The sequence below is a fragment of the Telopea speciosissima genome, chromosome 2 (genome assembly GCF_018873765.1).
Source record: "Telopea speciosissima isolate NSW1024214 ecotype Mountain lineage chromosome 2, Tspe_v1, whole genome shotgun sequence".
Taxonomy (NCBI): domain Eukaryota; kingdom Viridiplantae; phylum Streptophyta; class Magnoliopsida; order Proteales; family Proteaceae; genus Telopea; species Telopea speciosissima.
Window position 1 is genome coordinate 62,646,717 of NC_057917.1, and position 144,179 is coordinate 62,790,895.

Consider the following 144,179-nt stretch of genomic DNA (forward strand, 5'->3'; position numbering starts at 1 on the left):
TCATCATCATCTTCGTCGTTCTCTTCCCCTTCGTCATCCTCATCATCCTCATCATCACTTCCTCCATCACCATTGGCCACAGCATCTTCAGGGTCCTCTTCTTCATTATCCTTACCCTCCTCACCTGAAACTTCATCACCGCCATCATCGCCCTCATCAACACCTTCATCATCATCGTCATCGTCATCATCATCCTCAGTGTCACTAGCATCCTTGTTATCAGGATCAGGTTGTTTCACTCTGTGAAGCTCCACCATTGGAAACCTGCAAAGACCACCCACCCTTGAGTGACACTATTGGTAGTTAATAATGCAGAACCACCGTAAGACGAACAAATAGTTCCTCCTACCTTTTATCTGTGCTGGGCACATTTGGAATCATATACATATCAATTGAAAGAGATCCTGCCTGAAACAAGATTTAACAGTGGGTTAGAGAAGAATTGAATCAGGTATCAAATAAAACAGACACAATGTTTCCTATTCTTTATTAGGCAATACTGATCAATTATAACACATAACGGTGGGCATGCTCCTTCCCATTCTTCTTCAACTAATAACAGATTCCATTTCCCAGTGTAATTTGAGTAAAATGTATGATAATTAAGGAAGCAAAGCAGATCTGAAAGTATGTGCAAAGCAAGCAGTAATATATTTCAACTTCTAGGATCCACCCGAAACTTCAAGTAACCACTCCTCCATCAGCTGACAGGAGTAACAGAAGTACGTTGTTGTGGCCAACATGAGTTCATCTGGGCCTCCCCCATTCTAACAAACATACAGTTAACATGGACCAAATCAAGCAATGTGGATAAAGAAAAAGATAACACTTCATAACTTCAACTTGCACTACTTACCTACCTGTAAGAAGGAAGCACAAAAACTGGAATCAACTCCCACCCAGTGCGAAACGGAGACACTCCCGCCACTTTCCTCTTGAGGGAATGCTAGCCAACATGTGCATAACATGACAAAGGTTCTGGTTCCATTCGTAATTGAGCCCAACCCTGAACTGGTATGAGGCCCATAGCCATATTAAGCATGTGTTGGTTACTTGGTTTAACACTACCCATTTAGAAAAGTAGTACAGAGGGAATGTCCATAGTACATTTCAAGTTCAAAATACCAAAAAAAAAAAAAAAAAAAAAAAAAAAAAAGAAGCAAATAAAGAAATTCATCTCCACTTCAGAAACCTCCCTAGCCCCCTCCTAATGAGTTCAGATCATCTCATTGAAAAGTTTAGATCAGAGTTATAAATTTATCATTTACAAACCCAACTGTTTCACTTGCACCAGTATATACCTAAAACAAAAGTCCTTGAAGCATGACTGCAAGACCCTAAAACAAGGATCCTTGAAGCCACATTAAGCATGTGTTGGTTTAACACTACCCATTTAGAAAAGTAGTACAGCGGTAATGTCCATATGATATTTTAAGCATAAACTACAAGAAAAAAGAAGAAAAATCAAAAAAATTATCTACACTTCAGAAACCTGCATGTGCCTCCTTCTATAGAGGCATTCATCTCATCTCATTGAAAACCTTAGATCAGAGTTATAAATTTTTATCAGTTATAATTCTGAACCCAACTTTTTCACTGGCACCATTATATCTAAAAGAAGAACCCTTGCAGCATGACTGCAAGACCCTAAAACAAGATCTCTGCAGTACAAAGACAGAGCAGATTATCGGGCAAGAAACTAAAGGAAACTCTCAACCAGCATTAGAAGAAAGATTGAACATCAGGATTGCATATAAAACAGAACCAATTGATTCAATTGCTTGCAATAACACTATGTCATTAACTTCAAGCGAGCTATCCTCAAACCCATCTTAAAAAATGACATTTAACAGCAACCCTTAAACTCGCAGAGAATTCAACTATCTCGAAAGCAAACATTGTGAGACTATTAACAGATAAATTGTTTTGGAAACAGAAAATCAACTAATTTTTAAGGAGAAATCCTAAAGACTAATAATAACCATGTAGCGGCTACAGGGGAAAAAGAACACCATGTCTTAACAGTTTCAATAACTGTTGTATCCTGATTCCCGGAGGGAAGGTCCAGTAAAAGTGGGTACCAGAATAGAGATCAGTCATCTAGAAAAAGATAGAAATAAAGAATCATCCCAAAGTTCAAGCAAAGTCCATATTCCAACACCCCAAACCCAGTGAGATAGTTGAACAAGTAAACAACCAGAACCAAAAGGACTCCCAACACTCCCCCCCCCCCCCTTCTTTCAAAAAATACAGAACAATGAGAGAAAATACGAGTGGGAAAACCCCTAGAAGCTTAAGAAGCAACCCCGTTGTATCTGAAACAATTTACAGCATAGGCAAAAATAAAATACAACCCAAAACGTTTAAGAAAAAACAGGTGCAATTTCAGTCATTTATACTAATATACTACTTCAGATTTCACCATTCAAGCAGCCAAACAAACAAACGACATGATTTCCTTAAAAAAAAAAAAAAAAAAGTAAAAAAGAGAAAGCAAATTCTATTTCAACGAAAACCCTAGAATGTTAAGAAAGCAAAACTATTTTTTACGAAGCCTATATAGGAACTTTTTAATAAAAAAGCAAAAATAATAACAGAAACCCAACCAAAAAAAGACCCAAGGTCTGTAAAAGCAGTACAACAACATATTCCTTCTGTTAAGAGATCCCGGGAAACAATAAGTGACAAACCAGAGCAAATCACCAAAAAAAAAAATATTATCTTTACAATAAACGAAGAAAAAATAGAGGTTTTGTTTAACACAGAAACTCATACCGCCAAGAAAAGCCAGGCCAAAGATTTCACAGCAGTTAAAGCCGTCTCCACTACCACAGCTTCCAAAACAGAAGAGACCATCCTCTCCAAAACAACCAACTCTGAACAAAGACTCTCCACCTCCATTGCAGAAAAAATTATGTATGTACCAAATATACTGAAACAAAAGAGAGCGAGAGAGTGAGAAAGGACACGAAAGAAGAAGAAAGAGAGATAGGAATACCTAGGAGCAAAAAACAGGGAGAACTAGAGAGGAACTCTGACTATAGAAAGAAGGAAAAGAGAAACCTCAGAGAGTCCATAACTAAGAGGGAAGAGAGGAGAAACTGTGAGAGAGACAGAGTTGCAGACTATTTTACACAGACAGTGAGAAAACGAACGCTTAGGTGGGGGGGTGGGGTAACGGGTGAAACTCGGGTTAGGGCTCTTTGGGTGGACTCGGGTAAACGTGGCGAGAGAGAGAGAGGGTTAGGGTTTTGGTGTTCGACGCTTTCACTGTGTAGGTTTATTGGGCGGGCCTTTTTACAGATCTCCTTACAAGTTCTTATTATTATTTAGATTTCACAGCTCATGATAGGATTTAGGGTTTTGGAGGCTTGTGAAGCTCATTAATTATTAACTTAAAGAGCAAAATAACTCTATGCGGGAGTGTGGCCTACACCAGCACCCCCATAAGTCTACCCACATGGGAAATTGGGAATGGGTGGGGACAGATCTGACCCCTCCATGGGGAGTGGGTCCCACACCCTAGAGGCGGATTCCACACCTCCATGGAGGGTTCAGATCTGTCCCCACCCATCCCCATGTGGGTAGCAGATCTAAACTCTAAGTCTATCTCTCTTCCTCGGAGACTCCCAAATAGAAAACTACTTCCCCTTAACTTAAATTAATTATTAACGTCTACGTATATAATGCCCCCAGCACAGCGTGCCGTTGGTAATGATTCTATTACGGTGCCACAAAATCGCAAGCTAATTCTAAGTAATCATTGTCGTTCATTGGAATCCGAAGGAAGTACTACTTTGTTAGGATTAGGGAGTTGCTACGATTCTTCTTGAATATCTTGGATTCTTCAGTCGAGAATCATTTTTAAAATATTACTAAATTCTTCTGACTAAATATGATAAAGCCTGACACATGGGAGTATTGGCATAGGCCACATTTTCGGACAGAAAACTACTTCCCTATCTTACATTAATTATTAACGTTTTTGTATGTAATGACCCCCATGTCAATTCTGACCTTTCCTTAAATCCCATACCCAATTGCCATGCCGGCATGGTTTGAGGAATCTGTATCACATCGGTTGAATCAGCTGATATGATTCTTAGTCGATCCTTTGATAAGGATCGGTACAAACTAAGGATAAAATGGTAAAATAATCAAATTTTAAATAAACCCAAGGGAAAATCCATCAATATGGTGGATCAAATCGGATTAGTTTCGAGTTCGGTTCCTCTGCATGTACCAACAGGTGAACGTAGATATGAGAGCCAACCATCTGTCCTATTTTTGCCATTTACAAGGGGAGGAGGGGGTTTTACAGAAACAAAATTAAAATGTGATTGACTCTGAGATGTACGTTCACCTGTTGGTACATGCAGATGATCCATTCAACCGAGACCTATACAATATCCTATACCGATTCCTAAATCCCTGCACTGCCCTCCTCTTTTACATCTTGATATTCATTCATTACTGTTGTTTGTTTGGTTGCAAGACCCCCACAAATCCAAGTGTCCAATTTTAAGGTTCACATGCCACGTACTAAGGATTGAAACAGAGCACGAAAGTCATCCGATGTCAAGAGAGGGTGTCAAATGGTTGGTTCGGTCTGATTTGATGGGGTTGAATCGGTCTTCGGCTCAATAGGATAAGATTTAGATTCAATACATTTTTTGTTTCAGTTTTATTTGATTTGCTTAGACAATTTAAATAACAAAATGAATGATTTAGATTTGTCTTGTGACTTTTGGGTATCGGTATTAGAGGCCGTATTTAATCTCCGGCGATATTGATATTGTTACGTTCAAATCGGTTTAGTATTGGACTGGATCGGTTCATAATTGGATGAAATTTAGAAAAAGTACCAAATATCGGCTGATACCACTAATCAATATCAATATTATAGTATTATACCAATATCGGTCTCCAACTATACTGATATGTATTGGTCAATACAATATCTTTTATATTTTGGGGGAATTGCCTAGATCTACTAGATCAAAAATAGTAGGTATAAATTATGTTTTACCATCACAAGTTACAATATTGAAAAGATTTATCAAATCCACCTATGAGTAAAAATAGCTAAAGGAATAACCTAAAATACCCCTAACTTCTTTCTCTCTCCCTTTCTTCCTCCTTCGATTAAGGAACACCTCCGCACTCCCTCTTCCCTCTCCGTCCCTGCAAATCTGCCCGGCACAACCACCTCCACTGCCACCGCCATCCACCCCCTCTCTCCCTCTCCTCCCCATACCTCCTCCTTCCCTAGCAATTCCGTCCCACCATGCTCCCCTTCCCATTATCATTCAATAAAAGGAGAAAAACCAAACAGCTAGGAATATAATAAATTAAGAAACCACAATCTCTTTCTCTCTCTCTTTAGGGATTTAGTTTCCTTCACTGGGAAGATGCCTTTATTGAGATCATGGTTTCCATTTGTGAAGTTTTAAAGCCAACCGACCCTTCTAAGAGCATCCTTCCCTAGCCAAGGGGATTTCTGTACTTTGGGTTCAAAATTTCGACCATTGAAAATGAAGAATCGCAGTGTTCAAAGTCATCATTCAAATCAGCAGCAAGAGATACCCCAAATTACAGAAAAAAAGAGGAATATCTTATAAAAATCCTTTCTAGCAGAAGACGAGATCTTCCTTGTTAAGGCAAGAATATATAAGCAAATCTTTTAACGACTCTCTAATGCCTTAAAAGCAATTAAGAGCAAGACCTATAAACACTAATCATCAAAATTTCATTATTATGGGCGAAATGTACAGAGAAAACAATTCATTTAAAGTATGGTGGGGCGGGTTTGCAGGGGAGGGAAGGGGTGGCAGTGGTGGTGGAGGTGTTGGTGCGGGGCAGATTTTAGAGAGGAAGGTGGGGTGGTGTTTCAGGGAGGAGGGAGTGCCAAGGTGTTCCTTCATTGGAGAAGGAAGAGGGGGAGAAGAAGAATGAAGGAGAGAGAAAGAAGTTGGGGGTATTTTAGGTTATTCTTTTAGCTATCATTACTCATATGGGAATTTGGTAAATCTTTTCAAAATTGTAACTTAGTAGATCTAAGAAATTCCCCCTTATTTTTTTAGGTAATAGATCCATACCTTGAGTCCTAGTTACCAAGGGTAGAATAAAAAAATAGGAAAAAAAAACTTTGTCCAGGAGTGTGGCCTACACCAGCACTCCCATGAGTCTCTCTCTTTCCTCTATATACGAAAAGACATCGCTACCCTTTGTTTTGAGGAAGAGAGATATAGACAAATGAGAATGATGGCGTAGGCCACACCCAGACAGAAAACTCTCTCCCTAAAATATATTGTCCTTATGCAAAAAAGAAAACAATTCTATAAAAGAAGTCAATGTTCTACTTTTAGCATTAGTGTTAGATATTGGTATACTTGACCAAAAAGATATTGGTATACCATATGTTTGAATCTAATGCAATGTTTGGTATGCATTCTTGGAATGCATTCGAAGTGGATTTCGCCTTCTTGGATAATAAAAATAGTTATTTCTATTGCCCGAGAATGTGAAATCAACTTAGAATGCATACCAAACACAGCTTAAGTATTTATGATTAGATTTGTGGATCTTTCATATAAGGCATGCATATAAAGTTTTGAACCGCGTTTTTCTCCACCCGAGATTCCATTCACCACTGGTGTCAGATGGATGGGAGAGGGCATCGTGAGGGTGTTTTGGAAAAATACCAAAACCTTATAGGGGTTTTTTTTTTTTTTTGGATAAACCTTATAGGAGTTTGTAAACCCTAGGATGGTGGGGGAACCGCCCTCTAGGGTGGAGGAAAACTTTGTCTTTAAGTTTTTATAGGCAAGAGAACATTGTCTGATCATATAGTCCCTACACCAGCGTAGGGGCCAATGAGAGCACTCATGAGCATCAATATGGATAGGTTTTCTTATTTCATAAGACGGTTTGTAATTTCATGCACTCCTGTGTCCGGGCATAGGAGCCACATTACCACATAGCGTTCTTTTTTCCATTAAACTTTATCTTGAGTTCTCTCTCTGGAGTGTAGCATACGCTAGCACTCCCTAAGTCTATCTTTCTCCTCTTACAATAGAGGGCAAATATGTCAATTCATAGGGGAGGAGAGATAGGCACAGGGAGACGCTAGCGAACGCTACACTCCCTATCAGAGAACAGTATCCCTATTAATAAAGGAAAACTGAACGTTGTCTAGTTGCATGGATCCTGCACCTAGAAAAAGGAGTGTGCAAAATTACCATCCCCACCATGTATAATAAAATAAACTATGAGAGAATAACGCTACTTGGTCGCATGCCCCCTGCACCTAAACACATTGGGTGCAAAATGACCACCATACCTCCATGAAGGCGGAAATTCCACACCCCCCCCCTCCTATGCTTTCGTGCATACTCCCATTGGCCCTCACACTAGTGCAGATGCTACACTTCGAGATAGCATTCTCTTGCCCATTAATTACTTGGAAGGGAATTATTAAGTGATACTATTCAATCTTTTCCTTTCAGTTTTTTAAGGAGCGCTGTTCTCTTGCCCATTAATAATTCTGCTCCCAACTTTTTCACTGGCACCATTATATCTAAAACAAGAACCCTTGTAGCATGACTGCAAGACCCTAAAATAAGATCTGTACCAGCATTAGAAGAAGGATTGAGCATCAGGATTGCACATAAAACAGAACCAATTGATTCAATTGCTTGCAATAACACTATGTCATTAACTTCAAGCGAGCTATCCTCAAACCCATCCTAAAAAATGACATTTAACAGCAACCCTTTAACTCCCAGAGATTCCAACCATCTAGAAAGCAAACATTGTGAGACTATTAACAGATAAATTGTTTTGGAAACAGAAAATCAACTGATTTCTAAGGATAAATCCGAAAGACTAAGAATAACCATGTAGCAGCCTGTGCAGGGGGACAAGGTGGTCATTGCGCCACTTGATAAATGGATAGTATATGGCTTGAAATAATCATTTGTCAAATTTTAGAGTTTAATTCAATCAAAATACTCTACAGGATGTTGACATGCGTAATCTATTGAATATGTGTGTTCATCAAACAAACAAAAAAGTATTCGTCAAATCTAGATTTTTAATTAATATTATATTCATTTAATATAGATGATCAAAAACTCATTATGGTTGTTTTATGGTTTTCACTTAAAATTATATTTTACTAGGGATAGGATTGGACATCTTGTTCATATAGTTGTCACACCATGTGTTCTTCACAATGAGGATTCCAAAACACATGTGTAAATGCACATACGGCGAGTGCATTGTACAAGATCACACGAGAGTTTTGCATGTGTCATTGTCGGTTAATAAGAAATGGGATTCTCATTTGTAGAATTCGATCAGTCCCCTAACCTAAGAAGTTTTTGTCGTTGTAGTTGCACATCATAGGTTTTGGTGCACCAATAAGTTGATGTCATCCAGACTATATGTTAGTGTAATGAATTTATAGTGTTTTGTTGTAAACAAAAAAGGCGTCCAGCACGGAATCCACTGCCTTATTATGAACATCAATGAGAAAAAATGTTTGTGTACGATTGGACAAAATCTGGATCCGATAATGTTTTTGTAAGCAGTTTACAATTGTTTTATGAAACTAATATTATTTATTAATTATGTTATGTTTGAAAACATTTTCGTCCAATCACTAACACAAAATATTTGTATTGGCATGTTGGATGGACTTGGGTGTGCCAGTAATTAAATTACATGCCCTATAATCCATTGTGTGTTAGTGTTTAGGGAAGGGATTGATATGCAATTAATTTGATTAAATTGTTAATTTCTTTTTCTTTGGAAAATTAATGCTATATATTTATCTATTAATTGAATATTACAAAATATTTGGATTTGATAAGATACCCAATGAGATCCTACCTCTTCCCACTTTGTAGCATTCAAGAATACTAAGGGATGACAAGGTCACTTTTTATTGGAATATAGAATCTCAAACACACTCCATCTGAAATTCTCACTCAAAGTGGGTAACCCTCTTTATAAAAAGGTGGAGAGGAAATAGCCATCATTTGGCCAATCCCTCTCTCCCCCCTCCTATTTTGATTGGAAATTAGGGTTTTCTGAAACCCTAGGTGAGAGAGTATTTTTGTGCATTCTTAACAAACGCAACGATTGTGTGTACGTGTTCCTTGTATTGCGTGAGTGTGAAAGAGCTAAGCTAGCATGGAGGAACTTCAATTAGGGTTCACATGTAACCTAATCATATCTCTTAACCCTAGTTCCAATACCCTATTTACCATAATAGGACCGAGTTTCCCTCCACCCACAATGAATGGGATCTCATTCTCATTCACCGAGGGGCATGAGAAGGCTCCAGTATCAAGAGGGTATTTTGGAACATACTAAAACCCAAGGAGGGGTTTGTGAACCCTAGGATGGTGGGTGAACCGAGCCGTCTTCTATAGGTGGAGGAAAACTTTGTCTTTTCTTATTAGAGATTGCGTGTGTGTGTGTAAGAGAGAGAAATATTTAGTACACATGATAAAATTGTCAAACCACCATTGGCTGAAAAACAGGAAGGAATACCAATTCTTTTTTTCTTTTATTTGGGGGGGGGGGGGGAGGGGGGGAAAGGTAAGGAGAGGGAATACCAGTTCAAAGAAATGAAAATTTAATGAAGAAACTGAAAAAAAGATAAACTGTAATTAACTATGGGTTATCAACCAATGGGCTATCGCAGTTGTTGTTCGTAGCTTTCGTAAAGCTTTCAAAAAAAAAAAGCAGTATTCAAACTTAACTTTATTGGAAAGCAAGAATTTTTTTACACATAAATTCACGAAACCATGTTTTTTTGTTTGGTAGAACACGAAACCATGGTTCAATCACATGGTTATGGTTGTTGAATGAGATCAAGCACTCGAGTGGTTTGACGGGGAATCAAGTAATTTAGATTAGAGAACGACTCTATTAACTGTTAAAATGAGTTTGACGGGGAATCAAGAAATTAAGATTAGAGAATGACTCTATGAACTGTTACAATGATCGATATGATATTGTCAATTACTTCTCTATCTCACTTTAGGGTGGAAAAGACAGAATTTCTATATATAATACATGATATGATCATTGGAAAAGAATTTATGACTTTTTTTCTCTGGGAAACTGGGTCGGGCGGGAGCTGGAGGAGATAATTTTCTTAATATTGATGAATCGTCCAATAAGGGACATTTAATGGGGAGAGAATGTGTGGTAATCCATGGGTGGACTGTTGGAGGATGTGCATAGAAATCTGCACACTGGTGTTGTCGGCTTCTTTTTCTCTCGCAAGGTTCATGATAAATTTACTTCTTAACGGAAAAAATTTAGGGTTTAGGTGGGATAAAAGGAATGGGAGAGGTTTCCTCAGGCTGCCAATGTCACACCAATGGGCGTCCTGAAAAAAAGTATCATCCATATGGAACCAACATTTTCAAAATAGATGAAAAAAAATATATAATAAAAATATCATGAGATAAAGAAACTGCAACTGTTAACAAACCATTAGAGATGCCCTAAATCAGTTTCCATGTGTATCAATTATTTCCTTTACAATTTTATAGGGGCCAAATTCCACAATAATAATGCAAAAAATTCAATATAGCTCACTCACCCGTGACATTATAATTAGCAATAAATTAAGTAGACAATCTATATGACCTAATCTTGAATAGACTTGTTTGAGAATTTTGTGTCCAAAAGGATACTATTGACTGAAGATTATTTATCCAGTGATCTATGACTACCTACCTATAAGTAAGAAAACCAAAATACCATTCAAGATCCATTTGCATATCAAACAGTATTCACATTTGATACATAATCTTTGATGAAAACCAGCAACAACATCTCTGACCGGTTCAATATGAAAAATGATTATAGTTGGGGAATGAGGCAATCAGGAGGCTTGGAAAGGCAAAATTATGATTAAAAAATCAAAATAGTTTATTGTGTTGGCGTTCAATGATAACAATTTACAAATTTTGATCTTCGAGTGGAAGTAATGCATCTAAAGCTCTACTGGCCCCCTTCTTTTATCTATAGACCTGGTTTGTCATACACGGATCAAATAGGATTCCTACTTCATCCTGATTCATGATTCATTATTCATAATTCATAATTCATGACTGTGTCTCCACTAAGACTCTTTAGTCTCTGTAGTGTAGAGACTAATTTTAACCAGGGTTCTGCTAGGTTGTGAGAAAGGTGAAAAAATGAGCTGTGGCAAAAGAAATGAAAACTTCATTTCATTCTATAACTGTCTAGTTGTGTGAACTATTAGCATATGATGTGCCATTTGAGAAAGAGATCAACGTCAAAAGAGGGGGGGGAGATGCTGCCAATGGTTTTTAGCCGGAGATCAAAGATGGTAACAAGGACAATAACAAAGAAGAAATGGCCGCTTATGGTTTTATGGAAACGATATGGCTTAACTTTTCATTGAGAAAGATAAGCTTTCCAATAACCTCCACCATTCCATACTAACTTCTCCTTACCCTCTCACTATATTGAAGAGTCATTGTCACCTTGATATCTTTTACCATCTCACAGTAAACAAGCTTTGAATCCTTTCTCCAAAGCCTGTGAATCCAAGTTCTTCCCTATGAAAACAATCTTGTTTATTCTAGGTTCATCTGAGGCCCACAATCGATCTGGAGAACCTTGGAATATGTCATGAACTCCCTGTACAATAAACCATAGGGAAAAAACCATAAAATTAAAGTAATCCAACCTTCTTAAACATAATTTTCATGAACTAATAATTTAAAAAGCAAGACTCAAGCTACAGATGATGCTAGTAGCATTAAGGGCGAATTACACCTAGGCTACCTAACATTTAGGGAAACTACACTTGGGGAACCTCACTATGTTTGGGGTACCTTTTTCATTAACTTTTTTGCCATACCACCACCTCCAGAAACTCCTCCCCCTGCCCCCACCCCTGCCCACGTGCCCACCTCCCCCTCCCTGCCTATGTGAACCTCCACCCCTACCCTCGTCCCACCTCTGTCTCTCTCTCTCTCTCTCTCTCTGTCTCTCTCTCTGTTAAATGGTAGAGATGCAGAACCCTTTGATTCCATGTGTTTTCTTTGTGATGGGACACTATAATGAGCCTAAAATGTGGGTACAAGGTAAGCATGCGAGATTAGGCTTAGTAGTAGCTTATTAGCTTTACTTCCATTCCTAGTGGAAGTATGAGAAGTTATTTATAGTTGTTTTTATTTTCAGCCAGGTTGTAAGCACTCCTATAGTCCTATTCATAGCAGGAGTATATTTCAGTTTGATTAGTTTGATTAGGAAATTATTTTCAGTCTATATAAACAATGTAAGGCTGCTCAGCCAGAGATGATTTGATTATTAAAGTTTTGAGTTGCCTTTGGCCTTAAGAATCTGTTAGAGACAGTGGGTGAGATACCCTAGACCTAAGATAGGTTTCTTCTTCCTCTTTCTCTGTTTTAATGCCACATACGTACTGTTCTGAGTTTTGTTCAATTGATTAAGTTGCTGATTGAAGGTAAATTTCATATCTGATTCAAGTTCAATTTTCTGTATTCAGCACTCAATCATGTCTTCTATCAAAATCTGTTGTCATTTCCAAATTCTATTGGCTAAGTACAGCAATCCTATTCTTACTAGGATTATTAGATTCTGATAGTTTTATGGAGCCGATCTCTGTTGTAATTTCAGAATTGTCTTGCTGATATTATTCACTGTCCAGTTCTGTTTTCAGATCTAAATTTCGTTTTCTGCTAGTTAGAGTCCTACTTTAAGTAGGATTGGTTTATTGGGTTGAATACTGAGATTGAAACCCTCTTTATACTGTTCTGATTCTTCTGATTTTAATAGCATAACACCTACTTTGAGTTGGGCTTAATATTCTGCAATCTGATCATTGGAAATTTTGTTTGCCAGTTTAGCCTTTTTCCTAGTCATACTAGGAATCCTACATAAAATCTGATCCACCCGTTGGATCAAATTGAAATTTTCAGCAAAGGTTCCCCATTCCCCCCCCCCCCCCAACTAAAAGGAGAACTCGACCTGATTTCCAGGTCCATCTGCTCGTTGGATTCTGCTACATAAATTTTCTCCTAATCTGGGTTTTCATTCCTCTGTTTTCAATCCTGTTTTAGTACTGTTTTAACTTCTTAAATCAGTACTTCATAAGGTAGCAAACCCCCCTCGGTTTGATCTGTTATGACTTGACAACTTCGATCTCCCCAAAGTATCCGACAATTCGGATCTGAAGATGATTCTCTCCCCTGGATCACTCTTTGCATCTCTATCCCCATATCTGTCCCCCACTGTGGGTAGGTGCAAAAAGCCGGAGAAGAGGCCAAACATATGGGCAAAATTGGAAATATAAAAAAAGAAACATAACATTTATGAAACGTGAGGTACCCTAAACATAATATTTAAGAAAAAACATAATATTTCAAAGATGAGGTACCCTAGACATAGTTTCTCTAAACATTAGGCATCCCAAGTGTAATTTACCATAAAAATAATGATCAATATAATGAAGGTACATGACAACAGCTAAACACTAATTAACATGCTCTGACTGAACTACCCATCAAATTCCTAAATAAATATTTGTTAATTATCTAAAGCCTCGTACAGTCTTTATTGACCTAGAAAAAGCATATGACAAAGTCCATAGAGATTTAATCTACCATATTCTAGAGAAGAGAAAGGTTTTAATTAAAAAATGTCGACATAATTAGAGATATGTACGATGATGTGGTGACTAGCGTAAAAACGGTGGAGGGTCAAGGTAGTGAATTCTCAATTACAATTGCCTTAAACCCTTATTTGGTTGCGGTTATCATGGATGATTTAATTTTTACATCCAAGATTAGGTTCCTTGATGTATGCTTTTCGCTAATGATATTATTTTGGTGGACAAGACAAAAGTAGGGATTATCGCCAAGTTGGAGCTACGGATGATGCAGATTCATCATCGAAATGGGCTTATTTCTTTAGAAATAAGTCTAGGGTTGGGTTATATATACATGTTGGGCCTTTGATCCCATGGGTTTTCTATGTAATAGGCCACTTTTATGGGCCTAAAATATGGGTAATTAGGTTGCAAACGGGAGCAGATGTTTTAGTCCTATACTTGGTTTTATTTTCATATATTTAATGTTTTAATTTGAACCGGTCCAAAGCTGGTTTGGACCAATGGTTCAATTTAAGTGATTTTATTAGTTTTCTTTTAGTTGTTTAGATGGGCTAGATTAGGACTCTATTTTGAGTCTATTTCAGTTTCCTAGCCAGTTTAAGTTAGCTAATAGGTTAAGGATTGGGTTAGGCCTTTCCTTTTTAGTGTAGGAATCTAATTTTGAGTCTTTTATATAACGTTGCAAGGGGACCAAATATTGGACACGAATTTGATTAATGAAAAAGCTTTTGTTTGTTACCATAGTTGCTCCTTTGCTCCTTGTGAATGTGCATCCTTGTGGTTCTATCAAGGTGGAAAGGGATTGGTGGAATCCGATCGACTCCTTATGCCATGACGGCTGGGAAGATCCTCTACAGTTGGAAGGTGATTCTATCCTTCTATCACAGAGTTGCTGCCTCCATTGAAGACCTGCAACAAGTAAGAAATTCTGCAACTATTCTTCTTCCTTCTAGAAGGTCACGTACAAGGTGATTTTTGGGATCTACCAAACCAGCCATCCGATTGAACTCAGATTTTCACCATACCTCTATTAACCCTAATTTGGGAAGTGATTCAAATTTGACCTAATTCATGTGGCCTGATTTGAATATATTCTCATATTTCCCATTCTGCCCCTACCTCCATTAAAGCACAGTTTCAAACCTTCAACCATAATCGATTCTGATTTCATGCTCAGAATAAGTAGTTGATTTCATGACATTAATTCTGAAATTAGTAACCTAATCATATCCCTTAACCCTAGTTCCAATACCCTATTTACCATAATACCCTCACTCCTACCCTAACTAGGATTCCTCCATAACTTCAAATCTGTCCATCAGTTTCAAACCAAATTTTCAGCATACATCCCTTACATCATTATTGACACTCAATCCAAGTTTCATCAGACCCCCACCACCCTAAACCTTAGAATCCCCTTCTCCTACCTCCATTAGGAATTGTCTTAAATAACCTTATCTTGCTGCCCAACTCACCTAACCTACTTCCATTCACTCAAACATCATAAAACCTATACCATTAGACTTCCCTACACCTGCCTATCATTACCATATAAAAATTACCCCCATTCCCCCAAACCTAACCCTAGAATTTGACCTAAAACTCCTATTCTGCTCTATTGGAACTTCAGAACCAGCAGCCCCTTTGGTCCTTTGTCATTGGATTCTGGATATTTGGCTCCTAGTGGATCTATCCTCCATCTAGGACTACATTAATGGAGATCAACTTTGGAATCAAAAGGTTTTAAGATAAGTAGAACAAAGATGTAGTATATCATGTGTAACTTTAGTCACACTAGGACGACTACTGAGGTGGTGAATATCGATGAGAGGGAGATTCCACAAAGTGATTATTTTAGGTATATAGAGGATGATGTTGCTCAGGGAATTAAAATAGGTTGGTTGAAGTGGAGAGGTGCATCAGGAGTGTTGTATGGTCGGCGTATTCCTTTAAAGCTTAAAGGGAAATTTTATAAGACTGTCATACAACCAACTATGATGTATAGTGCAGAATGTTGAGCAGTTAAGAAGTGTCATATAGATAAACTAACTATGATGTATGGTGCGAAATGTTGGGCAGTTAAGAAGCGTCATATAGATAAACGAAATGTAGTGAAGATAAGGATGTTGAAATGGATGTGTGGCAAAACTAGGAAGAAAAGAGAAAGGAATGACCACATTAGAGCTGAGTTGGGTGTAGCTCCAATACATGATAAGCTACGAGAAAGTCGTTTGAGGTGACATGGCCATGTTCAACAGAGGCCTTTGGATACTCCAATCCAGAGGTGTGATTTGATTCAGATTGAAATAGTTCAAAGAACCAGGAGTAGGCCTTAGACCACGTATGACTTCGAATAGAGCTGAGTGGAGGGCAAGGATCTGTGTAGCCGGCCCCATTTAGTTGGGATAAGGCTTTGTTGTTGTTGTTGTTGATCTAAAGCCTCATACTGACCATACACTTAATGCAGATGACTTTTTATTGACTCTGACAATAGGAAAAATATGCACAGGTGAGTAGAACTGTAGAAGGTGATAAATAAGTCCAATTTGCCAATCTAATGAGTAATGTGAACTCCTTGTATCCCGGGATTTTGGTGTGGACATGTCACATGCAAAGCTTAATAAGAATCAATTACAGAAGTCACAGTTTTCAGTGTTACAGTTGTTCTTGTAATTTTTTGGGTTCAGGGACCAAGCACCAGAATATAGAAGAAAAATGCATCCAGATTCTGTTTTAACCAGCAAGAATGAGGAATACTCCAGAATACATACAATAAAAAAAAATATCTCCAAAAAGGATGTACTTACTTGAAAAACGAATCTCTCATTCATACCCTCGACAGACAAGAGACCTTTCATTCGATATATATCATCACTACGCTCCAATAGTAATGTACCCAACCACATATTGGCCTGCAATAGGTTCAGGAAAATCTTAGCAGTCTGATGCTATCAGTTAGCAGTATTTTTTATCTCAGCCAGTCAGCCACCAATATGAAATGGAGAAACATTCCTACAAGGTAGACATTATGGCAAAACAGTTCAAAACATCCTTTTCTACAATGATTGGCTCAAAGATTTATATCTGAGGCTCAGAAGTTTTATTGATAGTTTTAAAGGAACATACATAATACAGACAAATCAAACAATACATAAAAATCTTAAAACCAACCTTCTCAAGATCCAAACTCCCTTCACAAACTATGCTGACAGAAGAAACCCCAGGATCATGAGTGTGATGATGGTGATCAGCATGTTCTGCGTCCACAACATCAAAGACACAATGCATTCACACTATTGCATTTGTACAAGTGTACAGTGTAAGGAGCTGATCTCAACTGAGCATATATGACACCAATATATGATTTACATAGTAAGAATTGGATGAAAGGAGGCAACATAGATTAGTCAGTCAATAAGACTATCAAGAAACATTACAGTCAAAAAAAGGACTCAAATTCGCAGTAATCTTTTAAATAATTCTGTCCTTTCTCCAAAGAACTTCAATAACTATAAGATCCCTTCATCACTTTCTACTTTGTCCCTGAGAATCTGAGATCATGTCTGACCATGTACATGGAATGCCAGACACAACAACTGCCCAAAATCAAGGACATAGGTTAAAATAAAATGTAGAAACATTTACACACACACACACACACACGTGTGTGTGTGTGATTCACTATGGGGTATATAAATTCATACAAAACCAGACGAATGTAAACATATATGTGCGAAATCATAGGGGCACAAGTGCAATAAACCCCAATATAAATGCTTCCTTCACATCCTGCCTCAAGGTTAGGACCTCTTTTGTTTTGACAAGACAAGCAAGGGGGAAAACCTATATGATTAGTAAAGCATAGGAAGCTAAGCATAAGTATGCCAAATCAAGAGGCTCATGTGAAAAAGCAATAAACCCTAACATATATGCCCACTCCCATTCCACCCAAAAGATTGGGCTTCTTTTGCTGTCCTGACAAGAGCTGGAAGGCTGAGAGTGCATATAACATAGGTTGTATAAATTCATAAAACCATGGGGAAGTAAACAATGTGAAATCATAGGCAAGCAGGTGTAGAAAACACTATACTATACTAAACCATAATATCACACCATAGATCAGCTCAAGGCTAGTAGAAACCAAACAAAGACTGGATCTGCGCTTAGAAACTTAAAAGCACTAATAGAAATAAATAAAAACCAATCTATTGGACACTCCCAAGGGTAGGCTTTGGTGCAGCGGTAAGGTTGCTCCATTGTGACCAAGTGGTCACGGGTTCGAGTTTGGAAACAGCCACTCAGCAAAAGCAGGGGTAAGGCTGCATACATTATGAAACCCCCAGACCCCGCAATGGCAGGAGCCTCGTGCACTGGGGTACGCCCTTTTATATTGGACACTCCCAAAATAAAAAAATCACATATTCAGCTGTACTTGATCACCCGGGGGGGGGGGGGGAGGGGGCAGAACAGACCAGCCCAAGATTCCTTAGAAACCCAAAAGAAGTTAGATGTCATTAAGGATTTAACTATAAATGAGCCATATGTAGATCCTGCATCTGGTAGAAAATCCCTCCTGTGTAGTCATCTTTTCTTGAACCTTGGGAGCCCAAAACTCACCTAATTGTTCTTGCGCCTGCAGCTATATCATATATTTTAAGATCAACAGCCTCTGGATATGGACATAAACAGGTAGCATTGCAAAACACATGTTCTATACTCAACAATGGACCTTTAATCTCCTCTAGTCTAGCCTCGTTAAATGTAACAAGAAGAAGATCATGGATAAGTTGCAGTACACTTTACCTATTTGATGAGTGCCCATAGTTGTCACGGCGTCATGGCAATCCAAGTCGGTGGAGGGGTGTCTGATCGATATATCGACACGTCGCCCGCCATGGCAATCATGTCGACCATGGCAGAATTGTGATTAAATCCAAAGTTGAATGGCAAACTAGTAGATAAATCAAGATTTATAAGAGCAATGGCAGAATTGTAATTAAATCCAAAGTTGAATGGCAAAGTTGAATGGCAAACTAGTAGATAAATCAAGATTTATAAGAACAATGGCAGAATTGTAATTAATCTGAAGTTGTAAAGGAGGGGCAGAACTGTAATTTGATGGAGTTAAAGAGAAAACTGAATGGGTTAAACAGAATAGCAATAGAGAATATAAGGGGTTTTATATAAATAATATAAGTTGTCCTTACTTGCAATTTTAAAGACTTAATGTCTTCTTCAACCTTGCAATAACATGATAGAAAGAGAGGCAGAGAGGCAGTGAACTAGAGTAGTTCCAGCAGAGGAAACTCCTTCTTATGAAGACGATTCTCCCAGCAATTTCTGGAACAAAATCGCAGCACCAAGGTCTGCCGATCCCAATGAGAAATAGCCCCAAAATTCTATTGGCAACCGAATGGTGAGATTTGAAATCAGATCTGGCGGATGTCTTAGTTGCAGGTTACTAAACCAAGGCTAAAATAAGACATTTAGGGAAGCAGGGAGTGGGTCTAAGGTTGGGGAAGAAACAAAAAATTAAAAAAGAAATCAAAGAGGGAAAGAGAGGCAGGAAGAAGAAATCGAAGAGGGAAAGAGAGACAGGACGCCATGGTGTAGGTCGATATGCACAGACCTCCAGCACCATGGCGACGCCATGACAACTATGTGAGTGCCAGTGATAAAAACAAGGGCAAATTTCACGGACACCCCCTATAACTATTCGAAAAGGCAAGTACACCCTAAATTTTGTAAAAATATCACAGACTACCCTTATTTTATATTTTTATTTCAACTTAATCCACTCCGTTAGGTCTGTGCAGTTAAGTGGCTGTTAACTCTTTTATAATGGCGAAATTACCCTTACCATAGGGTGAACTTCCTATTATACCCTTACCACCGCCACCCCCTCCAGCCCTCCTTCTCTTGCTCCCCTGAGGAAGTGAGAGGTGGGCAAATGAAGTATCATCCCGATGTGTCCCTGCCTGAAAGGATGGAAGAGCACACCAAGAGATTTATTGAAGTACAAGAGGCGTATGAGACGTTGTCAGATCCAAACAGAAGAGCTATGTATGATATGGATTTGGCCAGGGGGTTTCATCTGGCTTTCTCAGGTCGGAGAGGCAGATATGAGGTATGGGGAGATCGAATGCGAAGAAGGAATAAATCATTGTAGGTTATTGTTTTGATCTACTGTATATAATTTTCTCTTCTTGTCAGGATAAAGAGAGGATGTGAGAGGTGGGCAAATGGGTTTGGGATGGAATCAACGTGGCTAAGGAAGGCTGAGGAAGGCCGCTGGTACTGGTTGCTGGAGCCGGAGCAGATGACGGTAAGAAAATGGAAGAAGAGAGAAGAAGATGATTCAATAAAAGGTAACATGACGTTATAGGGTTCTTCCTCTGGATGACCTGCTGAGGCGGAGGGCTGTGGTGGTGGTGGCGGCGGCGCTCCTCCTCCGGGTGCCGACGGAGGTGTTAAATCCAATCCTTCGTTTGTTCTCAAACCCTCCTCAACTATTTTATCTGGATTTGTTTCTGGCCCCATATCAACTCCTAAATTGGAGATTTTCGATCTGCCTATCTCGAAATTCCACTCTTTGGCACACCCAATCAGTTCAGATCCTTCGATCCATCTCAATCATGAAAATCTGAGGAAATTTAGTGATGAAGCCGCCCCAAGCTTTGATTCGAGTAAAGAGATTGATGAGATACCCATACCCTGCCACCAGCTGCGGCGGATATGGATAATAACCACTGCCAGACCAAGGTGGCGGGTACGCCACACTTTTCCCAGCGATGACAGGTTCATCTCCCTTCGATACGGTCGATGCCGGGGCTGTAATTTTGTCAGCAAACTTGTATGAGAAATTCAATTGGCCTTTGGGCTTACCAGAAGATGTCTTGACCGAGGAGAAGAAGAGGAGGGCTGGAGGGGGTGGCGGTGGTGGTGGTGGTGGCTGCGGCGGAAGAAACAGCAGAAGAAGAAGGAGAAGAGGGTAAAATCGACATTTTAATTTTGGGGGGTAACCTTGCTTAACGTCAGGGGGAAGGTTGACATTTTTGCAAAATTTAGGGTGTACTTGCCTTTTCGAATAGTTATAGGGGGTGTCCGTGAAATTTGCCCTAACAACAATGACACCAATGGAAAATTTATTATCAATTTGATACCAGATTATGCACATAAAAAAAGAGGGTTAAGAAAAACAAATGACCGTAATGACTAATGATAATAAATGGCAACAAGAAATCAAATTAGCCAAGTCTGGCAAAGGTTACAAGTTTTATTCTAATTCCAGGAACATTAAAAGTCTACCACATTCCAAGAAGAAAAAAAGCCAATAAATGACTCCTATTCAGCTGAAAACAATGCAAAGCAAAATCTACCAGTTACCAGTATGCAAGAAAGGTTGGGTTGTTAAAACCTTTTGTTCAGATATTTACAATACAAGATAACCCTCAAACATATCATGACCATGTCAAATCACATAGTACACATAACCCTGTTTACACACCAACAAAGTGGATCAAAAGATATCATCCTTTGGTATCACGGAGGAACTGACAATTTTATACTGAAATTTATTGGGAAGCACTTACCGTGTTTATGGTCATGTTCATGATGATGGTGGTGGTCATGGTCATGACTTGTATGGTCTTCATGATCTTCCTTTGAGTCCTCCGCATTAACTACACTCTCAATCCTGGCAACTTTCCAATAATGTTAGTTATCAGCAGCCATGTATACAGATAAGCTCAAAAAAGAGATGAACAGATAGATGAAAAAGACAACAAGTAACCATACATTAAAGCATACAGAATCAATAATAATGGAACAAGCAATAGAAAGGAATCACCGTCAGAATAATTGCATTTCCAACATTTCAGGGGATCAACTGTTAACCTTAATAAATTCATTCAAGGACAGTGCTACATGGAGAACCATAAAAGCATGGATTCATAAGGCAGGGAACTTAGACTAGCCCTGAGATGAAGCCTGCAACACACTATTCAAAGTTTACACCTAAGAGATCTTCTAGGCTAAAGAAATAAAAGATTGAGGAATTACAGTCCCTCAAACCATTGACAGAGAAAAGTTTTTAGAAGAATAAATTTTCAACACAATAACTGAAACACTTGTGGCATCAAAACATAAAGCACATGCACTTGTGTAAATTTATGCAATTCTAACTCTTATGCATCACAAGCACAAAGCCACAAACATAACATACACAAAGAGGATCCAAAACTGGATGAAATATATGTCGAGCAATAAGCAACATCAAAGAAATTGGATTTTGACAAAAAGGCATAAAATAGTGTAATGGGTTTAGAAGTATACTATCATGAGACAAAATAGCGTAAAATAGTATAATGGATTTAAATATCCTTGGAATATATTTAAATCAACAAGTATAGTAGAAGGATGCTTTCCATTTCTTAGCAAGTCACCACATAAGCATGGCAACAGTAAAAGGCAAAGAAATATAACCTCTCCAAATCAAAGCCTCCAATCCCAAGAACATAATCCAAATCAACTTGGCCAAATTGAGTTCGCTTTAAATGAGCCATGCCATTTATGTTCTGCACCCAGTAGCAGTACCAACAGAAACATTAAAACGTTAAAGATACAAGGCCTCAAAGTACATGTGAAATTAAAACAGAAGTGCAATTTCTAACCTTTATACGCTGGATCAGGGTAGCAATTTCTGGTTCAGTGACAAGGTCAGTCTAGAGGCAATGGAGAAAACAGAGAAGTACATTAGTTTCAATTTAGATTAAACTATTTCTTATCTCCCAGAAAAGAAAAAAAAAAGAGAGAGGGGGGTGGAGACACTATCGTAGAATTTAATTTAACACTTCCGAAAACAGCTACAATTGTTTTGAGAGTGTAACAGCAGTAAAGAGAGCACAACCATCTCTTTCAGTTTCTCATTCAAATTTATCCATCACTTCCTTTAAAGCAGTGAGCCAGTAGCAAGTTTTCAAGAATTATATTGCCCAGGCTGGCCAATGCTTGGCTGACTGAAACCAAATCCAAAAGTATGTCAAAGATATTACTATATCCTCTACCTTGTTTACTATAATACGATCAGCATAAGCAATTTGTTCAACTGCCTCATTGACTACACCCTTGGGCTTAATCTCATCAAGGTGAATACCGGCATGTTTTGCATCAACCAGGGTTACAACACCATCCAGTTTGACAGCATTAAAAACTTCATCCTCCGCATAAAATGTCTGGATGATTGGTGATGGATTTGCTAATCCTGCAGAGTATGCAAAAAGGTGCAGGGAAAGAATCAAACAGTCAATACATAGGAAAATATCAAACAACCATCTAACTTGGAGATGTGGAGCTTGAATCAAGCTGGATTGGCTTGGAAAATCCAAGTAGTCCAAATCAAAATCTCACGCATGCCCATACACTAAATCTTAGGAAAAAGAAAAACCCTAATTTATTACAATCTCTCCATAATATAACTTAACTGGACAAACGAGAAGTTAAATGCATGCCTACCAGTAGTCTCTATCACTATGTGGTCAAAATTTCCTCTCTTTTTTTCCACCAACTCCAAAATCATCCGAACAAGATCACCCCTCACAGTGCAGCAGAGACAACCATTATTGAGCATGATTATGTCCTCAGCCCCAGTGGTTTTGGCAGCGACCAGAGAACCATCAATGTCCACTTCACCAAACTGGAAATCAAATGAAATAAGTAAAACAGTGTTTTGAATTATATCTATGTAAACTTTTTAACTCTATTTTTCTTGTCAGTTATCAAAAGCACCATCTTACCTTTGACCCAACAATATTGAGAACAAAAAGCAGAGAATGGCAAAACCATCAGAAGTCACTCTCCCATCGACCCAGATCCTCTGTGGCGCGGCAGGGCGTCCGGTGCACATCGGATGCTCACATGGGCGCTGGATCGGGCTGCATGCCCAGGTGATGTGCGTAGGACACCCTGCCACACCACAGAGGAGCCACATCCCTCTCCCAACCCCCCCCCCCGCCCCAACAGAATAGAAAAAGGAGAATAATCCTTTATTCAACCTTACTACTGTATCTAAACATATAAAAATCAGAAACAAACCCAATCCATACCTCATTCTCAATCAATGCAATGCGCTTTCCGTGCTCAGCAGTCAAGATATGGTTTAGTAAAGTTGTCTGCTCAAAACAAACCATATTCAAGAGGGTTAAAAATGTAATCTCTCCAATTGAGTACGGCAACAGAAGGTATTCATTCTAATACTACATTACATAAAGACTATATCAGACACGATGAACATACATATACCGCAAGGGAAACAGGGAAAACATGCTGAGCTTTTTCTCCCTGCAGAGCTCTATGAAAATATTCTAGGAATCGTTTATTCATATCTTCTTTTCTATATAAATTTTCAAAACTAAGAGTGGAAGGTAACAGAAAACAAAATGAAGAATTGACCTAAAAGGCCACTTAGTTTTCAATCATTAATATGTTTTCTTGATTTATAACAAAATTTAAAGCAGGAAAAAGAAACTTGCGAATGAAAATAGAAGAGAGTACCTTTCCAGACCCTAAGAACCCCGTGATTATTGTGGCAGGAATACGATCATCAGGAGGAATATTGGTTAAAACATCCGAGTTCCCGCTCTCAGTTGTGGTAGCTGCTGCAGTAAACATGCGAATACGTCTCTTCGGTTTTGAGAAAGTGGAAATCATTTTTAAGTCGACTACAGATGTTCGGTAACTCCGAGATTGATGAAGTTTAGTTCCCCATGAAACAGGGAATACTGTAGTCCGAACCCTAAGCGTGTTCGCCTGCCGCTTCGCTAATCCAATGAAGGTAGCCGCTATGTCCATAGACATTGCAGCCATGGCAGCTTGTTCAAGTTGCAGAACAGAGAGGGGGGGAAAGGTCCTGGGTTTAAAGAGTTTTCCTTCTGCTTCTGGAAGGAGGGTCTTATCCGGAATTTCGAGCTTCGATCCTAAACTTTCAGAAATGAGAAGAGCATTCCTAATCTTCTACGGACCCTGATCTTCTACGGCGCGCAGCCCCTTGCGGCGAGAGCGGCGCAAAGTGTGTCGCATGTGCAATAACCACCTTACCCCCGCTCCGGCAAGGCGTTGGGCAGGGGGTAAGGCAGTCATTGCATGTGCGACACACTCTGTGCCGCTCTCACCGCTACGGGCAGGCGCGCCGTAGAAGATCTGGATTGATCTTCTGCTGGGTGGATTTTTCCCGTTGGAGGATATCTCCCAGAGCCCGCCCTAACCCCGCCATGACCCCCAACAGAGGGTCTGGATTGAGATACCTTGGCCTGAGGCCAGACAGAAATAGGAATTTTGGTCTTTGAGTAAGGCTTAGCTAGGCCAAGGTTGAGACCTTGGGCTAAGTCCGGGCCGGCCCAATCTGGCCTTATCTTCTTCTTACTCTTCTTTCTTTTTTTTTTCCACCTTATTTGGTCTTATTCTATTTTGCAGGCCTAGCCCAACCCTTGTATCTCCCCTCCTCCTCCCACGATCATCAACTCAGTTCGCCCAAAGGGCGGTTTATTGCTAAGTTTTTTAGGCCTTGCATCAAGGCCAGGCCTAGGCCTGGGCCTAACTAAGGGGATTTAGCGTTAAGGATGTAAACGGATCGAATTCAGTTAGATAGTAGCATTATCATATTCGTATCCAATTATATTTCAACCGATTCAGATAAAATCATATTAGTTTTCAGACGGATACAGATATTTTCCCAATAGTGATTTTTTTAATACGGATTCTCCTGAATGGATATGAATGCGGATCGAATACGAATTTTCTACTATCCGTTGACGTCTTTACCGTTTTGTTGATGCGGGTTAGGGTCGAGACTTGAGAGTTCAGTAATTACCCTTTTCTTCTACTCTTCTTAGTCTTTGATTTTCTTAATTACATACATCCCCTGGTGTTTGAAACAATAACAGAACACCCCCTGTAGTTTCATCATTTACATATAACCCCCTTACAGTTGACGATTTTAGTTTTGAAAGGTAAAAGACAATTTTACCCTTTTTACATTAGTGACTTAAATAAAGGTAAAAGACAATTTTACCCTTATTTACATCTTCTCTTCCAAACCAAAAACCCCTAAATTGATTTAGGGTTTTGCTACACACCAGCTCTAGCTCCGACGAAGGTAGCGGCAACCATGAAAGATAGGGTGCCCTTGAAGACCTCAACACTATACCATAGGTGGCAACAACCATGAAAGCGGTTTTGTCCTCAAGGGCCATCTGTTTTGAATCCTTCTTCTAGCGATCATACCAGAGACCAAACTCATCAATGGCAAAGGCAAAGACCTACCATTGATGGAATAAACATCTCTACTACATTGATCCTACCCAGACCCCGCAATGGCAGGAGCTCGTGCACTAGTTATGCCCCTTTTTTTTGTAGGATAGGTCTTCCCTCCCTCTTTTTGACAAGTACCAAGACTGCGTGGATTTATTATACCACAACCCGATTGGAGGAGTTATGGGAAGTGAGATTGGTAACGCATGTGTGGCTTCTCCTACTTGTGTGGTCTCCCCTAAAAGGTTTTTAGACAAGGAGTCCAATTCAAGGTTCCCTAGCTCCACCATGGATTTCAATAGTAGAGATTCGTCATTGATTGTTTTGAGGTTGGGAAGAGTAGAGAGAGAGAGACAAAAGATGTTGGAGTAGGGGCCTTGCCGGCATACCACAACGCTCACAGCTGCTCCATCTCTGACGGTCTCTTTCTTCAGAGTGGCTGAAAGAGGAGAGAGAATGAGAGGGAAAAGTGAAAATCAAAAAGGAAAGTTAAAATGCAAAGTGAAAAAAGAAAAGTAAAATTTTTATTTCAAAACTGACCGTTGGATCAGTTATAGACACGTGTCAACCATCTAAGGGGATAATGGAGCAAATTGGAGCATGTCAGAAATGGAGCAGATAAAAATCCCCATGAGCCCCAACAGAGGGTTTGGGTTGAGATACCTTGGCCTGAGGCCGGACAGGAATAGGAATTTTTGGTCCTGAGTAAGGCAGAGCTAGGCCAGAGTTGAAACCTTGGGCTAAGTCCAGTCTAGCCCAATCTAGCCTTATCTTCTTCTTCTTTTTTTTTTTTTTTTTTTTTGGGGGGGGGACTTATTTCGTCTTATTCTTTTTGGGGGCCTAGCCCAACCCTTGTATCTCCCCTCCCCCTCCCACGATAAAAGTCAACTCATTGCTATTTTTTTTAACCCCTGCATCAAGGTCGGACCCAAGCCTGGGCCTAGCTAAGTGGATTTAGAGTTAAGAATGTAAATGGATCGAATTCAATGGGACAGTGGCACTATCATATTCGTATCAAATTATATTCCGACGAATTCAGATAATATCCTATTAGTTTTTAGACGGATTCGGATAGTTTCCAGATAGTGGTTTTTTCAATATGGATTATCCTAAATGGATATGAACGCGGATCGAATACGAATTTTCTATTATCCGTTAACATCTTTACCGTTTTATACGTTGATGAGGCTTAAGGTTGAAACTTGAGAGTTCGGTAACTACCCTTTATTCTACTCTTAATTTTTTATTTTCCTACGTTTTTTACTATTGATTTTATCTTGTATTTATTTTAATATATATGTGATTCCATGTATCACATATATATGCCAAAAATTAGCACATATAGAGTTAAGTTTTTGACAAACACTTGAAGGAAACCTAAAACAAGACATCTAATGGGTTGGAATAGCAGATACAATTGATTGGACCAAAATTGTTTGTTCATCAAAGGTTACTTGCTTAGCTTTCCATGCTGATAGTTTATTTTCAACTCTACACAATACACACAATACTTCCCAACCTAGCAACCTTAGATCTATAGAGCCTTTAGCTACTCCCTATCAATTATCGTATTTGATTCCATGGCCTCATATGAACAAATTTGAAAAATGATGTAGACATTGCCTGTACTACAGGCCTTCCTCCTTTGACACTCTCTAACACATTCTCCCCCTCCTAACCATGTGGACCCCTCTATATATGAATCACGAGGCATCCATCCCATACGCCGATTGACTTGGCATGGGATATGCCAACACATTCAAGCGACATGTAGATCCCTCTGCCATAAAATTTGTATAAAATAGTAGACTATTTGATTTTAGAAAAGAAAAACTCATTTGAATGGTGATGACCATTGGATAGCTACTACATGCTTTGGGATTATATACATATCAAATTTAGAATATAATTTAATCAAATATCCTTACATGTATTGTTGTATTCTCATGTATGTCATTCAAGATTCAGACAATTTTCTTTTTTGGGTAATTTCTTAGATCCATAAGATTAAAAACAAAAAAAACAAAAAGAATTACAAAACAAATAGATTTAGAAGATGGAGTAATTGTAAAACAAAGTCAAACCTACTTTTATTGTAAATAATTTTCTTATCTCGATCTAGATTCTCGCATAGTTCTAAATTTCAAACCTCTATTTGACCATTTGACAAATCATATTTAGGTTTAGGTGGAGATTTAGACAATAAAACACGCCACATTTGGGTTTACTCAGTCTACAAAATTTAGACCCATTCAGATCTATTAAAAGACAAATATTTAGACCCCTTTATAAAGCTATCACGGTGGAACCTTCTTATAAAAATAACAGGAAAGAGAACACTATTTGGTCGCATGGTCCTTATGTCAACGTGAGAGGCCAATGGAAGCATGCGTGAAGGCATCACGTGAGGCGGGATTTTTGCCTTTCCATAGGAAGTGGCAAGTCAATTCACACCTCCTGCAAACAACCACTAGCTTGGTTGGTTGGAGGCATTGCAAGTTGAGTGCATGCCCCCCAGGAGGTCAAGGGATCGACTCTCATGGATTGCATATTGTGTCAAAAAAGCACCCCCTTCTCCCCTCCCCCTTTGTTGTAGACTGTGGGCTTGTCTTAGCCTTCCCCCTTAGCTTGTAATTGGCATGTGGGCCTTTGAGTAGGATAGATCAAAAAATATCACGTACCTCCCCTGAGATATGACTTATGTATACTTTCACATGTGAGGTTTGGAAAATTCCTCATACCTCCCTTGCTTTCGAAACTAAGTAACAAAAACACCATGTAGACATTAAACGTTAGAATTTTGATTTAAATGGCCAAATTGCCCTCATCTTCTTCCCCAAATTGTTTAGGGTTTGAAACCCTTCAATCCTAAATGTGAAATAAGGAACCAGAAAGGATAACAGGGGAAAATCCCCTTTGATATATCGTTGCTTATCAGCATCACCCACGGCCAAATTAGCTCACGGGTGCCCTTTAGATTCCCGGCGAGTGATAACCATGTTCCGACGACCAAATTGCCCTCATCTTCTTCCCCAAATAGTCTTCTTCATGCACCAGCCCCACCCCTGGCCACCGTTACAAACACCGCCCCTGCTATAAGCGCTGCACCACCATTCCCACCCCTGCCCTCTCCTCTCCACTGCCACCTCTATCCTCTCCCCCTTCGTGGCAAACCCTGTAACCCCTAGGCAAGCTCCTCCGTCTTCCTCCTCCGTTTTTTTTTTTTTTTTTTTAAATACCAAACTGAAACTGAATATATTCAACTTTCCTTTAGCATCATTAAACAGGATCTTATTCCTTGCTTGCCAGATTGAGTAATCAAGTTTTTTTTTTTTGATAAAGCAGATTGAGTAATCAAGTAGAATGGTTTTTGTTAACATTTCAAAATTTTTGTTTTTCTTGGGAAATATATACCTTGGTTAACCACTGAGTTCGTGCATTCATCACTGAGGAGATCATTCCAGTGACATCCATGAGCTGTGTTAACAAAAGAATTCATTAGACTTAGAAATGATTTCATTATCAAGGAGGATTCATCAACAGAACCACCGTAAATGGGGAAACAACTTTAATGTAGAAATTTTCTTTTCCTTTTACCGAAAGCCTATACCAAATAACAAACACAGACATCTAAGTGGCCTAGGAAGCATATTTGCATTCCATTCTCCTAAGTTGGATTCTTCAAGTTGTGAGGATAGAGATTAAAACCCAAGTTACAATGGGTACCAACATGTCGACGCCCTATCAAGCGGAGAGTAGCTAAGCCATAAGGGAAATCAACACCTCCTGGTAACAATTCACTGCGCCCACCAAAAGGTCCAAGAATTGCAGGTTCTCTAACAGAAAAATAAGGATTCCCAAATGGGTATGGCCCTAATCTCGTTCAGGGTTTGATTGTTACCATGAAACAGAGCTAGAGCCAGAGATAGATGCAAAATTACAGGGTGGAGATGCACCTGTGGCTGAAGAGGTAGGTGATGATGCTTCAGAGTTCCCTTCACCTATTGTGGAATCGCCAGAGACTATGGATGGGATTCGATATTTCAAGCATCAAGTTGGGTCTTCGCAATCGACGAATGACTCTGCTAATTGGATGTTGCCGCCAAAGAAGCTAAGGCATGCCGATCCTAGCGAGCCCAGAGAAGTTTTCTGAATTGTAGGCCGCGACTTTTGGATTTCGTTTCATCTTTGGAAGAAATCCTAGTGAAATGCTACCTGAGATCAACAGTGTTTGGTGGCCGGCCCTCTGGTTTGGCCGCTACTAAAGGCGGCAGTGGGGTTTTGAAATCCTAAAATGGGTTTAGGGTTTCATGTTTTGGAGAAACGATTTGGGGAAGAAGATGAGGGCAATTTGGCCATTTAAAACAAAATTATAATTAATGAAGTGGGTGTTTTTGTTACTTAGTTTGGAAAGCAAGGGAGGTAAGTGGAATTTCTCAAACCTCATGGATGAAAGTGTACATAAGTCATACCTCAGGGGAGGTACGTGATATTTTCCCCAAAAAAAAAAAAATTCACACCTCCTGTATCTAGGCGCATGGATTTCTGGTTTCCCGTGTTGGCTTCAAAAAATCTGACAGATAGACCCATCAGGATCAGGCATCAACCCAGCCCAGTCAACACGCACGGCGGCTCACGTACGTGTTTCTCTTCTCCCATTCTCTCGTGTTTCCCTCTTCAACAAAATCCTAGAGAAGGCAAATTTGAACACACAAGAGAGAGGTGGTGTGAGAGAGAAATCAAAATAACTCCTCTCTCTCGGATTGCATAAATGTTGAACTCCCTCTGATGAATTGGCGTTATTCTCTGAATAAAGATGGCATCCGAGATCGAGGTCGTTGATGAAGGAGAAAGCCAGACGGGTGCGAACGGTGGACTTTCCACGGAGACGACCGGTATCGGTAGAGACGACAGTCTTCGGAACGATGTGTACACTGCGGCGGCGTACGGTGATTTGGAGAAGTTGCAGAGGTTGGTGGAGTGCGAAGGGTGTTCAGTATCTGAGCCTGATGGGATTGGGTATTATGCGTTGCAGTGGGCAGCTTTGAACAATAGGACCGCGGCCGCACAGTATATTATCGAGGTATCGGATCCGATTCAGTGTACTTCTACTTCGGACTCTATTAATTGATGATTTGAAGTTACAGCTGAAATTCATTTGTCTTTTTCTTCTTCCTCATCTTCGGGGAGATTTCAGGAAGTTGGTTTTTTCCCCTATTCGGCCTCTAGTAATCACAAGTTGATTCGTGGATAAGGCACATCGAAGTTAATTTTTTTTATTTATTTAACAATTGGATTGGATGGGAGTTTCGTGCTGCTTTCGGTTGGATGTAGTAACTGAAGCTAATTTGTTTCAACTTCCCCGTCCACTTTTTTTTTTAATGTACTTTCAGTATTTGATAGTTTTTTCTCCTTCATTTGCAAGCATGGAGGAGATGTCAATGCAGCCGATCACACAGGACAAACAGCTCTGCACTGGAGTGCTGTGAGGGGAGCAATCCAGGCCGCCGAGCTATTACTCCTGGAGGGTGCTCGAGCGGATACTACTGATTTATATGGTTACCAGGTTAGTCTTCCCTTGATCATTCTGTTATGTACATTTAAGATTGATAGTTCATTGAAGATATGTTTTTTTCAAGGTCAAGGAGTAAGTGTCATAATTAAACACACCTAGTACTAACGAAAAGTAGAGAATTTGATATGATTACTGGTAATTGGGGGAATGGTCAGATTGAATAGGGCCAGTAATAATCCTAAATGTCATGATTAAACACTCCCAGTTCTAAAGAAAAGTTGAGAAGATGATCTGGTTCCTGGTAACTGGGGCGAGGTCACATTGAATAGGGCTACTAATAATCATGCTTATGCGGTTTATCATAACTTGCGAGCATGTGTGCTTCCATTGACCGTGGTTGTCTGTATAACAGTGTTGTAGAAGGATGTTGATGCTCAATTTGAAGAACATAGCTTGAGGACTACTAAATGTAAAACTGACGCTATTCAATTGCACATAGTACAGTTTTTTCACCCTCATTTATGGTTGGTCTGTTGCTTGATGCTGGAGTTCCAAGTCAACAATTTTGTGGCAAAAATGCCACTGCACATTAACTGTTATTATTAGTGTATATTTTCACTTCTGTTTCAATCTAAGCAAGTTTCTAAGTGCAAGAGTATCAGAGGAGGAGGCTGTCAATTTTCTTATTGGACACGGTTTCCATTTGTTGCATTTACAGGATTTTGTAACCCAGTTTCAGCATTTAAACTGCTCCCTATCCGTGTCTCTCTGTCCATTCACAGTCTCCATTCTCGATTGTTGCTTTTTCTTGGTATTAGTTTATGTTTTTTTACTTTGGTCAGACTTTATTGCGTAATGAAGTAGTAGGCCAGAACGACTCCATGGCGGAGGACTTATCCTCTAGATTTTAAGGAACTGTGTATATTGAGAAGAATGATGTGGTGGATAAAGATTTAAAGAATGATGTGGTGGGTGTTAAAAGATTCAGAGATAGGATTATATCCATCAAGCTTGTGTTGGAGAAAGAGGTTGAAAATATAATTAGCACTTACGCATCTCAAGTAGAATTGGATGAAAGTAGTAAGTTACAATTTTGGGAACACATGGATGGATTAGTGCAAGGTTTTTGTCAAGGAGAAAAGATTATTATAGGGGGTGATCTAAGTAGACATGTTGGGAAAGATTGTAGAAGCTATGAAGGTGTACATGGAGGATATGGTTTTGGAGAGAGGAATGAAGATGGGATCTCAATTTTAGATTTTTGCTATGGCTTTTGATTTGTCCATTGTAAACACTTACTTTGAAAAGAGAGAGGAGTATATAGTTACCTTCAAAAGTGGACATCATAGTAGCCAAATAGATTTCTTCCTAACTAGAAGATTCGATAGATTGTTATGTAAGTACTGCAAGGTGATACCAAGGGAGAGCCTAACCACACAACATAGATTAGTGGTCATGGATGTGTGCCTCACTACACAGAATCATAAGAAAGGTGAGCTTATTTACCCTAGGATAAGGTGGTGGAGCTTAAAAGGAGATACTTTGAAATCATTTACTAATGAAGTGGTCAAACAAGGAAAGTGGGACTTTGAGGGAGACACTAATACGATGTGGAATGAGATGGCTACTTGTATTATGAAGGTTGCTAAAGATGTCCGAGGTGAATCGAAAGGAAAACGTCATTCCTTTGGAGAGACTTGGAGATGGGATGATGAGGTTTAAACAGCCATTAAGACTAAGAAAGCTAGTTTTAAGACATGGCAAAGGACTAAGGATGTAGAGGATCTACAAAGGTATAAATTTTTCAGAAATGAAGCTAAGAAGATTGTGGAAAAAGCAAGGGTGAAGAAATATGAAGATCTTTAGAACAATCTAAGCACAAAGGAATGGGAAAAAGTTATTTATAAGATAGCTAAAATGAGGGAAAGGAAGAGTAGAGATCTTGACCATGTTAGGTGTAGTAAAATTGAAGATGGTAAAGTACTAGTAAGGGATGAGGACATTAAAAAGAGATGGGAAGGTTATCTCTGCAGCATACTAAATGAACACACTTCGAATAATAGTGTTTCGGAAGACTGCATTATCCATCAAGACATCACATGTCATAGATATATACGAAGAATTAGGGTGTTTGAACTAAAAGAAGCTTTAAGGAGGATGAAAGTAGACAAGGCACAAGGCCCAAATGATATCCCAATAGAAGAGTGGAAGAGCTTAGGAATCTGTGGTTTACCAAGTTGTTTAATAAGATTATGAGCACAAGGAAAATGCCAGATGAATGGAGGAGAAGCATCGTGGTTCCAATTTACAAAAATAAAGGTGATATTTAGAGCTGCAATAACTATAGAGGCATAAAACTAATGAGTCATACTTATGGGAGAGGGTTATTGAAACCCCACTTGAGACAAGAAACTATTATTAAAGAGAATTTTTTTTTTTTTGTTGATATCGGAGAACCAATTTGTTTTTATGCCAGGAAGATCCACTTCGGAAGTTATTTACAAGTAAGAGACTTATGGAAAGGCTTAGAGATTGCAAGAAGGATCTCTATGTGGTCTTTATTGACCTAGAAAAAAGCCTATGACAGAGTCCCTAGAGAGTTAATTTGGCAAGTACTAGAGAAGAGAAATGTTTCAAGTAAATATGTGGACATAATTAAAGATATGTATGATGGTGTGGTGACAAGTGTAAGAATGCTGGAGGGCTAAGGTAGTGAATTCTCAATTACAATTGGATTACATCAAGGATCAACTATAAAGCCTTTAAGCCCTTATTTGTTTGCGCTTATCATGGATGACCAGAGACATTCAAGATGAGGTTCCTTGGTGTATGTTTTTTGCTGATGATATTGTTTTGGTGGATGAGACTAAAGTAGGGAATAACACCAAGTTAGAGTTTTGGAGATCAACCTTGAATTCAAAAGGTTTTAAGCTAAGAAAAACGGAGATAAAGTATATGGTGTGTAACTTTGGTTACACTAGGACGGATAATGAGGTGGTGAAACTTGATGAGAGGGAGATTCCGCAAAGTGATTATTTTAGGTATCCTGGCTCAATCATAAATAAAGAAGGTGATATAGAGGACGAGGTTTCACAGAGAATTAAAATAGGATGGATGAAATGGAGAGGTGCGTCCGGAGTTTTGTGTGATTGGCGTTTTCCTTTAAAACGTAAAAGGAAAATTTTATACGACAGTCATGCGACCCGGCTATGATGTATGGTGCAAAATGCTGGGCTAGTTAAGAAGCGTCATGTTGATAAACTCAGTGTAGCGGAGATGAGGATGTTGAGATGGATTGGTGGCAAAACTAGGAAGGATAAAGTAAGGAATGATCATATTAGAGCTGGTTTGGGAGTAGCTCCGATACATGATAAGCTTCGAGAAAGTCGTTTGAGGTGGCATGACCATGTTCAACGGAGGCCTTTGGATGCTCTAGTACGGAGGAATGATTTAATTCAGATTGAAGGAACTAAAAGAGCCAGGGGCAGACCTAAAATGACCTTAGGAGAAGTGGTGAGAAAAGACAAGCATAGCTTAGGCCTTTTATCTAGTATGACCTCGAATAGAGCTGATTGAAGGGCAAGGATCCATGTAGCCGACCCCATTTAGTTGGGATAAGGCTGAGTTGTTGTATATGTTGAAAAGAATGGTGTGCTGATTAAGTTAAAAGAGAAATTATAAGGACTACGTCTGAAATAGAATTTGCTTTCCCAATATATTGAGGTAATAGAGGTTGCCAATCTAACTTAGGAAACTAGCGCAAAGCAGAGAAAAGATCTAGACTGTGCAGTATAAAACCAGTCCGGGAGACATTTATCTAAAAGTGAAAGAAGACAAGAGATATTTTCCAGATAAAGTATCAAGTATGTGTGCAAATAGACATTCGAACCTATAGGCCCCAAAAAGTTTGATGCATGAAGATCCTAGTGCTAATCAATTGGCTGCCAGTTGTGGTAGTATGAATAGGAGTTATAAGTTACATTGGCACCTTTGCCCGAAGAATGGAGATGAGCCTCTATGTTGTTGGCACTAAAGAGTTTGAGGCTATTGGGAACACATCCAGTTGGTACTAATATGACTATTAAATGATTTATTTGATTGAACTTACGTTATTAGGATGAATATTAAAACCACTGAGTACCATAGCCAAGGTCAAACCTTTACTGGATGTCGCCTCACTTTCTGTTAGCCATTATGCTTGACCATGTTGGATAGGTTTGTTTTTGCTCACACCTAAGGAATCCTTCTGTCTGGATTATAATTATGGCAGTTTTTCGGTCAAATATCATTACTTCACCAAAATGGAAGAATTTTGATTTGTAATGTATTGGTCTCCTTCAGACTCCCGGACAAAACATGGGTCATTTTTAGATATAGAGAGAGATAAAAACCCATCTTTATAAGCTGCTAATAGGTGATTCTCTTTCTGTCGATCAGGAACTCTCTCTTTCTCTCTCTCTGCTCTCATTTTGCAGGGCAGTTGTCCCTGGCCAGTATGGTAATAGTTTGCAACTTTAAAGTCTCATAACTGATTGGATGGAGTATTCTGTTTCATGGAACTAAGACAGCATGACTTAGTTTTCCTTTGAAGAATTTCTAGGGATAGGGAAGTGTCTATTGTATTTTCTTTAATTGTTAATAAACAAATGCTTGTGTTGGTTCTCTGGTTCTTATCAGTAATAACTCCAAGGGAGTTTCTTGTATTGGTGTAACCACATGATCACATCACAGGCTCTGAAGCTAAATTGAAAATTTTATGCACCTCATTTCCGCATCACTACCATTGGTAGAATCATCTATTATTATCTTGGGCTGTGATGAGGATACTTAACTGTTGGAAGATGTTTGCATCCCAGACACATTTGTTGGATCCAGAGTGCCAATCATGCAAGGAGAACTCTTAATGTATCTTCTTCCTCATTCTCAGCTAATACTGAAGCACCGGTTGTCTGATTTTGATTTTTGTCCTTAAATTTTTCCTTATTCAATTACTTAAGAGTACATGAACATAAATTCATATTAGTTATATATCTACAAAGGTGAGCATGTCTACTCAACTGTATGAATGCGTTATTGTATCAGGGATTAGCATTTCCAGCACCTAGTTTTGTGTTTGGAAAACCAAACACATGGCTGTACTTAAGCTAAATAGGTTTCTACCCTGATGGCTGTACTTGAGCTAAATAGGTTTCTACCCTGATTGTTGCTTTAGCTTGGGACCTCATTCATTGTTTTGCGATTAGATTCTTGTTTGTTCATCTCTAAAAATGTAGACTTGGAGTTACTTATTCTCATTTATTTTGGGGTGTTGTTTGCTCTGGAGAAGGGGAAGCCACTTTTTAATTCCGTTGACCTCATTCCTGGGCTCTGTAACTCAGTGCAACTTATATTCAACGAAGCCTTGTTCCAATTAAATGGGGTCAGCTACATGGATTCTCCTTCACCAATCAACTCGTTTCACAGCTATACTTATTGTCAACCCTAATCAATGAATGTCTTTTCTCACCACTTCTCCCAAGTATTCTTGACTTGTGCTTCTTTATTCTGCTCTTTGAAAAACCAATAACCTGGTCGCTATTTAAGGTCCACTAAGCAGCTCTTGTATATTCCTTCTCTAATCTTCATAGTTTGTTTTGCTTGGGTACATTTTAATACTGCTGGATGCTGGTAGAAACGAGGTCAATTAATTTTCCTTACATGAAAATCTGAGGCTTTTTTGGACAGGTTGTTTGTATTATTCACTTTATTGTGCCAAATATGGTCCATGCCATACAGACCCAGCTGGGTGTTTGGCTTAAGTTTCCTGTCAGATAATTCTTACATATTGGTCCCATCTGATTGCTTAGGCTTTTGTGGCTTACCCTAAAGGAATTTATTCAGGGATCATGATCAAATCACTGCCAGCAATTTTAGCAATGTGTATGCTAGGAGCGCATAAGTTTCCTTGAGAAACTCCAAAATCTATTTGTACCGTTCATAGCCTATTGTTTAGTAAATTATTTATTTCTAGAGGAGGATGAATTCTTCTGTTTTTCTTTTCCAACGTCTTTGGTTTCATTCTCTCTTTAGTCTTGAAGTATTCGTACAGCTTAAAGTCTCTGAACAACAGTTGCATCTTTAATTTCACTTTAATGCAGGCAACTCATGTTGCAGCACAATATGGTCAAACAGCTTTCCTTTATCATGTTGTTATGAAATGGAATGCTGATCCTGATGTTCCTGATAATGATGGAAGAAGTCCTCTACACTGGTACATTACAGCATTTGACTACACCTTTTTGGTTTCTTTAACAACAATAATATATTGATTCAGCTACTTACTTCCAATTATATTTTTGAGTTTTGACTTTGTATGATGCTTTGTGCTTGTGACACTTCAATATGGGAAAGGTCTCTGAACTGGATCAACCAAGTCTCTTTATTAGATGAGCTCTCCTATTTCGTTGGGGTGATGACATGGATGATACAAATGTCAATTTGACAACCTATTCTTTTTCTTTCTTTGGGTTGAAGACCTATTGGATTGCTTATGTAAATTTAAGTGGCTGTCCACATAAGTGTTGCGTACTGCGTACTGGACTCATGCCCCAGTAATGCTAGCTGTTGGGAATGTCTAAACTATACTTGGAGAGTTGGGAGGGAAAAATAATTGTCTGCAAACTAGTGTTTCTCTTGCCAAGGTGAGGCTAACAATTTTCACATGTATGGATGATGTTATGACAAATATGTAGAGCCTTTGAGCTTCCATCTCTGTTGCAGCATGTACACCTCCAATATCCTTTGTTAGAAAAGTTGACCAGCAAACGTGTTCCATTTAAATTAGGAAACTTTTAATTTTATCCCGCCACTGTGGGTTCAGTTCTGATCTACCATTTTGTCGTTGAATGATGAGGGAGGTGTAGGTGCAAATGGTGATGGAGGGTTGATAGCTGAATGTAGAAGATAGTAGATAACCTCGGCAAGCTAGAGTCCCACTAGTTGCCCCGCTGTAGGAGTCTCACCTAAGCCCACTTGAGTCATGCTGTAAAATTCGATGGCTGCCTTTGAGAGCAGCCAAGATTTGTATTATATAGAGGTGAAAGCCTTGAGTACAGAAAAATAACATTAAAGAGACTCTTAGAATTCCAAAACCCCTTTGGAATTCCCCAAACATAGATAACAAGTCTAAGACATTGAAAACTGTTCCCAGGACATTGAAACTACAATCAAAATATTGAAAACTGATAATGGAAAAGGTACTTAATGCTGCCTCGGAATATGAAAAGGCACAAAAGAATCTGCTAGAATTTTGACTGCTCCTTATAGTTGAGCCCATTATAAATAAAAACACTTAATACAAAAGCCCGTAGCCAAGTATTATCAAAACAGGTTGTAATGTTGCACCGAAACTGCATTAGCAATCTACCTTTAAGGCCCTTGGCCATCCATGGTTCTATCCATCATGCATATAATGGTTCTCCTGGTTTCATCCAGTAAAACTGACGTGAAAGCTTTGCACCATAGTAGGTTCGAGGACAGTAGAAATATGTACACCAAGCATTTGGTGTTGAAATTTGAAAAAAGCGGTGATAATTCTGGAGTATATGTAGTGCCAATATACGGAAGTTGAAGTATCCAATATTGTCAATGTAGACATTGGACACCTTTTCCCCCTGGAATTTTGGACTTAATGTGGGACACAGACTGTTTTTCAGAAATGGGTACTGTGCACATTAATAGGTATATCATATGCATGCTAAATTTCTTACTTTACTATGTGCTTTAATTCATTTATGGAAAGTCATATTTTGTCTTGGATGCTAGCACATGCCTGTTATACACAAATATATTATGATCCTTAGAGTTTGGTTTGTACTGCTTGACAATTTGAAGTCTTTATGTAATCTAAAACATTTTGTGGTCCATACTTATGATCATCAATGAGTACCTTCATTACACTTTTACCTAATGATATAGCTGAAATGACTGTCCTTTTATTCTTTTGAACTTCTTAGGGCTGCTTACAAAGGTTTTGCTGATTGTATACGGCTTCTTCTATTTCTGGATGCGTATAGGGCACGACAGGATAAAGAGGGTAATATTGTGTGCTCTGTTTTCTCATAAGCTAACCTCTTATTTCTGCTGCTTTATAGGGGTTAGATTCTAGTTTTTATATTAACACTTGCTATTGTTTACTTCTTTCATTAGGTTGTACCCCCCTTCATTGGTCTGCTACTCGGGGGAACCTAGAGGCATGCACAGTATTAGTGCAGGCAGGGAAGAAAGAAGACTTGATGGTGACTGATAAATCAGGCTTAACGCCAGCACAACTTGCTTCTGATAAGAATCACAGACAAGTTGCTTTTTTTCTTGTAGGTAATCTATAACCAAACCACTTTAATTTGTTTTGCTGGTAATGTGTTAAGACTTTCAGTAATTCATAATTGGATCGAAATATTTCTTGATTATGATCACCAGGCCCACATGCAGTTTCTAAAAAGGGTGTACCCAGTGCACAAGGCTCCCGCCACTGCAGGGTCTGGGAGGTTTATAAGTAACAGCCTTAGATCCGCTTCGCAGAGAGGATATTTCCCAACTCAGACGCAACGCCCACATGCAGTTTCTGCTGTCCCATTATATGTGATTGGTTGAGACACTTTAAGAAGTACATCTATAAAAGGATTTTCTGAAGCCCACTTATCTTCCACCAACAAAAGGGGAAAAGAAAAGAAACTACCAGTTTTCAGGGTTCTACTTTTAAGAACCAAAATTGGGCTATTTTTTAATTAAATTAATTATACAGCCCATTGTATAGGGAATAGGGTAGTTGTGTATGGAATTATGGCAGCTGGGCTTTCTTCTTTTGGCGGGGCTCCTCAAGTCCCTTTTTAAGAGATTTTATTTATATAAAAAAGAAAAGGATCTTATTAATCCTTCCTGATTTTCAAAGTTACTTCCAGATAAAAGAAGCATGTTTCGAATACTTGCTCAGTACATAATTTTTTTTTCCATTTGTTAGTCTTCTCTTCCCATGAATTATGCAGAACTGCGGCAGTTGCCTCTATGTGTATGTAGCTTGATGTATAGAATAAAATTTTAAACAAATATTGCAAATGGCTATAGACAATTAAGAACATAATCAAATCATTGTCTAACTATTTTAATTTTAACTCAAACCAGAAAATTTGATTGAAATATATTATGATTGAGTAATGGTTATTAAGAGACTTTACAATCTTTCTTCGAGCCTTTAAGTGCGCAATTGTTTTTCAAAGAGATCTGAGATGGGTGCATGTTGATACCTAATTTATCTTCTGTAGAGCTTCATGAAATGTTCTTATGTGTCTAATTTTACAGGGGAATGCTAGAAGGTTGTTTGATAAACGCTGTGATGGAAACAGCCGCCTGGGGAAATTTGCAAAGCTAGGACTTGCACCTGTACTTTGGTGTATAATCCTTATGTTGCTAGTGACCTATATTCATTCAGTCATCATGGGTATAGTGCTTCAACATTGCATACACGTATCACTTTATGCATCTTCAATTGTCATTCTAGTGAACTTACTTTGGCTATTCCTTTCTTGATTTGGCTGCAGCAACAAACCTGCCGAAGTTAACTGCTGGATTTGGGCTTTTTGCATGGTTGGGTGTTTTTCTTGCAAGTGCTGGTCTAGTGATGTTTCACAGGTGTAGCAGGTATCTTCTATAGACCATTGGTATTTTACCTTTGAAAAAGAGGGAAATATTGACTATTTGTTAGCATACCTTAAAGGTAATTCTTTGTAGTGATTGCAATATGGCAATAAGCAGTGCTTTTTCTTCTTTCTTTTTTTTTTTTTTTTGTGGGGGGGGGGGGGGTTCCAGTTTTCCATATATTGATTTAAATAGATGGGGGGTTCCTATACTGCCATCAAATAAAGATCTCTGGATGTCATTATTACTGATGTGTAAATAACTAATTTAGTTTTAGTTCTTGTTAAATAAAAATGGAACCATACATCATCGAAAATGCAACGCATTCCCTGTAGTATCTAATTTAATTATCCAAGAATCGAGCTGAATTAAAAGTAGTTCCTCAAGTTACTATTCAAGGTTGAATACCACCCCCCCCCCCTCCTAAAAAAAATAAAAAAAAAAACAAAATATTATTCAAGGTTTGAAAGAGTCCATCAGTTATCTGTAAAAACATAGTTCTAAATCTCGAATATCTCGAGAATCTCAAGCTCCTCGAGACGAGATTACATACAAAACTTAAAAACTGCAGTGTTTCAAAAATCTCGGTGAAATCTTGAAAATCTCGGATATCTCAACCTGTTTAGAAGAAACTAGTCTTGTTCTTCTCGAACACTATGATGTGGCATTTGTATGTCACGCAGACGGAAGACAATGCACGTCGGTTCCATCGGACCATGAATGGACTTGATCCAACATGCCATAGTTCATATCAATAGACAGTCATAGACTCACAATATTGTATTGTTGGGACATGGAAGACTATGGTGTCTATGACATATGTATTGTTCACTGTACTTCGGTGTCTATGACATATGTATTGTTCACTGTACTTGAGTGTCTATTTAATATGCATTTTTCAATGTAGTTTTTACTTTAAGTCCTTAATTATTTCTTGAATAGTTATTCAATATTATGTCTCTTCATCCATTATTGCATAATTTACTTGTTTTATTTGCCCATTATGTCTCATAGCACTCAAACAATGTGTATAATATTACATAAGGATTCGATGTTTACTGCCAACCAAGGGTGCAAATCCAAAGCACAAAATTGGGTTTTTACAATTTGAAGATTTAAGTATGTTTAGTAAGCCAAAAACAAGCTTCTTTTAGAGTTTCGGAGCGAACTATGGCTATTTGCCCACCGAAACAAAAAAAATTGCACTGTCTCGCCGAGGTCTCGAGAATCTTGACCTGGTCGAGACACCTCCTCGAGACGAGTTTTTGAACCTTGGGTAAAAAGATCCCTGCCAGGCTGTGTGCAGCCTGCGCCCAGACACAGGACGGTGCAAAATGACCGCCCCTCCCCTCTGAAATGAAAAAATCCCACCCCTTGATGCTCCTGCGCGTACTCTCATTGGCCCCTGCGCTTCTGCAGGGCCCACACAGCCTGGCAGCGATCTTCTGCACCTGTTTTATTTACCTCTGGATCTACCATGGGGTGAAACTTGGAAGTGTGTTCCCTTGTAAATGCTTCAAATTTCATCACATCATATTTTCCGCACATTCTTTTCTTCAAATGGCAGAGAAAATAGCTTTAATTATAAAAGAACCTTTAACATATTGGAGATATTTGTGAGAATGCTCTCTGGTAAATAATCTTTTGATTTTGAGCAATCTCTAAGTGGATTACAGAAACACTTCTAGATCATAATGTGTGCTGTATCTTTTGTTGCGTATTTATTGGATTAAATGCTTTCTTTCATGATTGGTAAAGAGAATGGCTAGTATAAAAAAAGGAAGAAGAAAAAGGTTATAGGTACCATTCCGTGTTTTTCTAATATTTTGACTTGTGGTTTGTTTTGTGGACATTTATGGTAACTTTTCTTAATGTCTACCTTGTTCTTTCCATGTCATTGATATTTATTGCTTTCTCTTAATGGAGAAATTTAGTTGACTTTTTACTTTTATCTTTACATTTTTATCTATAGAATGGTGGAGCAGAATCTGTGTAGCCGAGCCGATTTAGTTGGGAAAAAGGCCTAGTTGAGTTGAGTTTTATCTTTATTTTTTAGACATACTGATACTGCGGCTGATACCGGGATTGTAATTAATAAATTCTTCTATTTCACTCTTCTGATCTGTCAGAAAAGAAAAATCTCTCATTATATTTCCCGTACTTACACAGTTCAGTACATTTTCAAGGATCAGCAGATCCGAATCCAGACGGCAGCAATCCAGATTAGAGTTGAATGTGACCAAATGACCGATCAAAACTGTATTACCTGGTGGATTGAATTGTTTGACCTTGTTCATCCTTTCCTTTCAGTGGATTAGTCAATCTGTCCTTGATTAGGTTGGGATTGGCTGGGACTGGTCCGAATCCAAATCCCAATCCTATACTTGATCCAAAGAACTGTGGCTCTATCGGAATAGAGAAGGGGTAAAAAAAGATGAAAAATTCAAACATCTGTCATGTGGAAGGGTTATGCTTTGCTGCTTATGTATATAGTTCCATGTTGCACACGGGAATAATTTAGGACTATACTCTGATAATGTTTGCTGGATGATCATGCTTGCACTTCCTGGGACTTATTTTTCCCTGTTTTGTTTGTTTAGGAAGGATCCAGGTTACGTCAGAATGAATGTACATGATTCCCAGAATCTGAAAGATGATGTGAGTCTCATTCATTGGCCATTTCTTGTCACAGTTCCTAATGATTTCTTGGCACCAGACGTCATTTAAACTTATACAAACTGGATTTTTTTCCTTTTCTCATTGTCTTCTGGCTTCCATGTCTTGGTTATTTTTTCATCCGTCCGTCCTTCCTTTTCATAACATTTATTGTCTCTTTTTCCTATATGATTCCAATAGGAACCTTTATTGAAGATTGAGCTTGGTCATCCTGCTTTGCTGGCTGGGAATTGGTCTCAACTCTGTGCAACATGCAAGGTGCCATATCCTGCTGCTTCTAATACTTTGCATGTTGCTTTCTGTTTTTTTTTTTCCCACTCCGAATAACATTTTTTCTCCTGGATAGTGTCTAATTTAATTTCTTTTCGTCTTATTTTTCAGATTGTCAGGCCTATTCGTTCAAAACACTGTTCCACCTGTGATCGTTGTGTTGAACAATTTGATCATCACTGCCCTTGGGTTTCCAATTGTATCGGCAAGGTATTTTGACACTGATAATTTGCATCTTCAATTATCTACCTTTTTTCACGAACCACTGCCAATCTTTTAGAATTGGATGGAACATATTTCTGAAAGAAAAGGAGTGTGGAACATAACGTGGCCTTAAGGTAGAACACAGGGACAATGTACCGTGGGCACAGAATCACAAAATACATTTAGGAGGTGGGGGCCATTGAGGATGTCGGTTCTATTAATAGGATAGTTAATAAATAATCCTACCATTCCAGGAAAAGGAAAGCGTGTATTAGATTAAAAGTTACATGATTTACAGAAGTTCTATCTATAAGCCGTTGAATCCTTTCTCTACAAAATGTCGAAGGGAACTCGGAAGAATGTTCCATTTGATGGTTGCAATCAGCTGGTGGGTGAAATGGTGGCATTTGAAGCTTTGTTGGTGTTTGTTGGATGGTTGATTCATCCTTATTGCAGAGTTACCATGTCTCTGTGGGCACTGTGGGTAGACTATCTTAAGGATCTGCTTGATGGTTTCCTTTCCTTATTTTGAATATGGACATGATATACTTGTGCTCTGACCCTTGTCTGACCATTTTTATCCATTTTTCATTGCAGAAAAATAAATGGGATTTCTTTATGTTTCTTGTTCTAGAAACATCTGCCATGATGATTACTGGTGTAGTCGCTTTTACAAGTATGTGTCTTCTTGAAATACTTCTTTAAGTCCCCTCCCCCCCATACACACACACACCATTTTTTTTCCAGATGAAGTTTTAAATTAGTGACACTGTCAGTTTTTCCTAGTGAAAGGCTTTGAAAGCTTGTTCCTAATGCACAGGAGTCTTGAAGGATCCAACAGCTCCATCTTCTTTTGGAGCATGGATTAATCATGCTGGCACTAACCAAGGGGGGGCCTTATCTTTTCTGATTGTGGACTTCTTCTTCTTCTTTGCTGTTGCCGCCTTCACTGTTTTACAGGCTTCACAGGTATGTGAAATCCTTCCAGAAATATATATTTTTTAATTATTTATCAACATCTAGATGTAGTGTCAGAGTTAAGAATGCAAAAGCTGCTTTATTGGTTTAGGGTCCATTTGTTCTAGAGCTGTAATAGGACCAAGTATAGCTATATCCATATTCAGTCCATATATTTACGTGAAAATATACGATATCCGATGGATATGAAAAGTTATATCCATATCTGAATCTGTTTAACTATCTGAATATGGATCCACTAATTGGATATCCGATAAAAATGGCCTATGTTTTAATCTCCTCTTTTACCTCCTATTTTTTATAATTGTTTTTACTTATTCACCTTTCTTTTTAAAATTCTTCTCCATGTATAGTCCTCTTGTCACTTTATATAACCTTCTATATATATATATATAGTCACATATATTTATGTTATAACCTTCTACATATATATATATATATATATATATATATATATATATATATATATATATATATATAAATGGCCTATGTTTTAATCTCCTCTTTTACCTCCTATTTTTTATAATTGTTTTTACTTATTCACCTTTCTTTTTAAAATTCTTCTCCATATATAGTCCTCTTGTCACTTTATATAACCTTCTATATATATATATATATATAGTCACATATATTTATGTTATAACCTTCTACATATATATATATATATATAAAGTCACATATATTTATGTTATGAGGGTGGACCTTGGTGTAATGGTTAGGTTGCTCCATTGTGACCAAGTAGTCACGGGTTCGAGTCTCTGGAAACAGCCTCTCTGCAAAGCAGGGTTAAGGCTGCGTACATTATGACTCCTCCCAGACCCAGCACTGGCGGGAGTCTCATGCACTGGGTACACCTTTTTTTTAATATATTTTCATATTATATTGTAATTCAAAATGGACCAGATATGGCTTTACCAATATCCGACCGATAATTGATCAGACAAGCTATAAAAGGATCGGATGTTTATAAGATTGTATCTGTATCAGGGATAAACGGATCGGATCCGATGATACCTGGTTTGTTTACGGCTCTACTTTGTTTCCAGCTAAAAAACCATGTGAAAGGAAAATTATTTAGTAGAATCATTATAAAAAATGGGAGTTTTACTATAAAATTTTCCTTTTGTGTGGCTTTTAACTGGAAACAAGTGCAGCCTTATTTGTCATAAACACTGGCGACCATATTAGTATCCACTGGAACCACCCAGTGCACAACTTAAATTGCCATAAAATGAGGTGCGCTTGGACTGCTGAATCACAGACAATTGGACAGTGGTTCAGTCACTAATGTAGGTTGCTTACTCGCTTGTATTCCTTGATGCTTGCTGACCTATTTCTATACCTCCTTTTTTTTTTTTGGTGGGGGGGGGGGGGGTTGGATTACCAAAATTATTATTATTAGGGTAAATTACATGACACCCCCTAAAAAACGAACGATACTCAACTCACCCCCTCTTATTTGAAAATAATAACGCGTCCCCTGTATTACTAAGTTGTAATATAAGGCTCTAACACAGGGGGAAGGGTGAGTATTTTCAAATAAGAGGGGGTGAGTTGAGTATCGTTCAATTTTCAGGGGGTGTCATATAATTTACCCTTATTATTATTGGGGGTATCTAAGCTATACATTATTTGCACCAGTTATTATTTGTGTGATAAGAGTCACCTTTTTTACTGGTTGTAGATATCCCGAAACATCACAACAAATGAAATGGCAAATGCTATGCGTTATAGTTACCTAAGAGGGCCCAATGGTCGATTCAGAAATCTCTATGATCATGGCTTCCGGAAGAACTGTTCAGATTTCTTGATCAATGGCTACAATGAGGATGTGGAATGCATGGAAGAACCCAACCACTCCAACGAGATTGGAATGATACAGATCTCTAGGAATTCAAACTTGCAAAATGGGGAGGCACATTCTCACCATGTCAACATCAATGGCCATGTATCTGTTGATGTGGGTTCTAAGAACTCAAGAATCCATCATGGCCACACTCAACTCCCAGTGCAGCCATAATAACCATGGGAAGGCCAATGGTGTCCCAATAGGGTTGGGATCGGCCTAGGGAGGAACAATGGCCATTCTGTTGTAGCCTCATGATCTCTCCCATTCTGCTAGAAAATCAAAATTGTAGGCAGTTGTGGTTGTTACTGTTCATATGAATACACATGGTTAGTTTTTAGTCATTTTTTTAATTGGGGTTTTCTGAGTTTCCAGTACTCTGAAATTTTCAAATTTTTGTATCTTTATCCTTTTGTATTATTTGAAGTGAAAAAGCATTAGCATTGAACAGAGAAGTGGAAAGCTTTTGTTTCAGGTGCAAAGTCACAATGGAATCAAATTACATAATGAACCCATTGAGATGAGCTAAAAATATCCAATGTGGGTAGAGGAAAGGGGAGTTGTGCTGACTTGGGATCAGCTCTCAATCATGGATCTCACCGTCCATGGGATGTGTGTTTTGTGTGTCAGAAGTGGGTCCCGCATTTCATGGACGGTGAGATTCACGTGGGGTCCCATGTGGATAGAGAATCTAGACTCATTTGTGATGGGTTCACTTCTGAGTTAAACTGGCTGCAGCATTGAAAATTTCTCATGCTGTGGATTTGTACACCTATAAATTTTTTAAATTTTTTTTAACTCCAAATCTCCAATTAGCCAACAGCATTAGGAAGACAAAAAGTTGATGCCTGAATAAGAATAAAAATTACTGGAGTTGTTAATTGTTGTAGTCAAATGAGAAAGGATCGCTCGTGTGCCTTAGCCGGTGGTGCAGGTTAGGCATTGACAGTTAATTTCCCTTTTCATGACAACCTAATTACTTCACTGAACTATGAGAATGAACGACTAAACTGTAAAGTCACAGTTAATCAGAAATCTGTGAAAGCATGGTTGCATGACGCTTTTTTAATCTATTATTCTTACAAGTCGGCTAAGCTAAATAAATATGCAGCAGAAGTATAGGAAAGAAAACCCGAGTCAAATCTCCATATCAAATCAGATGAAATTAAGGTTTTTTTGTTTGGAAACGAACAAGAACGCTACCTGGGCACGTGTGGTACACTGGAATTTCCTGGGGGAATGGTTGTTATTTTGTCCGCCCTTGTGTCAGGGCACAGATGCAGTGGCACCAGACACACATAGGTAAGCGTTCTTTCTCCGAAAAGATAAGAGACTTGAGAGGCTCAGGCAGTGGACCCATCTCGTTCTTGTCCTAAAAATTCACTAGAAGCACTGGATGAGTTTTCCTACCCTCGGCTTTAGTGCCACATTTTTTTTTGGTACACACACAAACCACACGCCAAGGGGTGGGGGGGACTGTTGGACAAGGGGGGAGGGAGAAGACTCCAATGGCAGGTACTGAAACAATCGAACTGGGACAGGGAGAGCTCCAAAGCAGGAGGGGGGAGTGGAAGGTGGATGGAATTAGAAGAGCCTACCGGCTGAGACAAGAAGGGGCAAGGAATATCCTGCAAAGCTTGAGAAGAGAGAACCAGAGGGGCTTGTGGTTCCCTCTTGGCCAGAGAAGGCGGAACAAGAGGGGTCAGAGGAGATAACAAACTGGGTTTCAAGAAGTGCCTGTCCTAGTGGGGAGGAATGGGCCAGCCCAGACTGGAGGAGGTGGGTCAATAAGGAAAAGGGTTGAAACAGCCCAGAAGGGAGATGGGCCGGATCTATAGGGTGAACCATGTAGGAAGGTAATGGGCTAGAAGAGGGAGAGGTGAGTGATGTTTTTTTTGTTTTGGGAATTGGGAGCTTTTATATATGTCTTACTTTTGTTTTTTTTTTTTTTTTGGGGGGGGGGGGTGGGAATAGGGAGAGGGGAAGCTACCAGCCAGGAGACTCGAACTCGAGACCTCCTGGTGAACATGGGCATGAAGTGCACCACAGCTCACCAACTACACTAGGCAGCTGTTGGATCCGAGATGAGAGGGGCCAGAAGGGTGGATGGAGGGGGATTGAGTAGGACTATAGAGGAGGGTAATTGGGTCAGGTGAAGGCCCAATCGAACAAAAAAGGACTAAGCGATTGGAAGGGGCTATGGGCGTAGATGGGCCGACAGAGCAAGAAGGCCCAAGAGGGTTAAAAGAGGGGGGGGAGGGTGAGAGGCTGAGTGTCCAACAGAAGAATCATGGGAGATAACTGGAGTGGAACCCACAACAAAGGATGAAGAGGGGGTGGGAATGATACCCGACAAAGACAACGACAACCCCTAAGGTGTTAACAGATTTGTAACTTGACTTTTTTGCCTCTTGTTTTATTCTTAAAAGTTATTTAATGCAGTGGCAAAAAGGGATTCAAAAAAACTTATAAGTCATTTAACGTAACATTTAGTACAGTTCCTATATGTTATAACAAACTACCCTCATTCAAAAACACTGCATTGAATACTTTTAATAATAAAACACGAGGCAATAAAATGAAATGTCAAATTCTAAATACACCAATAGAAGTGTCATTTAGACATTCCCAACAATTAATAATAAAATGAAACAATTAGATACCCACACAACAATTATATCTAGAGTGGACTTCCTTAGGATAACAATTTTGTGTAATTAATTCATGAACATATTAAATTGGGTAATTAAATTTTGTAAGAAAAATATTGTCAGGCTGCACCCTGAGCGTTACTGCTTCCTTATGTCTATTTCTCTCTCCTCTCTCCTCTCTCCTCTCTCCCCTGAAATGATATAGTCATACTTTAAATTTATGGCTGCAAAAATGTTTCATTTTGTTTTTTATTAATGTAATTTTATTTCAGTTCACTTTACTCTTTGACCAAACAGTACTTCAATTCAATTTACTTTTTGACCAAACAAGGCATGGAGCTATAACCTGAGAGAGTTTTTTAGTTTTTTAAAAAGTCAATGGAAAAAAGAACTCAGATTAATTCCAGTGGGACGATGGGGAAAATGGTGCATGAATGTAGCTAAACAAAGAAAGTAGGAAAACACTGCACCACCTAACAATGAGAGGATGGACAACAGAAAATAAAAGAGAAAGGCCAGAAACGCTTCACTTCATGGGGTTCGTGTATATCTTGTATTTTGTCCTTTCCTTAAGTAAGAGATTCCTTATTTCACCCTCTAATAATATCAAACTTAAACCAGGTTTTGTAATCTTTGTATTTTTTTCTTTAATTTTTTTGCGGCGATATATATGTTTTTTGCCCGGGAGTGCATGGGTGCATAGGCTGCGCTCAGGCACAAAAGGTAGCACGAGATGGTCATTTTGGTTATTTAGAGGGGTAGGACAGTCATTTTGCTCACCCCATGTGTCTGGGTACAGATGCAAAGAACAAATTTCATTTTGGGTACAAGTAAAATTTTATCACTTCAAAAAATTTGACATGTTAAAAAATGTTACAATGTTTGTTTCTTGATGGAGAAAAGAATTGAAAGAATTTTCAACATATAAAATTTTACATTTATGAAGTAAAATTTATCAAGGAAAATTCTTTACCAAAACAATCGGAGCCAAGAGAAAAAGTTTTGGGAAAATTACATGATTAGTTACTTTAGGGTTTTCATTTACAAAACTGTCTACCTTATGTTTGAGTTAACAAAAATAAACAAAAACAAGTTTAGTTTTACAAAACTAGACAAAATAGTGACTCTCCTTCCTTCCTCAGCAGTTCCCCTCTGAAAATATCTCATTTTGGTCCCTCTATCACTTGGGGTAGCAGAGAATGGCGGTGACTAGGACAAGGGTAGGGTTGCAGGGAAAGGAGAATGCCTGGGCGAGAAGGCAATGACAAAGGTAAAAATGTTTAAAAAAGTAATTGTGAAAGGGAGAGACATTATTTTGTTCAATTTTATAAACCTTAACTTGTTTTTATCTATTTTTGTTAACTCAAACATAGGGTGAACAATTTTGTAAATGAAAACCCAAATATAGCTAATTATGTAATTTTTCCAAAAGTTTTTCATACAGTCAATTTATCCTACACTCTCTCAAATGGGTGTTTTTTCTCCTTTTCTCTCCTTGACCTTTGGGGTCGTAGATTCCCCATTCTCTCTCGCTCTCTCTCTTTTATTTATTTTTTTGCTTATGATCATGAAAGACATGACGTTCTATAAGTCTTTGATTAGTAATAAGTTTGGATCAGGATTCTCTGCAATATCGGTGGGATGACAATACACATCTGACGGCACAGCAGAGACCAGATAGCGAGTCATAAACACTTATATGCTCATACCTTTACTACCCATTACAGAGCTTCCCCAGTCATAAACACTTATCAGTTGGCGAGTGCACCTTAGATTCTCGTATGAGAATCATTTTCGTATTGCGTGAACCGTACATATGGAATCCAAAAAAAGGTCCCGCCTTATCTTTTATTTAATATAATACAATCTGAAATGGATAGACTCAAAAGGCTGCCCTCCTTTGGGTTTTTCTTTCTTTATCTTTTCTCCTTTCAATACATGGTTCTAATCAAAAGTCTGCCGTCTTTGAATCTTATCTTTTCTCCATTCCATACATATTAAAATGCAACTTGCAAATTATTTTGAACAAAATATTCATTTCTCCTCCATCTTATTCTCACCATCATGGTCTTATTCCATGAACATGGTTGTTCTTGATGTAGTATAATAATTTCAAAATATTTAAATTATATACTAGAATATAATGATAGATGCTATTCAGTGAATGAAGGCTGTGGAAGCTATGATAGATTATGAAAATATTTTCCCCCACTTGATAATAGTTATTGTTTATGTTCAACATAAGACTCTACCAAACCAAAAAAAAAATAATTATTTAAATGGCATGTAAAGTTTAATTACTATATCAGGTTGTTGAGTTTTTTTTTTTTTGGGTAAAAAGTTCGTCTATTCAAAAGCGCGAGATACACTCCTATCTTCAAAGAGACAAGGATCAGATAATGCCAATTTATTCTTTTAACTAAGGAGTAAGGACAAGGCCCTCCTAGCAAAAGCATCAACAATTACGTTTCTAGCTCTTGGAATAAACAAATTAAAAAAGTGCAAGATTCAAAGTAGGCCTAGAGATACATGATGTCTTATACAATTGGGCTAATTAATAAAGGGAAAAGAGTTGATGCTGATTGCAAGGCCAAGATGACTTTTTGGGTATCACTTTCAATGATCAAATTATCAATCCTCTCAAAAATAGCTTCTAGCATTCTTTGCCTAACCGCCAGTGCCTCATTAAGAAGTACATCACATGTATTACAATGCTGAGAGACTGCAGTGATGCAACGAACTTGGGAATCCCTGATAATAAAACGTAAGCCTCCTTGCTTTTTCTCTAGTTGAATCGAAGCATCACAAGTCAACTTAAAAGAAGATTAGGGAGGGGACTCCCATGATGACGAAATCATCGAATCATGTAACCTTAGTGAAGATTGCATGATATATACACGTCTCCTAAAATAATGGTGTGATTAAGTAGGTTTCGAGATGCTATATTGTGTGTGATTAAAAATAGTGTGATTAATTAATTTTTCATAAGAAAAATCAAGTTAAATTATTAAAAAAATTCCTTACTTGATGTAACATATTTTCTTTTATTTTTTCTCAATGAAAGCATAAAATAAAAAGCATTGTTGCTATTAAACAATTAAATATAATAATCTAGGTACTAGACCAATTCAAGCCATACAAAGCAAACTATTCTATTTTTATTACTGATTGGGGAGTTGATATCAAGTCAATACATAACCCTCCAACCCAATTACTATTTCCTTGTTTGAACATTTTCTTTTGGAGATTAACTACCCATGAGATAAATGACATACAAGAGGTCCACATTTATAAGTGAACTGTTGTTGACACTAACTCCCTTTTTCAACTGTTGAAATTGATAAGTTGAGTTGGTGTAGAACATGAATTTACCTCGTTTTCAGGGAGCCCAACACGCCCAAGGTGCTGCTAGCCATTGGGCTGTGTCGCACACATCCCTAGGCATGCGCCAAGATGTGTGCAGCATAGCTCAACTGCTGGATGCCCCCTGACAGCACCCTGGGCGCTGGGCTCCCTGGAGACGATCCTGATCCATAGAACATATCCCTTTGTGGGCTACGCCATTATGATTTGTGAGGTTAGATTTTGGTTGGTAAAATTAGGTTTTTTTGGTTCTTATTCAGTTAAGTGGTAGGTAATAGTGGTAAGCATTATAATTCAATGCCTTTGAATTGCCTTCTCTAAAACTCGTTTTCCTTTTGATTTAGATCAAAAGTATTCTATCAAAAAAAAAAAAAAAAAAGATCTAGAAAAATGGAAGCATAATTAATTATATGGATTACCATATTTTTGTGTGTGGATATTAAAAAGTTACAGTTAATTTAATTTCTCCCCTCCTATGATTTGTAATTATGAAGGGTTCAATTATCTATACAATTTTTTCCCCTCCCATTAGTCCATGGAATGTAAGAATATAAGATTGGTAATGCATGGACTTGAAGTTATAGAATCATTTTATGGATCCTATAATTTGCCACTGTACTTGCGGTTAGCTAGTTCTTATAAGTTTACTAGAGAGGGTTCTTTGAGGAAGCAACATAGAGGAGCGAACTAATGAGGTGCGATGAAACGATTTTGTACATAGAAGAGAGATAGATAGAGAGAGAGCTAGTGTACCCTCCTTTGGCAGTGGACAGAGTTTTTCTCCACCCATAGAAGACGATTTATCCACCATCTTAGGGTTCACAAACCCCTCCTAGGGTTTCATTATGTTCCAAAAGTAAGTGTGTGGAAATGGCTTGATTTTGGTAGAAGGGTAGTTCATTCTCAAACTAGTGAACCCCCAAATCCAACTCTCCCACATGTGGTTAGATTCAATCTTAAGTCTGATATCACGGCTGAAGACCTGTATTTAATGATTGTGAAAAAGATCTTTGTCCGAGAGTGTGGTCTACATCAGCACTCCCATGAGTCTATCTCTCTTCCCCCATATGAAAAGACAACTCTGCCCCCTTGTTTTGATGAGGCGAAAGACAGACAAATGGGAGTGCTGGCATAGGCCACACTCTTGGATAGAAAAGTACTTCTCTTAATGATTTTATTGTTCTATTTAAGCATCACACATGACAATATGGACTATAATACTGGGAAATATAAGTAAAAAACAACAAATAATATTATGGGGGTTTCTATGGGGATTGTGGCACTTACGCCCAAACATAGGAGGGGCAAAGGGCAAAATGACCTCCCTGCTTTCCATGAAATGCAAAATAACAACCCATGCTTCCACTCATACTCCTATTTGGGCCCTTGTGTGCGCTTGGGTCATGCTCTCCCATAGGAAAATATTTTCTTGTAAAATGATTTGATGGAGAGTTCATCATTATTGTAAAATTAGCATTTAAGTAGTAGTCATTCCATTAACATGTTCAATCAGTTGTTAGAATCTTTCTCTATCTTTATAATTTTTTTAGGGATGTTGTTTTCTAGGTGGGATGCTGGGGCCACATCGCACGTCAACCAATGAGAGCGCACACGGTGGCACAAAAGGAGGCAACATTTCCACTATACATGGGGGATATGGTGGTCATTCTGACCCCTATTGTGTGTGGGCGTGGTCCCTGCGTCCCAATTTCCCTTTTTTTTTTTTTAAGGGGTTAGGAAGGGTTGTGGAGATAATAGAACATTGGAACCTATTACCCACTCCAAGATGACCAAGTTGAGAGGGTGAGCACTCTAGCTAGGGGTGTCAATTTCCAGCTCAAATCAGTCGGACCGATAAATAAATAAAAAATCGGTTGAGCCCAAACAAAACCGAACCTTTATTGGTTTGGTTTTGGTTTTGGTTTGTTTATTGATTCGTTCTTCCCATGTACAGACTGCAGAGTACAGAATCGTAACTCGCTCGAGTTCATACTGGGTTCTGAGTTCCTCCGAGCTCTGAGTTTAGTACCGATTAGTGATTACGTGGAGACGGTACCGTTGCATACGTAGCAGATAATACCGTGTGGTGTGGGGGTGTGGCACGATTGGATAAAGCACAACAGAGAATTTTTGTGGGACCCACTCTCTAAATTTATCTCAAGTCTCAACCACCAAAGCCGTGACGTCGTCACCATTCCCTTTACTCACTCCTGAGTCCTGACTTGTTAACTCTCTTTTAGTTCTTCTTCTCCTCCTTCTTTCGTGCTGCTTCAGTTATTTCTTTCTCCCAGTCTCCTCTCTCCTGCAGCGAGATATGTTTGGATTTCTCATCTCTTTTTCGCTTCCGCTTCCACTTCAAATAATCGATTCGATGAAGCTTTCTTGAATTTCTCCAAGGTATTTTCTTTTTAGAAATTTTCATGCATTCGATTGTCTCCATGAACATAATGAGCTTAGGATTGATGTGATAGTGCTTTCGAGTTGGCTGTTTTGTTCCCTTCTAGGGTTACGAACTCGGCGATAATCGCGTTTCCTACTTTTTTTCTTTATCTATTTATTTTTTATTTTGATTCCACTGTTTATTCTCTCTAATTCTTGGGAGACAGGAAAGAGGTCTCTTTTACTCTTTTTTGCTGTTAGTTCTTCATTTTCTTAGCTCTGCTCGTGTGTTGACACAGCTGTATGAATTTGTAGCGAAGTTAGTATTTTTTGCAGACATCTGTTGGTTGTGTACTTGTATTCTTCTGGGTATTTGGCATGACTGATGTTACCTACTTTACATTTGTAGAAGAACCGCACAGGCCAAGTGTGGAATTATTATTATTATTATTTGACTCTTTCCTTTTTAGGTGCAGCAACTAAGTGGAGCATATTTTTGGTTATCAATCAAATGGGGGTCTGTATTGTTCTGCTGCATTTTCATGACAGTTTTTGAAATTTTTGCAAAATCGTTATTCAATGGGAGGGGCTTGTTCGAGGAAGAGGGACCAACAGGTAAATGAAGAAAGTGTGCGAAGAGGGGTCCCTGGAATATATTCCAAAAGTGGCAGCTCAAAATGGATGGGGACCTTCCTTCCTCGGTCTAGTGTAGATATTCAGCAGGGAAGAGGCAAATGCCCATCCCTCATGCAACTATGTATTCGTAGAATATGTGAGGTATGTGTTTCCCTTTGGCATTTTTACCTCAGAATCCTCAGAGCTGATTCTTTATGTCTTGACCGATCTTTTGCTTTCCTTTTTTGTATCAGGATATTGATAATTATAGCACTTTCTCTATGCTACCAAGGGATATAAGTCAGCAAATCTTTAATGAATTCATATACACCAATCGTTTGACTGATATTTATCTTGAGGCTTTTAGAGATTGTGCTCTCCAGGTATTATCTCTGTTAACTACATACTTTTGTGGTCTTGACTACTCTCATGCTCATCCATCAGTCTCAGAACTGAGAAATAATAATTTTTAGCTGCTGTTTGTCAGGATATTTTTCTGGGAGAATACCCTGAAGTAAAAGACAGTTGGATGGACGTAATTGCTTCCCAGGGTTCATCTTTATTATCAGTAGATCTTTCTGGTTCTGATGTAACAGATTCTGGGTTGGTTCTTCTCAAAGATTGTACAAACATCCAGGCCCTGACTTTCAATTATTGTGACCATATTTCAGACCATGGGCTAAAACACATTAGTGGTATTTTCTTCTCTATATTAGTTTGTATTACTGTGGTTGGTTTGTTTAGACAAAGCTCCTCTCATATGTCAACAATCCATGGTGAATATTTACAATTCTTCCCACCCCCCTTCTCCCCCACCCCGCCACAAAAAAAAATAAAAAAAATAAAAAAAATCTTCAAGGAATTTGTTAGCATTATCCAACCACTGTTTGACATGAAATCTGCTGATTTGTTTCATATGTTGTTTAAATTGGTTTCTTTATTATTTGTTTGCTTCCTACTGCTGTATTATATCCAGCTCCTAATTACTGATGTGCTTCCCTGTCCCAACGGCAAAATATATCATATAGTCCTTGGAGCCAATTTAATGTGAGATTTATTTCTGCGGCGAACTGAAATTTGGTGATGTTTGATTGAATTGAGCACTCACTGACTATATTTATGTTCTTTGTTCTATGAGTTAGGAGGATGCAAGCTTACTTGCCAACCCATGTCATATGTGTTGACTAGTTTGCAACTATCAGTTTTTCATTCATGTTATGAGATTCCATGACTTCATTGACTCTGGAGACACATATTTCATCTGGTTAAATCTGGTAGATTTAGGAACCATTTGAGGGCTTAGGTTACATTCCTACTCCCTACTTATTTTGCATTTATGCATTGTATTAGGAGTGTGTTAACTAGTGCTCACTTTTATCAATTTCAAATAAAAACTACATTGAACTATTTAGTTTGAATTTTATGCATGTGTTTTAAGTTGTTTACAATGGTCATCAGTTTTTATTTATTATTATTATTATTTTTGGAAATTAACCTGTTGAATGACATGTCTTTATGTATTACCTATGGCGTATGAGGACTTTAAGAGTGCATGGCAACCTGATTTTAATGCATCTATACTTGAGTAGGAAGAACCATTTTCTGGTGCTTATGTATGCATCTATCCTCATTGAATGACATGTATTTATGTATTAGTTGTGGCGTATTAAGAACCATTTTCTGGTTGTACGTCAATTGTGAATATAACTTTTGCTTTTGAGCCATAAAAACTAGAGCCTATGAACATAAGACCATATGTGTGGCAGTTGATTGGTATTTAAATCATGTGTGTATGAATGTGAGAATCTCTATGGTCTCCCTTTTTTCTCTGTTGTATCAAGATAAAATTTCAGATGGCATATGGAAGTCTCATTCCTGTAATTTACTTTAGGAACTAATAGGAACTGTATGCTGTATTTAAGGGCTTGAGAATGCTTGTTTGTTGATGTTTCTTCTTTTGTATCCTGATGATTTGATAAATTGTTCTAGTTTCCGGCTTTGTTTTATGAATGAACATCTTGGTTTTGTTGTTTTTAATGCACTAGATTTCACACATTGCCTGGTGCATGATTTTTGTTGAAATGACTCGGAGGATCTGTGCCTTCTGCTGTGGGATTTAGTCAACTTCATAATCCTTGAATGACAATCTTTCATGGATGAAAATTTGTTCCTGATAATCTTATCTATCTTTTCTTCTCAATAAAGTTCCCCATGCTTAACTGTTTTTACATTCAGTTACTTATCTATTTATTTATTATTTACTGTTTTGTGGCTTTGGTAACTTGCACTATCATAATATGTGTCTTGTCTTGTTCTTTCAGGTCTTTCAAACTTGACATCTTTGAGTTTTAAAAAGAGCAATGCCATCACTGCTCAAGGAATGAGTGCTTTTGCTGGCTTAGTTAACCTGGTAAAGTTGGACCTAGAGAGATGTTCAGGCATTCACGGTGGACTCATTCATCTTAAAGGTATGTTTGTTAGTCAGTAATCTGGCTCTGACTGAAAAAAATGAACTTTTCATGCCCTCTGCAAACAAAGCGTTGGTTATGTTTGAAATTCTCACATAAGGTTTATGATTTTATGTATTTCCAACAAAGTATAGAATTTTTGGGGATTTCAAAATGTCAGCATCTTCATATGGTTGGATACATTTTAGGATTCCTATAATTTCATTGCTCTTATTCATTTTTTTTTCCCGCTGCATCTAGTGTGTGTGTGTGGTGTGGTGGTGGTGGTGGTGGGTAAATGCTTATTGCATCGACATGTGTTTCCTTTTTTCACTTGGACAATCTATAACAAAAACTTGATAGGGAAGTAGATATAGATTCCTACTGGAAAACCTGAAAGGTCTCATACACATACACTACTCCTGGAATGTTTGGGTGCACTCATATGCTTGGAGCCATAATGTAACTACTGCTCACACTTTCAGCTGCACCATGTTCTCAAATTAGCTTGCTTGGTTTGTGTTATTTCATCCACAGTTACACATTTGCCTTATATTTAGTATCATCATTTCCTTTCAACAGGTTTATCAAAGCTTGAGTCTCTTAATATCAAGTGTTGTAAATGCATTACAGATGCAGACATGAAGCCTATCTCAGGTGGATTCATTCTTTCATTCAGTTTTCTTTCCCGATGTCACTGTATTATCCATGTTGTCTCTTTTTTACAGACACTGAGAAGCAACACTTGCATGGCAGTGATACATTGTAATTGTATGATCACTTGTTATCTTGCCTTCATTATGGTCTTGTGCTTGTTATAATGTCAATGGTTGTAATGCTACAAAATAAAGAAGACAGTTTGATGTTTTCGTGCAACTTGAACAAAAGATTCAAAGAGTTCCCCAATCTGAACAATTATTCTTTATCAGTCTTTTCTGCTGCACATTATTTTCTACTTAATTTTTTTAGCATATGTATTTGGTCTGCAAACATTTACTTTTCTAAACCAATTTGAAGATTTGCATTGTGTGGTTGAGCCATCACCTACGATTCACTTTAAAGGACAGATTGGTAATCCAATTTTAATCAATTTGTAGTGGAGTTTACATATTTCCTATTATCATTACGGACTATCAAACTTGAAAGAATTGCAAATTTCATGCAGCAAAGTTACAGATTTTGTACTTCTTTATACAATTATTTACCTTATTCTTGTCCTAATAATACTTATTTTGTTTAATCTTTTTTCCTATTTTGTATCAGGGCTTTCAAACTTGAAAGAATTGCAAATTTCGTGCAATAAAGTTTCAGATATTGGAGTTGCTTATTTAAAAGGTTCCTTATTTCTTTTCTAATATTAGTTTCTTTGTTTACTGTTTGTGCATATTATTTAGATACTTCTACTCATCAATGTAGAAACCTGTCTTTGGTTACGAGAGCATTTGGAACTTTTTTTCTTCATTCTTTTTTAAAAAATTTCTTAAGATAAAAGTATAGTATTAAGAATATTGTCAAGGTAGGTTGTGTACATGAAGTATGACATCTTGAATTGGCTCCAGACAATTCGTCTGACATCATTTCAGAATTAGCTAAGGGGAGGAGTAGGGTGAGGGTGGGGGGAGACTCCTTGAGGAAGAACCATCTTTTTTGTGTGAGCTTCACAACCTTCTAATCATTGACCATTAATTTTAATAGGGCTATACTGAAGCCAACGAAGAAGCTTAATGACTGATCTATTCCAAGTTTCTTCAAAAAGGGGATGCAACACCACTGAATTGCAAGCAACCTTATAGAAGTTGGATGGTACCTTTCCTCTATCCTAAACCATTTGTGTTCGAGTCAGGAAACAGCCTCTTCTCAAAGAGGGGGTAAGGCTGTGTACATTATGACCCTCCCCAAACCTGGCAGTGGCGGGAGCCTTGTGCACTGGGAACACCCTTTTTACACTAAATGTCCTCCCAAAGATATTTGATATCAATGAATTGCGTCCCGTATATCTTAGGCAATATGTTTGTTTTTTTTTTAATTTTTCAGTGATAAGCTATCCGACATTTGATATCAATGAATTGTATCCCATATCTCTTAGGCAATGGGTTTGTTTGTTTTTTTTTTTTTGTGATAGGAAATATGGTTTTTTTTTTTTGGCTTTGTGTCTACGTGTTTGTAATAATTATTAAACAAATCAAACACTTTCTACATCATCTTCGATGATGTTGATCTCCCATCTTTTTTTTTGTTGGTGTTGAATATTTCTCACCTTGGAGTTAGAAAAGCATGTTATACATGCCACAGTTTTGGGTCTGCTCTTTCATGCTTGGACTATTAGTTTGTTAATTGAAGTTTTTTCCATTGCTTTTCTTCACTGAAATGTTTCAATTTGCTTAAAAAAATTGGTCATGATTAGTAAGTTGGTGAAGTGTCGAGTTTTGTCATTGCAGGTTTGCATAAGCTTGTTCTGTTGAACATGGAAGGATGCCCCGTTACCGCAGCATGCTTGGAGTCTATCTCAGGTTTCACATTTTATTGGACTGATTGAAATTTTCTACTGTTGTAGGTATTGACAAATTATTTTTGGTGATCTGTCATTTGTTAGCTGGGACATACGTTGCTTTATATTGGGGGAACTTGTATCAACAGAAGCCTTTTCCTACATTGCTTGGTTGTAGAATACTGCAATTGGAAGTTTAGATTGTAGGAATACAATATTACATTGAAGTAGTGTAATTCATTTTAATCATTTGAATCTTCAGTTCTCTTTATGGTTGCAAATTGGTTTATCGTCATGTTTTTGGATGTGTATTTTACAGGGGTTCGATTATTTTTTGGTTTCTGTAGTGGTTTTCATGTGAAAATTTTATGATAATTTTCCATAATGAAATTTATAAATTTTCTTGAATAAAATCAATATTTTTCTGAAAGAGACAAGGAGATTGAGAGAGCAACCCAAGCTGCAGTAGTCCCTAGCCATAAAGAACTAGACAATTTAGGGGAAATAAAAGATACAAAGTACCTCTAACAAGGGGTGTCTGGCTCAATAATTTCTTCAAGCACTTAGTGGGTATGAATTATGAAAAATAGGCCAGCAAAGGGGAACTGTTATATGGTCAAAACTCAATGTTCGTTTAGATTGAATTTAGAGCTCAACTATACACCTCGGTAATGGAGCCTGTTACTGTCCTTGTGTGACTGATCAGGTTTGGCTTCAAAGTCCTGAGGTGCCTGCCCAACCCTAGAAAGCTACTGTGAATGCACAAAAATTGAGAAGCCTCCGAACTTGTATGACATAAGTCTTGGGCTCAAGCAGTGAACGATAATGTGGATATAGGTCGATCAAACCCCTCATGTTTCTAGTTTCAGAAACTTCCAACTCTAATAGAATATAGAAACTCTAGCTCTTTCTCTAACAGCAAAATAGAAACTGGAGCTACTACTTACAACTAGGCGTATACAGTGCATGAGGCTCTTGCCACTACGGGGTCTAGGGCGGGTCATAATGTACGCAGCCATACCACCGCTTCGCGGAGAGACTGGACTTGAACCCGTGACCACTTGGTCACAATGGAGCAACCTTACCATTGCACCAAGGTCCATCCTCTGGAGTTCCTACTTACAACTGCACTGAGAAAATAGAAAATAGAGATTAAAAAAAGTAGAAACTAAGAGGAAAAATGTGTAATGTATACTTATTCTAAGATTCCAAGTCTGGAGTTGAGAATGTGATATAGGGAACCCATGGCTAGGGTTTCTATCCCTTTTTCTTCTTCCCTTGGATATTGCATCATTTATTGGTGGTTTTATTGTTAGAGTTTGAAGATGATCAGATCCCAGTGTATGGTTTATAAAGTGGGTTCACACAATAGATTTCCTTACCCAGAAAATTTCTAAAATGGAGCAGGCTTTCTGGGTGGCTTGCCTAGAAAGATTTTCTAGGTGGTACTTGTATCTGCCATGTGGTTATTCGGATGCAGCCCAGATTTTATGCACAGGTAGATCCCAAGATCCCTTGTCCACATTTCAAGTTTAAGCACAAATATTGTTGGCCACTCTTTAAGTATGCTTGATTTCCATTTGATTTTCGAATAATTGAGTGCAATGCAACTTTAGGATTTGAAGGAAGGGGCCGAAGGGCTTTAAGAATATTTGAACTACTCTCTCTCTCTAAGAAAATTGAAAGTCTTCTATTCAATTGCTAGAGATTTTCCATTTGCAAGCAAAAAGTAGCAATATCATAACATGTTCCAAATTATTAAGGAATTATCATGGGAATTTAGACATTTATTAAGGAATTATCACGGGAATTTAGAACATCTATTTTAGCATCTTGCAAAATATTCATTGTCCCCCCCGGAAATTAGGGTTAGAATAAATATATATTTTTAATTTTATCACTGAATTTTGGAATTTTATTTCTTTATGTGCAGCTCGAATTGCCCTTTTATATTTGAATCTTAACAGATGCGGTCTATCTGATATCGGATGTGAGAAGTTTTCTGGTGAGTGATGGTTGAGTGTCACTCGCTATTTTTGGTTGGTGCAAGGAATCATGGAATTCATGTACATATTACACTTTGCAATCTGCATATTAAGTTCCTTATTGCGACCAATTGCATCTTGCAGCACTTGAGAATTTGAAGGTATTGAACTTGGGGTTCAACAATATCACGGATGCATGTTTGGTAAACCTGAAAGGTGCTCTCTTTCTCTCTCTCTCTCTCTCTATATATATATATATATATCTTCTGTCCACCCCCTTTTTATTTGTAATGGATTATCAACCCAGTATATTGTCCTATTTTTCTTCCCTTTTTTTTCCATGAAGGTTCTAAAGTTAAAATTTCAGTCTTATATGTACTTAGGAAAGCCAACGACCACCAGTAGTCGGGACTGCTATTAATTGGGCTTCCAGATTAAAAAAAAAAAACTATCAGGACTCGTTTTTTTTTAAACTGACTCTGTTAACTGTAAAGCAGAGCACAGAGGTTTTGATGAAGATTACTGTGTTGGCAAAATTCTTGGTGTATTGGTGCAAGAAACTGTGTGCATAGTCCTTGATTTTATTATTATTTTATATATTTTAATATGATTGTTGGTGCCAATTTTAAATGATGGATTTGCATTTTTCAAAGAATGGTTACTAAGTATGTTCTGCAGTACTGCTTTGCAGGTTTAACTAATTTGGAAAGCTTGAACTTGGATTCGTGTAAGATTGGTGATGAGGGTCTAGTTAATTTGGCAGGTTACTTTTTGTCCTTGCTTTCCCTCTTTTGATTCAGTTTCACTCAGTTTATTTGTATTGCATTTCGTTTGCGATCCTGATGTAAACCATGAGTTTCAAAAGACATGCTTAAAATATTTTATTTCTCTTAACTTGATTGAACGTCTCCAGAAGAGCAACTGGAACTGCATACTTGGCAGCCTCACTGCCCTTTTAGTATCTAAAATCTGCCCTTTTTTGTGACAAAATGATTTTTACTTGGTAGTTGTCGCATTGTAGTTCTTTTTACCCGGAAGCATATAAGGGTCACTTGCTTCAATGATTTGGGTTTATTTTATATTCTAGTAGTCTTGTACTCATTCCTGATAATTTGAAAGCAATTGACATGCTGTATGGTACTTAATGATTTTATCCAGTCACACTATCCAAGTGATTGGTTCTCTTCTTCCAAAAGGAAGCGAACTACTATAATGCAAAGATCGAATGATGGATCCGCAAGTGATGGGCTCACTTAAGGATTGGAGGTAGAAGATTCTAATCTGAAAGCTAGATTTGATTCTAGGACAAGAAGGTAATTAAATCTGAACAAGAGAGCTTTTCTGAAATTTAAAATCAAAACAAGGCTAAATCAAAACGGAATTTAGGGAGTAGGCCCTTCCCGTCGCATCTGTCTTCAGGACGATATAGTCACAGGTTTTCACTTCTCAGTGAGTGAAAGATTTGTCCCAGGGACAGAAAATATGTCCTTGTTTGTAAATAGAAGAATAGTGATGCGGATCCCGGGTCACAAAACCCTATTTGAGTTTGCTATGGGCCCACCCGATTCAACAAAAGTCAAAGCAATAGAAAGGAATGGCAAATTTGTAATAAACCAGATTTTCTAAGGGTTTACTAGGTAAGTTAAAGAGAAAGGGATATGAAGGGGTTTAGGAATTATTGAGCAGGGTAGACTAGGAACTAAAGTTATGATAAGGACATGAAGGACCTAGAGGTAAAGCGAGGGGCAATCTCGGAAACAAAAGGAAAAGAATTAAAAGATGTATATCGTGGGGAAAGGAGGGGGGGGTTTCTGTGTAGCAAATAAGATCATCTTCTTCATGATAAGAAGAGGAGCCAACAGTGATCTACTCCAACCGATGGAGCCCCAAATGCTTAAGGATCATCGGGATGATGCTGAAACTTTAGGGATGGAGTCTCCCAGCCCAGAAAATATTACTTTACTGGTGCTGGAATACTACAGTTGGTCAGATACAGTAAAAATACAGAAACAGAGCAGGTATTGGGTTTCTCAATTTATGAGAGATTAATCTCAGGTCTATGACCACAAATCAAAAGATAATGTGATCAGATTCTTATGTACCAAGTTTGAGTGGAAACCAAGCTATAATAAAAGAGTTATAACAAGAAATTGTTGAGTGAAAAGGGCTGGAGGGCGGAGTATCCGCCCAGAACTAGAAACAACAAGGAAGAAGAAAGGGAGAAGAGAAGACTGATTCACACGTGAGAAGAGGAACTCAGACTTGAAAAAAAGAAGAAAAATTAAGGAGTAAGGGAGGGAAGAAAAGGAGATCTTGCAAGGGAAGGAAAGAAAGAAGACGAGATGAGAGGTGGGGCCACACAGGCTTCTTCAAACAACTTCCAATTTCATTCCATTGTCAAAAATCTACCCAATGAATTGGGTTACAGGCATATTTATAAAAACGAAATTAAAAGTTTCCTAATTGTATTCTAATGCTTAAATACAAGTAAATTTAACTCTTATCTCCTAATTATCTAACCCAATCTAAAACTATAATGGAATCAAACTAAGACTGAAAATTGGAATGAAACTCTAGCCTATGTAAACAAAAGATTACAAGATAAATCCAAATAAGTAAATAAATAAACTAATATCCTACTAGACCAAAGACCCAAATTTGGGCCCGGTTCTCAAACTTCCTTGTGACTTCACAGAACTTTACCCACCGTAAACTCAAACCCAAGAATGATCCATAACATTATGAATCAGTCTCAAACAGTCTTCAAATTTCATAATGAGAATCTCCTAGGTTTAATGGGATTATAGATGGTGTGATAGGTTTACTGCAGCAAAAAACCAGATACAGGTTGTGAATAATACTGTGTTAAAGTTACTGGTTATTAGTATTTATGAGTTATGGTTATTGTTTAATAGTTGTTGTCCACCATAGGGGTATTTTAGTATTTATATGCTACTGTTAGGTTTATGTGAGGGTGTACATAAATCATGGCTGTACTTGTAATCTTTTCATCTTTAAGTTCTTATAAATAACATTCACTACCGGTAGTCTCCTCTATTTCTTCTTCTTCTTCTTCTTTTTCTATCAACTTCCTCTTGTCTCTTCTTCTTCTTGCTGTTTTCTCTTGTCCTACTTTGTCATACAGGTGACAACTAGGAACTGAGAGTTGGAGAGCTAACAGTTTGATTTAATGTTTAGAACTGGTAAAATCTGATAACAAAATACTAAATATAAGGTTACATATTAAATGGAAATCTATTCTGTGAGAAACGAATAGAATTAATAAGCCCAAGTATAGGTCTGAAACAGTGTATCGTCAGGTAGGAAGTGTAGACACCTCATTTTGTCACCCCTGGCGATGATGACCCTAGGATGGCCATGTCTCGATGTGTCTCTGAAGGAAGAATTCAGTTTATGGGAAAAGACCAGAATGCCCTAACATGCTTATTTTCTAATAATTTAACTTTCAGAGCTGGTTTTGACATTATGATTAAGTGTTTTTGTCACTAAAAAACTGAACATTAGACAATGGTGCGACATTGGCGCAAATCAGGCACCAATCCCCCCTATTGCCAAGCAGGTGTCGCCGCTTGTTGCACTTTTTCCGCAAAGTTGTTGGCCAAATTTGCACCTGTCACTCACATCATTTGATAGTGCTCGGAACAAGCTTTCCAACGATATCTCGCGTCGAAATTGGACAATCGGACCAAAATTTATGCCCTTCAAAAGAAAGATTCCATTTCAGACTGCCCGTAGGGTGTCACCTTAATAGGCACCTTTTTTGGGAATAGTCCCACATTGGGCAGCTCCCAAGGCTTTCCTCTTATGGCCATGCTATAAATAGACCCCTCTCCTTGCCATTTGGGGATAAGTACGAAAATTGGAAGAAGAAATCCAATTTGTAAGGGGGTTGCATTTAATCAATAGCCCCATAATTGACTCCCCTTGAGCTGGGACAGTCGGGAGACAAAAGTTCATGGTTTGGAGTTGAGGGGCCCTCTCCTCTCGACCCTATTCCGGGGTCGAAGTAAGTTATAATTTCTTCTCTCTTCTTTTAAGTTTTAGTTAAGTAGTTTAGTTTAGTATAATGCAGAGTAGAGTAGAATAGTGTAGTGTTTAATTGTTAATTAGATAAGAATGTTTAAAGTTAATTAATTACTTTATTATTAGTTATATAATTAGTTAATTAGGTAAGCATGTCTAGGGCTAATTAGTTAGCTTAATCTTATTTAATTAGACAAGCATGTTTGGAGTTAATTAATTAGTTTAATATTTGTTATTTAATTAGTAGTTAGATAAAGCATGTTTAGGGTTAATTAGTTTATTTAGCAATTTAATCTGCACATGTTTAATTAGAAATGCATAATTTAGCGTGACTGTTTAATATAGCTAACACATGCATGTGCAGGAGTAGTATATGGCTTTCCTCGTCATAGTAGTATATATTAGTGGATAATATAGCGATGTATGTGTGGGTTACGATGCACTTTGTGAGAATGTTCGAATCTGTGTGTATTAGAAAGATTGGCTATTGCTGGGCAGAGTGGGTGCCTAACACCTTCCCATCTCCGTAACCTAACCCTTACCCTAATCCCTGACTAGACCATGAATTTGGAGACTCCGACTTTCCCATCTTTGATTGAGGAAGGCGAATTGTATTGACTGTTAGCAACCCAGCAGTCAGTCGTCATCGATTCACTAGTGGAGGGCCGGTTAGGAGAGGGGAAGAAATCTGAGAAGGGGATATTAGAGTTGCAGGGAAGATGGGACGCATAAGAAGAAGGGGGGCAGAAGAAGATCGCACAATCACTTTGGTCACTCAGGCACTCGCAAATACTTCAGTATTCCATTGTTCATTATTTAAAAGACTCCTAGCCATTAACTAAAACAAAACATGACTCTAACTTAGCCTATTAAAAGTTTAAAACTAAAACAGGAAATTACAAGATAACTCCACCTAATAAAAATCCTAATAAATAAATAAAATATCCTACTGAACCAAAACTCAAACTGGACTCGGTTTATCTCCATCTGGGTACCCAAACGGGTTTGGGTCGGTCCAAGGTAGAGCACCTGCATCATTCACCCCCAGCAACCATGTGTCTTTTTGCACGTTTAGGTCCATTGCACCTACAGGAAGAAGCAGGAAAAACAAGAAGAAACAGAAAGAATAGTGGAGAAACTGAGAAAGTTGGAAGATCACACCCGGGAGGTAGTATCAAAATCAGAGAAGAAGAAAGGGGAAGAAAACTCTGATCAGATGCAGAGCAGAAAGAGAGAAATCACAGGAGACAAAAGGAGAAGAAGAGAAATCATGGGGAGAAAGTGAAAGAGAGCTTGCTCATCACACATGCATGCACAGTGCGCAGCTCCAAAACCCATAATATCCATTATCAAAAACCACCACTAATCGTGGGGTGGAGTTTTTATATATAATGTTAAAAAAAGACTCCCAAACAAACTAAGCAACAGTCCCCTCTAGTTACCTAAACAGAACTGACTTGACCAAATACTTACCTAAAAGGACTCTTTCTAGAGCACATGGGATCCACACAATCTTATCCATATACTTAATCCCGTGTACAGAATTACGACCCCAAATATGGGCTTATAAAAGAGATCCATTACATCAATATTCCCAAAAACAAAAGGCCCAAGACCCATGGAACCCATCCATGAGCCAAAATAAAGTTTTCCGAGGCCAAATTGGACAATCATAACTGCATCATACTGTAATCAATATAAACTCATCCGATGAGGGGATTTGGATTGATCATGGGTTCGAGTCTGGAAACAGCCTCTCTGCGAAAGCAGGAGTAAGGCTACTTACGTTATGACCCTCCCCAGACCCTGCAGTGGCGGGAGCCTCGTGCAATGGGTACGCCCTTTAGCTGGGCTGTTTACGGGGACTGTTGAGGGTACTCCCTCTGTTTGCCTAATAAGTTGTCCTACCATGGTTTTGTTATATGCACTCTGCCCCAGAGAGACTCTTGTTTGAAAAAAACCAAAATTATAATGAGGTTGCTGTTAATATGTTAATTACCCACCAACTTAAACCATGTTTTCAAAATGTCCCCTATAGTTTGGCTTATGTAATAGAGGGAAACAATTATGATAAGTGAATACAATAAATTTGTGGATGATTAAATAGGGAGGGAGGGACATTATGGGGTCTCCAACAAACTTCTCATCTTGTTTTTTATAATGGACAAACATTTTGAGACTGCAAACCCTCAAATATGCCTACTATCTTTGTGGGATGGAGGGTGTAGCTGGATATGTTATGACTTGCTTGCTGCATATCTGCATATTTTATTGTCATACAATAAACCCGGCTAGTTTGAAGAAAAGGTTATTTTTTTAGGGTGTGTTTTGGTGTATGGTGATTCTGATTTCTTATTGACTTTTTGTTTCATTTCTTATGCTCAGGTCTTTTGCACTTGAAAAGTTTGGAGTTGTCTGATACTGAAGTTGGAAGTGCTGGGCTACAGCATCTCTCTGGTCTTGCTCACATCTTCTACTTGTCCCTTCAATATGATTACTTTTAGTGATATTATTTCACATATTCAGTGTAACTCTTATTCAATTTCTCTTCCTACCTTAAAGTTTATTTTATCCTATCGGATATTGGAATATTTGACTCTTCTTTTACATTGCAACCCCCCCCCCCCCATATAAATTTGGCTGATCTTGTTGCTGCTTTTTTGCTTCTCTATATTAGTATATATTATGTAAAGCTTGTTATTTGAATTCTCTCTCTCTCTCTACTAGTTTTCTCACTTAAAACAGATAGAGATGTGACACTATTGAAGGAGAATAGTGGCAGTTGTCTGTAGATAATGGTGACGATTTCTAGAGTAGGACTGAAGACCCTGTAGGCATCCATAATGGCATAGAAACTCTTTTATTCTGGTCTTACATTTTGGCAGTCTAAATTATATATATACTCAATGTCAGGCAGTGAATGAACAACATGTACAATAAACAATCTGAGATTGTTGTGATTTGGGAGAAAACAGACTTTTGTCAAACAGAAACTAGCCACCTTTATTTATAATATAACCTCTATCCAACTACTAGAATATTTTTTTCTGTAGTGACATGAAGATTATTTAATTTTTTTATGGAGATTAATTCATTATTGTCTTCTCTCTTTAACGGTGAAATGAAATAAAAACCCATCCTTAGCATTTACTAATTGCGGGTATTGCTTCTACCTACTTTATTTTCACCTATAAAATCTTTAGTTTTAGGAGAAAAGATAATGAATATGGTCATTACTTGATTGTAATTTCCCGATTATTCTTTGTCTGGCTTTTTTTTTTTTTATCAAGCAAAGAACCTCTTCTATCACCCTGAATTTTTTATAGATATCATTAATGAACCTTAGGCAAGCTGTTGCTTACAATAGCTGGATTGACCATTCACTCTGATGGTTGAACTTTGTGGAATATTATGTTTGTTTATATATATATTTCCATATTATATCCTTATTTTGCATTGGCCTTTCAATTATAGGTTTGGTTAATCTGGAGAGTATAAATTTGTCATTCACCATGGTTAGCGATGGTGGCCTAAGAAAATTGTCTGGACTGACGTCACTTAAATCACTTAATCTGGATTCTCGCCAAATCACAGATACTGGGATTGCGGCTCTTACAAGTAAGTACTTTTATACACCCTTGCATTCTAAAAGAATCTTGCTTGTATGTATACTTTTCATAAATATAAATCTCTGGACTGAAGGCACCTAATTTCTGATCAGTGGATGAGTTGTGCACATTTGTGTTTCTCGATCTGGATGCTTGATGAGTTGTTCATTTGGTCTAATATCATTTGGTCACTGTTAATTTAGGTGCTTGTTTCCTGTTTAAATTGTGGACTGAAGATTTTTTGTCATTACTGTATTACAGAATACAGATGCATCCCCCCTTCCCGATTTTACGAATTTAAAAAAAATAATAAAAAAGGAAAATAAAAATAGAGAGAAGAGGGGATGGGAGAACTGTTTTAAGATGTTCTATACCAACCTAACTGTTCATGAAACTACCACAGCTTTGACATTTGACTGCGATGATCTTACTGGGGGGCTGTAACCTATGCATTCTTAATGTGATGTTACTGTTATAGATTGTATCTATTTGAAGTTATAAAGAATAAAGTTGAAATTGTCAGAGATGATGATGTTTGAAGTTCGTTGGGAACTTTCATTTCAAGTTATTAAGATCTCACCAACATCCGTGCAAAAGCCTTGCTTGCTGAACATTAGATTCCAGTATCTAAAAAAACACAAGGTAATTGATAAAGATGGCCTTTCTAATAATTCTCTTCTGTCTGAGGAGTCTTGAGTATATGCTATAGTGAATGGATGCCCCAAGCCCAAGGTCAAAGGTCTTGTTGAGTGTAGTTTTCTATCCTAGCAGTATTTGCTGGCACATGAGCAAATCCTGTCTTGAGTGTGACCAGGGAATTTTGGACTTTTGAAATGGAAGTGTGGAGGCCTAATTCAGATATTGCATTAGAGTTTATGTAATCGAGTGTCAGTGCAGTCAATCTGGAAGAATATCCACTTCAGAGTGATGATCCTACCTTTGACTTCTCTTTGACACTACTGGTGTAAGTCTTTTGCATCTGAGGGATTAATTTTGTGGAATGTTTTGTATCCAGCTTCAGGCATTTTCAAGGTACTGTTATCTTTGTCTTTATATTATCATGCCTGAACATTGTAGCAAGATTTTGTTTCTTTAGGCTGTGCCAGAGTTTAATACTTGCTTGCCATGGAATTGGTGACTTGAATGGTATATTGTAATAGAAATCCTTGGAAGGATCAATGGCATTCTTACATAGTCTGATTCGGCTTGGAATTTTAAGTGAGTGGTTTTTACATATCTGTCTTTGCTGTTGCAGGTCTTACTGGGTTGACTCATCTTGATCTTTTCGGCGCTCGTATAACAGACTTTGGAACAAATAGTTTGCGATGTAAGTTAAAATAACTCCCTATCTTCTGAATATTGACTTCTCAGAGTTTGTGATGGGTATAAGTTGACGGATGTGTTTTAGTGTAAAAGAGAAAGGTTGGCCAACTCTGACTTCCCCCATAATAGTCATGAATCACAAACATAGCTTGTTTTCGTAAAGCATAATGTCAACAAACTGTCCTATTATAGGCCATTGTGAAATCCAGTCTACAGAACGGGTGGTCTGATTAAATGTACTATTGGTTTTGGTTTTGGATCTTTTTGGGGATGGTTTGATTTGGTTCATCCTAGAGAGATGAAGGAGAGGAGCCTGCTTTTCAACTTGTGGTTAGAAGCAGGTAAGTTTAGGCACTGGTGCAAACTAGAAGCACAACCAAAAGATTTTTTTTTTTGGTTGGAAATGGTTTGTAGGAATGGTAATTCTCAACTAAGGGTTGATGCACCGTTGATCTGGTTTTAACCAGGTCCAGACAGGAACATTAGTCTAGAATTTAGGTTTAGACAAGGTTCATTGGCCCTAATTAAAAATCAGGTGAGTTTTAGTTTTGGCGCTGCAAGTTTGGGCATTAGCCCTGATACTCACCCCCACCAACAAAACCGGTGATCAAATGTAAAGAAATATGCCCCTCTTAGAAGTAATAGATATATTCATCTGTTTAATATTTACCAGAAGCATCTCTTGGGTGATCGCTTACATGGGTTCAAGTTCTATTGGCTCTTATCTTCTAATGGTTTGGTCCTCACTGAAATATCTTGGTCCAAAAATAAGTTACTGAAATTAACAAGGAGAATACCCCTGCTCTATTGCTACTTCATATTGTTGAAAACTTATTGATTGATATATCTATTGTTTCTTGCTCAGATTTCAAGAATCTTCGCAGTCTAGAGATATGCGGTGGAGGATTGACTGATGCTGGTGTGAGGAATATCAAAGACCTGTCTTCCTTGACGCTATTAAATCTGTCTCAAAACTGCAACCTCACAGATAAAACCTTGGAATTGATTTCTGGTATCTACACTTCACTTCATCCTGAGAAATCTGTGTCCTTAATTGCTTGATGTCCATGTGCTGCCTGATTGCTATCACCCTTCAATGGGTTCCACATATGGTTCCCTAGGCTAAAGGTCCAACTAAATGATACTCCTGAACGTTGGTTGCAGCACTCAACGAACACTCTGGACTCGGGAGTATTTAGAGTTTCTTGAGAACTACTTATATAGCGTATTTTTTCAAATTTGTTGATTTTTGGATTAGCAGATAAATATCACCTCTCAAATTGAGAGACTAGTAGAGGATAATAGCATCTCAATGTGCTTGATTTCTTATTTTGGAGTGGTGTGCTCACTCATCTTGATTTTATAAGCTTCGTATTTCTATCTTTATGTTATCTGCAAATACAGGATTGACTGCGTTGGTGTCTCTAAATGTTTCAAATTCCCGTATCACCAATGCGGGGTTGCCCTATTTGAAGCCGCTAAAGAATTTGAGAGCATTAACATTGGAGTCCTGCAAGGTGACGGCAATTGAAATTAAGAAGCTCCAGTCCACTGCTCTCCCTAACCTGGTCAGTGTTCGGCCTATGGTACCAGAACCATCAGGTATGTGAATTGCATGGAAGGACAGTTATGTATATAGTTTTAATTACAGACCCTTTTTAGTACAATAACAAAGCTAAGATTCTTGATGAATTTGTACATATGGAAGACTGGGTTAAGAACATGTAAATATCACTGGGTCCTTGGTGAAAGAGAATGGTGATGCTCTGTGCTGTATGTGAAGCTTTCTTCCAGTGTGATCCACACTAGAAATTGTAGATATGCTTCCTTGGCATGATTCAAATGCTTCTTTAGAACTATGGAAATAATATATATCATGCCACAGTTTTTTAATCCGTGTGCTGAAAGACAGAAGAGTTGATATCTTTAACCTCCTGGGTCCCCTGCAACCTACCAGTAGGTTACCAACCGTGCTAGTAGTGGTCTTCTATCGATCAATGTACTTTACTCTTATGTTTCTGCATTTTGGAGTTACATATGTGGGTTATATCTACTGATGTTTCTAGGGTATTTTCCAATTTTAAGGGTATTTTGTTGATGGCACTTGGTGAAATGGATAAAGTTGCATTTTTCCCATTAACCAGGGAAATCACTTTTGAAGTCAAAACCTCAAGCTCTGAACAGATGGACACGATTTTTCTCCATCATACCTGCACTCAGGGTAGTCAATACGTCTCTATAGTGGTGGCACTTTGAAATCCACCATCATCTCTCAAGAACTAGTCTTAAATACCTATAGACTACATATAAACACAGAGCAACTGATGTCATATTATTACTTCATCCCATATAAACTGAAGCTAAAAGGTTCAACATTCTCGATGGTGAATCCTAAGCAACAAAATATCACGTACATTTATTTGTGTACAGATGCAGTGGTTGCTCGGTGACCTTGTACTCCAGTTTCCTTGTCACTGTCTTCCAGTTTGAGTCTGGGTCCTCTTTACTATTAGCCAAGGGACATTGTTATAGCGCCAATAATGTAGGGAAATGTCTGAGTTAACCAAAACCAGCCATCTTGAGGACACCTTGGGTCTTCATAGCATTACTCATTGTTCCACTGTAGTCATTGTCTTACTACTAAGACCTTAGTTGGAAAGCCTTGATGGACTTGGTCGAGTTGTTGAGCCGATTCATTGTTTTACCCACAGCTGAAGCAAAGTTAAGGAAATTCAGTAGTCTTTAGAAATCATTCAGCTTTCCAGTGAGGGTTTTCCAAATGGTCAGCCTGGAAGTTATCTCTTGGTAGGTCTTAAATATTTATCACGTTACAAATCAGATGTCTCAAATGTGCACCTAGGGTGTCAATCGGTACGGTTTCAGTAATACGGTACAATTTTGGTACAATATAGAAAATAGGTATCAGATACTGACACCGTACTGTATCACACAAAATTTCCATTTCTAATACCGATGTGGTATATATTCGATATGGGAAAACGGTATCTATTATGGGAAAACGATCTCATCAAGAAAGACAAGAAAGAGTTTGAGAACTCTCGTGACAGAACCTTTTTGTAATGATATTCAACTCTCGACTACAAGCTAGAAGATAAGGAGGGAAGATCAGTGACATGCTCCCTTTGATCCTCTTTCTCTAGATGTTAGTCATGTTACTTTGTTTTCTGCTTTGATCAATAAAGTTCCATTTCTATTATCTTATATCATGAACAGTGAAGATAAAATACTTCCAAGCCTTCCCACCATTTTGGGAGAAGAAACCAAATCAGATTTAGTTACGGTCGATGATAGATTTGTAGGTGAAACCTTATAACGAAATCATGAGGGTGAAGCAATGAAGGAGCGATTCCAGTCCAGCAGAGCTCCTCTCTGCCGTCAGCCGCTGCGCCGCAGTCCACAGAGTCGCAACGACAAAGATGAAGTGATTGCCGAAAGGGTGAGGTCGTGAGGGTGAATGCCTGAATGGGTGAAACTCAATTGGGTGAGGCGATGAGGGTGAATGTCTGAATGGGTGATTTATTTTAGGGTTTTTACTTGTGTACTTGCTTTTTTAAAATTACTACTTTACCTTATTTTGTATGCAATTTGGTAATATGGTACGGTATTGGTACATATCGAACGGTTTCAACTCTAATACCGATATCGTATCATACCATGAACAATATTATTTTCTCATACCGTATTCTACCAAATTTGTAATGGTACGATTTAGTACGGTTTTATGTGGTCGGGGTTTCGGTTTCGGTATACGATTTCGGTTCCAAATTGACACCCTTAGATGTGCATAGCTGTAATGAGGATGCATGCATGCGATTATAGAATAATATTTGACTGAATTGAGTTTTGAGATTTGAAATATGGATAATCGCATTGTTCTCTAGATATTCAATGGTCAGAAATGCCATGTCATTCTTTTACACGGTAAGAATGAAAAATTCTTGAAGATTTCCTTTTAGGTGGTCTGCATGGTCAATATATTTTCCCAATGGAAATTAGGGCTGTGTTTGTTATGTATTTTCAGAATAGATTTGGGTCTAGAACACATTCCAAAGTGAGAATAAAGAAGACTCTAGTTTCAGAATTCATTTTAGATCCAGAATTTATTTCGAAAATGGGTAAATTTGGGAGAGGGATGGGTATATAGCTTGCGTGTGGTAAACTAGTGGGTGATACCCAGTGCAAGACTCGACATCATTACAAGATAGGCATGGGGTTAGCCTTTTCTTTTTTTAAACTTCATTTTCTTGTTCATTAATAATTCTGCAGCGCCATTGAAGAGGTTAAGGCATAACAAGCCACTGATCTGTGTGGTTGCAAGGGAAAGGATGTGAAATTGAATCAAAATAAAGGAACTAAGGACGTTTCCAATACCAAGTTACCAACAGCAGTTCCCGCTGAAGTAATTGTAGCAGTTGTTTATCAAAAAATAAATAAATAAATAAAAAATTGTAGCCGTTACGGCACCTATTGATTGTGCACCTTCTAATTAACATCATTTTCTTAGTTTTCTTATCATGTTTTTTCCCTTTTTTTTCTTATGAGGCCATGTACAACAAACAACACCGCACAAGCCTGGGCAGGGCCTATCCTACTTTCATGCAATTCACAGGGTTTAAGAAGCAATCAATATTTAACGGTCAAAGCTTTTTTGACAGATATTAAAAAGAAGAAATACCCGATTAATACATTTGGGATGATGGAAAGTCTCTCCCTACAGACTAAGACTTTGGAGACTACGGATCCCTATGGCGCAACCCCGCTTAGGTCGGGAGCCATCCTAGCCCAGGCGAATTGGGTAATTGCATTAACTCAAAAGGATCAAGAGGTTAAGGCATAACAAGCCACTGATTTATGTGGTTGCAAGTGAAAGGATGCGAAACCCACGTCCAACCCCTAAGTTGAGGTTAGGAGTGTCAAAAGTTGGTTTGCACGGGTGGGCTCAACATGAATCGGTCAATTTCGGGCTTCAGCCGGTCTGATCAATTACTAAACGTCAGGTTCAAGCACTGATCGATTGATAATCAGGTGGTCCTAGTGCAAGGTAAATGACCCGAGAGTCGTCCGAATGGAACTGGCCAAATATTCTGACCAACCAATAACCGACTTTATAGCTTTAAACATATTCAGCCCCATTGTAGCCCGTTTAAGTGCCTTTATGGCCTGTTGTAGGATCATTTATAGCCCAATTCAATTAGCCCGATTATCCCAATTACCTTGAGCCCCATTATGGACCGAAAACTGACCAACCGAATAGCCTAGGAGGCCCAATTACCTAAATAGGTGAAAACGTTGTGGGTCCTTAAATTGATGGGAACCGATTAGGTCCAATCTAAACCGATCGGTTGACGCCCCTAGTTGAGGTTATGGGATGAAAATAACTCTGTGGGTTTAGATTAACCCATGCATGATCCTAAACAACTAAAAACCTTAGCCTAAAGCCAACCAATTCTGAAGAAAATAAATAAATAAATAAGCCCAATAGGAAAAAAACACTAGCGCAACCCCTAGTTGTTTTCGGGAAAACCAACCTAGTTGCCCAAGTTCTTAAAACCCTAAGCAGTATTAAGTTTCGATTACATTTCACTATTTGCAAGACCATATCTCGCTACAAGTCTTGCCCTATTTCAACTTCACTCCAAAGTACAAACAATAGTCATGGTAGGGGTGCAACTGGGCCAGCATAGGACAGGTTTTTGTAAACCCAAGCCCAACCTGTGGTACCCAGGGCCTAAGGTCAGGCTGGGATATCTCAACTAGGGGGTGGGTACAAGTTTGGCCCGGTGAGCCTGAGCCCGTCAAAGCTTGCCCTGAGCCAAACGACTTTGGCTGGGCTTTTCAGTCCATGGGCTATAGCCCAGGGTTGAGATTTCCAGGCCTGAGTAGGGTCAGGCCAGACCTGAGCTAAGGCCTCGGGTTGAGCCCAGCTCTACACAACTGCATATCTAAATATAGATAAAAATTTATAATATGCAATTATACATAATAATATCATACATACAGTCAAAAAATAGGCTAGACTTGCCCAGTCCTGAAATGACAAAATAGGGGTTGCCAAGGCCAACTCGGCCTAGCCAAGCCCAGTCAGGGTCAATCAGGATAGGGTTGGGCTAGGTTGGCCTGGTAGGGCTGGACCTGGATTGCGATATCTTAGCCCGACCTCTGGCCGGGCTGGGTTGAGCTAAGGGGACCTAGGGTTGGCTTAGGTTTTAAAACACTCGGCTAGCCTGACCTGATTGCACCCCTAAATTTTCAGCATAGACTCAACCCCTCAGCGGGCTAGGCTGGCCCTTTTTTTTTTTTTGTCATTGTTAAGTTTTTTTTTTTTTATTAAATATTGGGAACAAGACCTCGTGCACAAGAGATTCTCTCATCGAGCCTATCTTTATAACGGGGCAGGGGTTTTCATCATTTCGGATGGACATGCCCATCCAACTGTACTCCATGCAGACCGTGCATGAAAACTATTGCCTTAAATATATAAATATTTATATTATTTACACACAATGACACAAATGAGAAAACTTATTTTAACCTAAATGTTTATATTAATATATTGAATTAATAGGGCTTTTTAAATATAAATGTTTATATATTTATATATGCATATATCTGACAGGGTTAGACTGGACTGGGCAGGAATCAACCCAAGGCATCAGCCTAAATCTAGCCATAACTCGGGCGTAGAAATCCTCTTTTTGCCCGACCAACTGGTTGGAAAGCCCGGCCCAGGCCTTGTCAGGTTTTGGGCAGGTTCCTTTGGCCAAACTTGCACCCCTAAGTCATTGCTCACAGGCAGCTATGTGGATAGAAATGAAAGGTCCAAAAGAGTGATGGCCTTATTTTCTAGTGACCAACTTTGTGACAAACTCAATAGCCAAATTTGTTATAGGTTGTAATGTTTGCAAATGCTGGTTCATAGTTCTTGATTACTAAAAGAATCATTGGACCATGATTTTGGACTAAGGGTGTCAAAATCGATTTGTTTAAAGTCGAATTGAATCAAAATTAATCGGTTTGCTTTTGGTTTTGACTATTAATCTTTGGTTTGGTTCAGTTCAATCTCTTTTGTGAATCGAAAAATATGAATTTCAAAACAATTTAAAAAATTTGATATACTAAATAAAATCGTAGACGAAATAGGAACTGACCGAACCTTGGTTGCATCAATTTAAAATCATTACACTTGTAAAGGTCCTCCCTCGATTTAGAGAGTTAGGATTTCTAGTGTGTTTATATGGTGTTGAATATGTTAATTGTCGTTTAAACCTTTGAGGCATCATTGATTTTGTAAATTTCACTTTGCTCACCGCTATCATTGAATTTATGGAACCGGATTCAAACTGAAACCAAATTCAAAATGGATAGCTGAATTCAAATGGATAATAGAAAATGAAATGCCAACAAGGTTGGCATGATATACTATGATCAAAGTCATGGTGAATTTAATTAATGATCAGAATATCCGCCTCCTTTCCTTGTAGGAGTTGTAGCAATCATTTACAATGAGATTTTCTTATTGACAACCACCAAGGTCTTAAATAATTTGTAACTTTATTTTTTTTACCTTTTTAGCATCATACAATTATTTTCAATGAGGATAATAAGATGTGTGTTCACATACATATACTCAAAACTGAAAAAATGTGCATGCCTATGACATCATTTGATAATGACATAAAAATACTTTACTTTTAAAATTATTTTTGAAAATCTTTTTATATGCAATCAAAAGAAAGTGTTATTCAAACACTCCTTTATATACAAGGGACCCAAAATAACATTACCCCTTATTAGGTCATAGACTCGTTTTTCTTTGACAATGAACAAAGAACTTCTCATCTACCAACTTCTCTCTATCAGAGAAATGCAGAAACAATCAGTCATTGAGTGAGTCCAAGCCGATCAGTCCATCAGCAACCCTTATCTGACATACAACATTGGTTATGAGTGAGCCACGGGGATTGGTATAGTTGTTTAATTGTGACGACAAGCAAGGCAAAATGAGGGATCAGAGATTAAGGGTGGTGATGCCTTCTTCACAATTCACAATTCACAATTCACAATTCACAATTCACATGACAGTGCAATGCAGACCGGAAATTAGAAACAAAGAAGTCAGATTGCGACTCAGGTTGGTTCCTCCCACCCACCAATGTCATGATTAAGGACCCTTGATTTAATTGACTAATTTTTGGCACTTTACACTGCTTTTGAGTGAGAATTGAGGAAGGGATAGGGATAGCAAGCATGGGCTACTACCAAAAATACTGCAAAAACTGACAAGTGAAAAGTTCGAAAGCCTCACGAAAGTCACAAGGGTTCAATGCTTGAAGCTGAAGAAAGAAGAGGATAGTGGTGAACCACAACGAGAGAACATCAACAGTCATATCTTCGGATCTCCAGTAGAATTTTATTGGTTTCTCCTGTCCCCCACCCACCCCCCCCCCCCCCCTTCTCCCTTGTCCATTTGAGTTTGTCTACATCTACATCATGCGGAAGCTGGACCAACCCCTTCCCCCGCCCTACCATTTTAAAGTAAAAATCTGAAAACTGACACGACATGTTAACATCACAGGCGTTGTGGCTTTGTGGATCAGAACATGCATATCCCTGCCACATTGAACAGTTAAAAGTATGGACCCCAAGAACAGAACATGTGTGGTTAGCCTGACTTGAACCCTACTTGAACGAGATCTACCCACCACCTCTACCGGTGTGTCAGGTACATTTACTTGTCCAGATACGTTGCACGCAACATTGATTGGAAACCACACCTTTCAGACAAAGGCAGACCAAGTAGGATAAGATAAGAAAATCATCATCTGCAGATGTCAGAGGAGGAGAACCTTCTGCCTAGAACATTGTTGAAAGCATGTTTACCAGCACGAGCATTCCATCCCAAATATTGGACCTCAGTACATCCATGAGCTGCCCTCCCCCACCGTGGATCCAAAACTCTTCTAAAACAAGTGTGCCTGTTCTACCTCTGCTTCAAATTTCACATTTGCGGGGTAAAATCTCAAGAGTTTTAACATTCAACCCCAATTGACATCTATGCCTTGGACAATGCCCATCAATGGCATCAAAGAAAATGATAATAAGTGTTTCAGAACACATCTAAAGGACAAAAGGCAGCCCCAAGAGTAAACTTCACTGAATCTACAAAAAATTACAATCTACGTCGCAATTTCTTTACATCAAACGAAGTAAATGCTGAAAACAAATAAGAAATTAAAATGGACAGAAAATAAATTTCCTGATAAAATTAAGAGATCGATCCACCATTATCAACTACCATAAAACTAAAGTAAAAACTTGTCCTATATGCTCAGTCTAACTACATGTCCATTCCAGAGTAAATTATATGACCTGAACCTCGAACCTGCACAGGAGACATGGAAAATGAAAACGAATAGTGAATAAGGAAGAGCCATTGCAAGAGAAAGGCAAACTACCATAAATAGAATACTGCTTCAATGAAAGTAAGTCCAGGAACATACCCCAAAATGCAGTTTGTCAAAAGGACCTAGAGTCAGTCGAGCAGAGCACAGAAGAAGAAAGAGAACTCATGCTTTCATAGATCCATCACCTCTGCTGTTGTTCTGAACCAGAAGCTCCAACTGCGGCTGCTGTGGGCATGTTGCTTGTTGACCCATTCTCAACAGGTGGTGGTAAACCCCATTTCCCTTCAGATTCCAAAGGCTCAAAAACATAGACTCCACCGTCTGTCAATCCCAACGCAAACTGGTTTGCCTCTAATGGATGGGCAGCAATCACGAGTGGGTGTACGTTGGAGCTGCTAAGAAGTGAAAGAATTATTCATGTCGACATAGATAACAAAAGCAATTACAAACACAAAGCACATGCATGTCACATTGCCATGCATGCAAAAACTTTGTTCATCATAAGACTATCTCGCAGAAAGAATTTGGAACTGATAGACACTAATCAGGTGGACATTAACCGCCTGAAAGTGAAGTATCAGTTGACTTCAAGCATCACGAAGCAGGGCTTCTCCAATTTGTTCATTTTCAGGGTTGCTGAACTGAAATACACTGTGAATGCTATTACCCCCCAAAAAGTTGTGGGGGGGGGAGAATATGCTGATCCAGTACAAACTCAGAAACAGGGTAAATGCATTTGTTCTTCTACTGCTACCTCCCATACATATCAACAACAATAAACATGAGAGAAACTATACCATGAAGCTAATACAGCAGCAAAAAATATGGAGGCTAGATTAACAGTACAGATTTGCAAGGTCAACCTGGAATGAGTGTTTAACATCATTTTCACTGTGAAATTTGAGAAATACCTCACATTGGGTGGAAGGTACGCAGTTGAATTAATCCGGCATCGTAATCTAAGATGTGCTGCACTAAATATGCAAACAGTTGCATCCAGAAAGCTGGCATACACCAGCTGGCTGTCACAGGAGAATGTTGCATGGGATATGGGTGCAGAAGATTCTCGTGGGACCCACTACAAGAAAACAAATATGAGTATCAAACAACTGAAAAGGCTTGAACACGTTCCAAAGCACTTTGGTCACCCCATATTTACCTGCTTGACACATTCTAATTTCGTTGTTTCAAATATTGCAAGCTGAGTTTCATGCACGACCAAGAAGTGTACTTGATCCTGGTGGAACTGTACACGTGTGTCTGATAGAGCTGTTGGTGCCCTCCCTGCAGGAAGCTGCAAGAATCTGTTCTTTTGCTTTTCCCACCCTTCGGAATTCCAGACACAAATCTGCGGCAGGAAAGATAATAAATTTCTTTCCCATGAGAACTGCAAGGGTAACTGAAAAAGTTGGTGGTTCCTGGTACATATGGAACAAAAATTTGATAATAACCTGTGCATCTGCACCAGATGAAACTAGCACATTCAATATATGGGAAAAGGCGAGTCCAGTGATTCTTTTGGAGTGGCCTTTCAGCTTGCTTTTAACCTACATGAAAAGTCAATACTCAAATCACTCGGTACCATTTCGAAAACAAGTAACATTCAGGTAGTTTGCTCAGAAACACTACCATACCTCATCTACACGGACATTATATATCTGGATTGTGGAGTCATCCATGCCAATAGCAATTATATTATTATCTTGAGGGTGGAAAGCAAGAAAAGTTGCAGCAGGTGGTGGAGGCATAAAAGTCGTCATTGTCTGCAGACAAAATTGGGAATCGGTAAATACTAAAGATACAGTCTTCACACCTCAAATGCTCTATTGCTCAATGGTCACCTTAAATGTCATCATGTTGAACAAGGATATCTTTCCTCCTGATGCCGACATAACATATGAATCGTTCTTGGACAAAGCAAAGCAAGGAACAGAATCTTCAGGATTGGTGTCGGTTATGTCATTAGTCATTAGTATGCCACTTGCTGGTTGCCATAATTGAGGAGGAACACTGGCTGTGGCCTACAGAATGAAACATTGCATTATAAAAGAATCAAAGAGAAAGAGAACACAGAGAGAGAGAGAGAGAGAGAGACGCAATTCAATAGACATCCTTTTCACCTTGCCGCCTGAATTACGTTCGCTACGCTGCCATTTCCAAAGTAGGTGAATAGCATTTGATGCTAATGCCAAAATAGCAGTTCCTGAATTTGTATAAATCAACCTTGATATCTGCAGCGGCCACATAAAAGAAGTTAATGAGAACCTTCGTGAACGGATAAAGATCCTGCATAAGGCATTTCCATAAATACTGCAACTATCTTTTACCAAAGAAAAATAGCCTAACACAGTCCTCATGCAACTACATAATGAAAAGGTTTGAGATAGTTCTAAAGAAAAATTAATTTCTTTTAGATTGGAATCCAGCATTTTGAAACTCTCTAATGTGGTTTGTCCCTTTTTGTTGCCATTACTTTATTATTTGGATAAATAAATATGGGTACAGAAACACAATGTGAAGCAGTAGATCCACACCACTAGATTTTTAGGCATCATAACATAAGCAAAAACAGCATATACTAACATCACATAAGATCAGTGAGGATTAACAGAAATTTTTATATCGTAGAACAAAGTAGAGACAATGCTTAACATTAAAAATGGATAAATAAAAAGTAATAAGAACTTAAGACACGAGAACAGCATATTGTGCAGGAAACCATTTTACGTATTCCTGTCTTCACTTTTTAGGATACAAACGGTCATAACCCTGCCCCTTTATTGGTGTCTATATATGCAATCCATTTATCTTGAGTAGTACCTCTTCATCGCTAGAACACCACCAACCATCAAGGCCCAAACAATTTTGAACATTGGGCAATCCAACAACTCCTACAAAGAAAAACTTGGGAAAATGAATAAATCACCCATCCACTTGAATGCTTTAAAGATCACTGATCAAGGCTGCTAGAGAGTTCAAAACCTCATTCATGGTATGGCAACATTCTAGGGAGCCCAAAATAACAGTTTGTTTCTTTGGAGCTCCTAAATCAGGTACAGGGAGTTCGGACATACTCATTTTTCCTAGGAACGAGAAACTCAGCGGATAATGGTGATCAGAATTTCATTTTTTGCAAGAAATTGATGAAAGAGTGTTAATCTTGGGCCTTGATATTATTGTATACCACAATAGGGGAGTCCCCCTATCGTGGCTTAATAGTGTTTATGTCCCAGCGGAAGTAGTATTTAGGTGTTCTCTGCTTTCTCTTTAAGTAGCTTCCTTATTAGTCTAGAATTCACTCTCTCTAGATTAGATTTCCTTGCTGGTTTACTTTCCTAGTTCTATTAGGAAACTGTGTAATCTGAATTCTATATAATGATATGAAGGGGGAAGGCTACAACCATCGGTTGCTAGTATCCTTAGTAATCTCTCCATTCTTCTTCTCTTCCATCGTCTCTCTTGTGGTTGCTGGTTTCTAATTCTGATACTGTAACATGGTATCAGAGCTTTATTAACCAGTTATCACCATTCCTTCTCTGGTTTGATAGTCACACAAGCAAAGTCTCGGTTCTGGTTGCAGAAGCCATGCTGCCTAGTTGAGATGATATGAATACAAACTAGGGCTCTTTTACACTCTCTATCTATCTGCCGATGGAGTTCTTGGCCTACTGAGATCAATTTTTGTGAAGATCACTGCCATTATCAAATCTGTATCCTCTATTTTACGGCCATCTAGAAGCTTCCACTATTTGTTTTTAGGCCATTATATGGTCTTCCTCTTTTGAGGCCATTATATGAGATTTCCCCTCTCCTCTGCGTGGCCAAATTGGTGGACAGCTGGTTAGGAGGGGTAGAATTGAAGAAATCTGAGAAGCAGATATCAGAGTTGCAGAGGAGAGGGGAAAACCGCATAAGGGGGAGAAGATCGCACAATCACTTTGGCCATGCAGGCACTCACAAACACTTCACTACTCCATTCTTCAAATCTGAGTTCTAATTGCACAGTTTAAAAAAAAAAAGGGCGTACCCAGTGCACGAGGCTCCCGCCACTGCGGGGTCTGGGGAGGGTCATAATATACGCAGCCTTACCCCTGCTTTCACGGAGAGGCTGTTTCCAGACTCGAACCTGTGACCACTTGGTCACAATGGAGCAACCTTACCATTGCCCTGGCAACCCAAACCTTTTACTACTTGCTCTAATTGCACAGTTATATGTACTTAAATAAAAAATAAACAAGCCACCAAAAAAAAATAAAAAATAAAAAAGAAACCCAACATGAAAGGAAACCTACTCTAATTTGGAAAAAAAATCCTAGTAGGCTATCAAAATAAAAATATTGCATGTTAATCCTAAAATATCCTACTAGCTATAGACTCAAATTGGACCCGGTCCGTCTGGATACCCAAATGGGTTTGGATCGGTCCAAGGTAGTGCACGCAGATCACTTTTGGGTCTCTTTTACATCAGTCTCTGGTGGACATCGAAGCCCCAGCCTTACATGCACCATCTGTTCCTCACAGTTCGACCAGGAGCCCAGGACAATCGTACCAAAAAAGCCATGTTACCCAAAGCTTAAGAAAGAATTTTCAAGAAGGTGACAACACTAGATGCATCCACAAAATATAAGCAAGTGCACATGGCCTATTGTGAAGTAATGATCCATTTGCTCTTTGGAAAAGTACATTCAATTATCAATCAAGTGTTCAAATATAAAGAACACTACAGACAGTACAGATCCATAAAGTCATAACACAATGGCTAGCTACTGATCAGACAATCATTTGGTTAAAACTAAATTGAATATTCCACCCAGAAATGCTGACTATCAGAGAAATAGTACCTTATTTGTTCTGAGGTTATCAGGAAGTCTCAGAGCTCGACACTGAACTGGTTCATTAATTTCCGTGAGTTTCCAAATCTTTGATTTGTCGTTGGCTTCTTCAGTTAATCTAGGCTTTACATCTGCCAAATTCCGTGCATCCCCATTCTAGAAAACAAGTTACATGTTGTGTCAGTGGTTGATTATAGAGCATGCATAAAGAAAATGACATAATGATCTACTTCATATTTGAAATTTGTTTTCAACTAGAAATGGATACAGTGCATGCAGACCATAGAATGTCACTCATGTATAGAATTATGACTGATGACGGAGAAATTTTTTTTGAAACAGACCATTCCAGCTAGGGACACCACAGGAGCTCCTCTGTCTGCTATTCCAGCACTAGTTGCGGTTGCAACAGTTGTAAGTGGGCTTATTGTAGCCTAAAAGAATAATAGCATGCATCAGCAAAATATAATTGTTTCCAACCAGCATCACTGAATCACAAGAAGATCTAATAAGCTAACCTTTGTAACATTTTCAGAGACAACTCTTGAGGCATCAAAAGAACGACTGTCAAATGAGCGGAGCAACCGAAGGCCTTCAGTATTGGCTAAGATTTTAATTCCATTGTCATTTGCAGAAACAGCCAATAAGGTACCCTCCTTATTGAAGCGGATACGTGGGCTTGCCTTGAGATAATAAGAGATTAAAATTAAGAAAGTAAGATCACTGATCTTTTTCTTCAGAATCTTCAATACAGATTACCTAGAAACACACTAAGAACTTACTGGTAGGCCTCCATCAGCATCAATAGTTGTTAAAAGGTTAACATTATCCATGTCCCAAAATTTGACTGCAAATTCGTCTCCAGCGGCCAAATACCGGTTCCTTGTGGTATCAAACTGCACCACACCCAAAGAACGTTTCCGGAATCCATGATAAGTCCTCTTTACAGCCCCTTCACTTTCATTCCATTCAACTATATATGATTCTCCATCTTTACTGGTCCCACATGAGAAGAGCCTATAAAATATAAAGGAAAACATTAGCTTATCAGTCAAGTCATTTTGATAAACAATAATAATAACAATATCAAGTAAACTGCAGCATGGAGAAAAAGGAGCAGTTAAATAAACCTCGTCCCATCGGCACTATATGCCATCGTTGTGCACCAGTGACCTGGAGCATCATAATCAACCCTCGATCCCAAATTGTCATATAACCATGCTTTTATCTTTCCATCCAGTGCTGTTGAAAAGATAAACTGAGACATGAAAGCACAAAGAGCCTTAGGGATGGCCACACTGCCGATAAAACAACAAAAGTAGCCTGTAGCAAGGGAAGATTTTTGCAAATTAAGTGTGTAACTACTCAAAGAGGAAGTAGAAACAGGTGTCCTCACCTGGATGTTTTCCTTATAATGAGGGCAGACAGAATAAACAGGAGCTTCATGACCTTCAAAAGTATATTGTTTGGCACCAGAAGCTGCATCCCACACCTGAGCAAACAAAATTTCAATATAAGAAATTTCATATTTTGTTTACTTGGCAATTAGTTATCTTATGCAATAAAATAACCTTAATTGTCTTGTCATCACCACAGGTTATGACGCATAGTTGTTTATTGGGGTGAGAAAATGCAAGATCATTTACACCACCAACATGAGCATCAATCTAGACATCGGGACAATGTTAGAAGACAAGCGGCAAACCCAAATTCATAAGCAGATAAAAGAATCAAACAAGATTCAAAACCAAGTATACTGTATACCTCCAAGTGCTGCCGTACATCATCACTGCCATGGTAAGCATATATCTGCACAATGTGCCTCGAGTATGCAACTCCTGTTTAATGGCAGGATGGAACATTAAGCAATGATTAAGTTAAGTTAGACTTAGAGTCAGAAACCATGACCATAAGTGAAGGAATGCAGAATCTGTGACATTACCAAATAAAGAACCATCAGGACTCCATATCACACGGTTAACTGATACACCAGGATCTTTAACTAAAGCCGCCTGAAGTCCATTGCAGTTGGTTGAGATTCAGATCATTCAAATACATAACCAATGACAAGGAAACATAATCTGAACACTCCAGAAATAAAGACAGTTAAGAAGAGAACATACTTGAAAAGGCATCGAACATGCTCCGAGATCCCAAACCTTGAAATTTTTCAGAACTATTCTCTCCCTAGACCCAACTTCCCACAGTCCTATGTCTCCCACATTGGTACCAACTGGAACATCAATAATATCATTTGTGAGCCATCACCCAGCGTAAATATAAAGCACAAACCAACAACAATTAATATATTAGAAATACTAATACCCAAATAAAAAATTTACAAGATAAGAAATAAAAAGTGAAGAATGGGAAACATAAATGCAGAAAAAGCAGAGACCTAGAAGTATAGTCTGTTGGATAGGGTGAAAATCCATGCTCATGGGAGATGATCCCTGCATCAGGGATCGCACAACGGTCTTCGGCAAATCATCAGGAGTGTTGAAAGGTTGACTGTGACTCTGACCAGGATAACTTACTGGCAATATATTAACAGGCAGATTTACCTGCACAAAATTAATGAGTATCAATGGATGGAGGTAGCAAGATGTCGAAATAAGAAAGTTAGAACATTAAAAATCTTGGAACAGAAAATACAATTGAAAAGCAGGCCACCAGAAATCAACCCAATGTACCTCATCCGAAATACTAATTGGCCTTGTTCTTTTGGACGCATGATCTGAATCCCCAGATGGGTAATCAACAGAGGAGTTGTTAGTTGGCGGAGTCCGAGGATGCTTCAAAATTGCAGCTACCACAAGGCAGTGGAACAACATAAGATTCACAAAAGAACACCAATATCTGACATGACAAATGTACCATCAGCAAGCATAAGTCAAAGCCTTGATTTAACACTACTACCTGGATTTGCAGGAGCACCAAGACCAATGGGTCCACCAGAAACTGCTGGATGAGTTATAGTAGATGGATTCGACATCCAACCAGCAAGGGGCGCTGGAACTGGTGCTGGTGTAGGTTGGAAAGGCTGAAGAAGTTCATGCATGGTAAGTAAACAAGACAAGAGCATGAAAAGATAAAACGAATTTCATGGCCAAGTTGGCCATAGGTCACCTACCCCATGTGCACCAATTGGAGGAAAACCTCCTGCTTTTTGTATGGATCCCAGGATTGGATTGTTTGCTGGCGATGGGGCACGAGCACCATTCGGTTGCCCACAAGTATGATCAACAAAAAGGGTCTTTATATCAGGATTCGGCCTTGGATTTTTACAAAGCTGATGCTGCCAATTCAAGCTGCCAGGCAATACCCAAAACAATTATCCAATGTATCCAAGAATTGTAACCAGTGAATACCATCAATGTCAACCTGAGTTATTGAAACTACTTAATATGCACTGCCGAGCATTTTGTAACTATGCTTGCAATAACACTGTCATTTTTTTCAATTTAATATGTATATTGCTATAATATTAATACAAAGCAAATGACTTTCAGCATGAAGGCTCTGTCTGGGTTCAAGGGAAATGAAAGGAAGGAATGTGAAATCAAATCAATACTACAATGGAAACTTCTGTAATCATACCAAACATGATTGTGTAACAAACTTCAAAACATTCCAAATATGGTTATTAAACTTTGGGAATGCATTCTCTGCCCAGGAGTGTGGTGCAGGGGCCAATGGGAGTGCATGCGAAGGCATCAACAGGGAGGGATTTCCGCCTTCCCTGGGGGCGGGGTGGTCATTTTGCCCCATGCTGTGTCTGGGTGCAGGAGCCATACTCCCAGACACAGTTCTTTTTCGCTAAATTTTACTACATTTTGCAATCAAATTCCTTGGTTTTAAGATATAAAATAAAGATTCAATTTGAAAAGTATGATTACCGAATTTAGTAAAAGTTTAAAGTAGTTGCACAATCATAATTAAAAAAGTTCCCATCTTTATTAAACTGATTTCACTCCCCTTCCCTTCTCTTTACTTGCAACCAGACTGAGCCGAAGGGCCAAAAGATACAATTGCAATCTTCAATGATAAAAGCACCACCATAAAACAAAATAAAACCTATTGAAAATACCTTTGATTAATGAGTGTCCGTAACCTTGAGTTTTTAAGGGTAGGAAACTGCAATTTGTCACGAAATAGGGGATTGGCTTCAATTAGCTTCTTGAGCTCAACTAGCATGATTGTTCTGGCAGACTTTGTATCTCCATATTTGGAAAGTTGTTCATTTTCCCTACAAAATTCATATGATCACAATATATGTATAATTTTGAGGATATCTACCATCCAATAATAGGCAAATTTTTGAGAATCAATGGATCATACCTGAAGTTCTCTAATGTCAAGAGCTGTGTGATTTCCTTGAACAACTCTTCATTAAATGAGGCAAAAACCTTCAGATCCTTTACAAGGATGTCTACAGCTTTGGCACGGTCATGCCTAGTAAATTTGGACCATAATCAGTTATAAAGCTAATAAAGTAAGACTTGCATGAAAATATTTGCTAGAAAGGAGAAGGTTTTAAAAACCATAAACTTACTTATCCAGCGCCTCAAGATACTTCTGCTTCCTAATTTCGAAAAATATCTTCATGGAATACCGGTTATCGTCCACTTTGGTGAAGCCTGAGAGATATCTCTCGACTTCGTCCCAATTTCCATTATGCACCTCATCCTCGAAGTACTTCATATTGAAGAAGAACCCCGACTCCTGTTCAAGCCTAAAAATAAAAAATAAAAGCATTCCAACCAAAAAGGTGAAATTTTAGCGAAAATATTTACTTTAAAAAAAAATATTTCAAAGTAAAAAACTTCTATAAAAATTAAATTAAATAAACCTACTTGTGAACAGTTTCCTTGAATTTCTCCTCATCGAGGAACTGTAAAATCAAGAACACAAGCTCCCTACTGAGGGAAGACATCAGGACCGCCTTGTGTTTGACTCCAGGCCCTCAGAACGAAACAAAACAGCCCCAGATCTTCTGAAAAAACAAAACAACAAAAAGTCATTACACATAATCCTCCAAATTAACACCATCAAAACGAGCGTTGAGTTACCAAGAGCAAAAGCGCCGAACCATAACCAAAAGTTTGAACTGATCTCAGCTAAAACAAGAAGAGACGAGATTTTTTCATCACAAACACCAGATAAACAGAGAAATAGCAGGCAGCAGAAACAAAAAATGCAGAACTAAGATGCAAAATTAGGGCTTTCAAAGATCGGAAATACAAAAGAAACTTTAAAGATTGGAATCGAAGATGCAGAATAAAAGGGGAGAAACGAAAAAAAAAGCAGGTCAAGGGAAAAGGAAATAAAAAAGCCAAACTTCAAAAGCAAAGATTCGAACAGAGGAAAGCTACCAGAAGCTTACCTTCAACACAGACTAAAGAACAACAGAGATCCACCAGAGAAGAACCAGGGAAAAACAACACAGAATAGAGAGAAACGAAGAAACTAGGTTTGAAGTGTTTCTCTCTCCCCTCCCTATACCCCTCTTTCTCTCTTTACCTATTAAAAAAACCATATTGCAAGTTGCAGAAAGAACCGTATTTATAGAGAGAAGAGACAGGGTGAGGAAGATAAGTTCATGTGCTTATTTCCTCAGAAACATGTACTTATCATTTGATAAGTAGATCAGCTTATATAGATACAGTGAAAAAAGAAGAAGGCCAGCTACGTTTTGTCGATTTTACCGGCGCGGAATCTTGAGCAAACAGCTGTCTTAGCCTTTTATTGAGAGGGGAAGGGAAGAGAGAAAGATTTGAGAGCGGGAGTTGAGTTACAGACTGCACTTCTCTCACACTTCTCAGATCTCTCAAGAAGCGACAAAAACCCTCCAGTCACCCGAACCCTTTTTTTTTCCTTTACAATTTACTCAAAACAAAACTCATAATTACGATGATATGCCACTAGCATCTCAATAATCACGTGATCCGGAATTTTTGATTTCGTAATGAGATGAACAAACGAAAAAAAAAAGTAATATCTCGACAAATTAAGGAGATCTCACCTTCGCTATATCGCTTGCGAGAAACACTGAAACTGTTGGTCTCGCATTATTACGACAATAATTTAAAATAATTTTGAGTGTTGGATAAAAGAGGAAGGAAAGAAAGAATGGGAAAAAAATCGTAATCCACGAACAGTGGACTTTTTTTTTTTTTTTCTCTCTCTCTCTCTCTTCTCTCTCTTCTCTCGTGGTAGTCATGTTTTGGGGTATCGCATCCAAGGAAACAATTAAAATCCGTTGTGACCTTCTACTTTGTGGGCCCGGAAGACCGTACGTTATAAATTGATTTTTTTGAAACATCATATGTAGAGAAAAGTTTCTTTTCATATAATATGAGTTTGGACTTGGTCGTTGCAGTTGTTATTGTCACGAGTTTGTGTTTCTTCTCACTAATTAGGTTAAATAGATCTATTTGTCCATGTCTTAGAGGATTTCATGTCTATCTCAGTGGTCAAATTTTAATTGAAATAAGTATTATGTTGTTAGTTTGAGACTTCGAAATAAAACTATTATCAAATTGACTACCTATTAATCAATTTATTTTAGTTGGGCAGAAATCGTTGTCAGGCTACGTGGCCCTGCATATCATAATAGGGGAGACCAATGAGAATGCATGCAAGGGAATCAACGAAGATGGGAGTTTTTCATTTCAAGAGGCAGGGTGGTCATTCGGGAGATCCTATGTCCAGGCACAGGCTGCACACAATCTGGCAATTTAGTTTATTAGTTCATCGATTCTCAATTCGATCTGATTATGAACGAATTTGAAACACACCTAAAATCCGATCAATTAAGGCCGATTAAGGATCATCAATAAATGAATAATTGATCTATCCTAATTTTCTATACCGAAATATAAACAAAATCGCTTAACCAACTGATTAAGAAGTAATTAGCCAAAATCGATTAAAGTCTAATAACTGCTCAATCAATTATTAATCTATCTTGGTCTTGGCTTTGAGGACCAATGTATGTGTTATGTGTGTCTCGAATTCTTGGACCCGTTTCGAAGAATGACCTGCTTCTACATGTTTTGCTGGCGACCCGAATGAAACTTCTTCTAAGATCTGTGATGGTAGCGGAGGGATTGGGCCGATAGACCCAAGCCCGGAGCCTATCACTGATTTTGCTAGGGTTGCCCCCACGGTACGGTTCGACCTGACCTGATGGATCGACCCAGATCCGATGGAGGAGTATTTATGTTCTTTACCCGCTTTGTTGTAAAGTGTAAGATTTGTGGGCTTTCGTTTTAGGGTTTCAAGGAGAGAGCAGCAACTCCGTTTTGGTTGTTCTTGAGGGTTCTCCATTGTAACTTTCTCCGACTTACATAGTGAAACAATTTCGCCTTCGTCCGTGGATGTAGCACATCATACTGGTGTATGAACCACGTTAAATCTTTATGTCATCTTGCTTTGCTTTTTGTTTCTTTTCTTGTTTTGATTGGTGTTTGTTCTAATAGTATGTAATCGATTTTTTTCAATCCTAGTTCACAGGTGCAATTTCAATTAAATTCAATCAAAACCAATATAATTGACTTAGTTTGTCATCCTATTTTAGAAATTGTTAATAATGACTTTGAAGTTTTATTTATAGGATTATCTGAATGACACTTCCATAGATATATTTAGATCATTTAACATTTTTTTAAATGTCCTTTGTTTTATTCTCAAAATTATAATAGGTATAAGATCTCCACGTTGTCCACTTAACATATGCCTTCTCATAAGTTTATTTATTTATTTATTTTCTCTCTCCTTCTAACCATTATAGGTATAAGAGATATTCTTCCTACATCGGCAGTGTAAGGAACTCTCCAATTATAAACATATCATTCTTTTGTGACTTGACTTTAGTTATATTTTTGTAATTCTTATCATTTAAATCTTACTTTTAAGGCACATCCCTTGTTTGGGTTTAGACTAAAATTTAATCCAGATGAATATAGGGTCTTCCATCACAAGGAGAAGCCCATGATTATTAATGAGGCAAGTCAACCAATATAAAACGACATGAGAAATAATCATATATTTTTAAGGTAAACTATATTTCAAATTAATTGTGACTAAGTGATAAGGAACCAATGAAAATTACCGAAATAAAGAGACCAATGAAAATGGGCATACGGTACATTGATTGTATGGATTTTTTATTTTTATTTTGTTGATAAAATATGCAAGAAAAAATTTCAGGGTATCATTATCCTCTCCGGTTTCCTGTCTGGAATAGTTGTTCGGTTCCTCTCATAGGGAGGCAGAAATGACGACCTAACCCCCTGCTCAAACACATTGCCCGAGTGAGGTTAAGTCGTCATTTTCCGCCTCCTTATGAGAGGAACTGGACAACTTTTCTAGACAGGGAACTTAACAGGATTAAAATTCAAGGTTAGGTTAGGCCTAATCGGTCCTCACCAATTTAAGGTCTTGCATCGTTTTCGCCCGTTCAGATAATTGGGTCCCATAGGTTTAGGGCATGGATACGTTTCTATTTGATCGGTCAATTTACGGACTATAATCTGGCTCAAGATAATTGGTGTATAATTGAGATTAAACGGGCTAATTGACTAAATGAGCTATAAATGGTTATTAAACAGACCATAAACGGTTTTTAAACATGCTATATCAGGTTAAATAGGCTTGAATGAGCTAATAAGATTATAAACGATCGGTTATAGTATAGTATATGCTATTTATTTCTAAGAGCATGACCTATGAGCCAGACATAAGGGGGCAAAATCATTGAAATTAAGAGTGTCAATTTTGAACCAAAATAGAATACCGAAATTGAAACCGACCATATAAAACGTACTGGTACAAATTTGGTACACTTTCGGTATGGGAAAATGGTATCTCTCTCGGTTCAGTAAGGTATCGGTTTCTTAGATAAAACTGTTCGGTACGTATGTACCAATACTGTACCAAATATATAACCAAACCTATAACTGTATCAATTTCATACATTTATTTTCAACGTAACATAGTATTTTAAAATTTTTAAAATTTATGGATTTGTGACTTTATAAGGGCACTATCATTCCTTCCCATTCTATTTTTTTAAACTTTATTTGGTTTCATAACTGCTGAAATTATGTTACGCACCATGAGTATGAGCAATTGAAGATTCTTCGAAAAAATAACCACTGGTTGCATGCATGGTTTGAGTGGAATTCAAATGTGTAACTGCTCCAAACGAGTTATAGGCATTTAATGCCATAACCGATTGATAGGTTGAGCCACGTGGAAATAGTGAAACTGATGAAGCACATGTTAACCACCATTGTTCTTGACACCAGTACCTGTAAGCGACAGTAGCATAGTAGTTGCTTTCAAAGTTAAAACTTGTGATTCCTCATAAAATAGAGTAAAGCATTCTCTAAGTTGCGAGGATCAAGTATAAATCCTCGTAGAAACAAGCCATACCCAGTTGATGAAGGTAAGACACGGGTAAAATTATGGTGACCCTTTTCTCTTGTTTTTATACTAAATACATATCGTATCGAAATTGTATCAAATCGATAGGATATCGAATTATCGATATTGGAAATACATATTATATATGGTATGTTATGTGATTTCTATCTTCTATACCGTATCAAATTACTAATACCGTATCTATTGACACCCTTAGAAATACTTTCTTTTTTTATATTTCTATGTGTGCTCCCATTAATTGGAGGGGCCACGTTCCCGCACAGGGAAATAATTCTTAATTCTTAAATGCGCCACTAGAGAAAGGGTCATCTCTTTTACCAGACGCATCACTGTTAACAAAGTGAAACCGAACCCAACTCTCTCTTTTTTTTTGGTTTTTTCCTTTATATATGGTGGTGCCCTGCCATCAGTCCTCAGATTCCCATTTCCCACTCGCTAGGAAAAGGAAAATTGCAATCGCAAGACTCATCAGTTACCGACATGGAAGCTCCAAAGTTAGAAAACTTTAATATTACTCTCTTTAATATACCGCTTAGGTAAGCTGACTCAATTTTATTTCATTGATAATGACAATTATAATACAATTTTGAAATCTCTAATTACTGTTGCATACCACACCCCCCCCCCTACATGCGTGCGTGAGCGAGTGCGTGTGTATGTGCTCTTTCAGTCAAGAGTCAAGATTTAACACTCTTTTTCAAAAAAAAAAAAAACAAAAAACGAAAATGTGAGAAGTCAGAACTAATAAGACGTTTTAGACTTTAGTTGCCCATGGTTTGGGAACTGATAGTATGCTTCGAGGAGCATATTAAGTTTTTCTATGCCGTGAAGTGGATATTATCTTTGTTGACGCGTGTCACTGTTTTCCTTGTCCGCTTCTGGGTATCTAACACTATTAATCTTTATCTTCTGATTTTCCGTGGAATTCTCTGTTGCTTTGTCGGTTATACTTCATTTTTTTAATTCTTCGTTTCTTTTCCATTCACCTCTCTGATTCGATAGATATTAGATACTTTCTCACTATCTCTGCAACGCAGACACGTGCGTCTGAGTCCATCTGTCTTGTATTGATCCAAGCCCATTCAGATCGTGGGCCATAAGCCCATGTCAGAGATTTAGACTTGGACCATTGGGCCCATATTGACCCACCCGTGACTCTCAACCAAAGTTTTTTTTTTTTTTTCTTTTTTCTTTTTTCAAAACTTCCCGTTCAACAACCTTTTCAACGGTTTTGGTCGAAGGGTGATTTCGTCATTTCTAAGTCAAACGCTTTCTATCATACCTTGCGTATTGTTGTAGTCCGGAAAAAGGAACAGAAAAAAAAAAAAAAAAAACCAAACCCACAGGGGGTGAGGATGGTGTAAGTCCACAGTCTCTGCTTAGTTTTTCCTTTTTCTCATGGGAATTGTATTTTTTGGTCAACCAGTTAGGAAACAAACGAACCGCGAAATATCAACACGAGATATCGGGAAGAGATGAGATGATGAGATATATTGAAGTGGGTTTCACAGTCCACGAGGCATCTTTCGGCTATTTTTCCTGGCGTAAGGTAGTCAGTTGTCACACTGACAGTCTTTTCGGGGGTGATGGTCTTTCTTAATGGGAAAGTGAGGTACACGCTATTTATGACTTACCATCTCGGTTCACACAAAAACCATCCTATGTTATTTACGTGTGATAGCCTTCCACTACCGTCAGATCGGGATAACACAGGGTTGTTAAATATGGTGCGTCGGTGGTGATGTTAGATGGGGTCCACCTGCTACCTTCAGTCCTGTTCTGGCAACTAATTAATAAAAAAGCCACGTTGAGGATTCCGTGGCAGCAGTAAGCCGTGCCAGTGCCAGCCCAAAAACAGAACCCCCAGTAGGTACGACCGTACGAATGTCGGACAGTATCTGGACCGTTTGTAAACTCACAAATCCTTCATTTGACATAAAATTGGACCAGACCAGTACACCCAACCCAGCTTTGGGCTAGCTATTGAATGAGCAAATATTGTTCCCAGACCTGGACCACATTAGTGTACTAAGATTAGTGCGTAGCCAGGTGTGGTCCATACTTGACACAGGACCACGTACGACGAGTCTAGTCTCAGGTTGTTTTCAGAACTCGTACTGCCTTTTAATACTGCAATAACCCTGAGAATCATTTGATTAGTTTCGCACCAAAACATGGATCCCACGACTTTTGTGGGCCATGTTTAGCCCATCTAGGGTCCGAGTAGCATCAGTCATTGCTCATTAGGGCCCATCTCAAGTTTGACTCTTTCTCCTTCTACTCTCACTCACAAACCTTAAAGCAGGACCCACTTGAATCCGGAGATGGAAGAGTTGATCCTTGTTTAGCTAGTCCTCACCCATATTAATTATAGGGAGAAAGAATGTCATCCACTCGTGCCAGACACGCCGTCCCTGCACCTTGACATAGGGGTGTGCAAAATGATAGCTGTTGAGGTTTAGGGGTGTGTAATAGTCATTTCATGCCCTTGTGTCAGGGCATAGGGGCGGTGTGCATTGTGCGACCGGGTGACTTTCTCTTTCCCTTAATTAAATATGTAAAAATTATTTAAGACATCATTTGGTCATTAACAACTTATCGATGGTTCTTGGATGGTTGGAAGAATAAATGTTTCAAGTAAAAAAAAAAAATTTTGATTGATGAAAATACAAGGGGGAAAACCATTATGTGATGGGGTCGTGTGGCTAAGGTGGTCCACAAATTCGTACGCAATCAATCTAGAGGATTTGCTATTCCTTCACTTATTAGATTCCCTACATTATCCTTTATCCCCCCACCCCACCCCCAGTAAAAAAAAAAAAAAGATTCACTACATTATCTTTTCATATATGTAAATGAAACTTCGTACCAAAAAAAATATATATATATGAAACTAAGGACTCACTACTAAGTTTAGCTAATACACAAAGATGGGAGAGGGTAGCTGACCCTGTCATGGGGGGTGAATCTTCAATGAATCTTCAACGCTACATCAATGACGATACAAAAAATAGAATCACCCACTTTACCCATATAGTCAAGGAATGAGAGAACATAATGACAAAAAAAAACATGTGAGAAGATGTACATACATTACATTGGTTGCATGTGAACTTTCCCTACAAAGATAGCTACCCTTAGACAATCTGGACTTGGACGTATTCTTCATGTCTTTGCCATGTGTAAGATTATCCTACACATGCATCTTGTCAAGTAATATGTATTTTCTTTGTGGGGGAGGGGGAGGCATTCTCTATGAAGAGCCACGTGTGCACAACAATCAATGAGAGTGCATGCTGACATCTAGGGGTGGGATTTCCACCTTTCATAGGGAGTGGGGCGATTATTTCCCCCCTCACTTTGTCTAGGGGTATTTTCCAAAGAATACTTTTCTCTTTTTTTGTTTTTTTTTAATTAGAAATGGACACTTTGTCAAAGTGAGTTTTGTGTCCCTTCAAGCATTATATTCTCTTAGCAAAAAAAAAAAAGCATTATATTCTTATATGTAATTATTCAATACTTCCTGTTTTTATATAGTCGAGGAACTCTCTCACCTAATACCTTAGGCTCTATTTGGTTGCAAGGGGGACTAAAGGCAAGGGAAGTGAAATTTTCATACTGTAAAAAATTTTTTTTGTAATCATTACCCCATGTGACAATATCACTAACTTCAAATCATTCCATATTTCGTTATTAAATTCCATTTTACTTTACATCTAATTCCCTTTGGTTTAAAATGTAAAATAAATATTACATGTAAAATGTATCATTATTAAATATGGTAAGAAATTTAAGTAATTTATATAATCACATGGGGTAATGATTACAGATTTTTGTTTTTTAAGTTTGAAAATTTTTCATTCTCTTCCCTTTGATTTCCTTTGCAATTAGGGGTGTAAAAGAATAGCTAAAATCTGTTTTTGTATTCGTATCCGTGTCCATATCCATTTAGCACTATCCGTATCCGTTCAAAAACTAAACGAATGCGGATACGGATAGGCTATAGTTATCCGAAAAGCTATATTTACATGTAAACAGATAAAATATTCGATCCATATCCGTGTCTATATCTATTTAGTACTATCTGAATCCGTCCGAAAGCTAATCAGATGCAGATGCAGCTATAGCACTAATTGAACCAAATCCGATCCGTTTACATCCTTACTTAATTGCAATCAAATAGAAAGCCTTGAGATTTTAACTGTTCTCATGATGTCTCATAAATCCATGAATCGTAATGGTCCTCTATGTAATTTCTCGCGATGTTAACAAAACCCATTAATATTATAATCATGTCCTCTCACACAGAAAACAAGAGGGAATATGCATGTTTTGGAATAAGCGATAATGACATGGCCATTATTAGTAGATATATCTATTACTTATTTTGACGAGCCAGTTTACCAACCATATGCCGCCCATGCTGCCCAACCCCAAATGCACGTACGGACTACGTACTCTTTGGATTGTTTATGACTTCGCGTCTACAGTTAATTTGAGGGAAAATTACTTGGACACACTATGGCTATTTTGCTTATGATTACCAATGTTTGAAATAATTACTTGACACCCCCGAAATCTAATGGTGTTAGTCTACTGTTAGTATTTAAATGAAAATATCAATTGTACCTTAATCATCTATTTAATAGAAAACAGTAAAATTAAAATTACCAAAGTACCTTTCTTCTTGTTAACCCCTCGTACGAACCCAATTAACATGGGATTTTAGAACTCGATGCCCAAATCTAATGCCTCTGAAGTCCAGGAATTAACTCACCTAAATCGCAAGTCCAGAGTACCTACATCTGAATCTGTACCTGGCGGCAACAATGGAGTTGCAAATCTGACGCACTGTTGCATCAGATTTGCAACAGTGGGAGCTTTAGCAACAGCAGCTTCTTCGATGATGACGAATTTGAAGCCGCTGAAATCCTGCTTCAACTGCCGCAGCTGATAGCCCAAGAGAAATATGGATTTGGTTCTTCGTTTTCGTTCTCTTGGGGTGCTAAAAGAAGGCGATCTACAGCCGAGTCAAACCCATTACCTCCTCATCTTCCTTCATCTCCACCTCTGCTTTCTAACTCCTACAATAGTAGCAAATCGAGCCTCAAGGTCAAGTCTTCAAGTCCTGTAACCCCTCTTTCCTTCTCTCCCAACGAATCCGATTCCAAGCCCGTGATGGTATATAACAGAAAGAAGATGGTAAGTTGACTCCTCTTCTCCTTCCCTTTTTTTAATCTTCCCAATCGTTCTTTGCTGCGAACGGCTCTGGGTTTTTCTTTATCCGCCTTTTGTTTCCGCTTCTTTAGTTTCTTGATTTTAAAGGGTTAGGGTTTGCATTCCCCCTGTTTTTATTTCATTGTACTAACTTGTCTTGGATTTCTTTTGCAGACGAAACAGGAAATGCTTGAAATCATACAGCATTTAGGAGAGAACGCAAGAATACTAAAACAGGTAAATTTGTAGGTTACCATTACAGATTTGACTCTTTTCTTTGAAGTTCGCTCTAGAGTATGATCCCTACATCTGAATCTTATGCAAGTCCAGAGTATCTACATCTGAATTTGTTGGCCCTCTTATGGTAAGGACCTTCGAACCTAATCAGAGGCTGATTCAAGCTTTTGATGTTGTGTAATCAGTTTTCTCCAAGGGGCTGGCGGGAGTTTTTTTGGACAGATTTGAATGTGAGAGTATTTACAATCAGACCATCAGTTATGTCTGATATTTCTGGACATTATTGGCTTACCTAAAAGGCTCCCTCGACCTTAGTTTGGTGTCAATCTGACACCTTGAGTTGCTGATTTTCTGAAACCACCCAATTAAGAAGAAGAAGAAGAAGAAGAAGAAGAAGGGGGGCAAATATGTCACTTCATTATACCTTAAGGGTAGTTTAGGCATTTATAAAATATTTAACCCATGGTAACGGTGACTAACTAACGGAACGGGTTACTTGAAAAAAATGGTAAACTGCAAGGGGTGTTCAAGTAATTGTCTCAAACATTGGGGAGACTAAGCAAAATGGCCATAGTACAAGGGGTGTCCAAGTAAGTTTCTCTAAATTTTAACATCCCTTCTTATATTTATTGTGGATAAATAAATAAACATAAAAAGGATGAAGAACCCGGATTGGGATCATCTCCATTGATTGAAGAGTCCAATGAGGCATTCGATAGCTGGGTTGTGTTGCACACATCTCGATGTCACTTGGGATCCTCTTTACTGAATGGAGAGTCCAATGAGACATCCGACAGCTGGCTTGTGCCCCACACATCTCGACAGCATTGATACATCAAATCCAAAAGAACGCTACTCGGTTGTGTGGCCCCATGTTGGTACTTGATCAATATGCCAAAAGGTCCAGAACTGATGGAACACATTAAATCAAGCCCTTTAATCCGTCTCATACTAGTTTGGCCCAATCTAGTGCCCATATACTAGAGTGGGCCCCATTAGACACATAACATACCACCACACTTCTATAACCGTTGTCCTCGGTGGCTCTCACTTTAGGCAGTTTTCACTCTGATAGTAGGTAGCCCTTTTCAAACGGTTCAACTCTACTCTAGGATTTTTTTGTGGCAACAGATAGCCATTTTTTGACTGCTTTCACTCTACTCCAGGTAGCCCTCTGCTAAGTAGCCATTTTCGTGACTCGAACCCATGACGTAGTGCCCGTCTATGATACCAGATGTTAGGTACTTAATCGATACGCCAGAAGCTCCAGAGCTAACGGAACAACCTATCTCATACTAGATTGACCCAATCTATCGCCACACACTAGAGTGGGCTTCATTAGGCACATAACACCCCAGCAACAATGAGGGAACGTGTAGGATATCAATTAGGGGAATTTTTTATTTTGTAGGAGGGGAGGGGCGGTCATTTTAGGGGGTTGTGATTGGGTGTAGGCTGCACGCGACCTGACAACATTCTTTCTTCCAAATAAAAATCATGTTCGTTCTTTTACTTCCATGCATTTTATTATGGGGCAAAAGATTAGGCAGAAGGCAATTTAGTTGCTGTTATTTTTTCGTTGCTTTAATGTTTTATGTTTTTTTTTTCATTAAAAAAAAAAAAGATTCATATGCTGTCTGGGTGCATATTCTTTGGTAATCCTTCTCACATAAATGAGAGCTCAATACTTTTTCTGTCATCCACAATTTAGCGATTCGTATTGAGGGTTTTTCAGACGTCCAAATTAGTACTCGAGTGTCATGAAAAATTCTCTCCTTTTTATCATATATCCAAACAAACGGAGAATAAAACCAAAATGTACCCCTCATTCATCATGGCATAGTTCCAAGTTCTCATCATAAGATACATGACGGAGTGCATGTAGGTATTTTAACACACCTGTGAGTTTTGTGGTCCAAAAGGACCAAAACCATGACTCAATAATCGAATATTTTTGTTTAGAGGTTCAAGTGAAAGGACAAACCTCTTGGCATGCAGTTCATCACTTCCTAAATACCCGAATTTAATCATTCGATTCGATTCTAACCATTATTTTCTTGTAATATAAATTATATTGTAGATCAAGTTTCCTTTCACCTACGGCAAAGGAAGAATTCTTTGACCATACATTTCAATACCTTGAGATGGGAATCTGGACAAAGGGAAAGGTATTTTCAATCCTAGCGGGTGAACCATCCTCCACGGGTGGTGGAAAACTTTCACCTCCCCATTATACAGTTAATATACATAGACAGGTAGACCCCACATATCAAGGAAGAGAGAGAGAGGGAGAGAGAAAAAAAAGTATGATATGATGCATGACACTGGCAGCGTAGCCATCATTTTCTCGTTTTTTCCTTGCAAAATAAAAATGGGAGCAACTCATGTGAGAGAGAGGGAGAGAGAGAGAGAGAGAGAGCAGTCTTGAAAGTCCAAATTGACGTGCATGTGACGATGTGGAAGCTTATAGGAGATAGAAACGTAATTTAATGAAAGTCTATCTGAGGAAACAAAAATTGACATTAAATTGGGTATTAACCATATATACCAATTTGTTTTTATTTTTTGGCAAACCATACATGCGAATATTGATGGAGACTTTTCTTTTGCCGTTTCTCACTTTGTCCCTCAAATTTCTTTGGACCTCTAATAAATAATAAACTGGCAAAAGATTCTGTGAATGGCCGTGCATCATGCATAGTCAAATGTAGATTTTTGCTATTGGACAAGAGGTGGTTAAAATCATAGTTGGAAAATCGAGTTTTAACTGGAGCGAGTCTGAGTCAAAATTTTGAAAAACCTGGTCAAGAGTCGTGAGACTAGGCCAGGGTAAAAAATGACGAGACTGGGTCATAAATTGTCCAAGTCAAATAAGACTCGGTATTTTTACCCAAGTCATGACAAAATCGGCGAGTTTATTCATTTTTAAAAAAATCATAAAACCAATTCACTTAGAAACGGAGTTAACTAAATAGTAAATTCATAATCTAAAATAATAAGAAAGCCTCAATTTCTCGATTCCCTTCTCTTGTTCAATGGTATAAACTCAAAATGCATTGATATGTGATTATTTGATTTCCCCCCCCCCCCCCCATATTTTTCTTATTTTTTTGATTTTTTTTCCTAATTTATACATATTTATTGATTATAAAATTAAAAAATGTGACTCGTCTTGATCAGGGTTGACAAGGTTAAGTCACCAGGTTTTTCTAGAAGACGAGTCGAGTCAGAAAACCTAATTTTCCAACAATCTTAAAATTACTAAAACCCTTATTTGACGCATCATACGTCATCCACCCTATCTAATGCAGTTGTGCATGAAAACCTTTCCTAGCCTATTAAACTTCAATTTCATATAAAAAGGGAGTGTGACCTACACCAACACTCCCATGTGTCTATCTCTCTCCTCCTCAAAATAAGGGGCAGAGATGCCTTTTTACATGGGGAAGAGAGAGATAGACTCTTGGGATCTTCAAATTTTTTCGTTAATTTATTATATTCATGATATCATGCCTAATGATACAACCATTAATACAAGATAGTGAAACAAAACCCACGATGCGATTTAGAACATATGTAAAATTTGGTGATCTATGTCAACCATATGATCAACCATGCAAGATTATAATCCTGGATTTAAAAATCCAATTCCAATTAATCCGAATAAGACTAATGCTTATACGGACATTAGGATTATAAATCTACACATTGATTCTAGGGAAAATCTAGAGATATTCTGATTTAATCTTAGATCAAAATCAAGATTGGATCGGAATCGTCTGAACTGATCTAGATCCCGATTGTGTATTATGTTTGTACCTAGGACTTTAAACAAGGAAGCCAATGTTTGGGCTAAAGGGGCTTCTATGTTGAAGTTTGTCTTATGTTTGGTGGCTTAATCCACCACACTTTGTTGTAAACACTGCCCATCTTGTGCGTAGGAATCTCTCTTCTAAGTTTCTATAAAATTAGGGAAGCAGTCTTCTGTACGGGAGTGTGGCCTATGCCAGCACTCCCATGAGTCTATCTCTCTCCTCCCTATGTGAAAAGACACCTCTGCCACCTTGTTTTAAGGAGGAGAAAGATAGACTCATGGGAGTGCTGGCGTAGACCACACTCCCGGACAGAGATCTTTTTACCATAAAATTATTTTGGGCCAAGAGGCCTTTTGTTGACAAAAAATTTTGGATTCTACAAAACCCATATACAATAGATATAATGCTTATGATAATCAATTCAATGGAATCTTTCTATTCCTTTTTATAAATAGGTCCAAAATGAACCCTAGTTACTTGCCACACCCCATCATGTGAGGGGGAGTTCATTCTCTTTGTTTGATGATTATTAAAAAAAGTTTATGGAAAGCCCCATTTGGATTAGATTAATCTTATTAGTAGTAGTGGTAGTTAGTATCCAAAGTTCTATATTGATAATTGGGCTTCCAAATCCAAAATTTGAATTAATCTATCCAAACACCTTGGAATCTGTATACCTCAAATATTATATTAATTATATAATACATGCAACTACTATCAAAGATCATCAACTTCTACCCTAACAATAATTGTAATCCTGATGTAATAATAAATAATAAAATAATAAAAAATACAGTATTATTAGGTTTTGAACTTGATCTAGGGCTTAAGGGAATAAACTTAACTGTGATATTTACAGCCTACACAGTAATCATGATGTAGTAATTATTAAAGACAAGAGGAAAAGGGATCTGCGTATGGTGTTGGGATGACGACGGCGGCTTGACCAACCCATGAGCCCCCTTATTTAGGACCACGTGTCTCAGCCCAAGCTTTGTTCAGGCTCAGGGCGGGCTTGAGTTGACAAGGCCAAACTTGCACCCCTAAGGCCACCTTTTGTTGCATTAATGGAATGTGGAGAAGAGTCTAAAAGCGGATTAAATTTGGGTTTTAATGCATGTACCGGACCCGGTATAGATAGGTGGAATTGGACTAAATTGGACACTTTTGCCCCCAATATTTCAATACGATTTTCTTTACTATTTTACCCTCCTCGATCAATCGTCCGGTCTAATCCAAACCCGATACCTAAAACCCTAGGCCAATTGGGAATTAGGATCCACATAACTATATATATATATATATATGGTTAAAATCATCACTATATTTCATATCTGATACAGATAGTTTCTTCTTTATGCGTGTGTTCTACACTTGAAGTTGCAATTAAAAGTTTGGAAAAAGAATTCTGTCTGAGAGTATGGCCTATGCCAACACTCCCATGAGTCTATCTCTCTCTTCTTCATATGAAAAGATACATCTGTCCCCTTATTTTGAGGAGATGATATAGAGATACATGGGAGTGCTGGCGGAGGCTGTACTCGCGACAGAAAACTACTTCCCTTTTTTCTTTTCTTTTCTTTTTTTTTTTTTTTTTTTGTTTCAAAATACGTCACGCGGCAACTTGTATTGCGTGTGTGACTGTGGGGTCACTGGGGTGTGGCCCACCCATGAGGCGGGGTGGGTCTCATGGGTAATGGGTGGGGCCCATGAGTACTTCAACTGTCGACGTCTACGTCGGCATCGATCGTCGATCCTTATCCCTTCTTTCCTAAGCTTCACAAATTTTAGTATTTAACAAATTGACAGAGGCATCTCAAATTGACAGGAGCATCCATCTCTCTCTCTCTCTCTCTCTCTCTGTGAGTGTGTGTGTGTGTGTGACTGTTTAAAGAATCATGTGTCGTGAAATCAATGAGACATGTTTGGTTTCCATACAACTTTGAAGATTGCTCACCTGTTTCTCTTATGAGAATTTGATGAAGAAAGGAATAAGTGAATGCAATGGCATTATTTAGTAAGGAATTAATATAGTTGATTCAAGAAAACAAAAATGAAAATCACAAAGTATTCCTAAACATGAGATGGTGGATGCATTTTTTATGGAGGTATAAGTAATCTGATTCAAATCCTTGGCTCCACAGTCTGTGTGTGGTGGACGCCTTAGGCTGCACTCACTCTGATTTTCAATAAATTCTCGTTCAACCAAAAAAAAAAAGAAGTAATTTGATTCAAAATAATTATTCTTAGAAGTACATAAGGGAGAATGTTCTCTGTGCCGTGGTGCATGCTATGCCCAGGCACACATGGGCCTGCCACTCAAGGGGGTAGGGTAGTCATTGCGCCCATCCCCATGTGCCTGGACGCAGCCTACACTGTAACACAGAGAATAGCATCCCCTTTTTTTTTTATATATATAATTAAGAGATTTTCTTATTGACAACCTTTAAAGTGTCAAATAATTTATAATTTTACATTTTTGCCATTTCAAGTATAACACACTTCTTCTGTTAATAAAGGTAATAAAATCATGTACGTTCCCATATGTACTAGATAATTTTGCAAAATAATTTTAGCTCTTAAGAATGATATAACAGTAAGGAACTTTCAAATTATTTTAAGAACATGTTTTTAATACCTGACTTAAAAGAAATTTTAGGAATAAAACAAAAGCAATTAAAAAAATATTATATGTTTTAAAGGATAGAGTTCTCTGGACAAGTGGCATAGAGGGGTGCACCAATGAAGTATGATAAAACAGAGTTGTACATTGAAAGGCAATGAGATCATTTTATGTGACAAAGAGAAGATCCAACGGCTTAGAAAACCTTTTACCATGTTTTAAATAGAGATGTAAACGGATCGAATTCGAATCGGATTGGGTGCTATCCAAATTTGAATTCGTTTACAATTATGCTATCTGAATTCAATCCGAATATCCGCTGCATATAATAACACATTACCAAATTTGAATTCGACTTGTTAAACGGATTCCGGATATTATCCGGTTCGATTCGTTTAGCAACGGATACCAAATATCCGAATGTTTCTATCCGATTACCATCCGATTGTCCGTTTACTGTTTCCTATTTATTGAGCTTTATTTCTTCTTAGAAATGACTTCATTACACTTCGTTTTTCAAATCGATTTGAAATCATGTATCTCATAATACATAAAATGCAAGGAATATAATAAAACAGAAAAGCTTGATCTAAAATCCAACCAAACCTGCAGTATCCGAATATGCAACAACCCAACAAATATAAAGCAATAGGTGATACTGTAGATAAGACTAATAACAAATCCAACATACAACAACCAGATTCATACAGTTAAAAAAAAAAAAAAAAAAACAGAATCTGAAAGATAGAAACTCACGTAAATCTGTTGCCGACAGACTTGAGATTGACAACCTGAACAATGAGTTCTGGGACTTTAGAGGACGATCCAAGAGATGGATTTGCTAGAAATTAGAATGGTAGAAATGGCATCAGGGGTAATGCTATAAAGAAGAAAACGATGCATATGAAACAAGAGAGAGAGAGAGAGAGAGAGAGAGAGAGAGAGACTTACCTTTGACAGTTGCTACTGGTGATTGCGCATGCAGAACGATGTCTCTTGTAACAACGAAGATGTGCGCAAGAAGGCATGAAACAATATGTATATGAAACCAGAGAGAGAGGGATTGTAGATTTGTAGTCACAGCGAATGGAAGGCAAAGAGAACGTTGAGCTTTAGGGTTATACTTGAGAGTCTTGAGAGTTGAGAGTGAGAGTTGAGAGACCGAGAATCCGAGATTTCGGTTTTCAAAGAGGTTTTTGGCTTTCCAAGTTTCCATCGAGACTTTTGGCTTTCCTATCTTTTTTTGTCTTATTTACATTTTTACTTGTGGCTTTCCATCGAGACTTTTGGCTTTCCATCTAAACTTTTGGCTTTCCTAATTTCATTTTTTGGTCTTATTTACATTTTTTATGTATTTCTACTTTTTGTTTTGTTTTTATATGTTTTTCTAATAGATATATGATAACATCTATCTTAGTCAAATAGTAATATATATAAAACAATCATATTTTCTAACTTACTAGCTACTAAGTTATAAATATAAATAAAATACAAAATTCAAGAAGGCAACTTAATCGGATAGACAGATACGAATATTTTATTTCGGATATTTTAATACCATCGGATAGCTAAACGAATCGGATAATAATCGGTCGGAAACATGGATTATCATATTTGTATTTGATTAGTTTCGGACGAATTCGGATAATTTCCGGATAGTGAATTTCCGAATATGAATCCTCATAAACGAATACGAACCCGAATCAAATACGGATTTTTGACTATCCGTTTACATCTCTAGTTTTAAATACTTTTTTTTCCCCATTTTTTTGTTCCATCAAAACCATTACGCAAAAATGAAAAATATAACAACCATGTTGAACAATCGATTTTGTTTCTAGGCAGAGATATTCATATTCTCTCAAGAATTGAAGGGGAAAAAAAAATCAATGATGGATTTATGTGTCTATTTCTCTTATTAAATTCAAAAATCAATCATTATATCATCATGAATTTCATCTTTTTTTGTTTTTTCTTATCTTTTCTTGGCTACCAAATATAACTTTATTGGGATGCCATAAACCCATAAATGAAGAGATTATTTCTTCATCATGGGTGATTGAAAACTCGATCTATATTATTTGTGGGAAAAGCATGGTTTTAGTGCATGATATCGGATCAAGTATCAGTCACTCGCAAAACTAATTCGATACCATACCGATATGGTATCGTTGTGGATCGGTTGTATCAGACAAATTTGCCCCTAGTTTCCGTTCAAAAAATACAATTTTTGTGTTTGTACCATGTCATAGATATGATATCAGGATCGGTGACTAGTAAAACCATTACGTATCGCCCGATACGGGTGATACAATAGCAAAACCTCAAACCATGGGGAAAAGGAAGCACACATCCTCTCTGTCTCTCTCCACTGTCCCATTTATCTTCACTTTAAGTATGTGGATCTTTCTTCTCTCTGGTTATTGTATGTAACGTTTCATTAGGCTGTAGTTGACTTGGTGTATAAGATGAAAATATAAATGGATAACGTGTAGATCCCCCTCCCCTAATATAAAATTAGGAAGGGGATCGTTGTCAGGCTATGTGACTCCTGCAACAGCGTGGGGGACAATGAAAAATGCACATGATCAGGCATCTAACATGGGTGAGGTTTTTTATTTCACATGGGACGAAGTGATCATTTCGCCCTTCCTATGTCTGGATACAGGTCCCACGTAGCCCGACAGCCTTCTTTTTTCCTATAAATATCTTAGAAAGTGAAAAGGAAATCCAAGAGAACTATCTAAGAAGAAGAAGAGCAATTATATAATGAGTATGCTTTTGATGTGATTTTGGCTTTGGTAGTTGTTATGGTGTGGGATAATTTCATGGGGGGTATAGTGATGTGAGGTAGAACTTAACAGAGATGGTCCACGTCCATGATAATTTCTCCTTCTTTAAAACTATGGATGCATTTCGTCACAGTCTGAGATGAAGAATCTATTTTGAGAATAAGGATTGATTCATATTTGAAAGAGATAGGTTACCGACGAGGTACAAAGCGTTTGAGCCTTTGTAGTTTGTGTTGGAGTTAGAGATATATGTATGTGTGAGACAAAGCTTTCTCCACTTTACTTGCTTTGGAAGGAAAATAGAGGATAGGAGGAGAGGATCTGAATCTCACTTTCACTCTATCTTTGAAATCCTTTTGGAAAAAGGATCTCTACTTGGTGGTGCTTCCAATGCCCTCTCACAGGCATCGTGAGATGATGCCTCTACTTCCTAGGTAGCTACTCAGGCGTGCTCACCCATTGGTCCAGATGCTTGTGTAGAGACCATGTGACCAAGTAGAGATCTCTTGCCCAATCCTTTTGTACCCTTAACTTGAAGAGCTTTTGAGAATAAAACAAAGGACAATTAAATCAAGATGTTAGATCAAAATACAGTATAGGCGTCACCTAGACACTCCCATTAAAAAATCCTAACACGGAAGGAGAGAGAGAGAGAGAGAGAGAGAGAGAGTAATATCCTTCTTTTTTCGGATTTATATCCTCTCTCAGACACGAGAGGCTCCAACGCACATCCAATGGATGGGTTGGCACAATTGACATTGGGATGTGTGTTGACATGCATGTCATGCCAGCCCATCCATTGGATGTGCACTGGTGCCTCTCCTGCACAGGAGAGGATCCTTATCTATGAAAGTGAGATATCTTTATATCATTATCAAAAATGTTGTTGTCATGCATATTTTTTGAATATATATATATTACCCTAATCGGAAAAAAAAAAAAAAATTTTGGTAATGCATTGAAAAAATTATATTGTCATACTAAAAGAGCAAGAAACTTAGATTAGATGTTAAATGACGCCTTGAGATGTCAATAAGAAAATCCCATTAAAAATAATTAGAATTTTTTAAAATTTAAAATCTTTTCTTCATCCAACACTTAGAATTATTAAATCATCACCACATATGGAAAAAATAGCTGTCGAAAACCATTAACCTTTGTTGATCCCAGGCTGACACTGAGAGGGGGGGGTGAATCAGTGTTCCTAAAAAATAATCCCTAAATTCCAACCCTATGTTGATGTCGATGAAGAAGACTTCAAACAAACCTGATTGATCGGGGTAGTCCCGTAATTATCAATCCCACAACACACATGCATGTCCACCTCGCAACCACTGTGTGGCCAGGTCTACCAGACAGTGTACCCCACTCTGCAAATCAAACACACTCCAATATATGCAATGAAAGTAAAGTACACAAGACACCAAATTTACATGGTTTGGTCAAACTGCTTACGTCCACGGAGCAATACCCTACCCAGGATTTCGTATATTGCTCAATACGCTTCTCAAATTTTGACTACAACAACAATCCAGGAACTACAATCCCTGTTTCGGTTTGTGCAATAACACAAACGAGGGCAACTACCCCAATCTCTGTACAAGCCCCCACTTGACAGAGTTACAATAATTAATTGCAAATAACATAACCAAATTCTCCAATACAATGGCCAATATTGGCTTACAATCAAACTAGGTTTTTTTTTCAACTAAACATGCAACCTAGAAACTCACAATGGGGATTTACAATCGAGGATTACCTCTTGTAGAATAATCCAACAATCATGAAGCCTCTGATGCATAGAAATCGTGTCTATGTACGCTCCACTGCTCAAACCATATTCAATACGGAGTCATCGAGCATAAAACAGTAATATCGTCGACTTTTTATGCTCAAATTATGCTGCAACTCCTTCCAATGGCTTCCTCTCGAAAAAATACCAAATTTCAAAAAAAACTTCATCCCATTTGGACATTGGATGGCCAAGATACAGGTCATACGGCCTTCCAAAGTTGAATGCTCCAAAAATTGGTAATCAGTGGTAAATCCGTAAATAAAGAGATTCTTCGTGACAAACCGTGTATAAAAGGAAAAACAGGTCAGAGATTTTCACACTCTCTTACTTCATAAGAAATGGGGGTGATGTCATGCCATCATCACACTTCACTATACATTAGTTATTTCCTTTATTTCCTCCTTTTTTTTCTTTTTTTTTCTTTTTCTTTCTTTTTCTTTTAATGAATCAAACCTGATGCAAGATACCGATCCGATGCTCGAAGAGATTCTGGAGTTTTAACAAAACAATGGAGAACGTCTGTCTATAGTATAACACTTAAAGATAAGCCAAAAATTTTGGCTAAATATATAACCTTTTGCCTATTTCAGATTTGCTCCGTTTTCGCGCATCGACACGAAAATATCTGTAACTTTTTCGTCCAACACTCAAATGATGCAAGATCAGTTGCATTGAAACTGAGACTTGACAAACTTCATTTCTCATGAAGACTATTTCACCCAGAATTTCCATTAAAACTTTCAAAAATGATCTTAAAGTCACTGTCATTACATGAACCTGTGAAATCACAACTTTAATAGTATGAAACCTTTACCTGCTGCTTCGCCCCTTTGCTAAACACTATATAAGGACTTAATATAATATTAAATGGTGTTCTTCAAGTGCGGATACCCTTGTAACACTGCCAATTGATCAAAATACCCCTATTGCTGTGTAGGTGACTGTTTGACCATTTCAGCTCTTCCAAACCACCAATAACTACTGCCACAATACTACTATGACCAAATACGTTGCCAACAATGACAACAACATTCCACATACTCCAATGTACTGACAACCTTTCCCATTATCTACTTGACTATGATTGTCAAGATACTTCTCTACTATTATACATATTGTGGTTTGACTAGTTCACACCACCCTCTAATGCTATTCTACGTATGTAATGTGTTTTTATACATCTATATTATATTTATTTAATCAAAGATTCGTGGAAAAATACTAATAAGCCAGGTTCTTATACATTTAGGACTCGAATATCCCAAGAAGGGGTGGACCCCTTGGCTCAAACGTTTGAGATCGAAAAGTCTTAAAACTAGATTGACCAAACACATGTGCGCTTGAAATGACTGCCGTGCCTCCATGGTAAGACGGAATTTTCTAGGGGTGAGATGGTCATTTAGCACACCAGAGTTTGGGCGTAGGAGCAGTGCACTACACACACTCATTTAGCGTTCTCTTTTCCATAAGAATATTTGAATAAAAAGGACCAGTAAAAAATCAAAGGGAATAACCCCTTGTATATAGTGAGTCATAGAGTTTAAATGAGCCATCAAATTTGATCGGTGACATAACAAGGGGATTTGACATAGATATCAATGGTCAAATACCAAGTCATCTTATGCATATAATTAAAATGAAAGAAGAATGCTATTGGTTGCGGGCGGCTCCTATGTCTAGACACAGGAGCTACGCGCTGCACGTGACTAGGTAGCGTTCTTTTTCCCATAATAAAAAGTAGATGAGGTATTCAAAATTCCTACAACGAGATGTATAGGAATCCTTTTCCTACCTGATATAGTATAGGCAAATTTAATATTAGCATCAGTTGACCATACATTTGAAAAACGAAGTGAAATTTTAATTTATTTCAGTGCGTATGAAAAAAAGGGTCGATATACTGGCTGAGTGAATGAAAAAATTGGTTGTTCGATGATTGGGAGCCTTGGGAGGGGTGAGTCCGGTGAATCTTCACGTACGTGAGCGTATGTGAATGACTCAGAGTTGTTCAGATGGAATATTCTCACAGATTGAATTCCATCTAAACGACTGTGAATCATTTATTTACGCTCACGTACGTGAAGATTCCCCGCTCACGGGAGGGGCTTTGGTCAGTCTGTGTGTGTGTGGATTTTTCTGGTGAGGGGGGAAGGCCGAGGCCCAAGGGGGCTTTGAATTGGGATTCGCAACGCCCACAAACAAATAGGATGCTTCAATAGAATCTCACCCCTATTCCTTTTTATAAATAGGTCCAAAAGTGAAACCTAGTTAATTGGCACACTTCATCAAATCCCATTTTGATTAGAATAATCCTATTAATTAGTAGTAGTGGTAGTTAGTATCCAAAGTTCCAAATAGATAATTGGGCTTACAAGCCCAAAATTTGAATTAGTCCATTCAAACATCTAAGAGTCTCTATAACCCAAATATTGTATAAGGAGGATAGTTTTCCATGGGGGGGAGTGTATCGCCTATGCCTAGACATAGTGGGGCAAAATGACAGCCATATATCCCCGATGAAAGGTAGAAATCCCGTCATTGACCAGTGTGTGCATGTAGGGATCATGCTCCTCTATAGAGAACGCTCACCCATTGTATAAAATATATAGGAGAAAAGAATGTTATCTGGTCGCATAGCCTGCGTGGCTCCTATACCTAGACACAGAAACGCACAAAAATACCATACTGCTCCATGAAAAGATGGAAATCCTGTCCAAGATGACGCTTGTGTGTGTATGCTTCCATTGACCAACGCGCATGTGGAGGCTCTAGAGACCCAGACAACAATCTGTTTCCCATATATAATACATGCAACTACTATCAAAGTATCATCAATATCTACGCCAACAATAATTGTAATGCTGATAAAATAATACAATATTTTTAGGTTAATTTTGAACTTAATATAATGCTTAAGGGAACATAAACTTAAGTGAAGTACTTCACCCTAAACCCTAATCATGATGTAGTTATTTTTAAAGACAAGAGGACAAGGAAACTACGTATGGTGTTGGGATGACGAAGGCAGCTCGACCAAATCATGGACTATTTCTTTCGGTTGTTCAATATTGATCACATGATCTGGTCAAACTTTGACCAACTATTATTGCAAGGGTGGATTATGGAAAAGAATTTTAAAACGGGCCAGATTGAGGGAATAATTGGGAATTGGGACCCAATTAGCCCTCTCGGGCTCACCCATCAGGGCCGGTGGGTCTCATTCTATCAGCAAAGCTCGTGTGTGTATGGCCCAAAATTCAGATTCATACACAAATTAGGGATTTAGATTATAGAATAATGAGGAAGAGTTTTCTGTCTGGGAGTACAGGGAGCAAATGGAAATGCACGAGAAAGCATCAATAGGGGTGTGATTTCTAGCCTTTATGGGGGAAGGACGATCATTTAGTGCCATCATGTATCTGGATGCAGGATCTACGTACAGTCCTAGTCCTAGACCGAGTCCTTTTTCCCTAGAATAATATATTAAATATTTGTGAAAGTTAGAGAATATGTGTCATAGACAATGAGACATGCTGGTTTTCATACAACTTTGAAGATACTCATCTGTTTCTCAGATAGCGATTTAATGGAGAAAGGATTAAATGAATGCAATTGCATTATTTAGCAAAAAATAGAGCTGATTGAAGAAAAATGATTCATGTAGTTTATCCTATTTAGTTATGATAAGGTTGAATTGGATTTAGTGTTTTTTTTTTTTGGATGAAAGTGTAATCGCACGAACCACACACCAATCCCAAAAGGTTAATTGACTTTTAGAATTGAATTTAGTTGAATGGCGCCATAAGGATCATTACCTCAAAATGAAATAAAAAAAAAAACACAAAGTATTCTTAAACCTGAAATGATGGCTTCATTTGAAAATTAATCTAATTCAGAATAATCATTCTTAGTGATATTTTTTGTTTTGGGAAAAAGAAGTCGCGTGGTTCCTATGCCTAGACATAGGAGATAGAATACAAAACTATCATCCAACCCCTCTTAAAATCGAAAATCACATTGATGCTTTGATGCCCCTAGGGACTACACGATCAGATAACGATCTCTAGCGCTTTTATTTCATATAATAAATAAGAGATTTTCTTATTGAAATCTATCAAGGTGTCAAATAATTTGTAACCATATTTTTTTTAAAATCTTTTTAATATAACAAATTTCTTATTTCAATAAGGGTAATATCATGTAATTTCACATGTGTACTTGAAAAATATGTAGGATAATTATAGTTCTTGAAAATGATATAATGGTAACTTACTTTCAAATTATTTAAATCATTGATTTATCAATGATTCAATGAACTTCACTCTTAAACTTTCTTTAAGCCTTTATAATGACACATGGTGGTACAAGTCCACTAAGTTTAAGCCCATTGAAAACTACCAAGTGGCAACCATTTGGGATATGATGGAATTGGATTTAGGTAAAAGAATCAATTCCCAAAATGTAATACCAAAAAGACATGCCATGGTTCTTTCAAACCACAAAGAACCCAAAGAATTAAAAAGGGGTTTGTGCATTTCTTTATGTACCCACTATCACTTTGACTGGAATCTATTGGATACCCCCAATACACCCTCTCTTATTGCTATATATACCAATTTAATGGCCTTCAAGGGCCTCTTCGCGTATTGAGCAAGGTTTTAGTAATCATTATCGGCACTGATATCGATTCAGATCGGTCATGTTTTCTTCAAAAAATTTGATTTTTTTATACTTTTATCCTTGATCATATCGATCCATCGATATTGATACGAATCGATCAATTCAATATCGATTCTTCAAACCATGCTATTGAAGGTCTCATGTAATGAAAGTGGAAGTCTATATCTTCTCATTTGAAAGTACCCAATACCTTCAAATATTTAAGGAGAAAGTTTTCCTTCATCTAAGTGAAAAGAAATCCTATCACTAAGATGCCATAATAACCTTCCTTGTATGCAAATTTCTAAACTACCCTCTACTATTTCAGGAGTCATCAAAGCGTCAAAACCCATACATGAAGAGAATTTTTTCTTTATCATAGCTATTGATAACTCGGCCCTATATAATATAGGAGAAAAGCCTCTCAATCACTCTACTGCCTTCTCATTGTCCAAAAAACCTCTACTCTGTCTTCTTCTTTTCTTCATTAAACATGTGGGTCTCTCTTTTCTCTCATCATTATATATACTGTTTCATTAGTTATTATTAATTTTAAATGAAAACACATGTATTGACATCATAGGAGGCAGGATTTTCGCCTTTTATAGAGATCGAGATGATCACTCCCTCTCTATGTCTGGGTGTGTGGGATACAGTCCTCATAGAGAACTTTTCCTCCTTTATATATATGTCTCTCTCCTCTGATCTATAATCCTTGAAAGCGAGAAAGGATTAAAGGAATCTAAGAACTATCTAAGAACAACAATAATGTAATGAGTATGATTTTGATTTGATGTGATTTTGGCTTTGGTTGTTGTCATGGGGTATAGAGAACAGATGATCGAGATGGTCCACCAAAATTTGATCACCAACATAAAACTCTGGATTCATTTCTCAATTCTCATGTAAGAGAAGAAGTTATTATATCGTGAGAATTGAAATAAGGATTGATTGATATATTTGATGGCGACAGAGGTTATCGTCCAGCTACAAAGTGTTTTGAGCCTTTGTTGTTTGTGGGAGTTAAAAGATATATGTGTGAGAGCGAAAGCTTTCCCAACTTTTCTTGCTTTGGAAGGAAAAAAGAAAAGATATTATATTCTCTCTCTCTCTCTCTCTCTCTCTATGTGGGGGTAGGGGTAGAAGAGAGAATAAATAAGTGTTCATGTAGTCTTGGTTTGAGGTATTGGATTGGATCGGCCAATTTTGGCCGAATTGGATTGGTATCGAGACCGATCCTGATACCGATCCGATCCAATTGTATGAATAGGGGTAAAAATATAAAAGAAATTTGATTTTTTATAAAAAAAAACAAGGACAAAAGTGTCATATTTGCTTGAGTTTAGGCGATCCCAATCCGATCCGATCCAGCCAATATAAAAATCACGAACCATGCATGTTGTACTTTTTTCGCACTAGAATGCTCTGATGTTCATACGTATTTTATCCTATCGGTGTCCATTCTACAGCTCCCTCCATATGAAAACACTATATATATATATATATATATAGAGAGAGAGAGAGAGAGAGAGAGAGTCTATTAGGTCCAGTCTATACAAGGATGCAACTATATTATATTTGCATCATAGAGATCATATTATTGAGTTTAAGAGGAAAGTGTACATGAAGATTCTTTGAAACATTTATTTATATATAGACCCACTTCTCCTATTCTTACAATTTTTTAGGGATTTAGCTTTTTACATGGGCGTGTATGTACATGATCAGGTTTTTCAACCATTGGATTGAGGTGGGAGGTTAAAAGTATAATAACATATCCCATCTCTTGCCCATCCAACGGTTAAAAGTACGATCATGTATGTATACAGTGCTTTGCCATTTTTGTAATGTACATTTAAATATCTTTAAAAAGTATCTCTTTTTTTTCAAATATTCTAGATTGGTTCCAATATTAAATTGACCAATATCATATAGGGAAAATAATTCTTATACATTTCAATGTAAAAATTTTGAATACCCCATCTATTTTTTATGGATAAGAAGATTTTGTAATTGATCTTTGATGTAGATATTAAATCCCCTTGTTTAGTGACAAATTAAATTTGATTGCTCTTCTCGTTGTCGTTCCCTTTAATTATTAAAATTAAGGTCATTGTTATTCAAACAATCCAATTTTCTTATATAATTTTTATAGCATTATAAATACATGTGGATAAGTCATATTGATGTGAAGTTTTATACGTGATTAGGTGATGATGTGGACAACATAACCATTTAGGGGTACAAACTTCGCAACCACATGATAATCATAACAGATGGGTAAGAACCTGACACCACCTTTAAATGTTTCTCCCTGAACATGTTTATTGAAGTATGAACTAGGAGTCAAAGGTTCTTGGGATATTTGAGCTTGAATTAAAAAATCTTAAAAATATGAGAAGTGAGCTTATTAATATTTTCCCCAAGAATCTTAATATAAGAAAGATGCATTCAAACACAATACCTAAAATAGCATTAGTGGTGGTGGGAAACAGTCAAACCACAACATGTAGAATATAGTATAGAGAATTGCATTGTTAACTATATAGTCAAGAAGATAATGGGAAAGGTTTCCCACAATGATGGAAGTCTAGAATGGTATTTTTTATTATAAGGAGTGATGATTTAGCCATTTTAAGTGTTGGATGAGGAAAATATTTTAAACTCCAAAATCTCATAATAGATTATGAAATTGCAATTATTATTTCTAGGACATGGAAAGATGATTGTTGAGCTATTACCTTAATACTTTAATAGATTTTTGTAGGTCCCATGAAGTTGGGCTACGTATCTTTCGTATGATTGTATAAATTATTTGAATTTCTTATCATATTTAGTAATGATACATTTTACATGTAATTTTTATTTTACTTTTTAAACCAAAGGAAATTTTTTTTTTGTAGAAGAAACCAAAGGGAATTAGATGCAAAATAAAGTGAAATTTAATAATCAAATATGGACTGATTTACAGGTAATGATATAGTCACATGGAGTAATTACAAAAGTTTTCTTTTTAAGTTTAAAATTTCCATTTCCCTTCCTTTTGATTTCCCTTGCAACCAAACGAAGCTTGAAGGAATCAGTTCTCATACTCTTCACCTTGCGTAAAAACTAAAAAGATGTTGTTTTCACTCTTCCTTCCCTCTCAATGATTGCCGATTATTGACTATAAATGGAATTGGCTAGTCATATGTCAATATAATGCTTTTGACATGTTGGACACATTTTCACTATGTGGTGATCATGATTGACACTTGGACACCCTTTCAAAAATGATAAATAAAAAACAAAAAACAAAACCCTAGCACCATAAGCAATGTATTTGTATGCCAACCTTGCTTGCACTAACAAAAATAGTAAAATCATACTTCTTTTTTTTTGATAAAAAAAAAAACAACCCTACTTTAGACCTATGCAATTAATATTCAAACATTAATTCCATTTCCTTCAATTCAACCTAGAGAATTTGGTGAAGGTGCCAACTAGTGCATCTAGTAAAGTTAATATCATTTTGTCGTCATGACTTACAATTAAATCCTGCCATCACCCTCCCTTCACTCTCTTGTATCTCACTCCGACTTGCACCCAAAAAGAAAAAAGAAGTATGTCACCCTCACTGTATATAGTGCATCTACTGTATAAACCAAAATTTATTTATTTTTTGGTAAGGTGTATTAACCAATTGAAAGGAGTTGTAGGTGATTATATTGCTTCATTTTAAAGTCCTAATTAATTATTTTCAATCAATAAGTAGAATAAATTACTCTAGAGTATTGAAATGCGATGATGATGATGATGATATGTGGCTTGTTTTGGTTTTGGCCGTTTTGGGTGGAGGGAGAGACTGGGAAAGGGGTATCACAATTGGATGGAAAGACCTCTTTGCCATTTTGGCTTTTGTTTAGTATATATTTTAAGGGAAGCGATTTTCAGTACGGGAGTGTGGCCTACGCCAGCACTCCCATGTGTTTATTTCTTTCCTCATTAAAACAAGGGGGCAGAGGTGTCTTTTCACATCGGGAGGAGAGAGATAGACTCATGGGAGTGCTGGCGTAGGCCACACTCCCGGACAGAGATCTTTATCCCATATTTTAATTAGCTTTGGTCCATCTATTTTTTACAGTTCAACCTAAGAAGGTAAATTGATACTCAAAGTCTCAAGCAACTTCAACAATGGACGATGCCCAGCCAAGCCATGCAAATCATATTCAATAATTTCATTGAGCCGAAACCCTACATTTTTATGCCAAGAAAAGTCTTTAAAAACTTTTTCTTTGTCTCCTTCCATCTGGTTGCAAGGAAAGGGAAGTGAAGTGAAATTAGTTTAAAAAGGAAAATGAGAACTTTTATGATCATGAATCATGATTGTTTAACTACCTCACACTCTTACTAAATATGATAATCTTTTTCAAATGGAATCCAAATTTAATTGCAAAATCAAGTAATATTTAATAAATAAATTTGAAATGTTTTTCAGCTAATTACATAATCATGTTATGTAATGATTAGTAAAGTTTCTATTTTAAACGCCCTGTCCCTTGGGTAGATACTCAAGCGTACTTTTCCATTGGTCCAAACGCTGATGTAGAGACCATGCAACTAAGTTGCAATCTCTTGCCCTTGATTTAATTTCATTTCCTAACCCTTTATTTCCCTTGCAATCCAACGGAGCCTTCTCTTTTTTATTGTCTCTTTTCTTTCTTTCCTTTTTAGAGAGGAGGGGAGAAGGGATTATCTGACAACACTCCGCATTTTATTTCATACATTCATGATTCATCCGGTCCAAAGGCAAGAATTCAGTTTGAAAGGGAATCAACTCCCTTGATAAATAGGGATTCCAAACCTAGGACATTGGGGACTCATGGCCCATTTTGCTACATTATGGGGCAGACAATAAGATTGGCAGAAACTCTGGCAAATGCGAAGCCTCTATGGTTTTGTCTAAGTGCGAGGGAAATAATGGAAAGAGAAGTGAACTAATATAAAAAGCTAAGGGAAAATGTTGTGCACAACGCCAGCTCAAAAATGAAATTGCACACGTGATATGTCATAAATGCCCCTCCTCCTATTGTCAGATGCCAAAGGAGATTCCCTCATTTCTCTAAAACTGCACTCGAGCAGTGTAGAAACTCTCTCCCAAAACCAAAATGGAAACTTTTACAATCATTACCTAACATATGTAATTAACTCCAAATCATTTCAAATATGATTATTAAATTTCACTTTGCAATCAATTCCTTGCATTTGAAAAAGAAAAATACAAATAACAAATATGGTGAGAGTTTTTATTAGGTTATACAATCACGATTACAAAGGTTTCTTTTTAAACAAATTTTACTTCCCTTCTCTTCTTTACTTCCAACAACATTAATGTTGCCTGTAGTGTAACCCCTTAGCCTTTCAGAGCTATGGTTTCATTCGTACCATATATGAGGCCTTTATAATTTAGAAGTTTATATCTTAAAACCAAAAATAAAATTTTATTTTCCCCCTTTTTAATCAAAAGGATGAAAAATATTCACTCACTAGTCACCATATCTCTACTTGACGAAACATACACTTTTTTTTTTGGTAGACAAAACATACACATTTATGTTACTGTTATATTATTGTTGTTTAGCATATATGATTAAATTAGCTACTAGACATATAGGCTCCACCATATGGTTGCAAGTAAAAGGAAGGGAAGGGAAGGGAAGTTGGTTTTAAAAAGAAGGGAACAAGTATTCCACGACGCCAGAGTATCATTTGCCTCTCATATGAGATATTTTTTAATCATTTTCTCTTTTCTATTATGTCCGTGTGGACTCATGTGAATGATACCATTCTTTGCACTGCCATTGTTGTGGCGTGAGAATTCCTCCCCAGACCCCACACTAGTGTGTTGATAGTTGATACTAGTATGTTGAGAAACCCTCCTAAAAAGATAAAAAAGAAACTTTTATAATCATTACTTAATATGATTCTCAAAACTACTTAAATTTCATACCATATTTAGTAATTATATTTTGGGAAAAAGAACATTGCTTGATCACGCTCCCCTATGCCCAGACACAGGGTTGGTGAAATGACCACACACACCCCATGTTAGATGCCTGGGTGTGTGCTCCCATTGGCCCCGTGCTGGTGCAGGGACCACGTGACCAAGTAGCATTCTCTCTCCCTTATATTTTATAATGTAGTTTTTCAAATCTAAGGAATTTGGATGCAAAGTAAAACAAAAATTAATAACTAAATTTAGAATGATTTGAAATTAATACTGATCATGTCCTGTAATGATTACAAATTTTTTTTTTGTTTTCTTAGGTTTGAAAATTTTCATTTCCTTCCTTTAATTTCCCTTGCAACCAGATGGAACCCCATAACAAATTAATAGGTAAAATCTAGCAAACAAACACCATACTTAAGCCCAAGCCCATACAGGGACATAAAATCGAATGTGTATCCAGTCTGAGCCCAACCAAACTTAAAGGCCAACATGGGGAGGGTGGAGGGTGGTATAATTCCATGCCCTTGGGCTCCAGCCACTATAGATGAGTGTGTTTGGCCTTGGGGTAAGTTTGGCGGATGGGTTATGGAAAATTATCCTCTCAGGTTTCCTGCCCGGTACAGTTCTTTAGTGCCTCTAATAAGAGGGGGGTGGATCCCACCCGGGCAGTGTGTTTGGGCAGGAGATAAGGTGGTTATTTCCTCCCCCCTATGAGAGGAACCGTACGAACTGTACCGGGCAGGAACTGAGAGAATAAAAATCCCAACCCTAACCAGGGCCTCACCCACATCTCATGCGTTGAGAAATCCAAATATGGTATGGGGAGGGAGAAAACCCATCCAGGCTATCCAGGGTTTCCATTGCCAAATCAAACCTTGAATTGGAGAAAAACAAAGCCGAATGATACTACTTAGAAAAATGTTAAGCTGACCCGCTAAACTTAACATTCTCATCCAAAGTTAGGACCAGGTATAAAATGCCTGTCATGCACCTTTGATGGATCCCTGTGCATCCAACTACCAGATCTTAAACACTAAACCCTAATAATCTTCAGTTAAATCTGAATATAATTCTTAGGAGGAAGTTTTCCTTCACCACACCATCCTAGGGTTCAAAAACCGCTACATGGTTTTTTATTATATTCTCCAAAATACCCTCCCAATACCCTTCTGTGCACATCTAAAGCCCCACAGTGAATGGATTCTCATTCACCATGGTTTAAGGAATAATCGATCCTAATTTTTATAAGGGAAAGAGATCACTATCTGGTCGTGTAGTCTATGCACCAGCAAGCAGGCCAATGAAACACATGCATGGACATATACATTAATGTGATTTTCGATTTCTAGAAGTGAGGGTTGGTAATTTTGAGAGCTCATATGGTTGTGCGCAATGGGTCCATGACCAGGCTGTGTTCCTATTCCAATAAAAAAATAAATGGAAAAGAAACGCTAACCAGTGTTGTGCCTCGACGTGTACCTTCGCTTGGGCACAGCCAAGATCAAAATGACCAAGGGTGCATCAATCATTTCCACTGTGCAAAAGCTACATGCCAAGACACAGCACCGTTTAGCGTTATTTTTCCCATAAATAAATAAATGATCAAACAGCTACTGCATAAACAGGAGATCTAAAGGGTGTCTAGGGCCAAAACAGGCAGCTGTCCTTTTAAACTTTAAACTGCCAGTTGTCAAACCGCTTCCCGCCATTGCCAGTACTTAACAGAGACTGCAACCTCAAAAATATACCAAAGGTACTTACAATAGGCTAATAGAACTTCAATCCACCTGCTCTGGAACAGGGACACTAAGAGAACAGGTGCATTCCATGGTTTCAGTAGAAAATTTCTTGTTTTCATTTCCCCAAAATAATAGAGAGATAGAACTCTTCTGTAATTCATTACCCTTTTTTATTATATTTCACTGTACACACAAAGAAGCAACAATTGGGAATGGGAAAAAGGAACCAAAAATCCAAACAGTTGATGGGGACCTTATCCTCCCATTAGTAGCAATAATATGATTGACCATTTTTGTTCTAATTTTCCATAAAAGAAACATTCCACGGAAGTTGTTCCAAGTTTCTTTCATCGAATTTATAGAAAAATTGTTTTTTTCATCCCCTGTTTTAGTATACAGTTTCATTTTGGTTTTGAGATGATTCCGGTAAAGTATTTTTCATTGCAACATATGGAGGGATTTTTATCGCCCCCAGTGTCCGATCCCCCATTGCACGTCCAGTGCTCCTTTAAATCTTGACACGTGGATAATTTCAATCCAACGGTCATTGAGAGATTTAACCCACAAGCTCTGACCCTATCGGGTATCAATCCTCTCTCAAGCTTCCCCTGAATCACCTCTTTCACTCATCTCTAGAACAGACTACCTCATTATTCCAGGCGGACGGTCGACATGATATCCTCTTTGAACGCCTTCCATCCCCGCCATCCGCAGCTTTCCGGCAATTGAGGCCGACTACTCGTCCGAAGCTATCTTCCTTTTTCTGCTATAGCGCCACTGCATTAAGGAGGATCCCTCGGCCGCATCCGACATCCAAGACGGTTTTGACCGTTGACCATTCACTGACCATGTTTATCATGCGCTAAGCCATCTCCCAGTGGAGGGAGACGGAGGAGTAAAAGATGTTGCATGAGCAAAGAAGAGACAGATGGCCGAGATTACGGTGACGGAACCAGTGAAGCCAATGATGAAGCGAGGAGCTCCAGCAGGAAGAGCAAGGAAGAGAGATTCGACTACTCAACAGAGGGGATTGAAGTAAAGGAGGAAAAGAACAGCAAGGACTGAAAATTGGAGAGCATGGTTTAGTAAGAATATTACGGTCTGCCATTCATCCAATCCATAGATCGCGTAGATCTATGTCCAATCTCACCCAGCTTTCCCCCTTTTGGAGGGAAAATGCAAGAAAAACTGTATTCAGATATTAAACCCTGGTTGATTTGGCTCGAAACCTTCGTGAATTCGTGATTAACAATTCAAATTAATAGATCCAAATGAGAGCGATTAACTTGCAGTGACGAGCTCTATTAGAGCTCTGAAGAAAAAGTTAGGGTATCAGCTAAGATCTTCAAAATCAGAGTATGAAAATGAGAACCAGGAAAGCAAAGGCAGACCACTTTGGCTATGAAGATGATGAATCTTCATGTCCGTGACAAGCTTTTGAATCAACCTTAAAAGTGGAAGACTGGGAGTGATTGAAAGAAAGAAAACACAAAAATACAAATATAAATCAAATAAAAAAATCGTACAGATCAAAATCTCCATTAAATTAAAAGAGAAATGCTCAATACCGTGTGCGAGCGACTGAGCAAATAAAAATATCGAAAAGAGAGAATCTCTCAGCCACTCTTCGGTTGTTACGTTTTCTCTCGTTCTCTCATCTTTGCCCTACCGTTGGTGAGTTTTGCCTTGAAGAGAAATTGAAAGAGCAACAAGGATGAGAGCAATTGTTCGATAGAGAGAGAGGAGTTGCTGTGAATCGATTTGGGAAGATCTGTGAGAGAGGAGAGGAGAGGTGACGATGCATCGGTCGTCGCCTGGAATACTGAGAGAGTCAAGGGAAACCAGAGAGGGGAAGCTCGAGAGAGGATGGATACCCGATTGGGTCAGAGCTTGAGGGTTAAATCTCTCAATGACAGTTGGATTGAAATTCTCCACATGTCAAGATTTTAAGGAGCACTGGACGTGCAATGGGGGATCGTGCACTGGGGGCGATAAAAATCCGGAGAGGGAAAGAAAGATATTAAAGAAAAAGATTTTGCAGCAAGTCATTTTATTGGTGTGAATATAGACAATGGAACCTACTTTTGGACGAATCCAATGGGAAGCAATAAGTAATAACTTACAGGTTACACAGTTGAACAACCCCACCCCCAAAAAAAGGCGGCAACACCAACAATTAAATACTAATGTACTTGGGAATAATTTAATTTTATGGCTTCAGGTATCAACCTTTGCTGCTGCAGAAGCATAACTTACACTACTATCTCTCATGGTTTTGCATTGGCTGGATTGTTCATATCGTAGGAAATTAATCTTCATCTTTGTTGAGCAGTTCTTCAACATCTGATGAATTACCAGTAAGAAAAAGAACAAGAATTAGAAAAGCTAGAAACGACTACTAAAAAACAAAAGAGCATAAATGGCTGGAAGAGCATGGTTTCCCCACTCCCCTTTCATATATAAGGAAACAGAATAGACGGGACACTTACATGGAGGAAAACGCTAATAGGGTGGCGACCGCAAATGGTGTTGTCGAACTCTGACAGATACCGTTTGAATGCATCTGGGTCTCCCGTTTCAATGATATCCATCCCCATCCTATCCAAAGCTTCAACAGACTTATGGATCGGCCCATGTTTCCGGTCATAATGCATGTAATTGAACCTGGCAGAAACACGGAAATCAAGTTCCAGATAACATCACTTCTGAAATGAACTTTACACCAGATAAATCTCCTATATGCCATCAATCAAATAGAGAAAAAACCCCCCAGATATGTTCATTCACTTCTCATTACTACTTATGGATCATAACTGCAGTTCAGCATCATTACCATTATATATACACAGTCATAAACATGAGGCTGGTTGTACACACACACACACATATCAGGCTGGGGAACGCTTGCAATACACCAAATTTTAACAGCACATTGTTCAGCAAAACAAATAAGAAAATAAGTTAAAATAATCCAGGCACTTGCGACCTATTCTATGGTATAGGAATAAAGTATGCAAGTAAAGAAATTCCAAACCTTTACTCACAATTATAAAATGTTGACATACTACTGCTGATACCAACTCTGTATTTCACAATTTCACTGTTATTATTATTTTGGGAAAAATTACTTCATGGCCCCATTCAGGAAGGACTTCCTAAAAGGCCTACTTTCATTTTGCCATGTGGACAGACAATGTGGCTATTCCAACTGTTGGATAGAGAGGACATGGCCTGGATTACCCACGTATCAAATTTCAGTGCCTAATTCAATCAAATACCCTTCATGTATTAGCATGCATCCCCATGTATCTCCACGCACGCCTATAGCACTCGGACCATTATTGTGCATTCTCCCTCTAAATAGTCCTGGCTTTATCAAAAGCTCTATTTTGCCTCCTGTGCAACTACATTTGGGCTAAAAACTTGACATGTAAGCAGGGGAACTCGCAGTCTAACTGCCAACAAAATTTAATCCCCGTCTGATCTGCCCGTGGTAGATATTTAGGGCTGTTCATGAAGCCTTTCCTAAAAGTACCGTTTAGGAAAACTGCCCCTAATTATCTTATAGAAGCCATCATAAAAGAAAACTGCAAGGCAAGCTAATCATTTGATGAGTTTAAGACGAGCCAGTTTCTGACGCATACCGAGATCCCCAGTGGCAAAAGTCTGAGGAAACAGAAAAGAAATTCGTTGGGTCATCAACATATTTGGCAAGCAACCGTCCAAACATGGCTTCATTTTCTGAATTAAGTGCCCCAACCAAAATGGGTACGATTTTGACCTCATACCTGCATGGGAGCATCCAGTCAGTCTTTGGGATGAATAAGTTGGGAAAACAAGCTTAATCTATAATAAAATTACCCATGAAATACTTTGGCAAGATACGGCAAATGCATCTCCATGCTATGTTCTGCTTCATCTACACGAAGATCCATGACTTCAAACTTCCCTGTGGCCTGTAGCTCTTCGCTGACTGTCAACCAGAGCCACTGTGAGTTTCACTTCAATCTAAGGACCAGTAAGAGGAAATTGAAGAAATAAGGTGTGAACCAAAATAATTAGAACATACAGAATGACAGAACGGAAGATTAAACCAAATTAAATACCTGATCCTTCTCTAATAATACTTTCTCCTCACACTTGGAAGCATACAGGCATCTAGATCCTCTAATATTTACATGCACACATCATATATTTCCCAATAACACACTACACTGACACCATGCTGCTTTTGTAAAAAGAAAGAAACAAAAAAGATTTTTGGACACTAGAATTGCATCTGTACTTGTGAGTCATCATTGAAAAGCCCCCCCCCCCCAAAAAAAAAGCTTCTTAATCCAAAATCTTTCTAGGAGACCAATATCTTTCCTCTGCAGAAAAATACATGTCTTTTCACTGTATTAGACAATTTTTGACCAAAATACCCTTCCTTTTAAAATATAGATAAAACTGACTTACCTTTTCCCAACAGCACTACTAAGAAAGCATGTGTAGCAAATACAGACCTCTATGTTTTGTCCCCAGCAAAAATGTCAAAACGTTGCATTTAGATACAGTTCTTATTTTTAACAAAGACTAATGAAGTACATCTTTTCTCAACAGCACTAAAGGTAAAACTCTTCGGAATAAACAGCAGATATCGGCTTTAACTAGAGTGCAATATTCATGTAGGAAATTCCCAAAATAATTGCCATAAGGCTTCGAGAGCTGTACTGTACTACAGGGAAAAATATGCGAAGTAAAACACAATTATTATGCCCTTTCTTGTCTTTTTTATTTATTTATTTATTTTTTAATCCCGAATATTACCTGGGACCCAGGCTGGCCCCTAATACTTTATTAGAATCCTACAAAAATAATAAAGAATACATCCACCTTACCCAACCCACGATGCCAGGAGGACACACTCACTCAAGACAGCCTTACCACCCCTTACATGAGCAAATTACACAAACACTAGCTTCTAAGAACAGGCAAACCTGCCTTGTCCTCACGGAGGATGCCCTGAAGGGATCCCATAGGCATGCTACCAGGCTGAAACCTGGCAGAAGTCTCAGTATCACAAGAGAGGTTGGCCAACCAGTCTGTCGCCTTGTTGCTCTCCCGGAAAGCAAAGGACACATGAGCCCGCATGGAAGCAACTAAATCCAGAATCTCCTTGAAACAGTACCAACCTCCCCACAATCTACACCTCTTCATGTTAACAACCCTGACAGTTGTCTCTGAATCAGAATTTACCATCACATCCATTAAGCCCATCTCCTGGCATAACTTCAACCCATCCCTCAGGGCCCTCAACTCCGCCAACGAGTTACTGCAAGGGCCACAAAAATTAGAGAAGGCAGCCAGAACTTCCCCATTCCGATCCCTGAGGATCCCTCCCCCGCCACCCACACCAGGATTGCCACGACACGCACCATCCACATTCAGCTTAACCGAGACAAAAGGGGGGCACCAGTACACTGGGATAGGGCGTTTCCTCCTGGGGGATGGAGCCGACAAACCAAAACATTGCAGTAATAAACCATCCCTAGTTGAACCATGAGTACCAACCTTGGAAGGAAGGGGTAGTTCCCTCATCCAAGTCTTGATGCACTCTATTATGGAGCTAGCTGTCCGCCTTTTTTCCCCATGCCTTCTGTTGTTTCTTTCCTTCCAGAGTTCCCAAATTATCAGGGATGGCAGAAACCCTGTGCTATACGCAGTGAGCCAGTGGCAGCCCGCCATCCCTTGCCAATGTAAAACCCGGCTTCTGGCATCCTAGGTAGGGAGAGGGGCAATGTCAAAAACACGGGAGAAATAGCCCCAGACTTTGGTGGCTGTACCACCATCAACAAGGCAATGATCCGTCGTCTCCCTCCGAGGCCTACCACAGCAGTAACACTATGAAGCCAGGGGGATGCCCAGCGACATCAGGGAGTCATCAGTAGAAATCTTCCCATTCAAGAGCTACCATGAAAAGAAACCCGCTTTCACCGGGAGTGTTTGATTCCTAATCCACTTTGCATAGGAAGCTGTCGGGGCCCCACCCCGCATTTCATTCCAAACAGCCTTTGTAGAGAACAATTCGTTACTAGAGGGGGTCCAGACCAACAAGTCCTCGCATTCCGACAGGAAAAAAGAACCTGACGAGATACAATCTCTAATAGCAGCTGAATCAATACTGTCCAACAAGTCCTGCCTCCAGGAACCATCCTCACAAATAGCATCCTTTACTCGTAGCCCCAAGTCAACCAGGAGCCCATTGTCCACAGTGTCTATTAGCGGACCAGTCCCTGTCCAGTTATCCAGCCAAAAGTATATGTTACCAACGCCCAGTAACCATCTGGAGTTGTTCAATAGGAGATCCTTGTAAGCCAGCGTGTTTCGCCAGGATTTCGAACCAGCCCCAGACGACCCCGATAAAGCCACATGCTGATTCCTTAAGAACTTGGCCTTAAAAAAATCACTCCACAATGACTGTTCCGCAAGAACCCTCCACAGACCCTTAAGCCTGAGTGAAAGCCCTACATCCTCCAACAACCTAATCCCCGATCCACCTTCCTCGAGCGGCCTGCAGACCTTCTGTCAACCAACCCAGTGCTTCCGCTTTCCCTACTCTGAACTGCCCCAAAGAAAATCAGCAAAGACCCCATAAATTCTCCGAATGACCGCTTTAGGCGGAACCAACGTAGCAAGAACATGGATGGGGATCGAAGAGAGCACATGTTTTAAGAGGGTGACCCTGCCACCTGCAAACAACAACCTTCCCTGCCAGCCTGCTACTCTGTTTCTTATTTTCAACCAACCCATCAAACAAGCAGATCTTCAGTCTTCCCGAGTGGAGAGGTGCCCCCAAGTAGGTGATGGGCAAAGACTTCCGCGAGAACCCAGTGATCTCCCCTATCATGTGGGCCCTAGATGGCGATGCCCTGCCGCCCAAAACAAAACAGCTCTTCTGCCTATTGACAAGCTGACCCGAGTTGCCTTCATATCTACTGAGAAACCCCATAATCTGCTTTAGAGAGCGCTTCAGCGCCCTAGAGAAAATAATAGTATCGTTTGCGAATAGGCAATGAGAGACTCTAGGGCACCCTCTCGGCAGCTTGAAGTAGGAGGCATGCCCTTCTGTGAACAGATTTTTAATGCCTCTGCTGAGAAACTCCTCTGCTAGAATAAAAAGAGCCGGGGATAGAGGATCCCCTTGCCTCACCCCTCTAGTTGACTTGAAGAAGCCCGACTGTCTGCCCCCCAGAACTGTAGAGAACCAACAATTAACCACCATCTTCTTAATTAAGCTGATCCAGTCATGACTAAACCCAAAGCAAGAGAGGACCTGCCATAGGAACACCCATTCTAGCCGGTCATGTCAAGCTTAAGAATCAAATTGCCCCCCCTAGATTTTTCCGTTGATGTCTTGGGCTACCTCTTGGGCTATGTAGATATTGTCATGTCTGCTTCTGCCCTGCACAAACGCCCCCTGCTCCTCCGCTACAACAAAAGGAAGGATACCTGCCAGCCTGGATGCCAATATCTTGGCAATAATCTTATAAGCAAAGTTGCATAGGCTAATGGGTCGAAGATCAGACATTACCTCAGGGTTCTCCTTTTTGGGAATGAGCACCAAGTTGGCGGATGTGAAGCTCCTGGGCAACTCACCTCCAGCAAAAAATTCCTTGATAGCTGCCCAAACATCCTTTCCCACCATGTCCCAGCAAGACATGAAGAAATATCCTGAGAAGCCATTAGGGCTCGGCGCACTATTGCAAGACAAGGAGAAGACAGCCCCCTTAACCTCGTCCATCGAGGGCGTCACAAGAAGAGTTGCATTATCAGAATCAGAGGGAGCAGGCCCTCGTCCACCAAACAGCCCTGAGAGGTAAAAATGTCCGAGAAATGCTGCACTGCCTCCGTCTATACCCCCTCCGGGTCCGTAATCCATGCACCATCCCCCCCCCCCTTAATTCTCTGGATATTGGCCTGCCTCCTTCTAATGTTAACCATAGAGTGGAAGAACTTCGTGTTTCGATCCCCCTCCTTCAACCAAGTCACCCTGGATTTTTGCTTCCAGAAAATTTCCTCTTGCAACATCTCCTGTAAGGCTTCCCTAGTAGTCAATAGAGCATCCCTGGAGGCATCAGAGGCCTACTGATCAAAAACTGTTTCTGCCCCACTCACCGAGTCCTCCGCATCCCTAACCTTCTGATGTATATTGCCATAGACCTCCTTGTTCCACTTTCGCAGAGCCCTGCGAAGTAACTTGAGCTTCATATATAAAATAAAGAGAGGCGAGTAGAAACCGGTAACACCCACTGGTCCTTAACAAAATCATGATAGCCTGGATGTCAAAGCCACATCTGCTGAAATTTGAAGGTTGAGTAGGTATGATGGCCATCAGCCAAGAAGGATAGGCCAATGGGCGCATGGTCTGAACAAGTCCTGCTGAAATGGGAGACAGTGCACCTGGGGAAAGCATTGATCCAAGCTGTACTTACCAGGAACCGATCCAGCCTGGCCAGCACTCTACCAGCACCCACCTGGTTATTAGACCAGGTAAACATGTTACCAACATAACCCGCATCAACTAGGCCGGCCCTACTCACAAAATTCCCAAACTCCTCCAAAGCAAGCCGGTCTACCACCCATCTTCTCCAAAGGGGACACCACTGCATTAAAGTCTCCACCCACCGCCCAAGGCAGAGTGACGGTCCGAGAGAAGGGCTCAAGCCTCTCCCACAACTCCCTCTGCTCCATGGTTGAACACCGGCCATGGACAAAAGTAACAAGAAAAAACCCCCTGTTGGCATCTTCACATTCGAGAGTGATAAACTGATCATGTTCATCCACCACTCTGACCTTCAAAGAAGCCCTCCAAAAGACCCAAAACCTGTCCACTAAATGCAAAGAATCCAGCCCAATTTTTCCTAGCACCATGCGTGCTTTCGCCACCTGAGCTTTAGGTTCAGCTATTGCTACAATGTCAACTTTATGCAAACTCACTAAAGTTTTCAACCGCCTGATTGTAGGCTTATTACCAACTCCCCGGGCATTCAAAAAAACACAGCTCATTAGGAATTATTACGGGCGACTGTCGATCGCATCGATCTCGTGACACGCCGTTGGACTCCCTCCCTGGTTTGTCTCCCAAGCCTTGCCTTCTTAATTCTCTTTCTTTTATACACCTGTGCCGCACTAAGGAAAGCAGGTTTTGGGGGCGCTCGGCTCCTTACATGACGTCCAGCAAGCACTAAGGCACTGCTCCCTGGTTTCAGCCTCTCCAATGTATTGCGAATCCTCCCTTCCAGTGTGGCATTGAATGCCCTCAAACTTTCCAGCATAGCCTGACGCTCCAACTAAGGGCCAGCCAAACTCAAGGCGAAACCATCATCCTTCGAACCAAATGGCACAGCTCCGTTATCAAAAAAAGCCCGAGGCCGGTCGCAAGCAGACTGCGATCGCACACCAGTCAAGCCGCTGTCGGGGCCTAACGAGGTGCTAGCAGCCCTCGAGTCCACCACCGCCATGGTAAGTTCTTCCAACCTGCTATCGCCCTCCATGGCCTCTTCGGCTTCAACACACAGAATCTCCCCCTCCTCCACTGGCTGGAGTCCGCTACCCATACCTGCTGCGGGAATCTCCTCCTCGCGTGCCAAAATCTCTACTATGCTAATCGAGTCTAACCCCCCAGCAGCGGGGTTAACGAGATGGTCTCCACCTTCGATCAAGGCCAAATTGGCGTCCACCGTCTGCTGCGTAACGGGCCTCCACCTTCCTCCCCTCAGGCGAGGTGGCCTCGGTTGTCCCTGAGAAGGTTCCCCGAGAAGGTGCCAGCAGCCCTTGAGCCCACCACCGCCATGGTTAGTTCTTCCAACCTGCTATCGCCCTCCATGGCCTCTTCGGCTTCAACACACGGAATCTCTCCCTCCTCCACTGGCTGGAGTGCACTACCCATACCTGCTGCGGGAATCTCCTCCTCGCGTGCCAAAATCTCTACTCTACCAATTGAGTCTAACCCCCCAGCAGCGGCCAAATTGGTTAACGAGATGGTCTCCACCTTCGATCAAGGCCAAATTGGCGTCCACCATCTGCTACGTAACAGGCCTCCACCTTCCTCCCCTCCGGCGAGATGCACTTTCTTGTCTTGAACTCAGTTATTGCATTTAAAAACAACAATTAAAACACGTCAGAAATGTAGAAGAGGAAAAACTGCCCAATGATCTTCATCAAGTACACCAGTATGGCAATTGTTATTCACATACATTGTTAACTAAAAAGGTAGAGAAATTAGCAATACCTTCCAAATCAATTCGCAGGTCACCCACAGGAGTCTTATAAACCGTGGCTCTTGAAAGAGCACATCTTGGAGTGTAATAATGGTGAGATGGCCCAAGAAGGAACACCCGAGAACTGAAATTGGATATCCACTCACATATTAGCAATGGATAACAGAGAAAACAGCATTTTCCCCCCTTTATTAAATGCATAAGATAGCATGGAACAACACACAAATTTACACAAATAGAGCCTGACTCTATTAGATTGGCATGAATTTTAAATCAATGAGATTGTTAGATTAGAAGCAAGGATTTCAACCAGTGTTGTCATGCCTCCCCTAGGCCCTTCAAGATGGGCAAAGCCTACTCTCTTTCTTTAAAACCTGTCACGTGTCTTGCTTGCTAAGGCCTTGCCTAGGCGATTGGCCAGTTTTGACCTAAGCATGGTTCGACATTCAGTCGAAATGAGCAAAATTTTGCGAAACACTTCAATTTCAAGAAGCATCAAAACAGAACAAGGGTCAACTCTATAGGCACACAAGACTTATTTCAAAATTTCAGTATCGTTTAGTCAACAATGTTATAATTCAATTTTTCAATTGAAATGGGTCCAAATTTCGGCCCATTTCGTGAATTTCAACAGGAAGAGAAAAAAAAAAACCACAGCCCAAATTTCATGATTTTGTTTTTTCAAATCACCTACATTTTTTGGTGGAACAAGGTGTTAGGGACTACTACAACACATCTACATCAATGATTTGCCTGATTTGAGCAAGATTTTGATGCAGATAAAACAAAATTTTGGTTTTTTTTTTTTTCCCCCTGAAATCAATCTTAGGTTGGGTTATGTATGTGATGGGCCTTTAGTCCATAGTTATCAAGACGGGAAGGCGACCATGGAGTTTTAGAGAGTCAAGAATCAAGGTGACCCCGCCATGGCAGCAAGGCACCCACCATGGCGCTCAAGGTGTCCAAGGCGACCAAGGAGCCTGGACGCTTGATAACTATGCTTTAGTCCAATGGTTTTCTTTGCAATAGACCACTTTAATGGGCCTAAGGCCCTAAACTATAGGTAAAAGGTAGGAATACATGATTTACTACCTTATTTTAGTTTGGGTTGCTTTATTTCAATATTTTATTGTTTATCTCTTATTCTCTTTACTTGTATGAGTTGGATTGAATCTTGTCTGAATAGAACTCTTTCTCTTAGTCTGGATAGAGTTCTTAGTCATATGAGACACTTATTCTAATAAATTATATAAGATAGAATTTTAGTCATATGGGACACTTATTCCTACTTTGGATAGAGTTTCCTATTACTTACCTACTTTAGTTTCTATATAAGCATTGAAAAGCTTCATAAGACCCACAGTTTTGATATTGTTGAATATGGTTGATATTTGCCTTCAATGTTCTGTGAGATTCAAAATGGTGCTATGAGATGCAGTGCAAGTGCAACCCTCGCTGAGATGCTAAGGTAGGGCTTATGGGATTTCAGTCTAGTTCCAAGTGAGATGCTCGGTTCATATCCATCTGTCTTTCTTCCATTCTTCTTCTTTCTATCCATCCATCAGTCCAGGTCAGTATTTGAAGCTTTCTATTTTCTATTAATGGTCAGATTGTTGGATTTTACTGCTCCTTTGAGTATTCTGATTTGCTGATTCTTGTTCATAAGTCTCTCTAAAGTTCTGCTACTTTTTGAACTTGGCTATGTTTGGATGTCAAGAAAATAGATATTGTTGTATCCTAGGGTTTGTCTTTGTCCTTGTTGCAGTCTTTCAGCCTCTTCCTCTTGATGGTTAGGAGCTGATTTGTCTTGCTTTGTTCCTCGTGTATATTCTCTCTCTCCCTTTTGGAGCTTTTGGCAATGACTTATTTTTTCACTCAAAGAAAAAACCCAGTCCCCCCCCCCCCCGCCCAAAATAAGAAACAAACCAAAAATATGAATTACTGCAAAAAATATCTCAATAAATATTCTAAGTCCAAATATCCCCTGAACTATTGGCTGAACCCCATCATAAACAGTCAAATACCCATAAATTCCTGCCACACACACACACACCAAAAAAAAAAAAAAACAGGTGGTATGGATGCTTTGAATACTCATACACAGACTGTAAGTCCCAATGTGCATGCTTATTGCTAAAGATATAGTCTTGTATAATGAGACCAGAGAATGGGTGAAGCAACAAGTTAGGATTATGGAGGAATAAAGGATTGAAGACAAATAATCAAACAACATTGAAGCTCATCATACAGTAGGATCTTCAGTTCAATGCATGTAATACATGAAGAGTGCTACAGTAGGTAAAATAAACAAACTATAAAGAACAAAATCAACGTAAAGCATCTGAAAGACCAAAACAGAAACGCACATGTTCGTTGGATCTATGTTGCCAAATGCAAAGGCTGCTGCCCGACCTGAATATGAATAACCTGCATGGCTGTTGTTTAAAGTGAAACCAAAAGAGTAATCAAAATACTTAAAATTTGATCATGAAAATGATTCTAAAATTTTATGACGGAAAACGGGCTGATAAAAACTTACGGGGCGATTACACCTCTTACATCGGGAGATTTAGTCAAACCAGTTGCTCTCAGCCAACCATCAAGCTCTTCTCCCAGTTTGCTTGCTGATACATAAGGAAAGAAGACTTAGTACTATAAACACATGCAGAAGTAACTAAAGCCCAAGGAAATATAGAACAGGGTCTCTTCATCTTTTTCTGTCTTTCTTTCTTTTTGGGGTTTTGAATGTTTCTTAATATTTTTGGATGAATTCTCCCTTTTTATGCTTCCTTGTTGAAATATATATACAGTACACCAAGAACATTAAAACATGTGAACCACTTCATTAAAAGCAACACCAAGGTACAGTCCAAGTGTCAAGTAGTCAATGCCTTTCACCTAGCAAAGACCCTTGACTGGTTCTAGCATCATGTACTCAATGCCTTTCACCCAGTTGCAATCCCAACCCTACATCAAAATGCATGGGTGGTATTAGCATTTTACCAAAAATGGGTCCCAGTGGATCTTTTGTATAGAAACTTCCTACATTGCTAATTTGGTGAGGCTTCTCCTGTACAGCTACATTTTCTTTGTTCTAGTTCCATTATATCAATACAATACAACCATCTATCCCTATGGAAGGGAAACACAGATGACTGATGCGCTTCAAAAACTTTTGTAAGTGCAACTTCCAGTTGTATTTGATGGTGTGCTGCGTGGTCCCATCTTGTTACTTGATTGTAATACTAAAATCTCTTAACATGTCCTAAATGACTAACTAATCTCCAAAAGTAAGCAAAAACCAAGTCATTTAACTATTTGGGCATTAAAATGGCCAATGCCATTAGAAATAGAGGCAATGATCTGCCAATGGAACACTACGATATCAATTCCCACTTGTCTCTAGCAGTTTCCATTATAGATCGTCTCTTGAAGTTAAATTCTAATAGCAATATGGCATTTTCAAACTTCAAAGGTTAATCCATTAAAGGCAGAGACCCAAGAAGTACAGACAGAAAATCAACACTAACCAACAGTTCCCAAAAGACTATTCTCTTATATGCATTCTTGTGTGCATCATCAAAACAATTTCATCGTACCAAAGATGATGTCTACTTTTGGAGCCAAAAAACTCCAGTGCCCCCCCCTAAAACAATGAAGTTTCATATGTTTACAAGAAAAGGGAAGTGACATTAATTTATGGAAAGTTTTGTAATCATGGTTAAGTAACTAACTTTAAATCTTTCCAGAAATAGAAATTAGATTTTCCATTTGATTCTTTAGCTCGATCATATTTTTCTATCTGATATGACTAGAAAATTTTCCATCTTATTTTTGTTTAAATTTTATTTCCCCTCAATTCATTTTGCTCCCAACCAGTCGGAGCCTTAAAGTTCAAGAGAATTTACACCACATAGGCAATAAAAGATATCACATGGATCATGGTTCTCATCCAAGTTCTTAAGCAAAAAACCTGGATGATCAAATGCAAGGACTAATCGGAGAGCCAATAATCAAGTAAAACGCCTTTATATAGCTTCAAAAATGGCAAACTGCTCAAATTTACAATCGTCTCTCAATTATAAAGCAACTTTTTTTCCTTTTTTTGGGCAAAAAGCGGAAAATTTCTCACCTTTGTCGTAACTTATCAATCTCCACCAAGAATTTTCAACTCGGAAAACTTCCCTCGTCAAAACCTAATTACCACACCTAAACACTTCCCAATAATCGCAACTACTCACAACAATAAATATCACTGCTAATTTCCCATCCACAAAATCAAATTAAATTTACAGAAAATTTAAACTATGCTAACAATTACAACGAAGTAAAGACGGCAAGCAATAGTTTCGACGATAAAACTCTAAAACAAAAAAATGGGAATAAACCCCAAACAAACACAAAATTATAAATTAATAGCAGATAAAAAAAAGAGGTGAAATTGAAGATACAGAGAAGAAGAATGAAAATGAAAATTAGCATAACTTACGGTTATCAGAGTACCATGATCCAGCATGAGATGCTCTTCGGATTTTCTCCATTTTAACTAATGGAAACCAGGTCACGAAGATCAGAAAAGTGAGATGATACCGTAAATAAAACCCCTAGAAACTCCTGAACGGAATGGAACGAACAATCGCAATTACTCGACTCTAAAGTGAGCACAGAGTCATCTTTTAAAGCAATGCTCCATGAACTCAATACCTTCTTTCCTCTATTTTTTTCTCCTTTTTCCACTTTGAGTGGGACTGTTGGGCACCACTTGATTCATGAAATCTGTCATCCTTCACCGTACACGTTGCCAGATTAGGATTGGTCGCAATAGAAGGAAACAAAAAAAATTTCAAGAGGGTTCTTGACGAGTAGAGGGAGAGAGAACCACGGGGTTGTCAATGGATCGGTTTGAACTGGTTTTGATGTGAATTTGAGTGAGTTCAAAATATAATCCAATAAGGGTGCATCAATTTTCAGTTTGGATTTGGTTTGATTTTGAATTACTATTGGTTTGATTACGATTTACCATGTAAATATATTAATTAGTACCGAGAAAAAATGGGTTTTTTCAGGTTACTTTATTTTAGTTTCGGTCCAACTTTTACAATTCAATACCATGTCTTATTGGTTTCGGTGTCACAAAACCTCAGTCCAAAACATGATACAGTAAGCTCATATCAGTTTTGGTTCGGTTCGGAGTCGATCAACTCAGCTTGGTTTTGTTGGTTCAACTAGGTTTTGACACCCTTAGGAGCACCGATGGGGAGCAATGAAACGATTTCATATATAATGGGTAAAGTGGTCATTTCATTTGACGAGGAGATCGAGAGATAAGAGAGAAGATGCTAGTGTCCTTTTCATCTTAAGACATATAGAATCTTTCCCTTTTCTATAAAAATTTCATTAATCAAGAAAACGAAGGACAAAGAAGATCCCTAATATAATCTATCTTGTTCAACCTTTCTAACTAGAGAATGTGTTGGCTTGACTAAAACAATGTTTACATGAGATAAATTAGAATCCTTAAACCCCGTAGTTGGATAAACCTCATTAAGAATTTAACTCTCTTTGTTTTGTGAAATGAATTCTTCAATAGCAACAAACCTCTATTGGCAAATGTAATAAAATGAAGAATATATCTTATTGTATTTGATAAAAAAAGAATTAGAAAACTAATTTCCTTCATAATACACAAAATAACTTGTAGGTTAGATTTGCAAAATATCTTGGGGCCTAAACCTACTAGACTTTGTATATGACCTACACCAATCATCAAGTAATTAAGAAATGCCTTAACTGTTTTTTAGATGAAAATAAAATAAAATTAACATAACAGAAAAATAACATCCATTGTGTCTTTTGTAGCTATCCAATAACAGTCCAAATTTATAAAGACTTCCCATCCAATAACAATACTCATTGGATCCCTTGGAGAGAGGGCAGGCCTTAGTGCCACGGTAAAGGTTGCTTCCATTGTGATCAAGTGGTCATGGGTTTGAGAGTATGGAAATAGCCTTTCTGTGAAAGTAAGGGTAAGGTTGCATACATTATGCCCTCCCTAGACCCCGCAGTGGCGAAAGCCTTGTGCACTGAATACGCCCTTTATTGAATCTCTTGGAGAAATCCCCTTACTTCTGATATAGATGCACTCTCTGCCACACGAATAGAAGCTCATCATGCTTCCATAGAAACATGGTCAAATCTACCATATGAAATAATAATGGGATGATCTGTGGTAGGCATATTAGTGTAATATGAAATAGAGAAAAAGATACTCTCTACATGAGAAAAGGGAGGGGAAAATGTTGGAGTTGGGGACAATTTGAAGATTAAGAGTTCACCTTGTAACATTGTCCAAACCAAAAATAGGATTAGGATCACAACTACAAAAAACAATTTGATTTCTGTAATACAGATAAAATAAAGGGTGATTGCAACTATACTAAAGAATCAATGACAATCAAAAGAGGACATAGATTGATCAGTAAAAAAAATTAAAAAGATATTCAAGAGGGAATCACTAGTCCATCTTTCAATTCTCAAGCCCAAATTCTTTTCGAGAAATCACATAAACAAGAAACATGCCCAATAAATTCAGATTATATTTTACAGAAATTGCATTTATCATTATTATGCAACTACTAGGAGAGCCTTACTTTAGTTAGAACACTTAGAACCCCATTATTTAAAAGCCTCCAGAAAAGCATTTTTAAATTTAGGATGTATATTAAATTTTGATAAAAATTTACACTATTGGCTAGCAACCATCCTATAGCATTGTAAAGAATATAATCCTGGTTCTTTAACAAAAAAAATAAAAAATTGTAGATTTATTTGTTAGAACACCAGATTTATTGAGAGGATAAAATCATTGGTCAACACTTTGGTTGAGAGAAAAGGGAATCTTAGTAATAGAAAAAGCTATAGATCTTGGGAAAATACTATATAGGAAATAGAATAATAACTGGTCACATGGTTCTTACGTTCAGACACAGGATCGTGTGAAATTACCAATCAGCCCCTAATGAACTAAGAAATCCCATTTAGTCAAATGTCCATGCATGTGCTCTTATTGGTTCCCGTGCTGGTGTAGGCGCTACACGACTAGACAATGATTTGCCCATACTATATATAAGACAAAGATTCCTGCTTCGATTAATGATTAGATCACTTAACAAAGAAAATTGTGGGTGCCTAGTCACAATTGATCACCCACAATTGATGGAATACAAAAGTCTTGTGTATAAGAAATGCCTTACTTGCGTAGGGAGATGTGGAATTTTTTTTCTTTTAGGTACTAGCAAGTCCATGTTTGCTATTTTGGATCCTATCGACTGTTATTCCTAATAAAGTGGCAAATAATATATATTCTCATTTTTTATTAATCACAAAATATTTTAATTGAAGATAAAGTTAGTAAATATAGGTATAAAATATTATATGATCCTGTGCTCATTGAAAAAATATATATTAAGGATGAAAAATATGGCACAAGTTCACGAATAATATAACTTAGTTATAATTAAACACATAATTTTTTTATTTCTTCCAAAAAATGTGGGAGTATACACAAATTTCTGGTTGAGTTGCAACCTTTTAAGTTAGATATGTATTTTGAAAAATTTGGTACATTTGTGAATAATGTGGGAATATACACAAATTTATTGAGGGAAAAGGCATTTTATCAGTATATGAGAAATTTAGTGATGATAAAACATATTTCTTTATATTTTCCAGGTCTGATGTTTTCTATCCGGGAATGTGGCCTACGCTAGTGCCCCCTAAGTCTATCTCTCTCCTCCTCCAAAAGTTGCTCCCAGAATAATTTAAGATGGTGATCCAAGCCTGATATTGGAACTTAAATGGAAAGAGAGTTTCTGTTATCAAATTGAGATTAAATAAGCAAATTAAGAACATAAAAAGAAAACTGTTTCTCTCTACATAGAACTCACAAAAATTACAAATGAGCACACTGGTGTGTAACAATAGATCACAGACCTAGACAACAATCCATATATCATTACAAGCGTGTTATTATAAGAATAAATTACAAATGCAATCTTCTACCTAATGTTTGAAAATCTTGAAAGAAACTGGGGGCAGATGCAGAAACCAACAAAAAGAAGTTTCTGCTTCTTCATATGGTCCTTTACGAGATAAGAGCTTCTCGTTCCCCAGATGGAAATTATTTGACATAATTGGCTCCTTGGCTTAAACACAAAACTCCATTCCAAAACCAACAACCTTCGTCTCTTGCTTGTTTCTAATGGCACATAAAGAATGACCCATGTAGCATAAGATACCTGAATAGAAACAATGAAAATACATCTCTTTAGAGGCAGACATGCTTAGATAGAATCAACCTTGAAGTGAACTCCAGATACAGCAAATTAAACTAAAAAATTACAACTTGAACCTGTGACCCACAAAAAAAACTGAGTCCTAAAGCCCTTACAGGAAATTGTTTATATAAGAAGTGCAATGTGTTTTAAATGGGATTTAACTGTTAAAGAAACCAGCAAAGGAAGAGTTTCTTAAAATATTGGTGGGGAAAATAATCAAACTTTAAGGGCTCCATACAAGCTGGGATGAGGATTGTGACTAGACCTTGATTACAGTATCTAGAATTACCTTCCATCTAATGAGTTTGTGACACCAATCATGGAACGTATTCCACAAGTATTAAACCATGTAATGCCTTTTTTTTATGTGTGTTAATTTCCAATCAAGGGAATGTCATCTACTGAAAAATGAATAGTGGACCTTGATGATGTTGAGTCCAGATCAATCTGGGAGCTCCCTGCACACCAGATGGTGTTTTTCAGCTAACATGAAACTGTGCCATGACCCAGGTACCATTTGCATTTAACCCAAACACACCTACCCCCCAACCACCCCCAACCCCCCCCCCCCTCCCAAAAAATTAAAAAAAAATAAAAAAAGAAGGAAAAAAAAATGGGGCCTGAATATCTCCAAGGAAGATGCAGGGAGGAATGAAAGAAAATGAGGGATGCCTTCAGAGCTTTTACAAGTTTCTTTCTTTTTATAGCATCCAAGTAAATAAGAAATTTCATAAGAACACCTCACCTAATTACTAGTGATTATCATCATAGAATGCATCTTCAAGTGTTCCTTTCCATCAAGTCATGAATATAATAAATGAACTTGAAGTTGAATACATGTGATAGACTACAACTGAGAGAGAAGGAATTATATCTTCCCACAAGTTTGCCTGTGACTAAAGGGGAATGTCACCTTTTTCCATTGTGCTTTTGTGAGGGATG

At 38.3% G+C, this 144,179-nt stretch overlaps 8 protein-coding genes and 1 long non-coding RNA gene across 11 annotated transcripts in view; 3 read left to right on the forward strand and 6 right to left on the reverse strand.

Annotated features, from left to right (window-relative positions):
• Positions 1-3,090, reverse strand: part of LOC122652887 (pheromone-processing carboxypeptidase KEX1-like) — a 3,384-nt gene extending 294 nt beyond the window's left edge. Inside the window, exons 1-3 of the mRNA XM_043846774.1 lie at positions 2,776-3,090; positions 350-408; positions 1-264 (exon numbers count right to left, since the gene is read on the reverse strand). The exon at positions 1-264 is cut by the window's left edge and continues 294 nt beyond it. Of these exons, the coding sequence (XP_043702709.1) occupies positions 1-264; positions 350-408; positions 2,776-2,901 (449 nt within the window). The 5' untranslated portion in view covers positions 2,902-3,090. The remainder of the gene's footprint in view (positions 265-349; positions 409-2,775) is intronic.
• Positions 3,091-11,424: 8,334 nt separating this feature from the next.
• Positions 11,425-24,652, reverse strand: LOC122653051 (COBW domain-containing protein 1-like). Its single transcript, XM_043846981.1, has 10 exons — positions 24,245-24,652; positions 23,797-23,862; positions 23,207-23,387; positions 22,759-22,955; positions 22,366-22,416; positions 22,178-22,269; positions 21,286-21,389; positions 16,865-16,950; positions 16,501-16,605; positions 11,425-11,694 (listed from the first exon to the last, which is right to left on the reverse strand). The coding sequence occupies exons 1-10, from the start codon at positions 24,554-24,556 to the stop codon at positions 11,557-11,559; spliced, it is 1,332 nt and encodes a 443-aa protein (XP_043702916.1). The 5' UTR covers positions 24,557-24,652; the 3' UTR covers positions 11,425-11,556.
• A 6,021-nt stretch (positions 24,653-30,673) lies between these two features.
• Positions 30,674-47,503, forward strand: LOC122651633 (protein S-acyltransferase 24-like). The gene is made up of 13 exons (XM_043845103.1): positions 30,674-31,082; positions 31,425-31,565; positions 37,652-37,764; positions 39,509-39,588; positions 39,702-39,865; positions 40,851-40,989; positions 41,090-41,189; positions 43,787-43,844; positions 44,043-44,120; positions 44,244-44,342; positions 44,934-45,012; positions 45,157-45,305; positions 46,999-47,503. The coding sequence occupies exons 1-13, from the start codon at positions 30,816-30,818 to the stop codon at positions 47,332-47,334; spliced, it is 1,803 nt and encodes a 600-aa protein (XP_043701038.1). The 5' UTR covers positions 30,674-30,815; the 3' UTR covers positions 47,335-47,503.
• Positions 38,403-59,513, reverse strand: LOC122651635. Its single transcript, XR_006331482.1, has 3 exons — positions 59,499-59,513; positions 46,134-46,139; positions 38,403-38,535 (listed from the first exon to the last, which is right to left on the reverse strand). It is a non-coding gene; the product is annotated as an uncharacterized LOC122651635 (long non-coding RNA).
• LOC122651634 (EIN3-binding F-box protein 2-like) lies at positions 55,529-73,868 on the forward strand. Its single transcript, XM_043845104.1, has 16 exons — positions 55,529-55,550; positions 56,103-56,330; positions 56,423-56,551; positions 56,656-56,863; positions 58,490-58,636; positions 59,198-59,272; positions 59,879-59,950; positions 61,054-61,125; positions 63,037-63,108; positions 63,233-63,304; positions 63,780-63,851; positions 69,518-69,589; positions 70,607-70,750; positions 71,996-72,067; positions 72,929-73,075; positions 73,468-73,868. The coding sequence occupies exons 2-16, from the start codon at positions 56,133-56,135 to the stop codon at positions 73,671-73,673; spliced, it is 1,758 nt and encodes a 585-aa protein (XP_043701039.1). The 5' UTR covers positions 55,529-55,550; positions 56,103-56,132; the 3' UTR covers positions 73,674-73,868.
• A 7,338-nt stretch (positions 73,869-81,206) lies between these two features.
• On the reverse strand, positions 81,207-91,432 carry LOC122651632 (protein TOPLESS-like). 2 transcript variants are annotated; one of them, XM_043845102.1, is made up of 27 exons: positions 91,413-91,432; positions 91,177-91,316; positions 90,876-91,055; positions 90,662-90,775; positions 90,411-90,569; positions 89,454-89,631; positions 89,240-89,363; positions 89,014-89,129; positions 88,719-88,884; positions 88,444-88,553; positions 88,263-88,332; positions 88,085-88,158; positions 87,892-87,987; positions 87,717-87,812; positions 87,451-87,578; positions 87,103-87,337; positions 86,839-87,003; positions 86,665-86,754; positions 86,330-86,476; positions 83,609-83,719; positions 83,330-83,509; positions 83,123-83,251; positions 82,940-83,035; positions 82,648-82,836; positions 82,400-82,566; positions 81,583-81,880; positions 81,207-81,471 (listed from the first exon to the last, which is right to left on the reverse strand). In XM_043845102.1, the coding sequence occupies exons 2-26, from the start codon at positions 91,254-91,256 to the stop codon at positions 81,670-81,672; spliced, it is 3,411 nt and encodes a 1,136-aa protein (XP_043701037.1). In that variant the 5' UTR covers positions 91,257-91,316; positions 91,413-91,432; the 3' UTR covers positions 81,207-81,471; positions 81,583-81,669. The 2 variants fall into 2 exon arrangements, with proteins under 2 accessions (XP_043701037.1, XP_043701036.1); XM_043845101.1 differs by having other exon boundaries at positions 89,237-89,363.
• Positions 91,433-100,508: 9,076 nt separating this feature from the next.
• LOC122650972 lies at positions 100,509-101,239 on the forward strand. Its single transcript, XM_043844324.1, has 3 exons — positions 100,509-100,586; positions 100,637-100,975; positions 101,165-101,239. Exons 1-3 carry the CDS (start codon positions 100,509-100,511, stop codon positions 101,237-101,239), a joined length of 492 nt encoding a protein of 163 aa, XP_043700259.1.
• A 25,612-nt stretch (positions 101,240-126,851) lies between these two features.
• Positions 126,852-139,553, reverse strand: LOC122650350 (protein MEMO1). The gene is made up of 8 exons (XM_043843755.1): positions 139,391-139,553; positions 137,441-137,525; positions 137,268-137,336; positions 134,913-135,025; positions 128,501-128,612; positions 128,284-128,427; positions 127,129-127,303; positions 126,852-126,982 (listed from the first exon to the last, which is right to left on the reverse strand). Exons 1-8 carry the CDS (start codon positions 139,440-139,442, stop codon positions 126,857-126,859), a joined length of 876 nt encoding a protein of 291 aa, XP_043699690.1. The 5' UTR covers positions 139,443-139,553; the 3' UTR covers positions 126,852-126,856.
• Positions 139,554-142,810: 3,257 nt separating this feature from the next.
• Positions 142,811-144,179, reverse strand: part of LOC122650347 (protein PHOX1) — an 8,378-nt gene continuing 7,009 nt past the window's right edge. For both annotated transcript variants that reach the window (XM_043843753.1, XM_043843752.1), the window contains exon 3: positions 142,811-143,198. The gene's annotated coding sequence lies outside the window, so the exon portion shown is untranslated. The remainder of the gene's footprint in view (positions 143,199-144,179) is intronic.

Coding starts and splice junctions, on each gene's coding strand:
- LOC122653051 (XM_043846981.1), bottom strand. CDS start 24,556: ATGGCTGCAATGTCTATGGACATAGCGGCTACCTTCATTGGATTAGCG. Junction 23,388..23,796: donor TTGCATTGATTGAGAATGAG/GTATGGATTGGG, acceptor TTTGATTTCCAG/TTTGGTGAAGTGGACATTGA. Junction 16,606..16,864: donor GGAGTTTGGATCTTGAGAAG/GTTGGTTTTAAG, acceptor AACCTATTGCAG/GCCAATATGTGGTTGGGTAC.
- LOC122651634 (XM_043845104.1), top strand. CDS start 56,133: ATGGGAGGGGCTTGTTCGAGGAAGAGGGACCAACAGGTAAATGAAGAA. Junction 56,552..56,655: donor TTAGAGATTGTGCTCTCCAG/GTATTATCTCTG, acceptor GCTGTTTGTCAG/GATATTTTTCTGGGAGAATA. Junction 56,864..58,489: donor TGGGCTAAAACACATTAGTG/GTATTTTCTTCT, acceptor TTGTTCTTTCAG/GTCTTTCAAACTTGACATCT.
- LOC122650350 (XM_043843755.1), bottom strand. CDS start 139,442: ATGGAGAAAATCCGAAGAGCATCTCATGCTGGATCATGGTACTCTGAT. Junction 137,526..139,390: donor ATCATGGTACTCTGATAACC/GTAAGTTATGCT, acceptor CTTATGTATCAG/CAAGCAAACTGGGAGAAGAG. Junction 128,428..128,500: donor CTTGCCAAAGTATTTCATGG/GTAATTTTATTA, acceptor GCTCCCATGCAG/GTATGAGGTCAAAATCGTAC.
- LOC122650972 (XM_043844324.1), top strand. CDS start 100,509: ATGCCCAAATCTAATGCCTCTGAAGTCCAGGAATTAACTCACCTAAAT. Junction 100,587..100,636: donor GAGTACCTACATCTGAATCT/GTACCTGGCGGC, acceptor CTGTTGCATCAG/ATTTGCAACAGTGGGAGCTT. Junction 100,976..101,164: donor TATATAACAGAAAGAAGATG/GTAAGTTGACTC, acceptor TTTCTTTTGCAG/ACGAAACAGGAAATGCTTGA.
- LOC122651632 (XM_043845101.1), bottom strand. CDS start 91,256: ATGTCTTCCCTCAGTAGGGAGCTTGTGTTCTTGATTTTACAGTTCCTC. Junction 87,813..87,891: donor GTGATGACAAGACAATTAAG/GTTATTTTATTG, acceptor TTGTTTGCTCAG/GTGTGGGATGCAGCTTCTGG. Junction 83,720..86,329: donor ATAACCTCAGAACAAATAAG/GTACTATTTCTC, acceptor TGGCCGCTGCAG/ATATCAAGGTTGATTTATAC.
- LOC122651633 (XM_043845103.1), top strand. CDS start 30,816: ATGGCATCCGAGATCGAGGTCGTTGATGAAGGAGAAAGCCAGACGGGT. Junction 43,845..44,042: donor CCCAGAATCTGAAAGATGAT/GTGAGTCTCATT, acceptor TGATTCCAATAG/GAACCTTTATTGAAGATTGA. Junction 45,306..46,998: donor CTGTTTTACAGGCTTCACAG/GTATGTGAAATC, acceptor TACTGGTTGTAG/ATATCCCGAAACATCACAAC.